Here is a 144,179-nt window from a genome sequence, read left to right on the forward strand (position 1 = left end):
GTCCATTTTCCCGCGGCTGTCTGCTACTGTTTCCTACATAGACATTTCCTTCGTGTTTGAGAGGAAGCTGTGTCGAACCAGGTGCAGACGGGTGCGCAGTGACATTCCGACACCCCTCCATTGCGAAACCCCACCATTCCGAAACACCCCCACTCCTGAAACACCGCTGTTCCGACCCTCCCCTCAAAACACCGCCGTTCCGAAATTGATTTTCAAGTTTACATTACTTCCTACATCAAACACTGCCGTCCGCTCACCGGCCGCACTCACACAACTCATTGCTTTTTATTGCTAATAGGCCTATGTCACTACCTTCATTTATTATGTAGTATATTTTTGCTTGCAGCAAACACATTTAAACGTTTGTCTAATCTTTTTACACGCGCTATCCGTGGTGCTGAAATCCCCACTTCCAGCCGCACTCGCACAATTCTGAAATAAACTGTGGCCCATGGGTGCGATCTGCCAGGGAATGACCCCTCTGGTCGTTCGTTTTAACATAACTTGTCTTTGTGGAAGGTTAACAATGTATGAGTGGATTGAGCAGTGCTGCTCAGTTTGTCTTTGAAAAAAAAAAGCAGAGGAAAAGACAATAGGCTGTATTTTTGATTCAATAAACACTACATGAAATTGATTGTGTATCCATCTCTTATAGCCATAGACAGATTATCATGACGACGGGCCTACACACGCAAACTGTGCGCACGCAAAGGCGCTGTAAGGCAAGGGTGCAAAGGCTGTTACATAATTACATTGAATGTAATAATGTCCGCAAACGTAATAAACCTCAAACACCTACTAATAATACTGACCGTGCGTGCAAAATCCAGCTGCTGACCCTCCGCTCCGCTGTCACACAATGGATCCCCCATCCGCTCTCCCTCTCTCTCTTATAATTTTTGCCCGAAAAATAATTTCCATGAAGAAAACATCGCCTGACATTTAAATTTAAATTCCCATTGACAATACAAATCTCAAGAAATCTGGATGTATTGCTCATTTGTAAACACAACACTTATCAGTCTATAGGCAAGAATCTAAAGGTTTATTAATTCAATTCATTTCAAATTCGCTTTATTGGCATGAATGCCACAACAACAATATTGCTCCAAGCACCAAGAACCACGAAAAGAATACCTCGCACAGTACCATTATACTTGCTGTGTGTGTGTTTATGTGAAATAATAATAATAATAATAATAATAACTTTAAACATTACCACAATTAAGTTATCAATCTGCGATGTAAACAAAATGCAAACATTACAGACTTCTAACTATTTTTCTAAAAGTGTCTGTATTTTAATTGAGAATAGTTTTTATATAAATTACACAAAAGGAAAAGAAAATGTGATTTGTTTTACCTATTTTAGCCATAAGCGGTCATATTAACCGCACATCATTTCGCGGGACTTCATTCATTGTCTCTCTTGTCTCTAACTTTGTTAGCGGTCTCCAGCTGTGCGACTGTAACACAACATTATATGAAGAAGGACTAACACTAATAGCCTAATTGATTCTTATTTCTTCCACTTACAGAACTGTTTACGACTCGAAACAATGTTATTATATATGACGTTTCTGACCAAATATCGCGACTTCAAATGCATCAAATTCCCAAATCCAGTTACGCAGGCAGCTGTCCAGGGTGCTGAACCAGGTCACAGACAAAGGCTGCACTCTGCGTTCTGATGTTTGCTGGGCAGATCTGTCCCCCTTGCTTTGTCATCCACTCTGTTGTGGGAGATCTCCCACAGAGCAAAAGAAATACACATCTTTTCTCTCCCCGCTCGACTCGAGCGCGGCTGAACTCTGGCTTGAGCCCACTTCACCCAGGCGCGAGCCTGCAGCCCGCACTCCTGCTGACAACAGACCGGGGGAGAAAACAGACATTCCTTTGCTCAGAACCCATATCAGGCTGTGTCTGAATATGCACGAAGATCGGTATAAGGCATTGGAGCAATTTTCATACAATTTCGGATATTTAGCATGATAAAGTAATTCAACATAGCCATTTGTCCAGCTGACGCATAATGAGTTATGTCATTAATATGAAGTAGGCTTGTTTTGCGGTTAATCAGCCACATGATCCGTTTGAACCCACAAAGGAAAAAAAATAAATGCGCAGCCTCCGTTTCCTTTCTGATTGTGTCCGTTCGGAGTGGGGGGGTTTTGGAATGGAGGGGTTTCCCCAATAGACTTTTCGGAATAGCGGGGTCTTTGAAAAAAAGGGAAACCCCGCCATTACGATGAAGTGAAGTCTATGTCTAAGTCTATGAACAGCGGGGTTTCGGAAAGGCGGGGTGTAACCGTGCAGACTTCTTCACGGGATACCTGACTTAGGCTCACGGAGCACACAAACACTGACGGGGGAGAACTTCTTCTTCTTGTGGAATTTCGGCAGTGTAGACGCTGTTGAGCGTATTACTGCCCTCCACAGGTGGATCTAGATTCTCACATATAGTCCTGTTTCATGTAGAAACTGCAAAACTGCATCGGAGATCAATTTATATTTCTCACTCTGTCCAAATAAAGATGTAACAGAAAGCCTCAACTCCAAGTCCTGTCAATCTAGCAAAGAGTACCTTTCTCTCTTCCCTATACGTTCTACATTCGATGAAAACATGCCTTATTGTTTCAAGGATCCCACATTCACACAAGCCATAAACATGTTTTCCTATAATGCACAAAGAGTTATTTAACCCACAATGACCTAGCCTCAATCTACAGAGTTTCACTGAATCCTTACGGGATAGAGAGTTACATAACCATATTTTCCCAACTTTAGGCTGTATGGAAAAGAAGTGTCTACCCCTGGCTTCCCTTTGCCACTCTCTCTGCCATTCTTTTGTTAAGCCGTCTTTGATTGTTTCCCTTAATTCCACTCTCCCCATGGATAAATGGACATCTATCTCTCTGCTTAAGCTTTCCTTTGCAATGTGATCCACCTGCTCATTCCCCCTAACCCCAGCGTGCCCTGGTACCGGGGGAGAACTGCCCCCTACAGTAAAGGAGGTGAACTGAAAGTGTCTAAATGACATACACAGGGTTAGTGACGTGATTTTTGATGCAGGTTACAAATACAACAAAAGAAAAACATTTAACTTTCTTTTATTGTCTAGTGACATAACTTACTCCCATCCAGATGCCGAGGTAAAGCGTTTGCCTGAGAAGAGATGGTCCTTCTCTCTCCCTATATAGTCCTTCTCTCGCTAGCTGCGAATTATGCCATAAATTATGCCATAAAAACTACTAAGCAACTGTTAACACACACTTCAACACATCCTCAAATGTTAATCGGAAAGTTATATTAAAATTAACGTTACTCACATTTTAAGATCAGCTCCCGCTTCGCGACCACTATGCGTTTGTCCGCCATTTTTCACTCAGCGCAATGCATGATGGTATATATTGTTCGGTTAGTGACCATCGGTTGTACACTACTTTTCGCGATGTATTGTGGGATACTTTGAGTGCACTATATAGAGTATAATATTACCCACTAGACATTCAGACAGCACTACAAAATGACATAGTCACTATGTAATGCACTATATAGGGAGTAAGTGAGTGATTCCGGACACAGCCTGGGAATCTCACCTAGCAGCAGTTTTTCGGAAGTTAAAGTCCGTGTAAAGCAGAAATAAATTTGTGTTATGAGTTGGTCACGCCACAGAAAAATGTGTCATTGACCACTGAGCCAAATTTGAAAGATTAAAAAAATTGCCAAGTATATAAAATTAGGTCTCAAAATCATGGAAAAACAAGCACTTCTCTCGGCTGTGAAACGCTGGGGGCGTGTCAGTTAGAGGCGCTGGAGCCACGCCCACGCGCGAGAGGGGAGCCACCTCCGTGTCCTGTACAAGGACGTAACCTACAGTAACAATGGAAGCTAGCAGCGTCATCGGACGGACCCAGCCCGACCTGTTTGAACCATCAGAGCCAGAAACTGACTCTGAGTCAGACACTGATAGTGCTCAGCCTCGTTCCTCACAGTCCATGTTTTACATTACACACAAACGTAAAACCCCAGTCTACATATAATTCCTTGTCATAGCTATATTGGTGCACATAAAATATTACCTGTAGATTATCACTGTGCTGTCAGATAGACTCCGCTCAGGGAATGAGGCCAAATCATGTCATGATTAAATGCAATAATATTTGCTAACATTACATGGGCATGACAGGATGCACGATGTCAAATCACTTTCAGGATTTGCACCTTCAGCAAAATGCATTTAATTGCCCAAATGTACAATATTTATAACATACATAAGCACACACTTACACTTAGAGCTTAGATCTGGCCCAAAAAAAATCAAGCCCGAGCCGAGCCCGTGCAGTGATGCCGGTAACACGTTACTCTAATCTGACCACTTATTTCAGTGAGGAGTAATCTAACGTGGTAATATTTCCAAACCACTAATCAGATTAAAGTTACTTATTCAAATCACTGTGCGTTACTATTATTTTTGTCATTTTCCTTAGTAAAAATATGTTTTTGCTTTCTTCGTGCGACTCAGGGAGTGACGTCACTTGCCCAGAAGTCACGTTTTCAGCACGAGGACACTCACTCACGTGTAATACCACACAGCGGCACAACCAACATGGAGGGAGGAGAGAGATGCGCCTTTTGTAGCCGGAAATACAGTCATTATTTTGAGTTATTAAAAAAAACACACACACACACAAATGCTTGATTAAGGGCCGGCCCAAGGATATTGATGGGAAATATCGGCCCAAGCCGGCCCGCGGTCCCGGTCGGGTCAGGGTCGGGCTCGGGCAGAGAATCTAAACTCTACTTATACTCTCTGGCGGGGACGTAATGCCGGATGAGAGACCTGTTGTCGGCGGGACGGTCACAGGCGGGCACATAATGTCGGTGGTGGAGATGAGAGAATGCGCTGTCGGCGGAACGGGAGGATGCAAGCCGGGGACGAGAGGGTCGGTTCGGCCCCACTGACCAGCGTCAACGGACTCTTCAGATAACCAGACTTTACCTGGTGACAGTTGCTGTAACTATCGGGGGTAAAGTGGACACTGCAGAGACGGGTGTTGGTGGTGATTTTAAACTCCTCACAGTAGCTCCTCTTGACAAAATCGATCTACCGTTTCCTTACATTGTCGTCTGTAGGAAAGTTAAATAAGCTAACAGCGCCGTTACCCTGCACACTGTGGCATCCAGGAAAGATGCAGGAGCGATGTGGAGGAGACATGACTGTTTAGCTGACTGGTTGACTGGTTAGCTAGCTGCAAACTATTGTAAGAGATGCTATCCAAGACTTGAGAGTGGGCGGAAAAATCACCGAAGCTAATGCACTGAATGTATTTATACCACATCCGCAGCTGGGCCGGGTTTATGCAAATCATGGCCGCGTTACGTAATGCGGCCATGATTTCTGACCCTCCCATTAAATCCTGAACACAGAAATGTTGAAACACAGTTTGTGAGCCTAGCTCCAATATTAAATTCTAAATGGTTGAATGGCTTTTTACATGTTTTAAGGAAATACATTAATGACCTTTTTAATGTGTTTAGAAGAAAATGGCTGAATTTGCTTTACACAGACTTTAAATCATTAACGACGCTCCCTTTCAGTTACCTTCAAAATTAGACCATTTTCAAAATAAAAGAAATAACAACATGAACAATTATAGCATTATGTTTGACACAAGGTGTGAGGAAAACTACATAATACTTTTTGTATCACCCACAACATAAACAATACTGAATACTGCTGAAAATGTATACCTTTCTCGGGCGTCTTTTTATTGTTTCTATCAATGTCACATCGCTTATTATTGTTTATTGTTTGTATGAGTGGGGATTTGGGTGATATATTCACAATTTCCATGCTCAGAGGCACTGAAATATGAAATTAAGCTACATTTTTTCTTACCTGGTTTTTTTTGATATTTTGCAACTAATTACAACATGTTTCTAAACTATCTTAAGTGTATTTATATAACCAAAATATGAGTAAACTTACAGTTTTCAATTAAAATAAAAGTGTTACTTAACATTGAACCTATTAATTTTATATTTATAATTAAAGGTGTTCTGTTCAAATTAATGTGGTTATAGTATTAATGTAGTAACCTAATTGATTACTGCATTTGTAGTTGTATAAGCACCTTCAAGAGTACATTTTTTCAAAAAATATTCCAGAACTGTAACCTAACGTTAGTAGGTAACATCCCTCAGTGACTTAATCTGCTGTGTTTTCTACTCAAATGTATAAGCTAACATTAGGGAATAAAATAATGATAACGATAATGTAAACTTATCCTAAATAATTTATTCACAATAACCAATGCCTGTCAGCCATTACAAAGCTGAGGTACAGTGACAACATTATCCGTTATAAAAGAGAAGAAAGAGAAGAAATGACAATGGACTTGTATAGTAACTCTCCAACACTCAGCTTATCACCCTCATTATGTAGGCTACCTGTCTGATGTGTTGTGCAATGCTCCGCATGCTCTCCCTCACTCTCAAATCTGGAGCCTTGTGGTCTGGCCTCATCTTAAATAGAATGATTAGAATCTGAATTAAGTAACTTATACAATATACTGTATTTTTCAATGATAAAAAATGCACTGACAACTGAAACCTCTATTGCAGTCAGTTGAATTTCCATATAATGTGGCTTCATTCAATGATTCTGGTGAAGCCCAGGAATTACAGTGGAGAATATCTACTCATTAATTAAAAAATATATAAAAGTATGTTGCCTACTTGTATAAAAGAACAATCACAATATATTATAAAGCCTTTGTGAACCTGTTATCTGGCCTTTCCATCCCATATTTCACTACAGCTAATTTACCTGATCACTAGGCTCTCAAATGCTCTGATGGACAGGTGCTTTCAGGGTAGCCCCCTACAGAACATATTTATAGCACATACTGTATACTGTATACATACTGTATACTGTATAGTGCAGTGTTTGTAAATTACAGAAAATGCTTCTGATAAGATAGGCCTACTTCACATTAAATAAATTATGTAAGATGGTGTCTTATCATTATCAAAATGCTTCACCTCCTGCAGCTGGCCTGCTGGCAGTTTTTACCCAGCTCTGCAATGATGCATTTCTTTTAGCTGTCTTCTTGAGGTCCTTCTCTGTCTTCTCCAACCGCCTATGTTGTGAAGGCATACTTAAGCACACAAAATTAACATTAGTGAGTCTATATACATATAAATGTATACATCAAGTACAAGTATAGTATGCCTACGTTAACCAAGTCACGTAGCATATTGACTTTAAGCAATATATAATGCATGATTAAAAAGTTTTTAAAAAGTGTTGGTGAAGCTACTTTGAAAGTATAGCTTTCCAAACTACCATTACTTTATTACTGGAAGAAGTTAAACTACAGCAAAGCTACTCTAGGGATTAATCTAGTTTGGTTAACTAAAGCCACTTAGAAAACATTTTTCAAACTACTGACAAATGAACATATGATATAAAATTATAGCAAAAGAAATTGCCAGTTCATTGCAATTAAACTAAACGTGCATTTTCTTTCCTCACAGTTCATACATAAATAAAAAAAAATATCTAAAAATTAAGTAACATTTGTTAATAAATAACAAATTAAAACAATGCAAGTCTAAATAAGGAAATAAAAAAGGGGCCTGTTGTCTCGTCAGTTTTGAAACAACTGCAAAATGTATGTAAGCTAGTAGTTTAACTAGCACACATGTAGTTCACGACTCACTGTAAGAAAAGATACACCATATCTACTCAATAAAAATGAGGCAACAGATTACAAGCAATATTAATTAAATTTCACAATGTATTAATCAAATGAGACCCTTAATAGTTATCCATTTAATATGAGTAGATTCAAATAGAAAACAGTACATAATTAATTACAACCTAAACAAAAATATTGAGTTCATTTGAAAAAGATAAACTCCCTATTGTGTAAATTGTACTAATAAAAAATAATTTAATTCTACATATATAATTGAGTCATAATCATCTACATTAATCTGCACATTGATTTGAATTTAATCAATGCAATGAGTTAAATCTAAATATTCTTCTTTCTTAGGAATAACTAGTCTATGGCCCAGAAAGTACAGAACTTAACAAATACTCAAATAAGAATTTTATTAACAATTCACTTTTGTGCTTTCGACACAGTGTAGCACATTAGTGTACACTGTAACCACAGTCTCATTTCAAGCCAGAACTTGGATCTTGCATTTCAAACCAGACATTTGAAAAGGACAGAATGCTGACTTCAAACTATTTTGTAAAAACAAAAATAAATGCCATATCACAGAATGGTGATGTGTCCACAAACATCTGTTTCCATGCTATCTCACCTCACTTAGCCACTAAATTGGATCAATAATGATCTTAAAGAATAATCCTCCAGAAGTGTATGTACCAAAACAAAAGCAGATAAGTGTTAATTGTACGGAGTAAAAAACATTTTGTACTTTGAACTAACCACAATAGAAATGTCACTGTCATTCATGGGTTAAGGGTTCATATCAGTGCTAACTTAGCACTTTCGGATGTGCAATTCCCTAGCTCTGTAGAAGCTGTACATTATGTAGCACAACATGTACACTGCAACTACAGTCTCATTTTCAAACCTACAGTCGAATTTCAAACCAGAACTTTGAAAAGGACAAAATGCTGACTTCAACTATTAAAAAAAAGAAAGAATAAATGCTATATTACCGAATAGTGATATGTCCATACACATGTTTTTCCATGCTTTCTCACCTCACTGAGCTACAAAATTAGATCAATAAAGATCTTAAAGGAAAAATCCTCCATAATTGCATGTGCCAAAACATAAATCATAAAAGTGAAATCTGTACAGAGTAAAATACATTTGTACACCGCCATTGCTAAACAAAGACGCACTGCAACTAGCAAGCTCACTAATCGACCGATCGTCATCTCCCAAAGTTACATTTTCCTCTTCAGAATCAGAATCAGCGAATAGGAGCTCAATCACTTCCCTACTTGTCAACTTTTTGCTTGCCATTGTCATTTATTTCATCTCAATGACTTCTAAATCCAGCAATACCGCTTCAGCAGAATAGCTTCGTGGCACACTGTCTCCGGTCTCTCACCCAACAGTTTGCATGGGACTTCCTCGAACATTTTGCATTGAAGCATGACGTATTTATGAGCTAAGGTCTAAGTACGGGATGTCTGCCAACTAGTGGTGGGGAGTATGAACTAGGGCTGAACGATATGGACAAAATTTCATATCTCGATATTCATGCCAGATATCTCGATATTGATACGATACGATATGACTACGGGTTCAGTGAAAACCAAGCATTTTTCAGAAAAATAAAGAGATTATTTTAAGCCATATACAAATGGTTGATAGAAAAATCTTTACCAAATAATCACAAACTCACTACAGAGACAAATATATTTGAAGTAACAACAGTAAAGGGAGGGAGAAGATCAAACTAACTATGTGCATTTTTACAAGATGAACGATTACATCCTAATCTGGAGAGAAAGAGTGAGAGTGAACATCGGGACTCAGCAGCTTCAGGTTATCGCTGGTAAAGTACCAGTGGAATTTAGAAAGACTAAGAAGTCAGAGAATTAACGGATCAAAACAGAGTAGAAGGCAGCTATACGGTCTCAAATCCACAGAGCGGGCGGCTGCAGCGTCCGCTCCTGCTGCCCCAGCCAGCCCCCCCACCCCACATACACACCTGCCGCCTGCAGCCGTGTGAGAGGACAGAGAGCCGGCGCTGCTGAAGACTGCGATGACTCTGAGCAGCAGGAGAATTACAATATAATATATTTCTCGCCTTTCCCCTGATGATCTGAATAAGTCGCTAAGTTAATTGCTAGTCGCTTTTCAGAAATAAAGTCGCTAAGAGGGTCTGAAAAGTCGCTAAACTAGCTAGAAAGTCGCCAAATTGTGTGTGCGTCTCAGTCTCCGTCTCCCTCACTCCCGCCCTCGTATGTTTGTCATTGGTTTGCTTCAGCTGTCGATCCACAGCGAGCATGAAATATGGTTTTTGGTTGGCTGGCCTTAGCGGTGCATTTAAGGGCAATCGTAAAAAAAAGGATGTTTGTTGTGACTGCCAGAGCTGTACGTGCAGGACGAGCGGGGTAATCTATATCGTTTATATCGTTGCTTTTTCGATATGAATATCTTGAATGTTCATATCTAGATATAGATACGATAACGATATATCGTTCAGCCCTAGAACGAACAACATGTAACACTCTATTCGGAGAAAACTGCTGTTTTGTTCAGTACCGCGGGGTGTCGCAAATTTGCGACTCTGGCACCTAAAGGGTTAAAGGCATGACCTGTTATTAGTTCCATTATGATCTCCAGTCAGGGCCGCCCCTGGCCAAATTGGGAAATTGGGGCCCTAAGCAGAACTTTATTTCTGTTGAAGTTTACAGACAATCTTGACCGCCCTCAGTCCATCCCAGTAAATTTTGGTACTCGTGGTACTTTAGGAGGAAATGCTCATAAGAACTGGGCACTCATAAGGTCACTGCCACTAATCATTGGCCCAAGGATACCCTCTGATGATCCAGCATGGCAAATTCTCATGACCCTTTAGAACATTGGAGATTTCTCGTCGTAACAGGGTCAATGCTGAAGTTTGTTACTAAGGGTGAGGAGACTCATTCAATTAATGCATTCCCTGCACATTATTCGAGGCCAGGTGGATACTTTTTTGTATTATTCACAGAGCATTTCTGATCTCCATAACTTCTTAAACTCACCTGACTGACAGACAGGGACGTGCACATGATTATAGAGGGGCAGGGGCTCAGAGTCAGAAAAGGGCAGTATGTAGCTCGCGCAAAAAAATGTTCAGGCCTTAATAACACAATATGTAGATTGATTAATGTAAAATTAATAAACAAAGTACCTATAGAAAGCTAACTACTTAGCTGTATATCCTATGTAGCTGTGAGTGATATGCAACTGCCATTTCATTTCTATCAATAAATTATTGTAAACATGAGTTTATTCACATCATCATAATACCGAGGTTTGGAATTCAGTGCAAACTAGAAATACAGGCTACACATCTAAAGCCAAGAAATGACTACTGTGACTGCTACTGTGACTGTTAGTAGGAACAACAATGTTTACAACAGAAAAGTCGCAGAAAACTCAATATCTGAAAGAAGTTTAAGATTTGTGGCAAGATAAACAGCCGACACAAACAGCTGTCATTATTAACTCTGCTGATCAAGCAGTTAGCTTAACAAGCACAAATGGGCGCTTTTCTGTAATGACTCATATTTAAGCACGTTGAATAAATGGAGGGCAACTTGTTAGGCCCCACAAGAAAGCTATGTTTATGGTTCATAACTCACAAAGGTTCAAGTCGCTCCAATGTCACGTCTCATCTACGTGCATGGTGGAGTTCTAGATGAGGCAGCGGCTTCTCTCGCTCTCTCTCTTTGTCTTCAAAATAAGAGCTTTACATTGCAACCCATTGGAGTTTAGAACTGGGTTCTTAGCGGGGGGCTTTTAATTTGAAAGTAGCGACCGTTCGTAGAGGGAGACAGAGCGGAGCTGCAGCGGACAGAGAAGCGGTTATACAGGCTCAACACACTCACAACACCATATTATGTACGAAATGCGTACGGTAGATAACTGTGGTGTTTTTGTACAACCGTTTTTGACATCCCTTTGCACAACAGGAATTTATTTATTCATTAAAACACACACACACACACACACACACAAAAAGGGCACTTTTTAATACGAGGCAAAAAGGGCCCACAATACGGTCTGGCTGCAGACCTCCAGCGTCAGGCTGCTTCCGGTGCAGGCTCCACTCTCAGGCTGCCTCCAGCATAGACATATAAAGAGTAGACGCCGCATCGACCGCTACTGCCTATTGGCGCTGACGAGCCGTGGGGCCGCCATCTTGGACCGGTCACCCGCTCCACTCCGTGTATCTGTTTGGCAGCTCAATGCGCACTTAATCAATCTCAACTCTGAATTCAAAACTGATTCTCACGCGGGGTTTTCTTTGCTGCAAACGTCATACATGTAGCTATGATACAGATAACACGGTTCGGCGTATTTTAATATTCATAGTGGAATTAAAAGTAATAGAATATTCAGATATATGAAATATGTGATGGATGATAGGTATTTTGCAAACACTATAAATATAAACACAATAGAAATCATAGAGTAATCTATATCTATCTATAGATCAATATATATATATATATATATATATATATATATATATATATATATATATAGATAGATAGATAGATAGATAGATAGAGAGATAGATCTCTCTATCTATATCTATATATCTATATCTATATATATAAAAAAAAAAATCAGAGAAAATGAAAAAATATATAAATCAGAGTACCAATATAATTCATATCAGAACAGAGAGAGAGATGCCCCAAATATTTTTTTCTGGAAGGACTGTGTTGGCCCAGCTCTTGAGCCATAAACAAAACAAGAGAGACACAAGGTGTAAACTGCAAAAATGAAACAATTTATTAACCAAATAACCAAACAATACTTAATTTTGTATTTATTTAGAAAATTTAAATATCATTTAGAAAAGAAAACAAAAAGCCCCCACAATACTAGACAATCAGTGCAGACAGTTACCATGATACAAAAGACAGGAGGGAATATGGCACCATCATGCAAAATAGGACATATACAAAGCAGAAGAGTAATACAAAACAATGACAATTGTATACAGATTGTGCAGATTTATTGTTGTATCAGTGGTAATAGACCAAGTGGTTAAGCAGTATGTTATATGTGAGAAAATCATAGCATGAAAATAACTTTTAGCAGCTTCAGGTGTGAGATATTTGCGAATAAATATAAAATGATTTAGGTGAAATTTTGTTTTTGCAACAACTTGTTTAACTTGTTTTTTGAAGCTGAGAGTTGAGTTTATGATGACACCAAGATATTTAAAACTGGAAACCACTTGTAACTTCTCCCCTGATACAAAAATTTAATCTTAAATTCAACCAAACATAAACAGGCCTAGGCCAACTAAACAAACACATGGTGCTCTTAAACAGAACCCAGCAAACACAGACGGACCCGGACGTGTCCAAGAGAGCCCGATTGGGTCGTGATGACGTCCAGTGCCGTCGTATAGGGGGGAAAGGTGATGACAATTCTAAGGGCCCACAGCCCGCTATAGGGCCCACACACAGCCCCAAGTAGCCTCTATGACAAAATGGTTGTGCATACACTGAACTAATATATATTCATACGAATGAATATTAATTAAAACAAAGAAACAGTCATATAATATTCAAATTTTAATTATTTTTAATATTCTTTTTAACCCCGTTGGTCCCTTCTTAAAAAATGGTTTGGTCCACACCGCGGTTCGTTCTTCCCATGGTTTTTCCTCATCGGAATTAAGTGAGCGCGAGCGAACTCCAGCAGGGTTAGGATGCCCACCAAAAAGCACAAGTCCGGACACCAGAAGAGAGTTGAGAAGGAGGCCAGGAGTAGGAGCAGCAGAGCAGGGGCCCAGGACATCAACAACTTATTTTCTAAGAATGGTGAGAGTAAAACTACCGAGGGCGGCTGAAACAATTAGCCTACTTGTTCATTAATTTAATGTCTGTAAAATTACCTTTGACGGGCGCAAGCTGGAGCCTACGTTAGCTGTCATCTGGCCGTGCTACACTCAAGACAAGTCGCCAGTTTATTGTAGAGCAACGGTTCCTAGAGTAGCTATAACTGAACGTTACTAATTTAGGGGCTACTACAGTGACTGTGTGTTTCACACATATCACTGTCGGACAGTGCTCCAGTATGCGCCCATTCAGGGGCTGCATTGAATTGTATTATGACGCATTCAAGTTCTACTCAGTAATTATGAGCATCTGACGAAGGTCAGTTACGTTATCATTGATGTGTTCAATGTTGTCTTGTAAAATGTGTTATTAGTGGGACATTTGAATAGCCTAAATACAAAAAAGTAAAATGTTCAAAGATTTGTTTGTTTTCATAGCAGTATAAAATAAAAGACACCATAATAGCTGATAACAACAAAGTAAAAAAGACTATTTGGAGTTGTGGACAGTTTACACCGACTTTTGAATGGTTTAAGAATATTTTTTGCCAGGGAAAGTGAAGCTGTCCACCTAGAGCTATGGTACTAAGAAGCCCATTTAGATTTTGTCCAAGAATAGGTTAGTTCTGCACCAGTTTCTCCATGAAACATAACATGTAATGTTTACAATATATATAATGGAACAAAAAACTTTATGTTCTGCTGCACTAGAATCAGCAGTGGCTGCTTCATCTGAGTTTGACCCCACAGCAGTCGCTCAGCCCAGCAGTCCAATGATGCCTTTGATGGTGAGTGAGTGATGTACACACTGGTTGGCTGTTTTGGTTTATTAGTGACCCACTACCTATTTGTTGAGTGGTTAATTGAAAATGTATTTACAATCAGAGGTGTAATAACGTGTTGCAAATCAGTGAAATGAGAATAAGACAACTAATTATACATAATTTACATAATAACACTCTGACTTGTTAAGTCGTTAATCGTAAAAAAGGAAACAAATTGGCTGTATTACACCAGGCACTGTCAAGAATACTGAAAAACAAGAAAATTGAAGGTGGCATTGAATGGGGTAGAGGGGCCCACATATGGTCATATTCTCGGCCTGATCGGACTAGTTGTGATTGGATGTCATCACGACCCAATCGGGCTCTCAGGCATACACAAACTTTTTAGGTGAAGAAACTGCGTTTTTTTTAACATTTTTAATTTTAAATTTTAAATTTTATTTTATACACAGACACACACATACATAGATACAATGAACAGACAAACAACCATCAAAAAATGATATACATATAAGAAAGTGGGCGTGATCTGACCTACGACCCAGCACGTGACGCATTTGTCCAACACACACCAGAGCAGGTCAGCACACGCAGCGGTGGTAGCCCTATGGTGGTAGCACAACAGAGAGTAAAGTAAGTAACCTTTTCATGTTCTCGGAGTTTGATTGTAGTAAAATACTGTCACTGTCAGGCACACCGTCCTTAGAGAGGCTGCAAGTTCCTAAATTTTGGTGTTTTCTTTTGTTGAATCAAACTTAATACCTAGCTGCTAATACGTAACACGTGAACTATCATATTTTCTCACCGAATTAACTAGGCCGCAAAGGCCTGCTGCTAGCTGCTAACAGCATTTCAGCGCACTCGGTATAGAGCCGGGAGGAATTATTGCAGTTCAAATTGGGTCCCTCCTCTCGGGCTCAACTTTGTGGCCTCCTGCACCTGACAGAAGCAGTTGTCAGGACCGCAAAGGACTAACAGCAATATCGGCGGGGCTTAGCATCATCTGCTAACACTGGGCCAGATCACAGCTGAATCGGGGGACATTTGGACGTCATTTCCAGGACGCGGTCACAAGACGTCCTCTCGACGGCATAAACTGGACGGGTATGTGGTCGGCTTAGGGTCATTAACAAGCCGTCGATTTGACGTCTTGGTTAGGACGTCCTGGTTATGACGTCGAAAACATTGCCTATTTAGCCTAGTCCGAATTGTCACCGAATGACGTCAAGACGACGTCAATCTGACGTCATTTGGCTTGCTGGGAAGAGCTCAAAAAGATAAAAAAAAACAGGGCATCTCAAAGACAGCCAGGTCTTAAATACTCCTGGGAGGTTCCTGCAGGTTCCTGGTAAGCAGATTATAATCTGCTTACCAGGAACCTGCAGGATGACAGACAAACATAGGAAAACACACACACCCACAGCAGGAGGGCCGTCACAACTGTCTGGAGCTTTGCTCTGCGCGAGCCTTCCGGCAATGATGACGGCTACTGGCAGCGGCGTTGCCGTCGCTACCAGCAACAGGACCGCCGGAACGGTATCGGTACCAGTAATGATGGCGGCGGCGGTGGCGGCGGCGGTGGCGGCGTCGGTACCGGCAACAAATTGTAGACACAAGTAGCAGACCACGTATCCTACATATCGTTGCTTTGTGGGGTGCGTATGAGACATAAGCAGTATCTTACTTTTGTTAGGGTAATGACATGTGAATAATACAATCTGTGCCACTTGTGTAAAATTCGCTGGTCAATGTGATATCTGTTAGAAAGGCCGCTCCTGTGTGCATGCGCCAGTTAGTACATTCCTGCAGGCTGCCGAAGTGACATGCAGCAGCGGAGTGAGAGAAAGACATGCAGCAGCGGAGTGAGAGAAAGTCATTGCGTGATAACGTTACGTGTGCGTGATTGACCCTAAAGTTAGTTATATACTTCAATCCTGCATGTTCCTTGTTTGTAACGTGATAATTTAGTATTAGAGGTAAAGTTGCACTGTTATGAGGCCTGTTAACCTCATTATACTAATGCAAGTGATTTGGAACTTTGTGTAACTTTATTTGTGATATTAAGATGAATATTATTCATTCTTTTTTTATTTAATTGCAGACCACGCTCCTGCCAAATCACACGTCAATTAGAAGATTACTACTCCTGTACCAGTGTGTGCTATGCTGTGTTACAAGCCTCCAGTAAAGAGTTGGATTGCATATTTCTTGAGTCCTGTGTTCTGACCGACACCCCAGGGAGACACCCATCCTAATTACATCATTCTCTACAGTCCATTCACCTTATTGCTAAACCACCACAATCATTCAACAAAGGTCCTTCGAGCCGGATCTGGTGTTAGCCCTGGATTGAGGAGTGTCCTGACGATATGCAGCCGTTTCCATCCCAGCAAGAAGCTGTTAGGCCACGGCACCAGATCCAGCTACCTGCCTATCTTCAAGACTATGATCTGAGTGCCAGTCGAAGACATGCCTTCCAGCCACTAGTTCCTCACACAGCACAGCAGTCAGCACAGGAGCCAGTCAGCTAGTATAGGTTTCCACCACCTCCGTTTCAGATTCAGCCTCCCTATCCTGTCCATCCTTTGACCAGACCAGACTCAATGTTGCTTCGCTCGCCCTCAATGACCATGGACAGTCAACTACCACAGATTGCCTACTCTACTGCAGCGTCACAGCAGTATCCTATTCAGCTCAGCATCAACTGCCCACCACAGTTAAATCAAGGGACTGGTCCTCAACCTTATCATCCTAACCCTCCAAGTCAGAAGACCAAGGAGGATCCAGACAGAGACCAGGTGCTGTATGACTTCCTAGGGAGAATGCTGAGTGAGTTGCAGATCATGAAACACCAGGTTGCCTCTACGTCTCCCAGTAAACCACAGCCAGCCATGATCCAGCAAACAGACAGCATGCCCTTCTACGATGCCTCTACGGTGAATCGTACTAGTACACCCTATGCCCATCCTCCCCAGCCTTCTGTTCAGCCGCAGCCACAGTCCTATGGCTGGCATCCGCAGCCTCAAGTGCCATCAGCCAGACCCATGTATGCTCCGCCACCTCAAGTAGCTCCACAACTATATCCTCCTCAATATCAAAGGCCATACTATGGAGCGCCAGTGCCACAGCCCACATACCCAGTAGTCCAAGAACAGACCTACCGGGGTCCCAAGCCAACAATACCAGACTTTGTCGCGAAAGATCCCAGTGAGTTTACTCGTCTGATGATTGCTCTTGACAACCTATTGCCTACTGATGCCACCAAGCTATTCAGATACCAAATTCTCATGGATCATCTGAAGCTTGAAGAAGCTCGCCTGGTAGCAGATTTCTTTCTGAACTCCCCATTTCAATATTCTGACACAATGGCTGCTCTGAATGAGAGATATGGTCAGCCCCATAAGCTGGCTCTCAAGAAGATAGCCAGTGTGATGGACTCAGCAGAGGTGAGGAGAGGAGATATAGAGGCATTTGAGAGATTCGCCCTCCAGATTAGGTCTCTTAATGGCATACTAAACACTCTAGGCCCAGAAGGTGAGGCAGAGCTACGATGCGGGTCACATGTGGAGCGACTTCTGAGTAAATTACCAATTGAGATGAGGTCAGAGTTCCGCCATCAGATGGGTCGCCGTCCTGGAACTATTTACACCCTCATAGACCTGTCAGAATGGCTCCATTATGAGGCGTGGTGTCAAGGCACTGAGTCACAGACCAGCAACAAGGGACAGAAGCAAGGGCAACAGCCAAACCGCAAGCGAGAAGGAAAACCACCAGCCCGCTCTACTACAGTACTACATGGAGCTAACGAAGTATCAGCAAACCAGACACCTGAATCGTCCTCGTCCAAATCAGATCAATCACCTAAGAAGAATGCCACAAAAAAGGCCTTCTGTCCTTATTGTAACAAGGATGATCATTACCTAATCCAGTGCACCACCTTCAAGGCCTTCAATAAGGATCAGATAATAGACAGGATTCAGACTAATCATCGATGTTGGAGGTGTGCACGCACACATCGAGCTGCGCAGTGCACGCTGAAGAAACCATGTAGTATCTGCAGGGGCAGGCATCTTCAAATCTTACATGAAGTCAACTCCAAAGAAGCCAGCACTAAGGAGGAATCAGCTAGGCCGACTTCAACCACTGAAACCCTATACCTGAACCAGCCTACAGACTGCAGATGTGTTCTCCTGAAGGTCGGCAGAGTTCTGATTCACTATCAGGGGAAGACTGTTGATACCTATGCAGTGCTAGATGATGGATCAGAGCGGACCATCTTACTCGCCGCTGCTGCTCTCAAGCTGGGCATTCAAGGCACAGATGAGAGTTTAGCACTGAGAACGATCCGCCAAGATGTCCGACCATCAGTGGCTCCTCTGTTTCCTTCCAGTTATCTCCTGCTAGCCAGCCACAGAAGATCTTCCAGATCAAAGCAGCATTCACAGCTGAACGCCTTGGACTAGCTAACCATTCCTATCCTGCCACCCTCCTGAGCAAGTATAAGCACCTGAAAGACCTACCCCTACAGCCCTTCGAACAGGTACCACCTTTACTACTCATTGGTGCTGATCACTCCCATTTAATAACACCCATCGCACCAGTCCGCCTGGGACCACCGGATGGGCCAGCTGCCATAAAGACCCGACTTGGATGGGTGCTACAGGGACCTGCTAGACTCCTTCAGACTCAGCTACGACCAAAAGAGTGCCTTCACCTTTCCCTCAGTCCTGCGGAGCTAGAGCTGAAAAGAGATGTAGAACGACTGTGGCAACTCGACGTCTTACCTTATCGCTGTGAGAAACAGGTCACAAGATCAAGGGAGGATCAGGAAGCCATCAGCCTTCTGGAGGCCAAGACAACCAGAGTAGAGGTGAATGGAGTCCTTAGTTACGCCACATCCCTGTTGCGCAGAAAGGACTTTCCCTGTTTTCAGGCCCCAAGGAAGCCGTCTTGCCTAGCCTCCGGAGCATGGAAGGACGTCTTGCAAAAGACCCCGACAAGGCAGCCTCATATAATGCAGAGGTCAAGAAGCTAGTCATTGCCAATGCTGTGGCTAAACTGCCCTCTGAGACCACGCCCACTGGAGAAAATTGGTACATTCTCAAACTTGATGACCAACCACAATGGTAAAGACCGAATAGTATTCAACTGCTCCTTCAGATACAAAGGTCTCAACATCAATGAGTTTTTGCTGCCTGGTCCAGCTTTGAGCCCTTCCCTTCTGGGTGTTCTCCTTCGCTTCAGGGAGCACAGCGTGGCCATCAGTGGAGACATACGTGGTATGTTTCACCAGGTACTGCTCTTGCCTGAAGACAAACCACTACTACGCTTTCTCTGGTGCGACATGAGGAGAGATGACCCCCCTGAGATTTACGAGTGGCAGGTACTCCCTTTCGGGACTACTTGTAGTCCTTGTTGTGCATCCTTTGCTCTGCAGAGACATGTCTCGTTGCACAGCACACCAGAAGAAGATGTGAGATTCCCTGTCGAGAGGTGCTTTTATGTAGACAATTGTCTCCAGAGCTTCGCTTGCATCCAGGAAGCACGCCATCTACTCAACAAGTTCAGGAAAATTCTAGCATCTGGAGGATTTGACATAAGCCAGTGGGCCAGCAACGAGCCATACATTGTAAGTCACCTCCCACCAGATGCCAGATCTGCCAAACTGGAATTGTGGCTCTCACAAGACAAAGCTGAAGCGAAAGAATCCACTTTGGGCTTGAGTTGGTTTTGTGACACTGACACCTTAGGATTCCAACACAGACCTGTGTCATACAGTGCTCCTACAATGAGGAACATCTACCGGGTGCTGGCCATGCAATATGATCCTCTTGGAGTCCTCCTACTCTTTACCACCAGAGCAAAGGTGATCGTCCAACAGCTTTGGGATAAGCACCGAGACTGGGACGACCCTATGCTCCCAGAATACCTCCTACAGGCCTGGATGGAATGGGAATCAGAACTCAAGTACTTACCTGAAGTGGTGTTACCTAGGTGCTACGTACCATCTGCAATAGACCATGCTCAGGTGACTCATAACATCCATGTCTTCGCAGATGCCTCTGAGAAAGCATATGGGTCTGTAGCTTACCTTCAGTCCATAGACCCAGACGGCAATGTATATCTAGCCTTTCTCCTGGCAAGATCGCGTGTGGCCCCAAGGAAGCAACACTCAATGCCACGGTTGGAGCTCTGCGCGGCTGTAACAGGAGCCCAGCTGGAAAAACTCCTCGTGAATGAACTCACTCTGCCAATCCAAGAAGTCACCCACTGGACAGACTCCACAACAGTCCTCCATTGGCTGCGCTCTGAGTCCTGCCACTTCAAGGTATTTGTGGATACTAGAGTGGCAGAAATTCAAGAGCTAACCAACCTGGAATCTTGGAGGTATGTAGACTCTGCCAGAAATCCTGCAGATGATCTCACCAGAGGAAAGAACCTGAAAGAGCTGATCGGACCGAACCGGTGGATCCACGGACCACAATTTCTACTGCAACCTCCCAGTGAATGGCCTTCCAACCCCTCAGAGACACCTGTTGACGATAACACAGAGTTGAGGAAAACTGCCGTCTGTGGACTAACCATCACACCACCGCCTGTGACAGATGGAGTCAAGTGCACCAGCTGGCAAGAATTGGTACAAGCAGTAACTGAGGAGCTTCATGGGGCGGCTAGTCTGACTGGCCATCCTCCTGCCAACACATTTCAAGAAGCAGAGCTTCTAGTGCTGAGTAGGGTCCAGATAGATTGCTTTCCTGAAGATTATCAGATCCTGAAATCAGGTAAACTAGTGCCTTCCAGCAGTCGATTACTCTGCCTTTCTCCTGAGTTTGATAGTACCACCCAGCTCATCCGTGTTGGAGGACGGTTGAGACGACTTGAGCATCTCGATGCAGACACAGTTCACCCTATAGTCCTGGACCCCAGCCATCAGACCACCCATCTACTCATAAAGGATTATGATGCCCGGCTGTGTCATCCAGGACCAGAGCGAGTGTTTGCTGAACTCCGCCGGAAATTCTGGATCCTTAGAGGAAGAGAGGCAGTACGCAGGCACCAGCTGACATGCCTAGATTGTCGTAAGTGGAGATCTAAACCAGCCTGTCAGAAAATTATGGACCTTCCACCACCCCATCTCAGGCTGTTCAAACCGGCCTTTTATTCAGCTGGAATGGATTGCTTCGGCCCTCTCCTGATCAAGGTGGGGCGCCGGAATGAGAAGAGGTGGGGCCTGCTATTCAAATGCCTAACTACTAGAGCCGTGCATCTAGAGATTCTGACATCCATTGACAGTGATGCCTTCCTCATGGCTCTTAAAAGGTTCATTGCCCGACATGGCCAGCCTGCCGAATTGTATTCTGATCAAGGTGCGAATTTCCATGGGGGAGAGACAGAACTCAGAGAGGCCTACAGTCAACTAAGTCCTGACCTACAACAACTCCTGGCCAAGCAGCAGATTAGTTTCCATTACAACCCCCCGGTTGCTCCCCATTTTGGTGGAGTATGGGAGCGAGAAATCCGCTCAGTTAAGGCAGCCCGTTACTCCACCCTGGGCTCAGAGTCAGTCACAGAAGAAGTCCTCAGGACAGTCCTCACCGAGATTGAAGCCATATTGAACTCCAAGCCCCTCGGATATGTTTCCCGCAGACCTAGCAGATCCAGATCCGGTGACCCCCAATTGCCTCCTGTTGGGGCGGCCAGATGGCTCCTTACCCCCAGATGTTTATCCAGAATCTGAGCTGCTGAGCAAGAGGAGATGGAGACATTCCCAGGTGTTGGCTGAGAGGTTTTGGTCCGCGTTTGTCAAACATTACCTGCTTGGACTACAGACCAGAGCGAAATGGCAGAATCCTTCTCCAGATGTCCAAGTCGGCATGGTGGTGTTGCTCATTGACCCCCAGCTACCACGGTCATTGTGGCAGATGGGCAAGGTGACCAAAGTCTTTCCTGGCACTGATGGACGGGTGAGGACTGCTGAGGTGCAGATAAAGGACCGTGTTTATACTAGACCCATCACCCGCCTGATAGTGCTGCCAGAGATCCAAGACCCTGATGACCCTGAATGACTCTAGAGCGGCTTTTATATGGGACAAATTTGGACCCAAATTTGGGGGCGGCGTTGTTAAAAAGGCCACTCCTGCATGCATGCGCCAGTTAGTACATTCCTGCAGGCTGCCGAAGTGACATGCAGCAGCGGAGTGAGAGAAAGACATTGTATGATAACGTTACGTGTGCGTGATTGGCCCTGAAGTGAGTTATATACTTCAATCCTGCATGTTCCTTGTTTGTAACGTAATATATGTTCATACTTGTCAGACAGTTATGTTAAAGCGTCATTGAAACATGTTTAAAGTTTGAACAAAGATGTAACAGAGATTAGGTCTAAGTTTGTTTACTGTCACTTTGCATATTTTGTATTTACTCCGTCTGTATCCTTTAAATATTACTAAGTTTACATCTATATTGTATTAGTTTGTGGACATTATGTTGGTTAGAGTAATTAATCCCTTTTGTCGAGTGTTTAATGTGTGTAACCACGTTCTTAGAATATTCCAGAGAGTGATTATATGCGGCCACTAGGTGGCGCCATTGCACTATTTTTTCTACATAGAAAACCTAATTTAGTATTAGAGGTAAAGTTGTACTGTTATGAGGCCTGTTAACCTCATTATACTAATGCAAGTGATTTGGAACTTTGTGTAACTTTATTTGTGATATTAAGATGAATATTATTTATTCTTTGTTTAGTTAATTGCAGACCACACTCCTGCCAAATCACACGTCAATTCAAAGATTACTACTTCTGTACCAGTGTGTGCTATGCTGTGCTGTGTTACAAGCCTCCAGTAAAGAGTTGGATTGCATATTCCTTGAGTCCTGTGTTCTGACCGACACCCCAGGGAGACACCCATCCTAATTACATCATTCTCTACAGTCCATTCACCTTATTGCTAAACCACCACAATCATTCAACAATATCAGTAATATTTGTCTTATTTCTACAATAGCATTCTTGTGTCAGTTATAGTCTAAGTCAGTGCTATGGAATATGACTTATAAAGTCTCAGTTCATAGCCGGGTGAACACCAGAAACAAACATAGTCTAGCTAACGTTAGCTGGCTACGATTTCTCTGGTGGACATAAATACAGTACAGTAATATTCGATTCATGAAATACAACCAATAGTAATGTTCAATCCTTCTTGTGAAAAGTAATCCCTCGAGCCCTGTTTTCGATCGTCCGCCGATTAGAACAGGAATATGCTGCACAGTGCTCTAGCATCTTGTTGCTTCTGCTGCTCAACTGTGAGTAGAATAACTGGTCCAAGATGACGGCTGCATTTCTTGCGCCCCAGCCGCCCATGCAGCATCTACTCTTTATGTCTATGGCCTCCAGTGTCAGGACAGGAAAAAACAAACTTTTTGTGCGTCTCTTGAAGGACTCCGGCAAACTTTTTGTGCGTCTCTTGAAGGACTCCAGCGTATACATACACCCTGAAACCACTGGTCATGTTTGCAAATTACCGAATTAAATAATAAATTTGTAATAAATTAGTTACGCTAACAGTTGACTGAGATCAGGTTATTTGTTGTGTAAAGGAAAATGACATGAAGATTTAATGTTTTGCTGTCCTTCATTCCACTCGTTTTATACCTTTATTAATTGAAATACACATAACACATAACGTGCAGGCTCCACTGTCAGGCTGCGGTCATGTCAGGACACACTTTTGAAGAAGCCGCTTTGTTGTTGATTTATTTTTAATTACTTTTTAATTAATCAACACTAACACGAAAAAACATGAATTTATTCGTTGCATAAGTCTACCAGCATTATTATAGCGTTAGCCTACATCAAGTGTCAAAATAAACTCCACTCATCGCCTATAGTTTAGCAACATTTTATAAAAACGTTGAACTTAATGGAAGATGTATTTCCTAATGGAAAATGTGTTTAATGATAAAAGTTCATGTCTACTCAGAGGGTTAGACATACTGCAGTAATCTCTGTTATGCCCTGGCTAGGCGAACCTAGGGCATTTTTTTTTTTTTTTTTTTTTTTTTTTTATATGGTTTATTTGATAGGGACAGATACAGATCATGTGGGTTGTACAACAATCCAACAGAAAGCATCATAGCATTTATAGCCTTAGCTAATTTCCAATGCCCGTCCCTAGAGGGGCCTTTAAAATAACATACAAAAAACCTGTTTTTGTTTTTTTTTTAAAAAAACAAAAAAACAAAAAACATCTTATCCATTCATCCAACCCTCCACTCAACCATCCATCCATCAATTCATAAACAATATCTTCCTATCCATTCATCCATCCCTCCGTTCATCCATAGAATATATTAAATAACATGATAACATATTGGCCTATTTTTCCCTGAATCTTGGCCTAGAAATTAACTAACATGATGCAGGTACATACACGTACACATATTCACGCACACACATACAATTCACAGTCCCCCCCCCCCCCCCACTCACAAAATACACCCACATTTCCCTATATGTGGCTACAAACTTGATTGTCTTTTAGGAATTCCTTCATTTTGCTCCTGAACTGCCCATGACTGTGAATGGCCTTGAGCTCGGTTGACAGACTATTCCATATATTAACTCCCTTAATAAGGAATGATGACTGGCCAAAGGAGGTTTTACGGTGAGGTACCCTACAGTTCCCTGCAGCGGCTCTTCTCGACATGAATGAGTGGACACCTTCCTCACTCCCAAGCCACAGAGGAAACCCAAGAATCTGGTTCGTAAGTTTTCAACAGACAAAGGTTTATTTACAAATAATATAAATAAATATGGTACTTTTATGTATATGTAAACAGTTATTTTCCTAAAAAGTACCAACCAAGTAATGGTATAATGAAAATTATTAAGTGCTCACTTAAAACATAAAAATTAAAATAAAATGACAAATTTTCATTCTTTTCCCCTTCTTAAAAGTTAACAATTACTGCTGAGTTTGAATACTGCATTGCAAAGTAAAAGCATTGAGTATACACAGAAATTATACAATTATATGGTTTCACGAAGGCACTGCAATCTACTTTAGAGAAATTCAAAATATCAAAAAGTACACCTGCAGAAACAGGTGTAGAACTCGAACCAGAAACTGCTCTGGATATCAGTCAATGAAAAACGGTGATATCACAATACATAGAGGTAATCTTTGAACTTACAGCTGGTTTTTGGACACTATAACTGGCACACAGAACAAAAAAAAACAAAACAAAAAATGGCCTCAATCATTCCTGTGGATGTCAAAAGTTGGCTGGTGGTTGCAGCTAAGCTTTTATTGACTGTTACTGCTCCATTTCACATTCAGCATATGCCAAGTATCCTCGTTTGTCACAAATCTCCCCACAAAACAACCACATGTCCTCGATTTGGGAGAACTTGAACTTAAATGATTCCCGGAGGTCATCTTTCTCAGGGTCTTCAAGTTTGAAACAGTCGTCCTCAGACCAAAGTCTGGCATACTGCTTTGCAGCTTATGCCATTTCCTCCTCTCCCATTCTGACTGCACTGGGCAACTCCACCTTGGATGAAAACAAATGTTGGTTCTTTTCCACCCACTCTGCTGACTTTCTGCAGTCAGAAATCATCTTGGCCTCAAGGTTGTCCTATGGGAAAGATAAAGAGGAAAAAGGTAGTCTCCCTATAGCAAAACTACTGTACAATAGGCCATAAACTATTATTCACGTAAAAAGATAACAGAGCATAAGTAGCAAAGGGACACTCCCGATGAGCTTTGTCAGAATAACCTCAGTATAAAACAGAACATGCCTACCATCTCAACATCTTTTTCATCCCTAGCTTCGGGATGCTACAAAACAGGGGGTACTTGATCCTCTCCCTAAAAGAAAAAAACAACAAATCCTCCTTTTTAAAGTCAAATACAATGATCCCATCAGGGACAGTTCTTTAAATCATCTACCTTGATAGATCTTATATAGATCTAAATTTTGAACACAGATAAAGTTCAGATTCAGTAAACATTGCTGACTGAGGGATGGATTAAAAAAATGACACTGTAGTAGTATTCTCAAAGGAAAAACACAACCAACTTTGTTCATTCCTGTTTTCTCATTAAAATCCACTCTATCCCTCTACTTCCCCAACAAAAAAACAAACAAACAAACAAACAAAAAACATGTCAGTTAGGTTAATCCTCCAGTCAGCATCCCTGACTAACGGCACTGGCTTAAGATCTGGAGTTGGTCCCCGGGCGCCACGCCGTGGCTGCCCACTGCTCCTCAGGGATGGGTTAAATACAGCGAAAGAATCTCACTGTACAAGCTGTATATGTGACAAATAAAGTACCTTTACCAACTCAAACACAAAATCTGACCTCAGTGACGTCATCCACTTTCAGCCTCTTCAGATGGAACACTGGTGGCACCTCACCTTGCAGGATGGCCTTTGCTGTGTCTGTCCAGTGGGAAAACTTTTTCCCATGGCTTAAATAAAGAAAAAAATGTGTTTGTTATAACAAAGATGGTGTTAAGGTGCTAATATTTCCAAGACAATCAAGTGTCAACATCTTTGTGCTTTCACCTTCCAAGGTCAAAATTCTCCATGAGCAAAACACACCACCACTTTCGCAAAGCCGGCATGTCCCTCTGAAAAGAAATATATCATCACTGTAAGCTGCAGTAAATGTCAATTACAGAATTTTTAATGGCTTACTTTGAATATGCAGGTCAACTTTCCACAGTGAAATCATAGGGGGCATCCAGCACAGTGTAAAGGGCATACTATGAAAAAAACAATTATTTTATGTTTACCTCTTTTATGCACACAGAATTAAGACCAAGGATGTTTCCTACCATCAACATGAAGATGCCACAATCATTAATGTACAGCTGTCTTGGAAAATTCTATGATGACAGAAAAATTTGATGAGTTACAGTTCTGTTAAATCTAGATTACAAATAGTGTATACTGATACCTCTATTTCCAAACCAGTGGTCTCTTTCCATGGTCCAGGAAAGACTGACTGGGAAAGATTTCTAAAATTTGAAAAGACATATGTATTAACAGTTAACTATGTTGTTGTCAAAACCATATGGTATCATACATGCACCGTACACACCATGCAAGTAATTCAGGTCATGAACGGACCTTTCAATGCAGTCACACAGAAGCAGACTTTTTAATGGTACAATGTTATGAAATATATTTTTAATGTCACATCATGTTCAACTGTGTTATTCTGATGATTTTTGGTACTTGATGTGCAAATTTGCAGTTATATTTAGGTTGCACCATAAAAAGACTCTTAAACAGATCAGAACATGATCTGGTGAAAAAAAAGAATGTAAAGCTGGGCAATATATCAATATAGTGACATCCTGTGGGATTTTGGATGATGTAATGATGGGATTTGATTTTGTCCATACTGCTCAGCCCTACAACAAACCTTTTCAAAACAGCATTGGAACATGAACACCAATGAGAACCGAAATGCAAGTTTGTTAGTGACCTCAGCAGTTCTCTCATTTCTTGATCACCAAATCCAAATTGTGCATGTGCACATTTGGAATCCAGAAAGAATATCTCTCTGGGTGTTGGCTTCAAAACCTATAATTGTGGTTAATATCATTTAAAGTCATCATAGTTGGAGAGGTTAATACAGCACATCACAAAAGAGCACAACACAACACTAAAAAGATGTAAAGAACATTTTTGTAGTTTATAATGTGCTTCAAGTAAAAAAACAGTGACAACAAAATAATTGGGGCAGTGTCAGGCGTGTTCGTTTGTTTGAGAGGTGAAAGTAGACAGACCAAATAGAAGACAGACTACGACGTACTGTTAACTATTTAATAAGAAGAATTGTATGATTAAGCAAAAGCAAAAAGCTTGATCAAGGTCTTTCTCTGTTTGAAAAATCGCAGGCAGCAGAGCCCTAAGCAGCAACGCTGTTAACTGCAACCAATCGCCCAAAAAAAAAAAAAGAATTTCAGCATGTAATACATTATATATTGTTGTCACAACGTATGTGTTGAATTGTCATTGGTCAACCATATAGATAGGATGAATACTATTATTGGACAATCGAATGAAAAGGTGGGGAGAAACCGTGGTTTAGACTTTAGCCCTCCCATCGTTGGTGCACAAACTGGTCCCAGTTTCTCGGCACACGAACCATGATTCCTGGAGACGTCACCCTGTTGGAGAAAACAAATTGTTCCTGGCCTCAACTGCCTGTTCCCCGCTATCTGCCTTTGTTTATGGGGCCTTCACTGTTGCATAAGCACAAAGGATTTGGGAGGTGATATCGCTGGCCTTGGAGGCCTCTTCATGTGTGAAAGGGATGAGTGAATATGTTATGTTCGCTTCTGACCATCTCAGTCAGCAGGATATGTGCAACTCTTAATAATGTGAGATAACAGGAAAAGATGGGAAAAGACAATCTATGTGTCACAGTGTGGCAGACGTCATAATTTAATGAGCAATGAATGATGTGTGTGCAGTTTCATGAGTGGTGTGTTTGTTAAGGGGAGTCACGGGCAGTCATGGGAAATATTCTAGTAGGCTGGGGTCATAGGGGGGCATACTGAGGGGTCGTGGGGCATAGAGGGGCATAATGAAAATGTATAAATCCTAACAGCAGCAGTAACTCAGGAGGTACAGTGGCCATTTGGGGAAACAAAATTCAATCTCAAACATTTCCTGGTTTCACGTCTAACTGTTCTTGAACAAGAACCCCAACTGCTCCTGATGAGGGTGGCTGCCTCCACCATAGGAATGTGGGTGTGTTGGTTGTTAAATAAAATATCAAAATGCAGACCATTTGTCACAGGTAACACCAGTACTTACAGACAACAGGAAATGTCTACTTTTCCACACAGAGATAACAATGGAGTCCCTTATGTGAACGTCTCTCTAAAAACAAAGAGAAAGTTAAACATATACAATACATAGAAATATATTTTCAATTGAATCCAACAGGTATACTTACAGGCAGTGATGTGCGCGGGGGGGGGGGGGCAGGGGCAGTCGCCTCCCCTTGTGGCCCAATTGTTGAAAAACTTGCGCACTAAAGTGCCCTCCTGAGAGCCAAAAAAGCATGCCAAAGTGCCCTCTTGGTTGGCAAAACACACTAAACTGCCCCCTTGGCTGGTTAAAACATGATAAACTGCCCTCTTGGGAGCCAAAACATGCGCTAAACTGCCCTCTTGGGAGCCAAAATACACGCTAAAGTGCCCTCTTGGGAGCCAAAGCGCTCTAAACTGCCCTCTTGGTAGCCAAAACGCGCGCTAAACTGCCCTTCTTTTCGCCCCTGCCCTTCAAAAAGTCTGCGCACGCCACTGCTTACAGGTAAACTTGGGAGTGGCTCGCACGCAGTTGGCTGTCGCCATGTTGGTACAGCATACATATCAACCACAAAAATGCATTTCCCCTGAGGAAAATATTGCAAATGTGAACCTTGCCATGCAAACAGTGTTTAAGTTAGATGCAACCATATTCTGAAATCAGACGTTATACCTTTGATTGAGCAGTTTGTTCGATGAGCTCAAAACAAGCGTTTCCTATCTGCAAAAACAAAACAAAAAAAAAAGAAACACCCAAACTTTAATTTAGCAGCCATAACGACACACATAATTTGTTCACATATGACATCTATTAACTGTTAACCCACAGTTGATTCCATCCCCAGTTTCAGGCCATGGGTCCAGAAGTCAACACGTGTCAGGCAACTCTTTTTTGTCTTCACAATTAGTTCTGACTCTGGCTTCTCAGTATCCAGGACCTAGTCAAGCTTATCATTGTTAAAAAAAAAAAAAAAAGAAAAGAAATTACTACACACATATTTTACAATTCAGCATAATATGCCCAAGAATGTCATGGTAGGCTGGGTTTCATGATGACATATATACATAATACATATACATACGAGCTGCTGTTGGGAGGGATGTGGGTGCACTGTCCATGATGCTCGGCATGGTTGTACATTCTCACATTTCATGATATTTGCACAGTGTGGTCCACAGGTGTCATCATCCATCCAGGAGAATTATGGTTTGAAAAAAGGAGAATAAAAAAACCCAAATAATTTGCCAATTTCAGAACCTGCCACCCACCTTTGTGTGTCAGTGCAAAGCCCTTGTTGAGGGGCTCCAACTGGTGAGGGCTGAGGCTGAGCAGATTTTTCAGATAGTAGGACTCCTGGGGCTTTAGAAAAAACACAGGATTCAGTACAATCATTACATTTCAGATAACTGTAAAATAAAAACAGTCCTTGACTTCAGACTTACATAATACTGCTTGTCCAACTTCATTAAAAACAATGTTGTGCAGAGTATGTGATTCATGTCCTCTTTCGAGCTGCTTTTTCACAAGTTTTTCATTTGTGTTGCTGTTTCGATGATGCACCAGGTTTCTCATTACAAAAATGTGGGTTGACGGGGCCATGTTGTTAAGAAAATAGTTGTTTTTCTGAAGAGATGAAAACAGCTGCTCAGCCACTTGACTATTCAAAGAACCCTGCAGTTCTGTACTGTACCTATAACTGTACCTTTTGCTTCATGAGTTCATCAGTGAGGCGATCCTCTGAGACCATGCCGAGCTCTGCTTCAGCAGAGGACTTTGAATGGGAAACCTTCTCAAATTCGGTGTTGAACACAGTGTCAGTTCTTCGTGTGTTTTTCCCAATCCACAGGGCCCAGTGTTCAAAACTTGGATGGACAGCAAAGATGTATTTTGCACGGCCTGGGAAATAAATACACCAAGTGATTTTTTTGTATGGTAAAGTGCACTGATCCATTAAATAAAGGTAATAAATGTAGAGAAATTTGAGAGGATGTACATACTTGGGAAAAGGGCACAAGCAATCATTTCCAACTGTACAGAGTCCCAGAACTCTTCGATGTCCACTTCCCCAGTAAAGTTCTCAGGGACCTCTCTTACGTCACTCAATGAAAGAAAAAAAAAACTGTAATTTACAGTCTCTTTATTATTAAATACACACGATATTGCGACTTGCCAGGCAGGTTGAAGTCTTGTGTGGGTCCATCACAACAACAGGAGGATGGTACCCACAGCAAGCACATGAATATGAGTAGTCATGGCTTGTCAACGCCTCAAAGTGGAGGTAGGCATGGAGGACACTATCTCTTGACGGAAATGTTACTTTCCTAAGTTCTCAAGCGAGTCCACCACCTTTGAAACTGAAACGTTGTTCTTTAAAAAACAAACAAACAAATAAAATACAGTTATGCTTATTTTGGAGCATCCAAACTGTTCCACAAAGGGCCCTGTGGCTGCAGGTCTTTGTTTCAACCAAGCAGCAGCACACCTAACCTGACTCATTAAATCAACTGATCTCAGTTTTCAGAGAGATCTTTGGTCAAACTGTGTGCTCTCGACTGGTTGGAAAAAAAACCTGTCACATGGCCCTTTTAGAGAAAAGGGTTGAGAAAATGTAGTGCCAAAAGAAAGGCCGGTCTGACGGCGATGTAAAGCAGTGTGAATTTTCCCTATACAACGTACACTTGAACTGTTATAGATTTTTTTAGGTGAGCCTTCTTTTAGGTGGTTAATTTCGCTTTTTCTCTGGACCCCGCAGTACAAAGCTGAGCGTCTGGGCTGGAGCGGCTCTCTACTTCTCCAAACTGAGGCTGCGCTGATCGGTGATTACGGTAGGAAACAGATCGACTATAGATATGTACTTTATATGACCCCACTTCAAAAAACCAGAGCTATCCCTTTAATGAACAATGTTGCATTCAGAAATCTTTCATAAAATGAGGAAAGATATTAATAACTTACGTTCAATTACACCATTGATGGAGATTATCCCGGCATTTTTGGAGATGAGTTTTGACTCATCAAGTTGTACTAACCCCGGACAGATGATGCAACTCGCCTCTATTGGATGCAACTCTGTAATGTAACTTGCCCTTTGTTTTACAAAGTCATCAGGTAGGCTGTCTGGGAGCTTTTTATGCTTGTAGATGTAGTGAACAAGCTGCTTCCACTTTTCACCAGATGGTGGATACACAGTGCCTTGTTGCTGTTTGGGTGTATTTGGGGCAATCTCTGTTCGAAATAGGTCCGGGTTTGTCTGAAATAAATGCCACTTACTGATGTTTTTGTGGACGCAGGACCTTCTAGGTTTCGCACAAGGACAATGCCAGGTGTTAGCTGTTGAGTTGTATGTTACCGTCACCCTCCCAAGGCGACTATAATGATGCAAAGCCGGCTCATGGACTGAAAAGCAAAATTTAGGGTCCTTTTCAAATGACACCTCCACACAGAGAGGGACATGGGCTTTCTGGGCAATTTTTTGCCTTTTTAAGCAAGTGGCCTTTTTAGTCTCACCAAAAAATTTCAAATCAACCATTTCGGACAGAACTTCTACTTTGAGACATTCCTCTGTTGCAATTTCCGTGCAATTTTCCAGTGAGCGGTTGTGTTCACACTGGCTGAAATTCAATCCACCTCGTACTGCCATTAAATGATACTGTCTGTAGTCTTCAAGCTCCCATTGCACCTCATGCTGGTGGCCCCAGGTTTTCTTTTGGACGTGAATAGGCACAGAAAAGCCATGCCTAGCTTTTTGGACAGCAGATATTCCATTTGTGGCATCTAAACAGACACTCTTCAATGCATTTCTCACTGTTGCATCCATCTTCTTAAGGTGCTTCCTCTGTATATGCTTGGCTAAATTCTTTTTATGACAGATACGTTTGCAATGTGGTCATTGCACCTTTTTCTGGAGAAATGTCTTTGTGGGCTCCTGGGCAGTACATAAATGTGTGTCTCCAGAGCAGGGGCGGTTCTAGGGGGGGGGGCAACAGGGGCCAGTGCCCCCGTGACACTGAGTCTGGACCCCCCTGTGGCCCCCCTGACAGGGAGTCTGCATTAATAACATAATGACAGATTTCTTGCAATGATTTTGTTTTGAAGGGAAAGGCAGAAATAAAGTGTCTCAGCAGTTTACTACCCAATCAAAATTGCTGAAATTGAAAACACTGTTTTCTGAATGAGGGATTTATCCTTTTTCCCGGGTTGTATGTGCCCCCTTACAAAAAAGCCGGCCCCAACCTGGCCCCCCTATTAAATTTGGTCTGGAACTGCCACTGGCCCGGGGCCAGTAAAAGTAGGTGCAGGGCATGTCGATTGGTCAGTCACTGGCCCGGACCAATCGCTGATTACACTGATTACAGTGATTGGCCAGTCACTGCCCGTACGACAATTGTGATTTGCTAGAGTGCATGCGGGAAATGCTTAGAGTGACGGTGGGAAAGTGATTCGGAAAAATGTTGGCGAAGGAGTGCTACGAGTCCGGGAGGAGGAAAAGGGGATTTCTCCCGGGGTGGAGGGATCAGTATGACTGGCTGAACCACCGCGACACTTTTTCGCCCGTTTATCCGCAGCTTTGCACAAACGCCTCACCACAGTCGCTCAGTTTCTCTGGCCGCTCTAGTCTGCGCTCGCTGCAGCTACCTCCTCTCTCCTCCCTCTCCTGTTGCTGCTTCAAACATGACACCGGCTTAGGGACTGACCAGCTGATGATTTGCTGTTCTGCCTTAAGTCCCCTCTCTCTAGCTGTGTTAGATTTATTGTTCAGCTCGTGCTGATGATGCGGGAACTACCGTAAAATACCAAATAATAGCCGGGCGTTTGTTTCAATCACTTAACAGACCAGGCATTTATTTGGGACAGGCGTTTAATTCCCTCCTCACAAAGATCCTGGATGAAAATGTAACAAACTTCACCAGCTTCTCTGTGAATTCTCTGGCATCCTTCTGGGCACAACACGTGAAAAAGGCGAAGAAGAAAAACGTGCAGTGTCAGTGGTCACGTCTTCTTCCTTGATGTTTTTTCAAAATAAATTAGACTCGCATTTATTTGGAACCGGCGGTTATTTACCAAAATATACACCTGCACCCAGCGTTTAAAGGTGACCACATGATGTGTTTTATAATGTTTTTATGTGTTTACAGCTGCTAATATATGTAACGCTGTTACTGTGATGATACATGACAGTTAAATATTGAATATGTCTATAATAACCACATCCTCACATGTAACTGTGACTTTTGATGGGTACTAATAATAACAAAAATGACAAAAAATTAACAAAGACTGCAGATCATAAGAAGCTGCAACTGGCAGTGAGCTGCTTTATTTTCTGTTAGCAGTTAAGTGATGTACTCCATGACAGAACATTATAGAATATGCTAATGTGTAAAATAACATTTAATGGTAAAAAAAAAAGTACAGTTGCAGTAGGCTTCTATTATAAATTTGCAGCATATATATAGTTATTATTATTATTATTATTACTACTATTTTTCTGCATATTCTTGACTTTGAATGGGGGCTGCTGTAAAGCATTTCTGTTTCTGATTCATATATTATGCAGTCAGTTGTCCATATTTTAAGTTAAATTAAATGAATCAAGACAGATGTCACATTTACATGTCAGGGTGTGGTTATTATAGGTGCCTTTAAAAAATGATCCACCACGGTCAGCCTTCGCAGGAAACTGCCGACATACTTAACAATACATTACGCCGTCGCGGTGGTTCAGCCAGGTATACTGATCCCTCCACTTCGGGAGAAATAATGGTACTGTTTGTACAGTGCTTTCAGAACATCAATAGCCTGAAAAATGATAACAGAATTATAGGAGTGAGAGAAATTATGCATCTCAAAATATTAAATACACTACTCACAATAAGTTAGGGATATTGTTATTTACATGAGTGCTTTTCCTATTTGGTCTGAATTTGAATGAAATAAGTAAAAGTTCCCTTTGATATTACTAATAATGAATGAGAAGAAACACCATTTTCATTAGTTTAATATTTATTACCCCCAAAATTTAGACAATAACAAGGATAGCCCAAAATAACAAAAATTGACAATGGCCGCGTTTCCCAGATTCGTTAAGAAGCTCTTAAGTGCTAAGATCTTCTTAGGAGCGCTCTTAAGAACGCTGTGAAAGAAGGATGTGTTTCCCAGAGTCGCTCTTAGCTTAAGAAGATCTTTCACTAAGAAGGAAATGTAAGATCGAGCTGACCCACTCTTAACAGCCTTCTTAGCGACCAAATGCTCAGTGATCAAGCCACGTCAGGGAAATGTATATCCTGCGGACCACTGGCGCAAGAAACATAGGCTAATAGTAGAGAAGAAAAAAAAAACCTTTTATTGAATTACATGTTTAAGTTTTCCACACACATCTGCATATATGAGTTTATAGTACTACACATAAAAAAAACATCAACAACCCTGTGGGATTTCACAGATAAAGGAAACAGATGTAATTGAACTAATTGAGCTGAACCTCATCCAGAGAGGCTCCACCTGCTACTCTATATAAAGGCGTTGCTAAAGTCCGCGCGTGTGAGAAACCATGGCTGCAATACAGCACATTCTCGCTGCGAACCAACAGCGTCGCCGTGCGCGAAGCCAGATGGTTTACATAAATGCATACGTGCGTCAGCACTTCTCCCCACTGGATGTGCTGTCAGACTGGGCTGTCCAGGCAAAGTACCGGCTGCCCCGTGCGGAGATCCAACGGCTGATCACTCTGGTGTCTCCACACATCCAGAGAGCAACCCGCTGCAATTTTGCCCTCAGCCCGGAGGTGCAGCTCCTGGCTGCGCTGCGTTTTTACGCAGTGGGGAGCTTCCTGGAGGTGGTGGGGGGGGACGGCACCGGCCTCAGCAAGGCATCGGTGTCACAGAGTGTGGCAGCTGTGACACCGATTCTCCTGCGCCATGCCCGGACCCACATAAAGATGCCCACCACACGGGACGAGGTCCGCCAGGTACACCAAGGGTTCCACGCAGTGGCTGGGATCCCCCGGGTGATCGGTGTGGTGGATGGCATCCTCATTCCAATCCACAATCCCTCCCTGGTGGATCCGTGCTGGATCGGTAGAAAGCACTACGCGGCCATCAACACCCAGGTGGTGGTGGACCAAAATGGCCTCATCACTGACATCGTCGCCAAGTGGCCAGGAGGCACACACGACAGCTTCAGGTGGGCCAACTCAGCTGTGGGGCAGAAGGCTGGCAGAGGAGAGTTTGGTAGGAGCATCCTCCTAGGTGACAGTGGCTACCCTCTCCGGAGTTACCTCGTGACACCAGTAACCAACCCAGCAACACCACAGGAGGAGAGGTTTAATGAGGCCCACACACGCACCAGGACAAAGGTTGAACGGGTGTTTGGCATCTGGAAGTCCCGCTACAGGTGCATTCATCGTTCGTTGGGGGGGCTGCGCTTGTCACCACTCAAGTGTTGCCGCATGATTGTTGTCACCGCCATGCTGCACAACATTGCAGTGCGCATTGGCGCAGATGAGCCGCCTCCTGTGGATAACGAAGAGGAACATTCAGAGGATGAAGCCCCGAACCCCGCCCTCTGCGATGTGCAAGCAGTACTCCATCAGGCCAGTGCCCAGACCAGACAGGAACTTATCAACCTCTTCTGAGGTCCAACAACCCCAGCCCCTACCCCTTCACCACCAGTCACCAAGCACTGATCACTAAACCATAAACCCACAACCACCACACCAACCATAACGGTCAGGCCTGAAGGCTGAAATAAATAAACAGAACCAGCAGATGTAGGCTACATGTAACGTCCTTCACACTATAATTTATTGCTGAAGTGTCCCGGTGCTTTACCTGAAAGTCTTGCACTGGAATGTTAAGTATTGTTGCATACAGTAAGTGAGAGTATAGTGTCCACCGTTTCTGAGGTGACCAGGTAACAAGTGGGAAATTAGCGGCAAAACATGCTGTGCTGAAAGTAGTGAGAAACACGTGCGTCAGGGCACACATTACGCACACGTCATGAACCTACGCTTAGATGAATTACAAATTGCCTGGGACTTTTAGTTGCTAGGTTTGACACCCTCATTTCAATGCAAAATGATCCACACAATACATGGTTGAAAAGGAAACCAAAGTAGTTTATTGAAACCATAGGGGGGGTGGCTCCGCGCCGTCATTACTGGGCGTCTGCATCACCTGCAATGAAGGGAGATTGATTAGTGAAATTGAACGGGATACATTGCGTAATGCAGATAAAAAATAGAAATGCCCTGTACCTGAATCCTGGGGAAGGATGATTGGAACAGAGATGGAGGGACGGTTGAACTGCGCCTCGGCAAGCGCCAGCTGTATTTATTTACACCATTTATTTACAATAAAATCAGCATTTCTGGTGGGCTGGGTTTAAGATGATTGCAGCACAGCCTTCAATCAGGGGGGGAAGCAGGGCAATATATTCCTAAGAAGACACAGCAAAAATTAAAACAAGTCCAAGTAGATGTTTTCTAATAAAACCAAAATAGATTGACAGAGGTCTTGTTACCTCAACTCCTCGCTGGACTCTTCTAATTAGGAAGCCTTAGTAGAACTCCAAGGGGGGGAGGGGGGACCCACTCTTCCACAGACCCATACCGTCTGATGCCTCAGCCTTTATTGATCTTGGTCTCCTACAGCCTGCTGATCTCTAGGAAAGAGTTAGAGTCAGAGAGAGATGAACAGGGGAAAGTATTCTACTTTCCTCTTCTTCTGGGTGCCACTGATCCTCTTGGGGGGGGGGGGGGGGGTCCAGGTAAGTAGGGAGTCCTCTTTTGCCAAACACAGCCCAGCACAGCAGCCTCCTCTTCACAGCCAGTCTTCACACTGAAGTCTGAAACACACAGTCTTCATGCCACTCCACACTGATTAGTTCATTTAATTCAGCTGTCACCTCCAGCTCCTCACGGTGCATTCATGTACACTGACACTGTAGGACATCCAGAAAATACACTAAAGCTGGTTCAAAACACCATGTTATGACATTATTACGCAAACCCTTATTACTTTTTGCCATCATTGCCAGATAATACTGATTTTGCAGGGACAGACTCTCTAAACAATTAAAAATGGGAACAATTTCAATAAATAAACAAGTCTTTTTTCTTTCAAAAAAATACTTATTTTCATTTATTCGTGGCTGGGCCACTAAAATTACACATGGGGCCAGTAAAACTCGAATCTACTGGCCAAGCGGGCCAGTAAGAAAAAAATGTTATTTTGGACACTGAATTATCATTAATTAATATTATTATTATTATTAATAATATTGTTAAAGTGAGCCTCTTATCGTTTAACAGAAAAATACATCATACAAACAGCAACTTTTGCAGCCTTGTCAGTCTGATGGTGAGTTATCACCTTTCTGTCATCACTAACATACTGTTAATAATCAAAGAATGTCTGAGGCTTTACATTTGTTCTATATGTTATAATAAAAGATTTCAGCATTGTGCTACAATCAGGCTACATTCATGATTTTGTACAGTCAAACTAACCAAAAACTATTGAACATCATTATAAAGTTTCAGGGCGTTCCTGTAACCATGGTAGGGCAGGGAGAGACGCTAGGGGTGGGCAGATCGATCCAAATATTGATAGTATCGATACCAAGGTGAGTATTTGTATCAGATCGATACTAGCGTGATGAGATAGATATTTTTGTTGTAGATTCTCTTCTATAAGTTCAGCAAATCACTTGTTTTTCTTCACAGAGTTTGTGTGAGCGCAGCATCTCTCTTATATGCAGTGCTCCTCTCCACCTCTCTCACTCCGTTCACTCGGGTTCACTGTGCCCCTCCCCTCTCCTTCCCCTCCTCTCCTGCGCTGCCTGCCAGAGTAGAGATGGAATGGCGACCCTAAATGATGGCGGAGAGGAAGAGGAGTGCTGTTTGGAGTTATTTCACAGTTTCAGACAGATAAAATGCTACCTGTGATGTATGCAGGAAAGCAATACGTTTATGTGGCAACACCACTATCTTGTATACGCATTTAAAAGCAGCACACCCAAAAGTTAATGCTGAGCTGCAAAGCAAACGGAGGGAGGAGTAGGAGGGAGCTCCCCAAACCCGAACCAGATCCCTGGCACAGAGACAGACGTCACTGTCAGAGGCCTTTCAACAAAAACCTCAACAATATCCCGGTAGCAATTTCTAGAAGTGAAAGTTATTTCCAGCATTAATCAATGTTGTTAGTGTAACTTGGTAGTCAATGATGTAATATTAGCAGAGTGCTTAAACTATTATCATATATTCAGACAGTTGAAATAAATCTTAATTGTTTTACTGGAACTCAAAAATATATGCTTATATTTAGATATATAGCCTACCTCATCAGATTTGGTATCGGAATCGGCAATACTGGCACTGTAATTACTTGGTATCGGATCGATACCAAAATTTGCAGTATCACCCACCCCTACTTCTTGTGCATGCATCGGAAACCACTAGGTGCGCTAACTACGCAAGGAAAAATAGTTCCTAGATGGATGCTAGAATCACAAACATTTCAGCCCACATTGCCAATACATGATACTACATTGTTTTCTTTAATTCAGAAACATATTTCCATCATTTCAAATAGTCTTTAACATTCGTGTGCGTTGATATGTCGTCTAAACGTTGAAACAAAATAATTGATGCCGTCTAAGAGCTGTGGAAATGATCTTGGTCATTTCATCCCCTCAGATAGACGTCAAACCAACCTGCCTGCCCAATGTTAATCAGACGTGAAATAAACGTCCCGACATGACTGGATATCTTCATCTCGACACAGCAGTAGGTAGAGGAAATAATTCTTGACAGTGTTTTTTCAGTTAAATATGTGTTCTTTGAGATCGTATTCCCCCTAATGTTGTCATGTCGAAAAACAGTTGAATTAAAGTCACAACGTGACGCGATGTCGATTGGACGTCTTCATCTAGACGCAGGTCGAGAAAATGTTTTCTGGCAGTATTTATTCAGTTAAACCGCTCTAAAATGCATATTTATGTAGGTCATATTTGCACTGATATTATTTTATCATGTTGAAAAACAGTCAAATTAAAGTCACGACGTGACGTGACGTCGATTGGACGTCTTCATCTAGACGCAGGTCGAGAAAATGTTTGCTGGGTCACAGTCATGGTTACCCTCTACATACAGTCTACAGTCAAGAACTTTTACATCAGTCTGCATAGTTTTGTAGCGCAATTTCTAATTCAAATGTTCAAAAACGTGCATGGTTTGAAATAATACAAATCTACCTGCATTTTTTTATTTGATTATTTGTTTGCAAAAGTTAAAAATGAAGCAATGCCTTCTGGGAATTTCAAGCCTGAATGGAGAGAGTCTGTGTGGTTGTTGGAAGTTGGAGATTGGAAATTGGTAGCTGACTATTAGGCTAGCAAAAAAAATGAATCGGGCATCAAGCGACGGGGGGAGCGGAGACAAAGAGAGAAATCTAAGAGCACTGTTGGCTGATGGTGAAAAATGCTGCAAACCGCCTGATTTGTTTTTAAAATAAAGTTCAGCTTCAGCTAGAAGAGGTAAACATGGATAACGAATGATGGCAAGATGTTTTTATTATGGAATGGCTGGCTCTGATGATTCTTTTTTTTTTATGCATTGGGGTTTGTGCATTGATATGTCCATGTTTTGGTGCAGTTGTTTATAGCATCACTGGGGCTATCAAAAGTGTGTGTTCTTTGTGTGCGTGAAAAGTTTTATCTGCGCAATATTTAGAGTTAGATTCCATTTATATTAGATAACTAACTATATTTGGGTATTGATAAAGTTGTCCTCCTACAACGGGGGGGTGGAGGTGGATTTAAAATTCAAAATGCCAATTACATTGTAGTTTCACATTTAAATAGAAAATATGTTAGTAGACTGACATCAATAATTTGTTGGCCATGGAATTTGTTTTCTCCGTCAATCCAGAAAAAGAATTCCTGTTAGAGCTTCGCCCATGGAACCACAGCGAATTGGCGATGCTTACGTCTGGGTTGGCACCATAGACTGGTAGGCATACAAAAAATCATCCCTATGGCACTCAAAACAGTAGTGACCCATCAACATTTCTTACTGCCCCCACAATCAAGGCAGTCTAGAACTGGGCCTGCTGCCTCCCCTTTTAACAAAATGAAACTTGACAAATAAAACAATGACACTTATTACACAGTTACAGTCAACTTAATATCTCAATTAAACTATTGCACAGTATCCACATTTGAATCAGTGTGATATATATTGAAGTAGCCTAGTAGCCACCACCGTATGCATGTAATCAAGAACTGCCTGTCAAATCAAATAAAGGGGCTGCATTTTGCATTTCAAAATGAAATAGTGAAAACAAATAAAACAGCTTTTTAAAAATTGTGCATCTTGCACAAAGAAAGCGCCACATTAGCAACCTGCATTGATGATCTCGAGGAGGAAGCTAATGCCCACACTAACTGGGTTATGGTACTTGAAGCTGAAGTTGGTACGCTGTCTACTCAAGTAACCCGGTTGGCAGATAAGACCGAAGATTTGGATTCCCGACTGATTGGAGTGGAAGAGGGATTCGGGAATATACCACCGGAGAGAGCCGTAGCTGAATTGTTGAAGGAAGCGCTAGCCCTCGACTATACCCCAATGCTAGATCGGGCGCACAGGAGCCGGCAGCCGAGGCCAAAGGATAGGGACGCTCCAAGGCCAATAATCGTCAAGTTCCACTACTTTCAAGAGAAAGTGGATGTTCTCCGAAAGGCCATGGGTGCAGGTCCCATCACCCACAACGGCAAGCGTTTCTCCATCTACCCAGATTACTCGGCCGCCGTCAGAAAAAAGAGAGCAGCCTTCGCCAAGGTGAGAGGATTACTTCGCCAGTGCACGGGCGTGAAACACGGCCTGCTATATCCAGCCACACTGAAGATCACGGCCTCAACTAGCGAGTAGGTATCTTTCGAAGACCCGAGCAAGGCGAAGCACTACATCGAGACCAATATGTGCCCACGGGAGACGGAGGGAGAGAGAGAGAGTACACGGGGCCATAACAGGTACCATACGTGCTGAGTGTTAATTTTACAGTGGCTTGTGCTGACTTTTACTTTAACTGGTAAACGTTACTGCATGGCAGTTGGATGCACTTTATGTTTGGACTATGGACAAGGCTGGGTGACGTTCTTCAGCCATCTAAGGAATATAAATGTGGAAAAAAAAGAGAGAAAAAAGATGGGACTGAGGATCCATGGTGGACAGTTATGAACAGTTTGCAATTTAACGTGACTGATTGCGGGGTACAAATCATCACAAGATCCAGATGTTAAGGGTTTATATAGACACTTTAGCGTGGCCTGGAGAATATCTTTAATAAAACGGTTAATACTTTTCTTTGTTTTCCTTTTTCTCTGCCATGTTAGTATAAGTGTTTTAGTTAAGTCTCAATGTGGTATGATAACCCTGATAGTACATTTTTATCATTATTTAGGCTAAAGTTTTTTGTTCAATCAGGCTCCTGATTATCATTATTACAACTAATTTCATTTGATTGTACTCTCTTCTTGTGGTGATATCTTCCAACTGTAAGTGTTAAGATATGTATCAGCCTGTGACCAAGTAAGTGACAGCACACATGCAGCAACGATAGTATGGAGAGGAAAGCCCTATTACATTTTGTTTTGCCTTTGCAGAGTTCACGTAAGAGTTCAAGTTAGTGTAGACGTGTTATATGCCTAGGAGAGAGAGAAGAGTTTTCAGGGCAGTCTCAGGTTTCAGGAAGACCAGCCAAGGAGTCCAGGATGGTAAGGTGTTTATTTATGTCTGTCTGATTGTTTTTGTTAGTTCTCTTTTGGGTTTATTTGTAGTTTATGGTTTGACTCAAACATGCACAGAAGTTCTCGGATATAGCCAGCATGCAGGACCAGTTTATTACAAGTTGTTAGATTATGATTTCGGGTAATGTAAAAAATCAAGGAGCAATTTCGTTCATTAGCTGGAACGTCAAAGGGTTGAATAATTTGGTTAAATGGAGCAAAATATTTAGTCAACTGAAATCATTAAAACCTGATGTAATATTGCCACAGGAGACACATTTAAATATGAATTCCCAAAAAAGACTAAGTTGTAAGTGGATTGGACAAATATATCATTCACGTTTTAACCATAAAGCCAAGGGAACAGCAATTCTAATGAGGAGGGGGATCCCATTTGAACACTCTGAAGTAATAGCAGATACTAACGGCAGATATATTGTAGTATTGGGCACGCTATTTAATACACCATTAATATTGGCTAACATTGACAGACCAAATTGGGATGATGCACAATTCTTTCTTAATTTTTTTTTCAACTCTCCAGGACCTTAATTCCTACAAACTGATATTAGGTGGGGATTTTAACTGTGTCCCTCATGCCCAGCTAGACAGGTCGAGGCTAAGGTCAAACAACACACTCTCGTCAGCTGCAGTAGCTATTAACTCCCTCCTTCACTCTTAAGGCCCCCACACACCGCCCAGACGTCCAACTGCCTTATCCGACCACTCTCCGACCACTCCGTTGCCTCTTGTCTGACCCGTTCGGCAGAAAAGGTGCATTGAACACACCGCTTCGACGTGCTGCCTACGCCACAGTAGCGTGTACGTTCTGCGCTTGCGCGAGATGCAATAAGCGGGTGGCGCTTGTGTTGTGAGTTGTAAACGAGAACCTTATGCACGCAACTCTCTTTACTTTCGATCAAAACGAAACTTAACTATTTCCGATAAAAAACAGCTGCATACTAAACATGCAGCAAGGCATTACCAAACTTACACAAATTAATTCGTCCTGAACGGACATAACAACTAGTCTGGTGCCACTACTGCAAAACATGAAAACGGGGAATGACGGAACGGAGTGCATAGAAAAACAATGCGCACACAGTATTCCGTCCCTCCCACACACCGCGCTGATTCGCCAGCACACCGCCAATCAGAACGGCCATTCAGCTGGCACACAACCAATCAGAGAATCCAATGGCTCAGACGTCCGACGGCCCTCCTCCTCAGACTTCGCATGCTCAGTCGGTTCCGACAACGTCCGCGCGGCTCCGAAAGCTTCCGACAGAGCCGAACACACCAAACATATTTGTTCCCGACCTCGTCCGAGTCTCTCCAAACGCTTCAGACGTCCAACGGTTGGGCTGGTGTGTTCCTGCCTTTATGGCCTGTCAGATCCCTGGCGCAGTATAGTGCTATCAGATCACAGTCCAGTGCAAATGGATCTTTTTTTTCCAGCCAATGAAGCGCCCCAACGAACTTGGCGTCTAGATCCCCAATTACTTTTATGTGAACATTTCAGAACATTTCTCAATAATTAGTTTGACTTCTTTTTAGAAATTAATGACAGTCAGGATGTGTCAAGGGGAGTCTTGTGGGAGTCTATGAAAGCCTACATTAGGGGACAGGTTATCGCCTATGTTGCACATAGGGACAAGGAGCGTTACAAACAACTTAAAGAGCTGGCTGGTAAAATTGCAGATATTAACAGATGTTCTGTCCTCAGGTTAAAAATAAAGAAAAGGAAATATGTATGTAAATTGTTTTTTGTACAACTTTGATTCTTTGATAATATTCTGTTTATTGCAAAAGAAAAGAGACGACTATTTTGTAATGTAAAGGATGAGCTTTTATTTTGACACGAGTTTCTGTTGACATCTGAGCGATCCCATGAGCCTCCGATCCAGGATGAACTTGCCAGAACGTAAGATGCACGCAGCACGTTAGTTGCTATCTGTAATGAGTTCCAGATATTTCTTTCCCAAGTCTTGTTTCTCCCACACACCCATGGCAGCAATGTCTGCAAGTTATAGTAATGATGTGCATTTTGTACTTGTCTGGAGTTAAGATTTATGAGCATAGTTGCTAACGTTTGTTTTCTTGCTAATAAGCTAAGTGATACTTGCTAGTCACATTAGTAATAGGCTAACGTGACTGTTGCTTGTGTAAGACGATAATGTCAGGCTCCTAAGTTTCGTCTGTATTTTGTTTATTTCAGTTTTACTCGATTTTCACCTGCTACACTGGAAAATAAAGGAGCAAGGCGCTCGCTTCCTGGCTCGTAGAAAACGAGTTTGGCTTGCTGTGGAGTCTGTGTTCACGCATGTAGCTTACACACAGATAGGAACAGTACAGTAAAAAGACAACCAGCGTGGGTGCAACGGATAGCACAAGAACTCCAGCATGGCGTCAGAATCCAAAACCACAGATGAAATGAAGCATGAAGCAAGCCCGCCACCACGTTCATCGTCTCCAAAGCCTTCGGTTCACTCAAGAGCCAGCTCAAAGCGCTCGTCCTCTTCAAGATCTTCTGTCATGGAGGCTGCCGCCAAAGCAAGGGCCACAGCTGAAGCAGCGTTCACCAAGGCATCTTATGCTAAGCGACAGTTAGAAATGAAAAAGGAGAGAGCTAAGCTGGATCTACAAAAGGCTGCATTAGAAGCAGATTTGGAGGCGTTGGCATATGAAAGGGAAGCAGAGGCCGCGCGGGTCGAAGCTGAAGTCTTAGAAGCAGCTGTAGCTATGGGGAATGATGATGTACAAAGCCTAAGAAGTGTGGTTTCGCCACAAGTGATTCGACAGCGCACTGAAGAGTATCTGCAATGCCAGTCACAGGTTAGCGTACAGTCTTCTGCCTTACCGCATCACCATGAAATGCAGCTCACAGTGAACAGTCCTCCATGTCAGTCAGCACCTGGAACTGTAGAGGTAAAGCCCCCACTCACAGACTTCAGACCCTCAGCACATGAGCCCGTACATGCAGCTGAACAATCCCCCACACCAAAACCGTCACACAGTCCGCACAGACAACATGATCAGCCTCCTCCTCTTCGCCCCGACTCTCCACTCATGATAGACTTCGCCAAGTTCCTAGCACGCAGAGAATTAGTGACCACTGGCCTTACCAAGTTCGACGACTCACCAGAGAACTTCAGAGCATGGCAGTCGTCATTCTTCAATGCAACACAGGGCTTAGGGCTCACCTACAGTGAAGAGTTAGACCTACTCGTGAAGTGGCTGGGTAAAGAGTCATCAGAGCATGTGAAAAGGATTCGCGCTGTTCATGTCACTAACCCCAGGGCTGCCCTCCATCTGTCCTGGCAGAGACTGCAGGAATGCTACGGCACGCCAGAGATGGTAGAGAACGCCCTGTTCAAGAGACTAGATAGCTTTCCCCGTCTGTCTGCCAAAGACAATGTGAAACTGAGAGAGCTCAGTGATCTCCTTATGGAGCTGCTGGCAGCAAAGGACGACGGTTACCTCCCCGGGCTGGCCTACCTCGATACTCCTCGTGGGATAAAGCCCATAGTCGAGAAGTTGCCCCCTGGCCTGCAGGAAAAATGGCTCACCACGGGCTCCCGCTTTAAAGAGCAGCACAGAGTAACCTTTCCTCCCTCTTCGTTCTTCGTGGACTTCATCAACATCCAGGCTAAAGCCCGCAATGATCCAAGTTTCGCCCTGTCAAGCAACAGCCAGTCATACAGCAAAGGTGAGAAAACTCCATTAAAGCAAAGTGGTTTCAAGACTGCTGTATCTGTACACAAGACAGACGTGTCTGCCACCGTTGACGCAGACACCACAAGCGCCACAGACACTGAAAAGAAAGACATTGATCCAGCTCGATATTGCCCGGTGCACAAGAAAACGCATCCATTAGAAAAATGTAGGTCATTCAGAATGAAAACATTGCAAGAACGCAAAGACATTCTTAAGGAACATAAACGCTGTTATAAATGCTGTGCCCCAAACCACCTCGCCAGGGTCTGCCAGACGACACTGAAATGCGGTGAGTGTGAGAGCGAAAGACACTGCTCCGCAATGCATCCCGACACCTCTCAGCCACCGCCTCCGTCGTCTGTCCAGCCAGGTGCAGAAGCACAGCCAGCCAGTTCTGCCCTGGAAGTGAGATCGCAGTGCACCAAGGTCTGCGGCCTAAGCAGTCTCCCGCGCTCCTGCTCAAAGGTATGCCTGACACGCATCTTCCCTCAAGGGCAACCAGAGCTCGCCATCAAGATATATGTCATACTCGACGATCAAAGTAACCGCTCCTTGGCACGCTCTGAATTTTTCCAGCTGTTTGGGATCAACAGCAGCCTGTCACCGTATCTGATGAGAACATGCGCCGGCACGACTGAGATGACCAGAAGAAAAGCAGATGGCTTTCAAATCGAAGCAGTGAATGGAGGTGTGTGCCTTGATCTCCCGCCACTCATTGAGTGCAACGAGATATTGACCAACAAGTCTGAAATCCCGACACCAGAGGTCGCCTTCGCACACCCTCACCTCAGACACATCGCTCCACACATTCCCAAGCTGGATCCTGATGCCCAGATGATGATCCTGCTAGGGAGAGACATGATACGTGTGCACAAGGTGAGACAGCAAGTCAACGGGCCCCACGACGCACCCTTTGCCCAGCGTCTAGATTTAGGCTGGGTGATAATAGGCGAAGTGTGTCTTGACAACGCTCACAAGCCAACCGTGAACACCTTCAGAACCCACATTCTCCAGAATGGACGTCCGTCACTCCTCACTCCTTGCCACAATAGCATCTGCGTGAAAGAGAGATTGAGCTACGGCGGGGAGCACAGGTATGGCCACTCTGCACACATGACAAAGCCTAAGCCAGCCGAAGAACAGCTCGGGCTCACAGTCTTCCAGAGAACAGACAACGACAATAAGAGTGCCATGTCCTTTGAGGATGAACTGTTTCTGAACATTATGGAAAAGGAAGTCTATCAGGATAAAGAGAATAACTGGGTAGCTCCGTTGCCATTCAAGTCTCCTCGTCCGCCGCTCCCCAACAACAGAGAGCAAGCTCTGTCCCGCCTTAGTTCTTTGAGACGCACGCTGAACAAGAATGCTGAGATGAAGCAGCAGTTCTCCTCCTTCATGGAAAAGCTGTTCGAGAACAAGCATGCAGAGAGGGCACCGCCCATCCAAGAGAAACAGGAATGCTGGTACCTGCCCATATTCGGGGTGTACCATCCTCAAAAGCCAGGGCAGATACGAGTCGTGTTTGACTCAAGCGCCCAACAGCATGGTGTCTCCCTCAACTCCGTGCTGCTCACAGGCCCCGACCTAAACAATTCTCTCCTGGGCGTGCTGATACGGTTTAGGAAGGACCTCATAGCAGTCACTGCTGATATCCAACAGATGTTTTATGGATTCCTGGTGCGGCACGACCACAGAGACTATCTGAGATTCCTGTGGCACGAAGACAATGACTTATCAAAGGGAATTCAAGAATATCGCATGCGCGTGCATGTCTTTGGCAATAGCCCGTCCCCGGCGGTTGCCATCTACGGCCTGCGACAAGCTGCTCAGAGAGGTGAGCCGAAGTATGGCGCAGACACTAAGCAGTTTGTTGAAAGGCACTTTTACGTGGACGACGGGCTAGTCTCCCTGCCCACAGAGTCAGCAGCCATTGACCTAATGAAGCGAATATGTGCATCACTCGCAGAGTCCAACTTGAAACTGCACAAAATCGCCTCAAACAGTGTCGCTGTTATGAAAGCCTTCGAGCCTGAAGAACTGGCCACAGGCATCAAAGACTTAGGCCTGGACGACGAGACCCTGCCTGCGCAGAGGAGCTTAGGCCTATGCTGGGACATCAGCACAGACATGTTCACCTTCAAGGTCGCCGTCGCCGACAAGCCTTACACCCGGCGTGGGGTGCTGTCAGTTATTAACAGCATCTTTGATCCCCTGGGTCTGGCAGCGTCAGTGACCATCAGAGGCAGACTGTTGCTACGAGAGCTGTCCAGCGGAGTTCAGGACTGGGACACTCCTCTGCCTGATGACAAGGTGAACAGATGGGAAGAGTGGAAAGCCTCACTTGAGAAGCTGAGTAACCTCCATGTCCCTCGCTGTTATGTAAAGATGTCACTCTCGAAAGCCAAATACACAGAACTGTGCCTTTTTTCTGATGCCTCGAACTGGGCTATAGGGGCGGTAGCCTACTTGAGGGCTGTCACTGAAGAGGGCCATTGTGAGGTCGGATTTGTGCTGGGAAAGGCTTAGCTGTCACCACAGCCTGAACCCACAATTCCACGCCTCGAGCTCTGTGGAGCTGTTCTGGCGACTGAGATGGCAGAGCTGATTTTAGACGAACTGGACTTCAAGCCAGACGCTGTTAAATTCTACTGCGACAGCAAGGTGGTCCTCGGATACATCTGTAATGACTCAAAGCGCTTCTATGTGTACGTGCACAATCGTGTGCATCGTATACGCCAGGCAACGTCCCCAGATCAGTGGCATTACGTCCCTTCGGAACAGAACCCAGCGGACTTGGCCACCAGATCTGTAGCAGCATCACAGCTCATGGACACGATGTGGTTTAAAGGGCCCGACTTCCTCTACAAGCCTCCGGAGAAGGAGAAACGTGAGCACTTCGAGCTGATAGATCCTGAAACAGATGTGGAAGTTAGACCACAAGTGACTGCTCTAGCTACCCACCTCGAAACTAAGAGACTTACCTCTGAGAGATTCCAGCGCTTTTCCACATGGAAGTCCCTGCTGAGAGCCGTTTCCTACTTGAAACATCAGGTGCGTTCGCACAAGCCAGACACAACAGACACACCACAGCACACATGCAAAGGCTGGCATCAGTGCAGTGGGCCTCGCACTCCTGAGGAGCGCGCGGCGGCCAAGAGGCTCATACTAGAGACTGTTCAGAGAGATGCATATCCAGATGAATACGCTGCTCTTCAGGCAAACAGAGAAGTCTCTAGCTCGAGTCAGCTCTTGACCCTTGACCCCTACATGAGTGATGGTCTGCTGCGGGTCGGAGGCCGTCTCAGACATGCTTCTCTTGACACTGAGGTAAAACACCCAATCATCCTCCCTAAGCATAACCATGTAACCAAGCTGCTTGTAGAACACTATCATGCTGAAGTGAAACACCAGGGGCGACAGTTCACAGAAGGGGCTATCAGAGCAGCTGGACTGTGGATTGTCGGTGGCAAGAGACTGGTAAGTTCTACACTTCATCATTGTGTGACATGCCGTAAGCTAAGAGGGAAGCTGGAAGTACAGAAAATGGCTGACCTCCCTCCAGAGCGGCTCGACACCTCCCCACCCTTCACATACGTAGGGCTGGACGTATTTGGACCGTGGACAGTGATGACCCGACGCACTCGAGGAGGTGCAGCGCAAAGTAAAAGATGGGCCATTCTGTTCACGTGCATGAACACCAGGGGGGTACACATTGAAGTTATAGAATCAATGGATGCCACAAGCTGTATTAATGCATTGCGAAGATTCTTTGCCATCAGAGGCCCAGCAAAGCAGCTCAGATCAGACAGGGGGACGAACTTCATAGCCGCCAGTGCAGAGCTGGGCATGGACCGTCCTGAGGAAAAGCAGACTGAAATTCTGAGTTATCTCCATAGTAAAGACTGCACATGGGAGTTCAATCCACCACATGCCTCCCACATGGGGGGAGTGTGGGAACGTATGATTGGGGTCACACGCAGAATACTAGACTCTATGCTTTTGCAAAACAAGCATACTCACCTGACGCACGAGGTACTGTGTACTTTGATGGCGGAGATATCAGCAATCATCAACGCACGGCCGCTGATTCCCATTTCATCAGACCCTTCCTCTCCCATTTTGCTGTCCCCTGCTATGCTCCTGACCCAAAAGCCAGGCCTACACACTCCACCTGGAGACTTCACCAGCAAAGATCTTCTGAAAGGTCAGTGGAAACAAGTGCAAGCGCTGGCGAACGAGTTTTGGGGCCGTTGGAGAACTGAGTACTTGAGCACTCTCCACTCAAGACGCAAGTGGCACAGAGCTCAGCGCAACCTACAACCTGGAGACATTGTGCTGCTGAAACAGACTCAAGCACCAAGGAACGAGTGGCCAATGGCTTTGGTCACATCGGCCTCTCCGAGCAGCGATGGACGAGTCCGCAAAGTTGAGGTGCAGACGGCATCTCAGGGCACTTCAAAGACTTACCTGCGGCCCATCTCGGACGTCATCCTTCTTCTTGAAAGAGACTAAAAAGGCACAAACTGAAAAAAAAGGGTTTAAAGTAAATGTGCGTTGAATAAAGAAAAGTTGAGTTGAGTAGTGGCATTAGTTATGCCAGACGGGGAGTGTTCTGTCCTCAGGTTAAAAATAAAGAAAAGGAAATATGTATGTAAATTGTTTTTTGTACAACTTTGATTCTTTGATAATATTCTGTTTATTGCAAAAGAAAAGAGACGACTATTTTGTAATGTAAAGGATGAGCTTTTATCTTGACACGAGTTTCTGTTTACATCTGAGCGATCCCATGAGCCTCCGATCCAGGATGAACTTGCCAGAACATAAGATGCACGCAGCACGTTAGTTGCTATCTGTAATGAGTTCCAGATATTTCTTTCCCAAGTCTTGTTTCTCCCACACACCCATGGCAGCAATGTCTGTAAGTTATAGTAATGATGTGCATTTTGTACTTGTCTGGAGTTAAGCTTTATGAGCATAGTTGCTAACGTTCGTTTTCTTGCTAATAAGCTAAGTGATACTTGCTAGTCACATTAGTAATAGGCTAACGTGACTGTTGCTTGTGTAAGACGATAATGTCAGGCTCCTAAGTTTCGTCTGTATTTTGTTTATTTCAGTTTTACTCGATTTTCACCTGCTACACTGGAAAATAAAGGAGCAAGGCGCTCGCTTCCTGGCTCGTAGAAAACGAGTTTGGCTTGCTGTGGAGTCTGTGTTCACGCACGTAGCTTACACACAGATAGGAACAGTACAACAGACGTTAGGCTCTTTTGCCTACACCAGATCTTTATAAGGAGAAACTACTGTTGCAGTGAATGTAATGCACTTATGACATGGAAAGCTAAAAAAAATATTCTTAAATCCAGACAGGTATATTATGAGCATGGAGATAAAGCGGGGAGGCTACTTGCACTTCAACTTAAACAGGAGTCAGCTGAACAAATGATCCCAGGAATTGATACAGGTGCTGACTCTATATCAGGCAGTCCCCAAGTCATTAACGACCAGTTTAAAGAATATTATTCTACTCTATATCAATCAGAGGTAGATATTACTTCGTCAGAGATCTACTCATTTCTCGATTCTGAAGATATCCCAAGACTTTCTCCGGATGCTCAGTCATCTCTAGAGCAGCCATTGTCGCTTGAGGAAATAGTAAATGCCATCAAGTCGTCTCGAAAAGGAAGGGTGCCAGGCCCAGACGGATTCCCCATGGAGTTCTATAAGGAATTTTTTTGCAAAACTCACACCTGTCCTAAAATGAGTTTATGATGAATCATTGGCAGATGGAAAATTACCCAGTCCACAATTTCATTTCTACTAAAAAAAGATAAGGACAGTGTAGCTCATACAGGCCAATAAGTCTTGTGTGCTGTGACTATAAAATTCTAACAAAAAACCTTGCACAGTGATTAGACCCTGTTATTCCCACCATTATTAATGAGGAGGCTTTATACGTACAGGCTTTATTCCCGGACGGCAATCATTTTTTAATGTGAGAAGGTTATTTAATGTGTTATTTTCCCCCCATTCAACAGTACAACCTGAAGTCATTCTAAGTCTTGACGCCAAAAAGGCATTTGATAGAATTGAGTGGGTTTTTGCAGCCTTAGAAAAGTTTGGAATGGGGCCCATTTTCTGTAAGTTCTATATTCAACGCCTATGGCGGCGGTCAGGACTAATGGCCTGATTTCAGAATACTTTCCGCTCCACAGAGGTACAAGACAGGGTTGCTGGTTGTTGCCCTTCTTGTTCGACATTGCAATTGAACTACTTGCAAATCGGATGGCAGGATTAAGAGATATCCAGGGGTGAAACAAACCATAAAACTCTGCTTTATGCTGATGATCTGCTTTTGCAAATATCAGACCCAATTGAGAGCATGCCCTACCTTCTCCACCTGCTGCAAAAATTCAGTAGTATATCTGGGTATAAAGTTAATTTATCAAAATCTTTATTATTTCCATTGAATAATCTGGCAAGACAGATCACTTATGAAAATATGCCCTTTAAAATTGAAAATGACAAATTTACTTATCTGGGAATAGAAATAGCCGGATCAATTTAGGCTATTTTTCAATACAATTATAGGTCTACTTTAAAAATATATGCACTCATTCTGAATAGCTGTCCTCATGCATGGGACAAAATCAAGGCGGCATGGGAGGGAGAAGTTGGAGAGGTTATACCAGAGGATACTTGGAAAAATACCATACAGCGTATACACACATCGTCTCTCTGTATCAGACATGGCTTGATTCAATTTAAGGTTGTTCACAGATTGCATTATTCCAATGACAAATTGTCTAAATTATACCCTAATATAGCACCAAACTGCCCTCAAAGTCTATATTCTCCTGTTTCTTTCGGACACGTTTTGGTCATGTCGATCTTTGCATGGATTTTGGTCTTCCATCTTCCAATCACTTTCAGCGATATCTTGCAAAACATTGCAACCTGATCCTTTGATAGCTATCTTCGGTGTAGTTAGGGATGAGCTAGGCTTATCCTGCCTTCACAAAAATGCAATTGCTTATGCATCGTTGCATGCTCGACATCTGATACTGCTAAACTGGAAGGGGAAGAAACCCCCTTCCTATGTTCATTGGATTAAAGAAGTGATGTTGGGAGATTAGCTTTAGAAAAAAATAGGTATACAGTACGCGGCTTGGAGGATAAATATGACAAAACCTGTTCACGGTTCATATTAGGAGCTTGCCTTTTGCCTGACCCCCTGTCTTTATTTGCCGTTTTTTCTCTTTGACTGCCGTCCTGGTCTTCTCAATGCCTAGAGTGTGATTGTTTCCTATGCCAGTGGTCCAGAGTGTTGGTGATATGAACATAATGGTCAAGACAGATTGGTTTGGGTCTTTGTTGTATGTATGTATGTATTTTTTCTGGTGCTGCACGTGTGCTGGTGTCTTTGTCTGGAACAGAACTGTGAAAATGAATTTCCCCTCGGGGACAATAAATCATGAATCTGAATCTGAATCTTGTTGTCGGTCTGTGTCTGTCTGTATTTGTGTTTAATTTATTTGTTTATTTATTTTGGTGTTCTGTTTCAAATACATACTTGTGTGGGTGTGTTTGTGGGAATGCCACCTGGATGGGGGGTGGGGGTACACAACTTTTGCAAAAATTGCTTAACCAATGATGTGAAAAGTGATAAAGTTGTAAAAAAAAAAAAAAAGTGCATCTTAAAATAAAAAACTAAGTTTTTGAAAAATAACATTTCTGTTTCTGTCTCCCCTCAAGTAAGGTTTCAGCTACTGCACTCATGCACTCCTGGACAACCCAGTAAATGGCTTTTTGTATTGACCCAAAATCCAAGCGACTCTGGAGGAACATTCATCAGCTCTTAGAGATGACAGGTGAAGTTATGTCTCTATGTCTTCTCTCCCTGTATCGCTCACTCGTCTTTCCGTCTGTCACTCGCTTCTGACCTCTCTTATCTGTCTGTATTCAGAGTCGCAATGTTTATCACCTGGAATTCACAGATTTGTTTGGCTGAGTAGCATCACGTGGGATACCTTAACTTGCGTGTAATTGGTCAGTGGATTTCCTTATCCGCTAACCCGGCGCCGTTGGTCAAAAGGGAAACGCCCCGTCAACATTTGAAATACTTGAATAACTTATCGACTATAGGTCCAGGTCCGTATAGGACCGCGTCTGGATCTGGACTCGGACTGCGTTCCTCCTGTCTGAAATGACAGCAAGAAATGCCAAGCCGCTTTCTGATCAGTTTCATGCAATTTATGGCCTAATGCAATAAAGTGTTATCGATGCGTGGCATCAGTGAATTTTTGCGAGTGCGAGCATACGAGCACAGTATCGCCTGATACCCAATATGATGCCAGTATCGATATGGGTGCATCCCTACTGGTATACTACTTAAGTGAAACTACATGGTATTCTTTTTAAACATTAAAGTGAAACTCTCGCCAGTAAGCAACCAAGGCTTTATTTGTGATTGAATATGAGCGACAAAAGAGGCACTTTTAAGATTTACTGTAGTTTCGTTTTCATGCAAGCTAATTTTTTATGGAGTGCAGGGGCACTTTTACGCAATTTTACGATGTGCACAGGCCCACCCAGATTGACAGATTGCCCACCCAGTGAGATTCATGAAAGGAAAAAAAAAGAAAATAAATTAAAATAGGCCTTTATTTTTTTAAATATAATTTGCTTTAAAAGTTTCATTGTGGTTTTTATTTTCTTGAGCATTTAAAATTTAATATACACACACAAAAAAAAAAAACGTCATCTTTGTCAATCAATCACAGTTAGGATTATGATCAGTGTTGGGCAGTAACGTCGCTACAAGTAGCGGCGTTACTAGTTACATTTCTCAGTAGCGTGGTGGTAGCGTCGCTATTTTCTGAATGAAATAGCTTTTCAGTAGCTTATTGACCAAGTAGCGCGGTAGCGTCCACACAAGCTACATTTTTCAGAACACCTCTGAAGCTCAGCGCAGCGGAGCTTTCTGTCGCGGTCTGAAATGAAAGGATAAGTCAGTGACGCCACCACCATACACGGTGTGTATGTGGAGCCGACAGAAGCACTTCCCTATGACGGTGACACCACGGACTAATCCTTGCCTACAACGTCTCTGCTGCACGGGAATACAGACAGGTTAGCTTGAGTGAGTTACGTTACTTGATGGAAAGATGGCAGAGGGCGAGGAGGACGTAGATGAGTTGATCCCAGGGGGATGCAAAAGACAAACTTGAATAATAAACAAATACAGTAACGTTACATATTGGAGGTGGGGAAATAAGAGAACAGAGAAACATATGAAAAGTTTACATTACTCTGAATTATTACTTTTGTAAGTATGGCGATTAGTCAAAATTATTAGCTTAAAATGTATGTAGATATAGCTACTAGTACAGAGTGGGCCTTATAAAAATGCCACTTTTGAAACTGCCAGTTATATGTGTAATAGATTTGTGTGATTACTGCAAAGGCAGTTACTGTGTTAAAGGAGACATATTATGCAAAACTCACTTTTTCGTTGCTTTAGTGTGTGTATTTGCATATCTGGAGTGCCTCCCCACCCCTTAAGAATGATTTTTGACCACTAAGTCAATGTTTTGTAAACGGACGCAGTCAGAAAATGTGTCTCTAAAGGAGCCAGTTGGATTTCACCCGCGCTGTTACGTAACAGAGCGGGTGATTTGAATACTCCCACCCTCATGCTGGATATCTCCTCCCACATTACGCCGGCTACCTGAACGATGATCCGCCATTTTCTCGCCTCACTCGTACGCGACAGCCTGACCGCTACCATGTACAACCCGAAAGCCAAGCACTCCTGCTATGTCATGAGATGCATGGATACTCATGTTTCCCGTCATCGCTTCCCTACCAAAGAGGATATCAGAGCGAAGTGGCTAAATTTTATTTTTCAGGGAAACGTCCCAGCTTCAGTGAGCAAAAGTGTTTTTGTCTGTGCCAGTCACTTCACGCCGGACTGTTTCAGCAACCAGGGTCAGTATAAAGCTGGACTGGCAACGAGATTGTTCCTAGAAGATGGATCCATACCCACTGTCCGTGTAAGTATTTAAAAAAAACAGTTTCGTTTGTGTTACTTTGGCCGTTTAGCACATGAGCTAACGCTAACCGTTGATGTAGATATGAGGCTGAACTAACGTTAAGTTGCAACGTTGGGCTTACTGGTCATATGATTCACTGTAATGTTAATCAGCAGTCTTTTAAAACATGGCACTGAATTGAGAAAATGAATTAGGATATTCATATATGATCGCTTCTAATCGGCCGGTGAACAACTGCTCGGCCGTGAACATGCTAGCTAGCTAGCTGGCTAGCATGTTCAAGGCCGAGCAGCTAGCTAGCTAGCTCACCATCCGCGAACAACTTCTCCGACGTGAATACGCATGGGAGACCGTCTCCTCCACATGCTCACGGCCGAGCAGACGGTATGAAATGGTCTCAGTTGTTCACGGACGGTGGGCTGCGTTAATTTATTATCATGTTGTGCTAGAGGAGGCTAAAGACTTCCTTTGTGTTAGTATTCATGTAACTACGTGTGTAGTGTTAGCTGCTGGCATGAGAGACCCGATCTGAGAGTACCAAAACGTTATCTGCAGTAAAGCAATCACTACTTAGTTTTGGAGTCGGATACAGGGGTTCCCTGCCTGCTGTGCTACGATTAACGTTAGTTATATGCAGACACGGACACAGAAAAGTTGCTTCGCAAATGTGTACATTTTTGCTCACTTACTAAAATCTAATGTGAAATGAGGGATGTGCATGGGTTTGCTCGGATTGTGATTTGCCAGATTCTTCCTCATCAAATTGATTTTTTAATCATCATCAGAGGACATTTGAGTCCTGCATTTTTCTAAATACAGCTATTTATTTGAAAATAAATCACCATTTTCTGAATATTTTTTGCAATGTGTACAATGTGCTCGCATTCTTATTTAGCATTGTATTATTTTTCCTCCCAAGACTATACCTGGCAGCCCTGCACTTCAATGAAAATACAGACCGTCCACAGGCAACAACCTCAGCTGGTGAGCCACTGTTCAGGCTTCATTTCCAAAGTGGAAGAAAGGAGGAGAATACACAGCAAAGCCAGTGAAGGAGCAACCAACCTTTCATAAGTTTTAAACCTTTTTATTGAAATCACACAGAAAAATGAAACAGACATTAAAAAATACTTGTAAAATAAATAAAATATAATTAACCAGTGTCTATGGCTTTTTCTAGTTTTGTTTTTAATAAATATACGATAAAACACGATAAAGTACGCACAATATTTCACTTTTTCTAATTGCAGATTAGGTGGATGACATCTTGGACCTGGTGTTTGAGAAGGTTTTTCAGGACCCTGGTTCATACGCAGATGAGGTTTTGAAGATCTCCATTCCTGAGGTGCTCTCTGCGCAGTTAGAAACGCTGGACAAGATGGAGGTGATGGACCACTATGTGACAAGGTTCAGTCAAGGGCCGGTCTGAACCCCACGTAGATGCCTCGAGTGCCGGGGAACTCCATCCGTATACGCAGCACCACACAGCTGGGCAGTGCCACAAACTCTTCAGCCCAGAAAGCCCCAACACCAGCTCTCAAAGCTCCTATATGCCAAGTATCTGTAACGGCTGAACAGAGTGGATATATTTAGTTATACATTTATATTTAGACATAGTTTTTGATTTACCTTATATTTTTTTTGTAAATATTTATATTACCTACTGTTTAACAACAGGCAATAAAAACTACTTGTACATTCAGTAACTTTTTGAATAGTTGTGTGTTGTTTGCTGTACTTGTATTTATAAAATTATATAAGCTGTTTTCTGTACTTTCAGTGTTTGACATGTAGACATAAGAATTATGATCATCAAGAGACAGGTTCGTAGGAGTGGAGTATCCAAAAGTACAAAACATAAATTCCTGCACAATATCTAATTTGTGTTTCCACCATTTATGAGCAGCAAGATTGTCATAGACCTAGGTGTAGATGTTGCTAATAAACTGTGTTCTTGCAAATTGATTTTTTTGCAGAAATGTATCTTTCCTAGTGTTTGATATGTAACATTTTAACAATTGTCAAACTGCCTTTCAAAAAGAAAAATAAGCAATGTAACAAAGTGGAAAATTGAATTTATTTCATTACTCATATTTTTATTACAGTAACAGAATTTATACCGTATATTACCAAATAATAGCCGGGTCTCAATTAAACGCCTGTCCAAAACAAAGGCCTGGTCTGTTAAGTGGTTGGAACAAACAAATAAACGCCCGGCTATTATTTGATATTTTACGGTATGCAAAAAAAAAACCACTTACTGTTCTATTCCCCTCAGACGTAAAGGCTCTGTAGATATTTAGTGCATTCTGAAGTGAGAATGCACACTGGTACGAGGCCAGGGTGGTCTGCCATGCAGGAACGTGAGTTTTGAAGCTGATTTAGTCTTCTTATAACCTGTAAATGTGAAAGGTTAAGTGACGTTTGATGACTGATAATATGACTGAATAGTTACATTTTCATTCAACAAGCAGACATTCTCAGGCGCTGTATGCATTGTTATGCATCTAAACATAAGTACACACCTAAACCAGAGGGGAAAAAGGGAACATATCAGTTTAACGGTTTTTTTTATTTGAATATGTTGTTAGCAATAACGACTGGTCAGCATGTGCAACGATGTAACGTTATTAATTGGAATTAGTGCATTATGTTGAAACGCAGTACAAACGGATAAACAGACATTACTATGGGGGATACGGAGCTGGCAGACAGTCGCCCCAGCCCGCACACACGTGAAAAGTGTATGGCTGTGAGTTAGATGTCGGACAAAATAATGACGTAACAGTTAACATTATTATGGCGTAGCTGAGAATAAAAGTGCTACATTCCCACTCGTAGCTGCCGAAAAAACATTGCGGACTTGTGAAATTTACTCGTGTAACGGGAATAGCATGCTACTTATGTTTACTCAACACATATCTAGATTTTTATAAGCAGTGAGTTACACATAGAGCGGTCAGCGGTTGACCGTATTTAGTCAGCGACCGTATTTACCGACGTACAAACATACACATTTTTAAGAAAAAAGTAAAATAAAGATCATAACTCACCATTCAGAAACGTCTTGTTGCAGTCTACATTGAGCAACTTATTCGCTAGCTCCTTCTTGTTCAGGGTCTGACTCTGGTTCAAACATTTAAGGTTGGACAGCAAAGTTTCCTCCTGCAGCCATGTTTCTCCCAGGGTTCACGCTCAGTTGTTGTCATGGTAGCATGAGCGTGCCGGCGTCGTCACACCTCCCGGAAGAAGTGGGTGGATTAACTGTGTCTCATTTGCATTTAAAGAGACAGGCACTCAAAACCGACTGTTCTGAACAGGGCTGTTTTGGCAGGGTTATTGAACAGTTATGAACTGCTATTGTGCTTCATCCTTATGGTATTTTGACCAAAGCATGTCACAGACATTTCATTAGGACACCAGGGAACTAGATTAACTTGTAGAAATAGGGTATAATATGACTCCTTTAAGTTTTGGTTGGCCAACAATTATTGGCGTTTTACCCAGCCATGCGGTACCTGTATTTTTGGAAGTCTGTCCACTGCAGTAACAAGTAAAAGACGTATCCGGTAGCCTTCCCGGCCTGTTTATTGTCTCCTGCACGATACATTACAATATGAGATACTGGTTGATGGATAGAGTACTTTATTAATCTCAAAGGGAAATTAAAGTGTTACAGCCACTTGACATAAATCAAAATACAAAAACAATGAGGTAGGTAAAAGAAACAATACAATTAAAGGCTGAATTATATTCACAATAACTAAATAGACTAACTCAAATATCATAAATTATAAAGCTGAAACTAGAACACAGACTAGAGAACCTTAACAAAAACTACAACTATAATATACTGTTTGCTGACTAACACTGTTTAATTATGTTAATATGCTACAGTGTAGGACACTTTCCATTAGTGTAGGTCAGGTGGATATTGCTGTGGTAGCAAGGTGCATGATTGTCCATGGATGTTAGAATTAAGGGCTCTATCTTGCACTAAGCGCAATTGACTTTGTACACTGGCACTTGTATAATTCCTATTTTGCATTCGGTGCACATTGTAATTTTCCCTCCGCAGACGCACGTCCTTAAATTAGGGAATGAATTTGCGCTCCTGCAGGCGGTTCAGCGAAAAGAGGAGGCGTGTTGTGGTGCAAACGTTCACTGGTGCTATTTTGCCGTTTCAGAAAACACTTCCGCAACAGACCAGGAGCAGGTGGTGCGTTTGGAGACTTGAGGCGATGTGCCTGAGAGGCAGCAGCAACATCGCCATCCGGTCAAGACAGGCATTAATACCTTGCCGCATCCCGGACAGTGCGGTCCGGTCTGACAATGCTGCCACGGCGTCTAGTGGGTCTGGATCCTCTGCACCTTGGTGTTTGCGCTGCTCCCTCATCAGCTGGCCGCTGCGCACTGCTCGGCCCGTGCGCACTGCTCCCGAGGCCCGGTGCGATGTCCTGGGGATGCCAGCCGTAGAAACAATTTCCTCCCACGCCCGTTTAACCAAAGCTAATTTGGATGGGTTTCTCCCATCCCCATACAATGCCACTTCTCGGTCTTTTACGGCCCTGACGAGAACGTCGGTCTCCTCGGCTGTGAACCGCTCCTGGCGTGCGCCTGGCAAATTCGCCATTATAATAGCAATTCGCCATGGAACAAGCGAGCCTGCTTTTAAAGGGAATGTGAGATGATGCGCTGATTGGTTTATTTCACGTTACGCCCAAACCACACCTATGAATAATGTAGCTACTTCAGACCAACCCATTTTAGATTTGAGTCGGGCGCAAGACTCATTTATCCCGCCAGCATAATAGCAACAGCACCTGAGATCCGCCCACAAAGCTACTTGCGTTTTGCGTTTGATACTTGCGTTTCAGATAGTTAAGATAGAGCCCTAAGTGTGCATTGACAGTTGAATAATAAAATATACACAATAGTGAGAGCACAGATTATTGTTTAATAAACAATTGAACGTAACATTTTTGCCTGCTTATCTGTCTGGTATAGTTTTATTGATCACTGAGATTGCTTTGACTTGGAATGAAGTTGTTCCAATATAAAAAAAAAAATAGCTTTGATGTAGTTAAGCTACTTTTGCCATTTTGCTGTAGCTTAGCTTGCTACATTTCTCTGGGGAGTAGCTTCGGTGTAGTGAAGCTTATTTTAATGTAGAATAACTTGTAGCTTAGCTCACTACACTTTCCGAGTAGCTTGCCCAACACTGATTATGATGACATAATCAATGTGTTTAACTCAAAGCCCAGAAGACTCCGCCTTGTGTAAAAACTGCTGGTAAGACAGTGTTGTTGTTTTTTTTTTTATTATTAGTGAATGCTGCAAGCATTCACACTATTGTTCTTCTGGAGTTTATTATTAGTGGGCTGTGCTCGCCAGCCCACTATGGACACCTCTATAGCAGAGCTATAACTATTGTTATTGCTCGTGTCTCTTCTTATTAGTGTGAATGCTGCAAGCATTGTGTAGTGTAATGTAGGCAAAGTCCTGAGTATTTTTGTTGTATTTGAACTTTTTTGCTATGATATGTAGTTTTTGAAATGTGATCCTTGAATGACGGTGAGTGATTTTGGAAAAATTCAGGGTTTTCAATGATTGTGTATGGCGGAATGTTCGTGCAGCAGAGTGGAGAGGGCCAACTGACAGAGTGAGAGAACCTCAAAAATTTGCTCAGAAATTTTCTCTTTCCGTGACGATCCTGGCCACAAATTTGGCTCAAAAACAGTGATACTTTCCAGAGTTGTAGCCACACGTGTCTTCTTTCTCCCAATGTGTCTACTTTATCGGTAGGATTAATGGTTTTGGATTGATCTGCCTCTAACCGACAAGAGTAGCTCTCAACTGCTCCATTCACTCCAATGTAAATCGGGAAGAGGACTTGCAAAACTGCGGCCTTTTTTAACTCGCTCCTATTACCACATTTCTGAAACTAGGACCACAAAACTTAATGTGTGTGTTCCTTAAGGCCTTTCCCGCTTGATGGTGAGGAAACTTTGCTGATGCCATGTTTGCTTTTTCTTCACGGGGCAAAGCGCACAGCCCACTCTCGCGATTTCCCGGCGGGGAATTGTCTAGTTATTATTCTTCCATACGTTTTTTGGCACTTTTCAACTCCTTCAAACTTTGACCGATTCAAACCATTCAAATATCAAAATGTTCAGCTCTTTAAGGACATGATGGCTATTACTTTTGGCTTTTCTAACTATTATACTTTTGGAAATATTCAGCTTTTAATGCAAAATTTTCCCCATTCATCCTTATGGGGATTTTTTCAAATTTCTTTCTGCTATAACTTCAGCATACCGTCAGCTATTGAAACCATTCAAACATTAAAATGTTCAGCTTTTTCAGCTCTTTCAACCCTCTGCTTTTCAACTTTTCAACGTTTCAACTTTTTCAGCTATTCAGCTTTTTCCCCAAAAAATTTAACATTGCAGCAGATGGGAAAAGCTTCAAATCCTCTTCAAAACTCATCGACTTTCAACCTCTTCTTGTTCCTCATACGTTGAGCGAGAGACACCATTCGAACTTTATATGAATCACAAAACCTTGAACTATTGACCTTGTATTCAGTTTTTAAAAATCTTGTACGGTTTTGAAATGGTCGCAGTTTTAGTTTTAAGGATTTTAAGCCCGTCTTCTGAGTTTATAATGGGTGTGTATTGCGTGAGCTAGAGTGCGTGACATCATCAACTGCCGCACCCCAGAGTGAGGAGCAGCTCCGAAAACTGGATTTCTTTTTGCTTCAGCTTGATTTGGATCCCACATCTTGTACTTGACATAGACAATATAGGCATATAAATGTAGGAAATCTTATTGGGTTTCAGCTGATGGTCTCATTTCAGCTGTAGGACTTACGGTTTTGGATTTAGAAGCCCGAGAGCGACAAGCACCCCTAAATCTTCCCCATAAGCCGCAATGTTAATTTTGAGCCAAAATTTCTGGAGGATCGCAGACGGTACATGTTTTGTCTCTCGCTCCTGTGCCCTCATTATGCACTCTACAGAAATAAAAATAACATGGGTGCGTTCAGCAATGTCTCCTGTTACTCAACATGTAACATGTTTTGCCGATAACTATAACAGTTTTCTCAAGAATTGCAGGAGTTTGGGAGGCATTCTCCCATTCATTCCTTATGGGGACATTTTCGTCTGTGTTTCTGCTCCTGCTGCAGCCATTTTATCCTCTTTCTGCCTTTAACTTCTCACCTGTCAGCCTTTTTTCACCTTTTTAACCTCTTTCTGCCCTCTTACTCTACAACCTTCTGGCCTTTTCAGTCTTTTTTTCACCTTTTTAAGCTCATTCCGCCCTCTTACTCTACAGCTGTTCATATGTTTTCACCTTTTACCCTCTTCCAGGCCTCTTACTCTACTGCTTGTCATCCTTTATTCACCTTTTTAACCTCTTCCAGGCCTCTTACTCTACAGATTTTCATATTCTTTTCAACTTTTTAACATCTTCCAACCCTCTTACTCTACATCTTTTTACCTTTTCATCCTTTTCTCACCTATTTGAGCTCATGCACCCTTAAACTTCTTTACCTTTTCATCCTTCTTTCACCTTTTTAACCTCTTCCAGCCCTCTTACTCCACAGCTTTTCATATGTTATCACCTTTTTAACCTCTTCCAGCCCTCTTACTCTACATATTTTCATATTCTTTTCACCTTTTTAACCTCTTCCAACCCTCTTACTCTACATCTCTTTACCTGTTCATCCTTTTCTCACCTATTTGAGCTCTTACACCCTTGAACTTTTTCACCTTTTCATCCTTTTTTCACCTTTTTAACCTCTTCCAGCCCTCTTAATCTACAGATTTTAATATTCTTGTCACCTTTTTAACCTCTTCCAACCCTCTTACTCTACATCTTTTTACCTGTTCATCCTTTTCTCACCTATTTGAGCTCTTACACCCTTAAACCTTTTCACCTTTTCATCCTTTTTTCACCTTTTTAACCTCTTCCAGCCCTCAATCTACAGATTTTCATATTCTTTTCACCTTTTTAACCTCTTCTAGCCTTCTTACTCTACATCTTTTTACCTTTTCATCCTTTTTTCACCTTTTTAACCTCTTCCAGCCCTCTTACGCTACAGCTTTTCATTCTTTTTTCACCTTTTTAACCTCTTCCAGCCCTCTTACTCTACAGCTTTTCATATGTTTTCACCTTTTTAACCTCTTCCAGCACTCTTACTCTACTGCTTTTCATCCTTTATTCACCCTTTTAACCTCTTCCAGCCCTCTTAATCCACAGATTTTCATATTCTTTTCACCTTCTTAACCTCTTCCAACCCTCTTACTCTACATCTTTTTACATTTTCATCCTTTTCTCACATATTTGAGCTCTTTCACCTTTAAACTTTTTTATATTTTCATCCTTTTTTCACCTTTTTAACCTCTTCCAGCCCTCTTACTCTACAGCTTTTCATCCTTTTTCACCTTTTTAAACTTTTTCGGTCCTTGTCAGCCTTCAACTTTTCACCTTTTTTGCCGTCTTTCACCTTTTTAAGCTCTTTCAGCCCTGTTACTCTACAGCTTTTTAGTCTTTTTAGATATTCATGTTTCTGCCTTTTCAACTCCTTCAAGAATACAACTTCATGTTCAGCTAGAGAAACTATCAAAATGTTCTTTGTTAGCCCATTAAACCTATTGCTTTCAAGCCTTTCTGCCTCAGCAGCTGTTGGAAAATTCTGCTTTTTCTGCAAAATCCCGACCATTCAGCCTATAGTTTTATGCATTTTCGGCAGCACGTTCAGCAGATTTCGCTTCAGTCTTCAGCATTCACACTGTATTTTCGTAGGAAATGCAAATGTTTCTAGTTAATCTTATTCTTCTTCCGTACGTTTTTCGGCACTTTTCAACTCCTTCAAACTTTGCCCGATTGAAACCATTCAAACATCAAAATGTTCAGCTTTTTTAGGACATGATGGCTATTACTTTTGGCTTTTCTAACTATTATACTTTTGGAAATATTCAGCTTTTTCTGCAAAATTTTCCCCATTCATCCTTACGGGGATTTTTTTCAAATTTCATTCTGCTATAACTTCAGCATACGTTCAGCTATTGTAACCATTCAACTTTTAGAATGTTCAGCTTGTTATGCTCTTTCAACCTTATGCTTTTCAACTTTTTAACTTTTCAACTTTTGCAAAATTTAACATTGAATCAAATGGGAAAAGCTTCAAATCCTCTTCCAAACTCATCGACTTTCAGCCTCATCTTCTCCCTCATACATTGAGCGAGAGACACCATTCAAACTTTAAAACGGTCTCAAGACCTTGAACTATTGGCGATGTATTCAGTTTTTAAAACTCTAGTACGGTTTTGAAAATATCGCAGTTTTAGTTTTAAGGATTTTGAGCCCGTCTTCTGATTTTATAATGGGTGTGTATTGCGTCGGTTAGAGTGGGTGACATCATCGCCAGAGTGGGGAGCCTTTCGAAGAATGGGAGCCAAAACTGTCTTCAGCTTGATTTTGATCCCACACCTTTTACCTGACATACACAATATATGGATAGAAATGTAGGAAAACTTGTTGGGTGTCAGCTGGTTGCCTCATTTCAGATGTGGGACTTACAGTTTTGGATTTAGAAGCCCGGGAGCGACACAAACCCAAAACCTTGGTCCGTAAGCCGCAATGTTAATTTTGAGCCCAGATTTCTGGCCGAGAGCAGACGGTACCTGATTTGTCTCTCGCTGATGTGCCCTCATTTCTCACTCGACTGAAATGAAAATAACATCAACGTGTTCAGCAAGGTCTCCTGTCACTCAACATACACATTATATGGCGATTACCATTACGCTTTTTTCAGAAATCGCAGGGGTTTGGGAGGGCTTCGCCTATTCATCCTTATGGGGAGATGTTGATCTTTGTCTCTGTATTTCTCCAGCGTGTGTATCTGAAGAATGAGTTTGTATTGCGGGAGCCAGCATGTGTGACATCATCGCTACAGTGTAGAGCAGCTGGAAAATCTGGACAAAGAATTCTCTTCAGCTGGATTTGGATCTTATATCTTTTACTTCACATAGACAATGTATACATACAAAATGTAGGAAATCTTGTTGTCTTGCTTCATGTTTGCTCCTCCTATACGTATGTACAGCCATTTTAACCTATTCCAGCACTCTTACTCTGCATCTTTCTACCTTTTCATCTTTGTGTCACCTATATGAGCTTTTTCACCCTTTGACTTTTTTTACATTTTCATACTTTTTCAACTCTTTAACCTCTTCCAGCCCTCTTACTCTACAGCTGCTCATATGTTTTCACATTTTTAACCGCTGCCAACCCTCTTACTCTACTGCTTGTCATCCTTTTTAGCCTTTTTTCACCGTTTAAACCTCTTCCAGCCCTCTTACTCCACAGCTTTTCATATTTTTTCACCTTTTTGATGCTTTTTCGGCCCTCTTACTTCATCCTTTTAAACCTTTTTGAGCTTTTTCGGCCCTCTTACTCTACATCTTCTCATCCTTTTTTCACCATTTTAGCCTGTTCCAGCCCTCTTACTCTACAACTGTTCATGTTTTTTCAACTTTTTGACATCTTCCAGCCTCCTTACTCCACAGCTTTTCATATTTTTTCACCTTTTTAACCTCCTCCAGCCCTCTTACCCTACAGCTTTTCATCCCTTTCATTCCCTTTTCACCTATTTAAGCTCTTTCATCCTATAACTTTTCACCTTTTTAGCCTTCTTTCACCATTTTAACATCTCCCTGCCCTCTCAATCTACAGCTTCTCGCCTTTCTTTCAACTTTCTTAGAGTTTTATGCATTTTCGGCAGGTCATTCAGCAGATCTCGCTTCAGCCTGCAGCATTCACACTGTATTTTCGCAGGAAATACAAATTTTTCTAGTTATTCCTGATTCCGTACGTTTTTCGGCACGTTTCAACTCCTTCAAACTTTGACCGATTCAAACCATTCAAATATCAAAATGTTCAGCTTTTTAAGGACATTACTGCTATTACTTTTGGCTTTTCTAACTATTATACTTTTGGAAATATTCAGCTTTTAATGCAAAATTTTCCCCATTCATCCTTATGGGGATTTTTTTAAATTTCATTCTGCTATAACTTCAGCATACGTTCAGCTATTCAAACCATTCAAATATTCAAATGTTCAGCTTTTCCAGCTCTTTCAACCCTCTTCTTTTCAACTTTTCCAGCTATTCAGCATTTTCCAAAAAAAATTTAACATTGCAGCAGATGGGAAAAGCTTCAAATCCTCTTCAAAACTCATCGACTTTCAACCTCTTCTTGTGCCTCATATATTGAGCGAGAGACACCATTCGAACTTTAAATGAATCACAAAACCTTGAACTATTGACCTTGTATTCAGTTTTTAAAAATCTTGTACGGTTTTGAAATGGTCGCAGTTTTAGTTTTAAGGATTTTCAGCCCGTCTTCTGAGTTTATAATGCTTGTGTATTGCGTGAGCTAGAGTGCGTGACATCACCAACTGCCGCACCCCAGAGGGAGGAGCAGCCCCGAAAACGGGATTTTGTTTTGCTTCAGGTTGATTTGGATCCCAAATCTTGTACTGGACATAGACAATATAGGCATATAAATGTAGGAAATCTTGTTGGCTTTCAGCTGATGGTCTCATTTCAGCTGTAGGACTTACAGTTTTGGATTTAGAAGCCCAGGAGCGACAAGCACTCGTGAATCTTCTCCATAAGCCGCAATGTTAAATTTGAGCCAAAATTTCTGGAGGATCGCAGACGGTACCTGATTTGTCTATCGCTACTGTGCCCTCATTATGCACTCTCCAGAAATATAAATGACATGGGTGCGTTCAGCAATGTCTCCTGTTACTCAACATGTAAGTCTTTTGGCGACAACTATTAAGGTTTTCTCAAGAATCATAGGAGTTTGGGAGACATCTTCCAATTCATTCCTTATGGGGACATTTTCGTCTGTGTTTCTGCTCCTGCTGCAGCATGTCTGCAGCCATTTGAAGATCTTTCTGCCTTTAACTTCTCACCTTTCAGCCTTTGTTCACCTTTTTAACCTCTTTCTGCCTTCTGACTCTACAACTTTTTGGCCTCTTCAGTCTTTTTTCCACCTTTTTAAGCTCATTCCGCCCTCTTACTCTACAGATGTTCATATGTTTTCACCATTTAACCTCTTCCAGACCTCTTTCTCTACTGCTTGTCATCCTTTATTCACCTTTCTAACCTCTTCCAGCCCTCTTACTCTACAACTTTTCATATTTTATTACCATTTTAACCTCTTCCAGCCCTCTGACTATACAACTTTTCATATTTTTTCACCTTTTCCACCTCTTCCAGCCCTCTGACTATACAGCTTTTCATATGTTTTCACCTTTTTAACCTCTTCCAGCCCTCTTACTCTACATCTTTTTACCTTTTCATCCTTTTCTCACCTATTTGAGCTCTTTCACCCTTACATTTTTTACCTTTTCATCCTTTTTTAACCTTTTTAACCTCTTCCAGCCCTCTTGCTCTACAACTGTTCCTTCTTTTATTCACCTTTTTAACCTCTTTCAGCCTTCTTACTTTACAGCTTTTCAAATTTTTTGCTTTCTTCCACCTTTTAAGCTCTTTCAGCCCTCTTACTCCACAGCCTTTCATATGTTTTTACCTTTTAACCTCTTCCAGGCCTCTTACTCTACTGCTTGTCATCCTTTACTCACCTTTTTAACCCCTCCCAGCCCTCTTATTCTATAGATTTTCATATTCTTTTCACCTTTTTAACCTCTTCCAACCCTCTTACTCTACATCTTTTTACCTTTTCATCCTTTTCTCACCTATTTGAGTTCTTTTACCCTTAAACTTCTTTACCTTTTCATCCTTTTTTCACCTTTTTAATCTCTTCCAGCCCTCTTACTCTTCAGCTTTTCATCCTTTATTCACATTTTTAACCTCCTCCAGCCCTCTTACTTTACAGCTTTTCATATGTTTTCACCTTTTTAACCTCTTCCAGCCCTTTACTCTACAGCTTTTCATCCTTTTTCACCTTTTTAAACTTTTTTGGTCCTCGTCAGCCTTTAACTTTTCACCTTTTTTACTCTACAGCTTTTAGCCTTTTAGATATTCATGTTTCTGCCTTTTCAACTCCTTCAAACATGCAACTTCATGTTCAGCTAGAGAAACTGTTCAGCTATCAAAATGTTCAACTTTGTTAGCCCATTAAACCTATTGCTTTTAAGCCTTTCTGCCTCACTAGCTATTGGAAAATTCTGCTTTTTCTGCAAAATCCCAACCATTCAGCCTATAGTTTTATGCATTTCCTGCAGTACGTTCAGCAGATTTCGCTTCAGACTTCAGCATTCACACTGTATTTTCGTAGGAAATGCAAATTTTTCTAGTTATTATTTTTTTACAAATGTATTCTGGCCCGCCGGGGCATGTGATTGCGGTTGTGTACATACTCCAAATAATAGCCGGGCTGTTTATTTGTCTCCATCATTTAACAGACCAGGCGTTTAATTCCTTCCTCTCAAAAATCCAGGATGAAAATGTCACAAACTTCGCCAGCTTCTCTGTCATCCTTCTGGGCAATAGTTGTCTTCTGCAGGTGAAGTTGTTGCGGCGGAGGAAATGATTCAACCAACCAGCACTCACTGCAAACTCCTCATCTCTGCTGTCACTCACGGTAGCGTACATTTGTTCCGCCTTCACCCTAATCATTTTGCGGGACACTCTCTCGTGGCGTGCCCGTTTGCCGATAACTCATTCCTGCATGTTTATCTCCAGCTCCTCGCTAGCCTTCTTCCTCCCTCCAGCAGGCAGCCTGGCCCTGTTGCTGGCCCAGACGCTGAAGCTCTGTTTTATATTTTCACCAATCTCTCACTCCTACACACCGGCCCCTAATTGTTAATGGCAGACCAACATAACAATTCAAACACAACAAGACAGGAGCAAATAATGTGTTGATACAGTTACATTACAGTACAGTACAGACAAATCTATATTCCATGTACCAAACAAAGTTTCGTTACCGGCCTTTCAATAATGTTGGCCCTTGTCTGCAACCTCACAGAACGCACCAGCCCTTGTTTATCGGGAAAAACCTCCAGAACCCTGCCAAACGGCCATGAACCACGTGGAGCTGAAGAATCCATGATCACCACAATATCTCCAGCTTTCAAACTCCTCTTCCTTTTGTTCCACTTCTGCCTCTCTTGGAGCAACGGCAAATACTCCTGTATCCATCTCTTCGAGAAAAGGTCTGAGAGGTACTGTACTTGCCTCCAGGGCCTTCTCACATACAGATCATGAGGTTCAAATGCTCCAGGTGGCAAAGCTGGTTTACCCCTTAATAGAAGAAGATGGTTAGGCGCGAGAGGTTCCAGGTCATTAGCATCCTCTGAGAGCTTCGTGATTGGACGATCATTCAAAATGGCCTCCATTTCACAGAACACTGTATGTAGTCAAATCATCCAACTTCTGCTGATGCAGAACAGAACTGAGCACTCTTCTCACCAGGCGGATCATCCATTCCCATACACCACCATGGTGTGAGCCTCCTGGTGGATTAAAGCTCAACTGAATTCCAACCTGTGCCAGAGCTCATTGAATCCTGTCTTGATTCAAAGCGGCAAGCGCCTCCTTCAGCTCTCTGTCTGCTCCAGTGAAGTTAGTGCCATGGTCTGATGTTAGACTAGTCTTCTGCTGATAAAACGCCGCAGAGCATTGATGCATGCATCGGTGTCCAGTGAAACTGCCACCTCCAGATGGACAGCCCTACTTGCCATACAAGTAAATATAACACCATATCGCTTACAGGTTGATCTTCCTCTCCTCACCTCAACTGGACCAAAATAATCCACCCCTGTGTTGGTAAATGGTGGAAGATCAGGAAGAATTCTCACCTTTGGCAGGTCAGCCATTTTTTGTTCCAATGCTCTTCCATTATATCGCCTACAAAAGCTGCAATCACCAATTATTTTCCTGACAGCTGCACTGGCATTTGTAATCCAAAATCTCTTCCTCACCTTGGACAGTGTGTGAGTCCGCCCACCATGGCCGAGATTCTGGTGCACATGTCTGAGGATGAGCATGGAAATGTCCTGATCCTTGGAGAGAATGAGTGGATGCTTGGCTTCCTCAGGCATTGCTTCTCTGCTCAGTCTTCCTCCAACTCTCAAGAGTCCATCCTCCAAAACTGGGTCCAGCCGGTATATGGGACTCTGTCGACTCACTGACCCTTTCCCAGACAACAAAGCAGACATCTCTTCGCCAAACCTCTGTCGCTGACAATAACGAATTATGGCACCCTCTGCTCCCAGCAAATCATCCAGCGTCAGACTGCCACTCATGAATGTTGACGTATCTCCCTTTCTTTCAATCCTCCTTGAGCTGCCCTGACCCCTTTTCTCCAGACAATTAGCCACATGGGCCTCCAACTGCTTCCTCTTGCAACTCTGTGCCAACAACATGACCATTGAATGTCACCCATGAATGCCACCACTTCATTCCTGAAATGAAGAAGAACTCCAAGCAATGAGCTGGTGAGGTTGGGACAGAGCAACAATTCACTGTTCAAGGATACTCCTTGAAATGTCACAGTCGAACACTACACGGAGAGATCCTTTCCTTAGATGGCGGACACCATGGTGAGGGATGTACCACACCTTACCCCTTTCACCATGCAGCTGTTGCTGAGGCACTTGCTCTGCATAGTTCTTACTGATGAGCGTGTTAATGTACCCAGAATACTCCTGATGCAAGTGTTTGTTGTTCAGGAATTTTCTCCTCAAACCCTGGATCCTTTGCTTAGCCACTGCAAAGTTATTAGGCAGACAGACCTCTTTGTTCTTATATGGAAGTTTCAAACAATACCTTCCCTCCTGAAGTACTGCTGAGCGCTCCATGATTTCCAGAAACCTATGGTCTTCTTTGGACATTTCCTTCTCCTTTATGGTCTTCTCATTAAACTCATGACTGTAATGCTTGACTAGCATTTCTTCGAGCTTGCACACAGAAATCCTTTTCACCATCGCCAAGGGCAGCTCCACCTCCGAAGCACCACTGTTTCCATTCAGTGGTCCATTAACAACCCATCCAAGCACTGTCTTTATAGCATATGGGCCATTCCCGCTACTGTTAATGACCTCCCAGGGTTCTAATATCTTGGGAGCGTTGGTTCCAATTAACAGGTCGACATTTGCTTTTATGTTTGGGATGTTCACCTTGGACAAATATAGCCACTTTGCCAGTTCTTCAGATGTTACCATGTTATTAACATTGACCGGCATTTTTGTCTGTGTGAGAACCTCTGGGAGAATATGAAAGTCATTGCTGTCCAGATTAGATACCTCCAAGCCAGTTAATGAGTATGCTGGAACCTGTGTTTTCTGCCCCATCGTGCTCAACAGGAGGTTGTTTTTTCTCCCTGTGATGTTCAGCTTCCGCATTAGATGTTCTGAGTAGAATGTGGCCGAACTTCCTGGGTCCAAAAAGGCATAGGTTTTTATTATGTGATTTCCCTTTGCACTTTTGACCTTCACAGGCAGGATGGATAACACACACCGGTCCTTACCGGCCCCTGTACGTCCACATATTTTAAGTGAAGTTGGCTGGTGAGATGTTTCAAACTGTTCCGGGGCTGGTTGCCTTTTAATATGAAGCACAGTGGGACCCTGAAACGGACCATGATTCATTAAAACGGCAGATTGTTCTGATAAGCCTCAGTTTGAATAGTGCCTCTGATAATTCAGTTTGAGCTATGGTCCTCCATTGCTCCCTCATTCTGAATGGCAGCTTGGACACAATGGCTCTTATATTTACTGGCATATCCAGTTCCTGCATGTACTGAAGCTCTTCCATTACATTGCAGCATCCACGCAGAAATAAGGAATAGGCTTGCAGTGTTTTCACGCCCTCATATTTAATTGTCTGCCAGGCCAGAGCCTTTTCCATATAAACACTTGCGATTTTGTACTGATTTCCAAAATGTTTCTGGAGAAGTTCCTTTGCCACTGCGTAACCACGCTCTGGAGCCATACGCTGGCAGCTTCGCACCAGTTCACGTGGCTGTCCTCTTGTGAACTGTTCCAGTACAAACAATCCGCTTTTCCTGCCTTTACCTCTACTCCTTGCTCAAAGGCTTTGATGAACGTCCTGTAATGGAGAGGGTCCCCCTCAAATGTGGGAATATCTCGTGGTGGCAGTGACACCTGTGCTGTTGCTGTACCAGGGCTGCTGTTATTTCATTTTGCCTTTGCATGATGGTAAGTATGTCAGGTGGACTTTGGCTGATGTGCAGGGCTGTAACTAACTTTTTGGCTCACCTGCCAAGGGGACCGGTAGATGAAAGAATCTACCGGCCAAGTACATTTTTTACCAGCCAAATAATAAATTGCCTCTTTTTGTTGCATATACATCTGTTTCAGTACTTTTCATGGAGATAACAGTATTATATACCAATACATGCTTAGAAAAGAGGCCAAAGTATTATTTAGAAATGAATTTTAATATTATTAATTAAATTTCATAACATTGCAAATTGAAAACTTGAACAGTGCAAAACTTTGACAAAGGAAACACTCATTAATTAACTATCAGGCTCTGTAATAGACTTGTCAGTGTCGACTGTACCACCGTAATAACATTTACACTGGATTTGATAGACCCATGGTTTTACACATTTTGTGACGTGACAACTGTTCTCATATTAAGCCATTTGATTATCAAACTGAAACCTAATTGAAGGAAGTCGTTAAGAAATTATGCGCAACTTAAGTACAACTTCCCTCAGCTCATGATTTAGAGGTGTTGTCATTGCTGCGCTCGAATCACAGTGACTGCACCCAGAGGTGTAGCAAGCTTTTCAAAAGTGCGGGGGATGGATGTGGTGGTGTTTTTTAAAAACAATTTTGGGTCGGGGGTGATGATAAATTACACTTAAATATTAAATCTGTGTCTATTATAACCACACCCTGACATGTAAATGTGACATCTGTCTTGATTCGTTTAATTATAATATAATATAATATTTATAATAGAAGCCTACTGCAACTGTACTTTTTTTTTTACCATTAAATGTTATTTTATACATTATCATATTTTATAATGTTCTGTCATGGAGTATATCACTTCACTGCTAACAGAAAAGAGAGCTGCTCGCTGCCAGTTGCAGCTTCTTATCTTGATCTGCAGTCTTTGTTAATTTTTTGTCGTGATTGTTATTATTAGTACTTAGATTATCAAAAATCATAGTTACATGTCAGGATGTGGTTATTATAGACAGATTAAATATTTAGCTGTCATGTGTCATCACAGTAACAGCGTTACATACATTAGCAGCTGTAAACACATAAAAACATTATAAAACACATCATGTGGTTTGGTGTCGACCTGTATACTGAACGTATCAGGAGTAATCAATGTTTATAATCATCAGAGACCGTTACAGACATTGTTTTTGGTGCTCTCCGTTTCCAGAGAAATCACAGAGAAGCTGGAGAAGTTTGTGACATTTTCATCCCGGATTTTTGTGAGGAGGGAATTAAACGCCTGTCCCAAATAAACACCTGGTCTGTTAAGTAGTTGAGACAAATACACGCCCAGCTATTATTTGGTATTTAACGGTAGTTCCCGCATCATCAGCACGAGCTGAACAATAAATCTAACTTAGCCAGAGAGGCGGGACTTAAGGCAGAACAGCCAATCATCAGCCGGTCAGTCCCAAAGCCGGTGTCATGTTTGAAGCAGCAACAGGAGAGGGAGGAGAGAGGAGGCAGCTGCAGCGAGAGCAGACACAAAGCGGCCGGAGAAAGTGACTCCGGCCGCAGTAAGGCGTTTGTGCAAAACTGCAGAAAAACTGCAGAAAAAGTGTGGTTGTTGAACCCTCTCACCGGGAAAAGTGTGGGTGTTAGAACACACACTTCGCCCACGGGTGCGACGCCGCTGACTGCGCCAAACTTTTAAGGAGCGGTGACGCGCACGCTACGTTGCTTCTGAGGGGAACTATTTCCTACAGCGGTGACATTGGGGGAGCTACTTCAGTGCGACACACAACAAATAGCCGGTTTAGTTTAGCACTAACGTTCGCTACCATCATAATTTATCACTTTACAGCTACAACAATGTTTTGCTATATCATGCATAATTTATTGCAAGAGCACGACCACCAGGACAAACATTTACCCGCCCCGTGGCATGTATCCCTCCAAAATTAAGTCGCCAGGGGAATATTTTAGTCGCATTTGGCGAGTGGCGACCGCTAGTTTACAGCCCTGCTGATGTGGTGTTGGTATATTGAGATTGAGGAGTCACGTGCTGATTTAGGTTGATTTGGGCGGGGTCTGAGCCGGTTGGCCATGATGGTAGGAGACGCTATCGGTTGTCAGGGGCAACGCCTGCAGAACTTCACAGAGGCGCGACTAAACAGTCCAGAGCTCTTTAGTTTCTGCGCATTTATTATTTTGGCGGGACAGAGACGGATCTACGAATACGAGAAAGAAAAGGAAGAAAGTAAAGCAATGCAAAAAGATTAGGCGAAAGAAAAGGGACCTTACAGGAACAAGCTCACACCAAGCGCATAACAGCGGTATTTGGAGAAGCTCTCGGACATCCAAAATATCGACCCATACGAGCTCCCTGCAGCGGAATGGCACAGAGACCTGGATCATTTACCTCCATGCACATACATGGACATCGTCAGTTACCTTGTTTTTGGTGTAAGTTACTAGACATTGCAGGAGTTTAAAAGCCACAAGTCTTTGGAAAGTTACGAGACTTTCTGCTGGGGCTGGGTGCAGGACTTGGCCATCTACAAGCCTCCAGGTGGTGAAAACAGCGTTGTACTGGCAAAAAGACATTTTTAGAGAATGTACCCGAGTGAAAATGCAGAGAACACACTCTCATCGACTGGGGGGTGCGATCGAAAGTAAGGTCCTTTCTTGTTATTGCAGCCAACCAAGCAATCCGGCGTCTCCTCGTCAGGTCAGAGACTTGCTTTCCTTATGCTGTGTCCATTTCGGCAACCTAAACAGTATCCCATTGTTCCTATGTTTTCCATATGAATCGTGTGAGGTACTGAATCAGTTTTTAACGCAGCAGTGACTTCCAGGCATGGTAAAACAGTGCGGAATTGTAAAAACCTCCACTACTACAGAGTTAAGAACACACGTAAACAATCGTGTTTTGCCGCCGGCATCCTGCCATCATGGCGGAGAGGGGTAAGATCCCGCGAGATCGAGGGAGGGGCTTTGTACCATGACGACAACTCCTCATTCTCAATAGGTTGAGCAGTTGATGACTGGTGTTGAAAATGCAGCGATGTTCCAGACGTATTAACCTGTTGCTGTTCATTTTGGCTGCACTGATGTGTTGAAGCAGCTTGGATCCATTGCTCAGTTTCCTTGGGTCGAACATCTTTTAATAGGGTTTTGTTGGGTGGTAGTGACCATTTTGATGATTCATTTTGTTGTGTTGATTTCCATGCAACAGGATGGTACGTCTTTGCCATAGGGTTTAATGCGTTGACAGATTTTTCCAGCCTTTTCCAAATAGGAATTCATGCCATTGCTGTGTGCTTGAGAAGAACCTCTCCGCTCTGAAGCCTGTAATACAGCCAGCTTAGCAGTGGATGCAGCTATTTCAGCTTCCAAATCAAGCTGCTCTCTTTTCATTTTCAGCTGCTGTTCCTGTTCCTCAAAGGCATGCTTTTCTTTTAAAGCTGCAGCCAGAGCAACCAATGCTGCCTTTTCTGCTTCAGCCTTTATGGCTTCAGAGGATGCAGTACTTGATCTTGCACTGTTACGGCTCCTATGGCTTGAGTGTTTACTAATATTTGAAACACTGTCATTAGGATTGATGTCATCCACAACATTACCATTTTCGTTTGCATTACTCATCACGATACCCACTTTTTTGTGTTAGCAATACACTCATTAATAGGCAACATTTTTGCCTTAAACCATATTTCCTGTTTTTCCTTTTCCTCAGTTGGCAAAAAACCCAACAAATTGTTATGCATGTATTTTGCTTCATAACAGACTTCCAACAATTCCTCAAGAGCATCCTGCACCTTTGTTTTATCATGCTTTAGCATCAAACCTTGTATTGATTTTCTTATGATGGCTGTTTTGTTTAACTTGGCTTTTCTGCCAGATTGCAACCTGTTTAATTCATTAGCAAGCGCCTTTGCAGTGAGTTTTTATTTTGTGTTTCAACACCGCCAGCCACACTACTAGATTTATTAACAGTTTGCACATTAATCCCGGCAGCTTTAATTATTTCCAACGTAGCGTCGCCTTTTTCCATGATGAAAGGTCAGTTGATAAACAGTCCGCAGCAAAACAAAGGAACCGACGCAAAGTTTATTGTCCCCCTCGCTTCGGCGACCAATGCATTGGGTTTATGCCCGGCTATGTGTGCACACAATTTGAATGGCCATTTACCGGTGTAGCGCTACACATACCTCCTTGCGTTGGGCGCCGTGCGGCGATCCCATGGTCCGATGCTTCGATGCTCCACGGCCAGGTTTAGCCCCAGCACCGAGGCTCCGGCGTCTCGATATCCACGTCCAGACGCTCTCCAAACTCCCTCGAAGTCCAAACCGCTTCCAGCAGCTCCCCTCGTCTTGCGCTCCGTTCCGTACCAAAACGCGCCGGAGTGTCCCACGAAGTTCTAACTGGTGCAGGTTTTCCACTAATATTAAAGGAGCTCTGTCTAATACTTGAGCTACTGAGGTAACTCCGGAATAACCTGCGTTGACACCCTCGCCTTGGCCATCGCTCTCCTACCGCATTGAAGGAATGTCCACGCTGTTCCTTGAGTTGCGACACAATGGGTTTATTGCTGTGCATTGTCCATGAACAAGGAAAATCAAACAAACAAACAAAACAGCTTCATGAAGAGCGCCTCCGCGCCACAGTGGTCGAAAACCGTTTGCCCTTCCGGGCCAAAACCTGACAGTGAACAATGCCACATGCACCTGAGCTTCCCCTCTGACAGCACAGCGAGCCCCCACACACACTGAGTGAATTACACCAAAACCTCATAACACAACCAAACACATTCGGCTCCTATAGCTAGCATGAAAATCAATATTTAAAAAACTAAGAAGGCTCGACACAACATGAAACCTTACTTGTAGTATCACCAGGGTCTCTACACATGAACACGAGCATTGAGAACATTGTTTGTGTACACAGAGTTTACTAAAAAGAAGGTTTTTGGACAACTCACGTTAGCAGTAGCATCTCCGGTGTACTGCAGTCATGGCAGACAAAAAGTGTCGATCCCCGAGTGCGAGCTAACAGGAAGGCTTGAGGAGCGGTCCACCATTACTCTCCTGCCTGTTAAGGCTGGAACACACCGGCCCAACCGTTGGACGTCTGAAGCGTTTGGGGAGACTCAGACGAGGATGGGAACAAATCTGTTTTGTGAGGCCCAGTGGCGGAGTTAATGGGTGGGCCTGGAAAAATCAGGATGGGCCTGATTACTTTTAAAGCTGATATGAGATCTATGTAAATGATTTATGATATGCTATAATAAAATCTGCCAGGCCACTGTAAATTAGCCTATGGTACGAATAATATACCTATGAGTGGATACACAGTAGAGACCGCTACTCCACAACTGGACTCCGTTCTGTTAAAATTCACTGTTCAGACCCAAAGGGGAAAAAGAGGGAGAGAACGAGAGAGATCGAGTTTATGTAGGCTATTTGATGAAGCTTTATTGTTCTGCTGCTCGTATTCAACGAGACGAGAGACGTGTTTTTGTCTGTTTACTTAGGTTAATAGAACAAAACTTCACACTACTGTACATGGGAGACAGAGAGCATGCGCTGCTCGGGGTTAAGAACCATGGACAGTTCGGTGCGTACAATCAGCGCGCAGGTATTGAATAAGTTTAAGCTCAGAACTTCCTTACAGAAACAACAATCATAACACACAAAACTTCACACTTCTGTTCGGAGACAGAGCTGCTCTGCTGCAGACACGGGTTAAGCACCTTAGACTGTTCAGTGCGCACAGCGCACAGGTATTTAAATGTCTGACAAATTGAATACTAAATTACTAAATAATAGCCGGGTTTCAATTCACCGCAGGGTCCCCTTTAAATGCCGGGTGCAGGTGTATATTTTGGTAAATAACCGCAGGTTCCAAATAAATGCCGGGTCTAATTTATCTATTTTTTTAAATCAAGGAAGAAGACGTGACCACTGACACTGCAGTTTTTTTGTTCTTCGCCTTTTTCACATATTGTGCTTGCTTAGCAAAAAAATAGAAAGTACAACTTAAAATTCAAACTTTCTGTCTTAAAATATGCAGAGGAAAACTCGGGAGAAGCAGCCTGTCGACCCAAAGAGAGTTGTGTTTGGTTGTGTTACCAGGTTATTCCGGAGTTAGAAACCTCAGTAGCTCAAGTATTAGACTGAGCTCCTTTGATACTAGCGTAGAAGTGCCCCAGCACTCCATTGAAAATTAGCTTGCACGAAAACGAACCTACGGCAAATCTTAACAGTGCCTCTTTCGTCGCAATTATGCTTTTACACAAAGGTTTGACTCATATTCAATCACAAATAAACCCTTGGTTGCTTTCTGACGAGAGTTTCACTTTAAGTGCATTAGTTACCAGACATGCCACTGCTGCAGGTTTGGTCCATATGTCAGGGTTTTCATTGGCCTGTTTGTGATAAGACAGTTGTATTGGCAACAAACATCAAAGGTTATCATATTGACTCAAATTGTAAGCATTGAGTATAAACAACATTACCAACTTGAAAAAATACTCATTAAAGTATAAAGTACCCCACAAACATTTGAGTAACTGGAAATTAGTCCCTTCCACCCTGGTAGACTACACGTCACACCATCTTATACTGATGGATTCATGTATGATTGTATGGTTTTGACATTAGTTCAGCCATAAACTCAGGATTACAAGATAAACAACATCATCAAGACTCATATTACCAACACAGCTGTACTGCATACTCAAATTAGAGATCTATGGTTGTACTTCACCACAGTTAAGTTTTAAAAATTAATGTTTAAGCATGTTCTGAGTGGAGTAGTTTTTCCCCAGAATGTGTATTGCTTAATAAAGTTCCATGGAAGACAATGTTTATATCCATTATCATCAACTTTATTTAGAAATATCATGTTAGTTTTATGTTCATAAGAACTTACATCATAAAAATGGGAAGGAATCACATGGTTCCAAGTTAGATCATGTGCATAAAAAAAAAAAAAACAGAGGCATAACATCAAATTGACATTAAGACACTTGTGAAGGCAACATCAGGAAACATCTGTGAAAATCAGTGGTGCAGGGTATATCGTGTCCTCAGATTTGCATGTTTTTGTGAAAGCTAAAGACGATTTTGATGAACATGTTTGATGATTTTAGGCTTTTGTTAAACATTTGAAAAAATGTTGACTCTTAAGTCATCCTTTTTCAGATGAAGGCTTTTGGACAACATTAATGTAATGTACAATAGGAAGAGGTGCCATTTTATAAGTGCACTTATTTACCTCAAGTAATAAACCTTATTCATTTCTTCAGTATCATCTGAATGGTACAGAGAAATACACATCCACAACCCAACAGACACACACACACACACACACACACACATTCAACATTCAATACTAACTAGTTACAATGTCAGACACACAGATGACTCGGATGCTGGTGATTTTCAGCAGGACCCAAACTCTTCGATCCACTTTTCATACTTCTCCAGATCAGCTGCAGATACGGATTTAGACACTTTCTTCAGAGCTGACTCAAAGTCCTCCATGGTGGTGGGCATGTGCATTTCATCCCGGGATATGTTGCGAATCTCCTCTGGTGTGAGGCCCTCAATTCTTCGCCTCATGGCCATCAGAGAGGCATCCCTGCAGCATCACACAACAACAGTTTCAGCAGAGAATTTATAGAAGTACATGAACAACCAGCAAACTAGTTTACATTAATTACTCAAATTCCTACAATACTCCTCCTCTGGGGGAAGCCCAGAGATGACTGACCTGCACACATTGGTAATGTCAGCTCCTGAGTAACCCTCCAACTGCTCTGCGATCTTGTCCAAGTCCACATCGCTGGCCAGCTCCAGCTCCTTCAGGTTGATCCTGAGAAGCTCCACTCGCCCTTTGGCTGTAAGCAAAATTGTAATATTGAGTGGCGCAGACAGGACTTAACAGTGTCAAGAGTGGAATTACCAGGTAAAAATCATGTCTGATCTTCATCAAATTCACAGGATTAGACGAACCCAATAAGCTTAATCTAATTAAGCAGACACAATTATATATTTTTTTCCTGGTATTTATTGTCCATAGCATGTCTAGAATCCAATTCAGAGTAGGCATATATTTACAAGATCAGATAAGTTGAGGATGTTAAACATTAAATATAAGTATAAACCCATTTTCACATTCTGATTTATGTTTTACAGAGCGTCCAAACTCTGTGGGAATCAGGGTTGTATTATTGAACAAAGGTCCTCTGAGAGGTCTTTCCTCCAAAGCATGGTGGAAATTAGCTAAGATAATTTTGTGATTTGCAAAATCAAATGGTTTGAGTGGATTTAATCATTTGCATATTAGTCGAAACATAGTGTTTGTCCATTGCTGGAACTTAACATCAAGTAATAGACAAAGTCAAGACATATACATAAATACATATGAATTCCAAAGGCATCACTGTCTTTTTCTTGGCACTGTACACAAACCAGCTAACAAGACTAAAGAGCCCCATTCAAGCTTAGCTGGACTATAAACCTGGCCACACAGAGATGGTTCTGGACTCCCTGAATGATCCAGGTATACTGCCCGACTTATTATTTTTGTTGATAATGTGCTTGGTTTCTACTCACAGTCCAAAGACAAGCAGGTCAGGTTAATTGGCGACTTTAAATTCCCAGTGAGGTGATAATCTTTCTCGATTTGCCAGCCCTGTGATTGGCTGGTGATCTGTCCAGGGTGCCTCTTGCCCAATATCAGTTGGAATCCATTCCCCCGCAACCCTCCAAAAGAGTTTGTGTGCTGTAATGCTGCATTTATCATAAACTGACATACAACAAACCTAGAACATGCCAGTATTCCTGCATAAAACAACTGGTTGATTTCTGGTGCCCAAAGCAAAATATAATGAAGCAGTATGTGTGTCTGCTGTGTGCACTGTACATTAACGTGACAGGGTACAGAATGCAAGGAATGTGGGGGTCAGTGGGTGCTCAACAGCTCATTTTTGCCATAGGGCCTCTGCAACAGGTTAATCCAGTATGACCTCACATGATGCTGTTCATATGAGGCTGCACCCTGTCTGAGCCTCTGTTGTTGGTTTACCATGTTTGTTTTGTTGGTGAACAGTTGTGTTTTATGAAGCTTAAGGAGGCTCTACTGTAAAGCAGCAGAGAAATCACTGTACTTGAAGGCAGAGGGATGTAGATCCTCTTCTCTAGTCGTCTTCTCAGAGCCTCATCGATGTCCCATGGGAAGTTGGTGGCAGCCAGCACCATCACCATCTTGGATGGGTCATCGTTTTCTGATGCGCCACCAACACCTACACAAAAGCCACAATAACAGAGAATCCTCAGAATAATCAGTGCTTCAATTGATGGCTTTAACAGTGAAAACAGATTAAATATAAATGGAATGCTGGAAAATTGGCAATAGCCAGTAAAATGGCTTATTGGAAAACAACATTTCCAAAAGCGCACAAGAAAATCTCATAAATATTATACCATCCATCTGCACCAGTAGCTCTGCCTTGACTCTCCGGCTGGCCTCATGTTCCTCTGAAGTCCCTCTGCGGCTGCACATGGAGTCAATTTCATCAATGAAGATCGTAGTGGGAGCATAAAAACGGGCCTGTAAAAATACAATCACAATGACTGAGTCCAAGAGACAGCTAGGTAGTTCTACAATACAGTACTTTTGTCAGGAACACACTGCTACATATTTACTTCAACACTGAATCTAAATAAATCTGCCAGTGTGACCGAGCCTTTATTAATGTACAAATATACAAAACTATTCTCATTTTTGAAATCCTTGTTGGAGAGCACTTCTCATTGTAGCAAAAATCTCTACCAATCATATATCTAAAGTTGTACCATTTCAAAGAGCAGGCGAACCAGCTTCTCAGACTCTCCTCTGTACTTTGAGGTGAGAGTGGATGAGGAGACATTGAAGAACGTGGTTCTGCACTCAGTAGCTACTGCTTTGGCCAGAAGTGTTTTCCCAGTGCCTGGAGGTCCCACCATAAGCACTCCCTAAAGCAAAAAACAAAAGGAACTTTTCTGTGCATCAGTATTAGTGATACACATGACAAAACAAATTTGTATCTTGAAATCATTACCTTCCATGGTCTCCGTATGCCTTTGAAAAATGCTGGCATCCACATCGGCAACACAACTGCTTCTTTCAGGAGTTTTTTTGCATCTTCCAAATCTGCAATGTTGTCCCTAAAGAAACATGTTAGACGGAGGACACCTGACAATTCTCTGGAAGGTTCATCATCTCGCAAAGAGAATTGCTTGATAAAGCACAAATGGCCTACAGTTCTTGGTACAGAGTCTGTGCCTTGAAATGTGTGTTTCTGACACTCAGTACGTTTACATGCACAGCTTAGTCAGATTACAGTCATAGTTCGACTATGCTACTCAATCGGACAACTGCAATTGTCCGAGTATACATGCCTGTGAGAAAATCAAATTATTGGCCGAAGCATGTCATACCCCGGTACGATAGGTGGCGCTGTATGCATTTCAACAAGTGGTAATAGAGGCTGACCTCTTTGCGCCACCAGTAACAACAAACTCTGCCTCGGCATTCAAGAAAGATGGCGTACGAAGAGTGAGACGAAGCAACATCTTTATACATTTTGTTGATGGTGTACATGATAATTACACAAACTAGATGCACAATGGCGCTCTTGCTTGCGGTTATTTCGGAGGAAAGAAGCTGCTGCCGCCATCCTTCTACTTTCAGCTCACAGCCCAGGGAAAAAAAATCTTGAGCCTGCCCAGAACGCAAAATCCTAATCCAATCTGATAGAACGTATACATGCAGGAGTAATGCGACTATCAATCGAATAATCTAGGTGTTTTAATTCAACTATGAGAAATCCGATCCGGTCCGATTTTAGTCAGACTAAGGTGTATACATGCATCTTAAATATCCAATCATAGTTGGACTAACCCAGTAATTCAGTTTTCTCGATAGCACTGACTATAGTACTGTATATTTTGAAAAGTTTTATAGGCTGACATCCTGTCTATTCCCACATGGTAAGGTAATAAGCTTAAAATGATATTATATCATTAGCTAAAGGTTTAACAAGAGGATTCTGACTATGTTCAATATTGATTCATTATGTCGATAATTACCAACTGCAGATTAGTGTAAGCAAACCACATGATGTGCCCAGCTAATGCTACACCGAATGATAGCCGGTAGCTTTAAAGTTAAGTAGCAACAACTCAGTAAATTTGCCTCTTCTAGCTTGAATTTAATCAGAAGCTTAGAACCATAATAAAGTGAGCCCAATATAAATAGCAGTTCTTGCCACTTCAAAATTGCACTCTTTCCAATCATGATTCCAATCAAAAATTAAAGCTGCAAGCAGCAATGAACAGGCCCTCGCAGTCCACGTGCATCAGGGCTTGTTTAGCATCATCTTCCATTTTTGGGTCCGTTTTTTAGACTATCACAATTGTTTTGAGAACTTTTTGTCAGGGGTGTCCACAAATGCTACATGCAAAGTTTGGTGCAAATCGGTCAAATCACATAGGAGGAGTTCAAAAAGTAAGTTTTTCATTTTTGGGCGTGGCCTATATGACGAGATTCAACACAGGGAATGCGTGGATAGTTTTTGACTGTGCGATAAACTATATGGTAGTTATAAGCCAAAACGCACTTTCCTTGATTATAGCGCCACCTAGCGGTGGAAATTAACGACAACAATAGATTGTCAAATTTTTCACCAGGTTTGACGTCTGTTCCAAGTTTGCTGAGTTTTGGCAGGCAGTGAAAAATGCGATCATTTGGGCCAAAAAAGTCGTCATGCAGGTTTCCCTGCTTGGGCCCTAAAAAATACTTATCGACTCCTCTGTCAGTGCTTTTTGCTACATTTGTGTAGATTTAGATTTAGCTCTGGGTCTTTTTTCCAAGATAACTTCTAATCTTTTCACTATAATTTAGTTTCATATTAAGTAGTTACTGTATATAATGATTGATAACCCTAAACGTTTTGGATTCAATTCAAAATGGATTGAAAAGGAACAATAAGCCATCTTTGAGTATTGACTTGTTAGCCATCTGTAGCGTCCAGGACAAAGGCCCTTTTGAGAACATTTTCAGCCAAACATACTACCATGACTGGAGGCAGAAGTGGTCCTTGAAAACAGCAAACACTTACATTAGCCAAAATGACACCAAAAATCTTCATGAGTTTTCCAGCTGTGATGTACAGAATGTAATGAACACGTACCATTTAACATTTGGATTCTGAGATATAATATCTCTCTCCAGAGCTTCCACAAGGTCTTTGTCATATCCTGTCCCATCAAACTTTTTCACTTCTTTCTCCTGGACATCTGCTTTGTTCTGAAAGGCAGACACAAAACATTATCACTCTTTCCTGCTTCCCTGCAACCCATAAAGTCTGGTTTCTCCTACACTCAAACTGGAATTACAGGCTAGGCATGGCTGTAAGCAAACAAGCAGCATGTGGATACTGTTTAACCAACAATGCAAATCGAATCTCTGAATACATGTTATGTTACAAAATATATTAAGTAATAATATGAAGGAGTAGGCAGTGCATTAAACCCATCAACATGTTCACTACCTTATCATCCTTTGCTTTGCCAGTGGCCTCCTTCACCTCCTTTGACTCCTTCTTTTCTTTGCCCTTGAAGGGTTTACTTCTGTCCCCGTTGCCCCCCCGAGGTGAATGCCTCTGCTGGGCCCTCACAGCCACACTAAGGCGGTTGTTGGGAGGTTTGCTGTCTTTATAGGGGTTAGAGGGCCGCCTGACAGGGTTGGGAGAATGTCTGTGAAAGGAGAAGAGGAAGATTGAACTACCAACAACAAACACCAGCCATTCAAGCTGGGACTCAAGACACCCATTGAGTTGTGTTTTAGCTGTTTTATTCAGAGCACTAAAAAGTGATGCATTCTTAGAAAAACTCTGGAGGTCACACAGACTGTATGAAACACTACATTAGAAGAGAAAATGTTAATTGGGTGTACCAATGTAACCAGACCTGGAAGCGAAGAAAAAAAAAAAATAAGACCAAAGAGGCAGTGTGAGGTTTACAGAGCAGGGAACAAAACAGGCTCACATCAGCTCACTGATCTCAATCATATGACTCCAGGAGGCTTATTGTTGGCAGACAAACTGCTCATACAACACACCATCACAAATCTGTGCACGACACAGGTGAACAGTGAACTACAACTGCAGTGTTCAAACAGTATCAAAATTGTATATACACTAAACAAGAGTGAGAAAGTTCAAAATTGAAAGTTGTATGTGATTAACCAACATTACCTTGGTTCCATGTGCACAGGCCTTATCTCACAGTCGTCGTGGTTACTGGGTTTAGCAGGCGTCGTGTCCAGCTGAAAGTTTTCCAGAGTTGACATGATGTCCTGAACTTGTCGATTCTCTTCGCTAATTTCCTGCCACAACTGAGACACAATCACAGTCACATTGAAGATGAACTCAGAGGTCTCCCTTCTTATAAGATCTGTTAAGTTCTATCTGAGACGTATTTGATGCCATATTTACCTGCTGCCACCTCTGCTGAAAACTGCTGTCTCGCACGGTGTACGAATACTTTTTAATTTGTTCAAGCAATCCATGATAGAGAACACTGGCAGAGCTGTAGTTTCCAAGCAAGGCATATTCACGGGCCAGCTTCACATTCTCACTGATCTCTCGTAGACTCATGGTGCTGTGGAAACACAGCAACTAACTTTAAGTTAGCACATAAAGGTCCACTGCAGCTACATCGCCAATGTAGGTATGATATAGGCACAAATCAGATTTTGCCACAGTGGAAGCAGAAGGAAGACATTTTATGTAGACAGTTCAGAAGCACAGTCCTTTACTCTGAAAATCCTGACCAACTGACAAGGGCAAAAAAAACTTAATCAGGATGATGTTTAAGGTAGTAAGGCTTCGTCCCTGATCACTTATATTGAAATGACTTCAGAAAGGGGTCTCTGTGAAGTACGGTTCACGACAAAATATTTCATGGTAGACAGTTTTTTACTATCAATATCAGTTACATTGACCCTTAGAGAGCAGTAAACAGAAGGGTATCTTTGTTGTTGCTTTCCAGTGAGCATGTTAACCTTGAAAAGACATTTATAAAACGTATTTAGTCATCAATAAAAGAACTGTCAGAACTTTCAAACATGAAAGTTTTTTCATCGACTGTTTAAAGATCTTGATTAAAGGTTCACACAGCGTTCACTGGGCTTTGCAATACTGGTATTCAATTGAGGCATTTGTGGATTCTTAGTCAGGCTCCGAGATGACCAAAGCCTGTTATTAACACACTGTAGAGGATCAAATGTGTTTTCGTCACAAATCCTGCAATATGAGATTAAACAGCCAAGGTCAGAGATCTAACCAACAACCTTTTGACTCATGAGCAGCCACAGTAAATGTGTTGAAATGATGTCTTCATGTAGACCACAATTCACCTACAAGTGAGGCATTACTTTCGAGAAATACTACCAGTCACTTTTGCCCTCTCTTAAATCTATAAATGAGCAAATTTTGTGTTATGCAAAAAATCAAGTTTAAAAGTATGACTGGTGCTCACCGGTCTGTTGGAATGACTATTAGGTTGTGACAGATATAAAACTTAATATAAACTTGAAATATTTTTTAAATAATATTATTATAGCAGCATTCAATAGTGTGGATAAGTGAATGTATGTAGTATGATAACAGTCAATTTTCATATGACTGTGTGCTGTATACTGCTGCAGGACTGACACATGGGCAGGCCAGCAGGCTCAACCTGAAAAAAAAACACCCTTCAGTTCATAGAATCATATTCTGATAAATGTTTTCTGTCGAACAATTCAAATACAATGGATCAATACTTATCTTATTTCTACCACTCGGTATCAGATCAGCACTCAGTTCAGAAGGTACCCTGTGTTCAGGAGTGCTATTGAGAATGAAAATCCAAACTGAGCAGGATCTACACCAGAAATCCAGTCTCGTCAATGACCATCACTTTTTGTGAAAATTAAACAATACAGTCAGATGTCACTGTATCTAAGATAATTCATCAAGTCTGACTGGTGTGTATCTGTGAGCTCGGCCTCAGGACTCTGACAAGACTCCCCCTCATCACTGACCTGTCTGTGAAACTAAAAGGGTAGCTGCTTCACGGCCGTCTGACTTCATGCTCCAGGAATTAGCCGCAGCCTCGCCCATCTTAAACACAACTGTTGTGGCACAATGTGACACCGGACGGTACCGTGCGGTCCAAAGGGGACGGGCAGCTTTATTGTTCGTATTGGAGGATAACAGCCAACACAAGTTTTGAGTGTAACGGCCCGTTACCACGGCCTGTGTTGACGGTCCGGCTCACAGCCTCCTCCTGTTAAACTGACATCATCGTAACTAAACTCAACATGTTCTCTGACATCTGTGTGGATCAGTACCAACAGAACTGCTCCATATAAAGTTTTGAATGAAGTTTGTACTCAACTCTTAGGACGAACACGTAGAGTCCTCGCAGAGGCTGCTGGGACGACTTCCTGCGGCTGCGGCTGCTCGGAGCGGTTCAACCAGAGCTTCCTTCAGTGAGGGCAGTCCAGTGAAGACAGCTGCCGACGGACCGAACCGAACCACCTCGGGACGCTCGAGCTCAACTCAGATCGCGGAAGTTCCACCAGCCAGCAGTTCCTGACGCAGATCTCTGGAGCACAGCGGAGGGAAAGTTGTGACTTCCGTTCGTATCCTTCAAAATAAAACCGAAAAACTTTAAGATTTTAGATGGTGTCAGAAAAACCGTCCAAAAAATACTATTAATATTGACACGAGCAAATGTTGACCTTCTAACCACTAGCGAGCAAGTCCCCTTAACAGTGTCACTTTTAGGGCCCGAGCAGGTCTCGACCTGCGAGGTCCCTCTTGCTTTGGTAGTGATGACTTTTTGTCCCAAATCATCGCATTTTTCACTGCCTGAACATAACCCAAAACTCAACAACAACTCCCATATACTTTGTCGCACATTCTAAAACCGTTCAGTGAATTGTGCCGAATCTCGTGTTATAGGCCACGCCCATTTCCACCTACCGGGGGTTTTTTGTGCAAATTCGCGAAATGTTGCAAACCTACTTTTCCAAACTCCTAGGTGTTTTCACCAATTTGCACGAGACTTTGCACACAGCATCTGCGGACTCTCCTGACAAAAAGTTATTAAAAGAATTTTGATATTTCAAAAAATAATCAAGTTATCAAATAACAACTTCCTGCAGATTTCGTTCCAAACAGGAAGTGTTGCATATCTCCACGTTGCTGTGTCTGAATGACATCAAACTCAGGTTACTACCCCATGAGCCCCTAAGGCTCTGAGCAAAATTTCGTCTGATTACCACAAGGTGGCACTCTTTAAATTTAAGTATTTTATATCTGCACATCGGTAAGTGAGAGACAGCAAGCTCAATTTGCGGCAGCGGCACCCAGCTTCGGCATCTCTGGTGGCACCCCCAGATGCCGCAGCTAGGTGCCGCTAGCAGTCGCGGCAGGTGCCGCTGCATGCCAGGAGTTGCCGATGCATGCCAGGAGGTGCCACTGGATGCCGGGAGGTGCCACTGGATGCCGGGAGGTGCCAATTCGTGCCGGGAGGTGCCAGTGCGTGTGCCACTGCATGCCGGGAGGTGCCAGTGCTTTTGCCACTGCATGCCGAGAGGTGCCACTGCTTGTGCCGCTACCCGTGACATCTGCCGTGGCATCCAGGAATGCCAGCAGAGATGTCGCGGCACATGTCGCGGCAAATGCCGCTGTTTGGGCGAGATGTCGCGGCAGAAGCTGCTGTTTGGTGGAGGTGCCACTGCTTGTGCCGCTACTCGTGACATCTGCCGTGGCATCTAGGAGTGCCAGGAGGGATGTCGCGACAGATGCTGCTGTTGGGGGGAGATGTCATTGCTTATGCCGCTGTATAGGCGAGACAAGAGGGTCTGGCTGCCTCCAGCGTGAGGCTGCTTCCCGTACAGACTCCGCTCTTGGACCGCATCCAGCATAGACAAATACATAGACGCCTCATTCAGTGTTGGACCGTACGTCGACGTCGCCGCCATGTTGGATGTGGCAGCTCCGCCCCGTAAACTAACACAAGTCAATGGAGTGAACTTTATAAAGCGCCTTCTACACAGTGCTATATGCCTCATTTACACATTCACACACGTACGGGTATATTCAGGAAACAGAGAGGAACCAAAAACAACGTCTGTAACGTCTGATGATTATAAACGTTAACTACTCCTCATATGGTCAGTATACAGGTCAGCACCAAACCATTTTATAATGTATGAGTGTTTACAGCTGCTAATGTATGTAACGCTGTTACTGTGATGATATATGACCATAACCTAGCAGGCTGCTCATATTTGCCGACTTTGCTATATAACTTTCAACATAAATGCCAAAAAGTAAAACAGGCAGTTTACAGCTACAGCAGATCTACTGATTGCGTTTCAGATTTGTCCCTCGCTGTCCACCGTCAAAATTGATCAAGTTGCGCAAGGCACGGGTCGGGTATTGGTAAACATCATGACCGGCCACCGCTGTCAACGTTTTTATGCCTCTGATTCATGTCTTCATGTCGCTCCGCAAGAAGTCAATTTATTTGTCACAATGGAACTTCATTCAAAGCAGAGCTCCACCAAAGAGCCTGCAATCGTAGCGGGAGGTTCTCTGATGTGTCAGTGTTTCCCCTACATGCATGCTGCTGCTGCGGGATATTCAGCGCTGAAACATTAAAAAAAATATATATATATTTTTTTCGTTAAATATCATGGGCGAATGGCGAATTTAAGTTGCACACAGTGAAAGCACTACACCCTAAGTTGTCTTAAATCGATTATTATTGTCGTTATTTGTATAATTTCTACAAATCACCGTTTAAGTTGAGTGACTGAAATCCTCGCCATCCTATTCAAAGGCTGCAACAGAACAGGCTTCCCATCGAACCGGGGTGAAGTTAGTTTCAGGTTGGATATTCGGCGGATATTCACTCGGGTCCAGCCGCGACTTTATGTTCACCCAGTGTCAGCAGCAGGAGGACACTGTGTTCTAAGAATTTTGGACGTGTGGGGCCAACTAATTCTTTCTTAGCTGCAGCCAACATCGGGACAAACTAAATAATTTCCTGCTCTTTTGTCCTTTGCCAATCACACCTATGAGCAGTAGAGGAAGAGGAAGAAGTAGTAGTTTAGATAGTTCCCTACTAAAAAAACAATCAGTGGGCAATTAACAGCTATCCCTATGCTGTTCAGTGTTTCCTACAGGAAATCTTGTCGTGATTGTGAACACTTCAGTGGCCGGTCAAAACATATTTTGGCTCTTTCTTGACTTTGAATGGGAGCATCTACGCTGCAATTGCCCGTCGTGCATCAATAAAATATGTCTGATTCTGATTGATATATTATGACGTCAGTTGTCCATATTTAAACTTAAATTTAATGAAACAAGTTGACAGTATGGGAGACAGACATCACATTTACATGTCAGGATCTGGTTATTATGGACACAGATTAAATATTTAACTGTCATGTATCATCACAGTAACAGCGTGACGTATTTTAGCAGCTCATGAAAACATTATAAAATGGTTTGGTGCTGACCTGTATACTGAACATATGAGTAGTTAACGTTTATAATCATCAGACGTTACAGACGTTGTTTTTGGTTCCTCTCTGTTTCCTGAATATACCCATACGTGTGTGAATGTGTAAATGAGGCATTAACTTATAGCACTGTGTAGAAGGCGCTTTATAAAGTTCACTCCATTGACTTGTGTTAGTTCACGGGGCGGAGCTGCCACATCCAATATGGCGGCGACGTCGACGTACGGTCCAACACTGAATGAGGCATAATAGGAATACATAATGAGACTATGTATTTGTCTATGCTGGATGCGGTCCAAGAGCGGAGTCTGTACGGGAAGCAGCCTCACGCTGGAGGCAGCCAGACCCTCTTGTCTCGCCTATACAGCGGCATAAGCAGTGACATCTCCCCCCAACAGCAGCATCTGTCGCGACATCCCTCCTGGCACTCCTAGATGCCACGGCAGATGTCACGAGTAGCGGCACAAGCAGTGGCACCTCCACCAAACAGCAGCTTCTGCCGCGACATCTCGCCCAAACAGCGGCATTTGCCGCGACATGTGCCGCGACATCTCTGCTGGCACTCCTGGATGCCACGGCAGATGTCACGGGTAGCGGCACAAGCAGTGGCACCTCTCGGCATGCAGTGGCAAAAGCACTGGCACCTCCCGGCATGCAGTGGCACAAGCACTGGCACCTCCCGGCATCCAGTGGCACCTCCTGGCATGCAGCGGCACCTCCATGCAGCGGCACCTCCCGGCATCCAGTGGCACCTCCTGGCATCCAGTGGCACCTCCCGGCATGCAGTGGCACCTCCTGGCATGCAGCGGCACCTCCTGGCATGCAGCGGCACCTGCCGTGACTGCTAGCGGCACCTAGCTGCGGCATCTGGGGGTGCCACCAGAGATGCCGCAGTGGATGCCGCTGCCGCAAATTGAGCCAGCCCCTGCTGGGGTAAGTTGGATCAACACGAAACTTGGTACAAGCCTCTCCTGACGACAGCTGACGAAAGGTGTCACCATTGGAGTCTATAGCGCCCCCTGGAATATTAAAAATCCAAGCCCCGCCTCCTACAAGCACATACATGAATGACATTCTGTATGCATATGTACCATGACCAGACGCACAAAAAACATCTGGGGTACTGTAGACAGTTGTGTTATTACACTGTTTGATCACACTGTGTTGCCGTACCTGGCAAGAGTCTCACGAGAGTTAGAGAGTTGACAACGGGACTTGAGCCTCCCTCGGAAGTGGTTGTACACACGGTGGCTGTACCTGTTTCCTTACAGGATCCTACTGTTATGAATAAACGCTGTTCAACGTTTTAAATGACTCCCAGTCATGAAACAACAGGTACCAAACTGTCACTCCAACAGGAAGTCGGCCGTTTTGATTCAAAGTTCCCATTTCATCCTTAATTTGATCCATTTCCATGACTCGGTCCTTAACGAACTCCTCCTACAGATTGAACACCACAGACTTCCAATTCACTCAGTATCATCCACAGACCTTGAATATAAAAAGTTATCAAAAGCTTTCGCCTACGTCAAACATGGTGGGTGTCATGATGCGTTCCATTTTCATGCTTCGCCATAAAGAATCAAGTCAATAAAAGAAAAAACAAGATTTTCTGGTATCCCTGCCCACTTTATCCAATCAGGACAGAGGACCCCAAAATTTGGCGGCCCCGTCTGCTCACAGAAACCCAGAGAGTAGGGGTGGGATACTGCAAATTTTGATATCGATCTGATACCAAGTAATTACAGGGCCAGTATTGCCGATACCGATACTGATACTTTTTACTTGAAAATTCCTGATCATTGAGTGATTTAGTACTTTTGCCTTTAATTAGTTGACCATGATTATGGTAACGATAAAACACAGGACATTTTAACCAAATAAGAAAATTATATTTAACTTAATTAAATCTATAACCTATCTGCATGTAGCCTAAATAGAAATACTGATGTTCCTTCAACAGATACACAAAAGGGTTATTATATTCTGCCATATTCAATCTTCAGGTTTGAGGAAGGCTCTATATCAATATAAGTATATATTTTTGAGTTCCAGTTACAGTGAACCTGAGTGAGCGGAGTGAGAGAAGTGAAGAGGAACGCTGCGCTCACACAAACTCTGTGAAGAATTCCGAGTGCTTTGCTGAATTTATAGAAGAGAAACTACAACAAAAATATCAATCTCATCACGCTAGTATCGATCCGATACCAATACTCACCTTGGTATCGATACCATCGATATTTGGATCGATCCGCCCACCCCTACCAGAGAGCAGGATCCTCCTGCTCAGGTACCCACACCTCGACAGTGGCGTAACAGTGTAAACTACCATTCCATCGCTCCCAGTGATGGCTTATACTACCAACCAGGCCAAGTTCTGGAAAACAAAAGAGTTGTGCAAATGTGTTGACGTGGAGAGGAGGGAGGGGATTGCTAACTGCAAAACAGATGTTAGCTCAAATGAGGACAATGCTTCCAGCAGCTTTAAGCGGGCATGTGCTTCGTGTAGTGGTTATCACATTCACCACACACGCAAAAGTTGCCTGATTTAATACCTGCAGGGAAACACTTCTTTGAGAATTAAAAACCAAGTTGTTCTCAGTCAAATGATCAGACGACTTAACCTGCTAATGCACTGTGTAAGCAATATAATAACTGCTGTTGATTGTTAATAGCGGATATAACTGCTCTTGGACAAGCTTGATGCACTGGTCTGAAATAATCAGCAACTGGTACATTGCTAAAATATTCCTCAAGCCGAGAAAAGTGATTAAGAAACTGTGACAACATCACAATGTGAAATTTAACCCCAGTCTTCCACATGACAGGTGTGCACACTATCACACTCATGGAAGGGCCAGGAGCAATGTGGGCTTCAGTATCCTGCCCAAGGACCCTTGAAGACTGATTGGTGTATGGCTGCTCTAGCTCCTGAGCCACAGTCTTAATTCCACTTTTGCATGGAATATTCCTGTGGCTCGAAAAGCATTTGGCCCACTGACCTCCAAGAAACGCCTCAAACTGTAGACAAGATCACGTATGACTCTTGTGAATTTTTGATCCATTGAGTTTTTACATTAGCAAAACTTTACTCAAGTCGAGTAAAAGTAATTAAGAATCTGTGACACCATCACAATGTGAAGTCTGAGAGGCAGAGCAGGAACATGTGGACAGGGCCAGCGGGAGTAACCCTTCTGTGCATATTCAATGGCTGCATAACCAGGAAATGAACCTACAAAACAGAGGAGTTTTGGGGGCACATATGTGCCAGGTGAATAGGCACCATCTTTGCATTTACTGTCTAGCTCTATTATAAATCTGTCCTTAATAGGACAAATGGTTTGTAGGCATGACCCTCACCGCTCCACACAGTATGTGGTCTCTTAACTATTAGACTTCTATAATCCCCTTTGACTGTGGAGGAATCTTATATTATTTCAATGACATTCCCTATGAATTAAAGTAAGGCTGTGTCTTATTCCTCACCCTCAAGCCAACACATGAACCAACTCCACAGAAGGCAGAAAAAGGAAATACTGTAAACTTTTATTTTATGCTGCAACATTTGTACAGATAAGCTTTTTCCAGCCACTGTCACAGATTTGATTCATCCTCTCTGACAGCCTGCTGGACCTGTTAACTTCTCATTCATTGTTGTCATATATCCAAGTACATCCAACTTATTGCTTTCCACTTAGAGCCTGCCAAACCAAGGAGAGAAATTTACCACATAATATTAAGAAAGAAAATCACCAAGTTGTGCGCAGAAAAATAAAAGATTGTGGCTTCAATTTTGCAACGTGTTTTCCTCTTCTTTAGCTGATGAGAGAAAACATTTCACAATGATTTCAATACATTTTGAAGTATTGTCCAAAACATGGCAGATCTAGCTGTAAACATGACTACAGTGGTCAAAATCAGGTAGTTAACTTAAAAAAGCAACATTAAATATCTAATAAGTAACATTACTATTTCCACTACAGTCAACCCTTTACTCAAAATAACATGATTTAAAAAATATTTACATGGTAATCAGTCAGCACAGCATAAAAAAATGCAACCTAGTCTAGTTATTGTATTGCTACTTATCTACAGCTGCAAATGCATAAAAATAATTTGGGTTTGCAAATACAAGTTAGAAATGCCAACAGAGTCAAAGGCTCTGCATTTTGTCACAGTATAAACTTCAATAGAATTATCATATGACCCAGCACGTTAAAGCTTTAATAGGTTCAAACCAAATTCCTGTGACAGTGGTAGAAAAATAACAAGCAGTTCATAATATCTCTAGAAAGCAGCTAGACAAAACAGAAATGTTTCATCAGTGCCATCAAAATCTGCAGGAAATGAAAGTCAGTTCCATTCTAAAGGCATGACTTGTGTGATGTGGATGGGTACAGATACTAAAAATTAATGTTGAAATGCAAAACAAGTCTAACTCATTTCCCTCTTAAGCAGTGACATTACACTCATAATTACACACACTGCCTCCCAGAGGGCAGAGGAGGAAGGACTGGACAGTGAGTGAACCTGAGGTAGCACAGCCAAATCAACAGATTTTGGACTTGATAACATAAGGGAAAAGTAAGTGCATTTTTCTTGAAACCACTAATATCATTTTAAACTATAAAGTCAAAAACTAAATATCTATATAAAATTATACACAACAAAATTATCAAGACAAAACTTCTCTAATCCAAATTTCTGACATCATCCTGGGTCCTGAGAAAGAACATTAGTTCTACTGTACAGGTTTAAAATTCATCATTTAAAAATAACTTTTAATCCCATCCTTCACAATATACACAAGCAGTATTATTATAGTAGGAAGGTGAACTTACAAAATTATTCTTTAAAGCCAAGCTGATATTTGAATATTTTGAATGTGTGAGCAAAGACCAAAAAATATGTAAGTAGCGAATATTCTTGAAGTATAAAAACAAATGTGTATATACAAAAATATACATCCTAACAAGACATTCCTCGCGGAGGCGTTTTTTCCAACCCATTATGTAAACTTTTATAAGTATATGTTTTTGGAGTTTTTTAAAAAGGCAATTCTTCAAAACATCCATATATATAATGACTGTCATTTTTTCTTCCATCAAAAAATTCAAAGAACTGTAGCACCTTCAGTCCAGAATCAAGAACTTCTTTTTTTTTTTGTAAGATTCTTGGTTTTAAAAAAGCCTCTAAAAAGACAAATCAGTCAGTCAGTCCATTCATATTTGGGATTTTGTGAGCGTTCACAGCCATAATTTTGGGTCAAAAAAGGCCTCAGCTACGGAGTGTCCGGCGCTGGGTTCCTCAATAGACGCGGGGAATGATCCTGTAGCGAACAGTTCGGCAGTACTCATCCCACGCTGAGCCATACTTCCTCCTGCATTCACTCATGTCTCTGGAATCTCTGTGCACGAGCAGGATGATGAAGTAGATCATGTAGTACCACGGGAGGAGGTGGCTGAAGCCTGCAGGTATGAATGGTAAGAGGACAGGGGGAAAAAAACATTGAATCTGCCTATCAAAGTTATTTGCTCACACCATTTTCATGTCAGGAAGTCAGAGTAAAGACACTGTAGTGTAGTGATGTAGTGAATCTCACCAGCATCTCTCATCAACACCAACTGATGCTTGTATGTAGGCCTTCTTTGTCAGCTGATTAACAACCATCTTAAATCAACAGTTCATTTATAGCCCCAACAGTTTTGTGAAACCTTGCTCTTCCTGCTCTTATTTCAGCGACTGAAAGCAACCTTAACAACCACCAAGAACACAAGTACAGATACCCTTTATTTGTATTGATATTTCATCTGTTGTATATGTCCTTACAATGTTAGTTCTTCACTGAAAATGTGATGATAGTAAGGAATATTGTGATTCCAAATTAATGTCTGAATAATAACTCACAAAAACAAGGTAACCTTGGGTATGTATGTATGTATGTATAGTTAACTTTGCCACCAAACAGCCTCGTTGTGAAAGAGTGCTGCTTTTACAGGGGGTAAGAGAAGCTGATGTGATAGGTATGATTTTTACAAGCCCCATACACATCCACTGACATATGATAATAACTTATTCTAAAGCTGCAACATGTTTTTAAATAAGAAGATAAAAGAAAGTCAAACCACTCCAGGTTCTTATATGTGAATATTTCCTGCTTCTTTCCTCATCTATGACAGTAAACTGAATATCTTCTGAGTTGTGGACAAAACAAATCATTTGACACTGTCATTTGAGCTGATCGACATTTTATAGACCAAATAACCAATTGATAAATTGCAAAAATAATTGACAGATTAATAAACAATGAAATATAGTTTTTAGCTGCAGTCCTACTCCGTTTCTCATCAAGCCATGTTTCTACCTCTAACTCATGGCTAACCTGCACCTGATGCCGTACAACTACACATGCTTTGTCAGTTCACCTGCATGCTGTTCACTGAACTACAAGCTTCACCCTGCACATTAATTCAAAACTAGTGCATTTGCTGTTTGATTAGCCGTGGTGCACATGTGAAGCCAACTCACCACAAGGTAGAGACCAGGCCAGAGCCATGATAAGGTCTCCTAGGTAGTTAGGGTGGCGGACAACACCCCACCAGCCAGACACCAGCAGACTCTTCCCTGTAGCTGTGGGAATAGTCTTCAAATCTGGAGAGAAAGACAAAAAAGGTGGAGATCAACTGATATGAAACACTGTGCTTTTTGTTTGATTCATTAACAACTCATATGATTTCTGCTGTAACTATTGTAAATAGAATGACCAAATCAAGCCCAGATATATTAACTACAGCTTTCCGAAACATACTGCATATTGGCTGCTTGAAAGGTTTTTAGGTGCATATACTGTAGAGGTCGACCGATTATCGTTTTGGCCGATTAATCCGTGCCGATAGGACGTTTTCCAAACTATCGGAATCGGCGGAACTTGGCTCCGATAGCGGCCGATGGCTGCAGTTTTTTTCCACAGCGCCAGAAACTGCTTCTTCCCTGCCTGCTCTCTGTCTCTCTGATCACTGGGGGCGGGGCTGCTCTTCACACACGCACACACACACACACACACACACACACACACACACACACAGACACAGAGCATGGGAGAGAGAGAGATGCCCCGTCTCTCTCTCTCTGTGCAGCGGCAGCAGAGAGAGGAGAGAAGCGACCCAGGTGGAGACAGCGTCACACGTTATTGTAAGTGCAATAAAACCTTCACGAGTTGAAAGTCAACAAACATAACGTCCTTGGCGGAGGCAATAAGTACCAGTTGTTCAACTAGCATAAACGTGCATCATATTTCAGCATAAACAGCGACATTTCCACCGGCACATTTTACACGACCACAGCGCTTGTTAAGCTAACAATTAACAGCTTGTTAAGAACACGCTAAAATGAAAGCTGTCTGTGTGTAGTATGTTCATCTTAGTTTGCCATGAATCTTAAAATTTGGCAATTTCTTGTAAACTTTCTTGTAAAGTTTACTGTTGCTGCAGTGGAAACATGTAGTTATATTTGAAATATAAATGAATTCCTGTTCTGAATTTATTCTTTAAAAAAAAAGATAATTAAAAAACAAACCATTCTTTAGTAGTGATAAAGAACAGGACTGTTAAGAGTATGGATAAGATAAAGATAAAATCCTAACATACCATCCCTAGCTGGTTAGTGGTTACAGCCGGATTATGGGAGGATGAGAAAATCACAGTTCAAATCCCTTCACTATATGCCTTGTTTAACCAGTGTTATTTTGTGATTATTATTTTCTATGGCACACAGTGCCATCACTCACAAAATGTGAAGGATCACTTAATTCCCCCCCCCCCCCATATTAAAGTGCAACTTAAATCATCCATGTAGATTTTAAGAGCTATTGAACATACTAGTTTAAATTAAATATACTAGTGCAGTGCCCGTAAGAAAAATGTATTCCTATAAAAAAGTGGGAGGTTCAGTAGCTTTTTCATGGATGGCCAAATGAGGCTGTGTTTGAAGGTGGGACGTCAGGGATATTTACGTTTGTTGTGAAATCCGATATTCCAGGGTATAATTGGCTGTTTTTGACTATTTTTGATTTTCCCATTATATTTCACCTTAAAAGCTATTTACTTGGTGTCATTATTTTCAGCACAACCTCACATGTGTGACTGTACAGTTATTTTTTTATTTTGACATACTGTATTAACACAATGGACCTAAAATCACAAAAAAAAAAATAATAATCCGAGTAGAAAAAGTTAGATTTTTTTACTGTGAAAACCACAAATATGTTTAACAAACCTTTTTTTTTTTTTTTTACTTATAATGCAAATATAAATTGTTTGCTAAATTTGTGCATACATTTAAAAAATGTACAAAGTTATATGCAACTATTTACATTTAAATGCCGGCAATGCTCAGGTCTGCCTGTGCTCTTTCCAGCTGAATAAAGAGCTGCCCTGCCTGCTCCACATTCAGCAGTCTCCTCATTATTCTGACTCATTAAACAAAAAACCGACTCCACTACACACTAAACCAAACACTACATAAGACACTAACTATACACTCCAAACACACTAAATGTCACAAATCTCTCAACATCGCTGTCTATACACCGACCGTTGTTCGGCCTGTCAATCATCCGCCTAGGTCCCTCCCACAACTTCCTGTTCCTCAACAACCAAACCTGCTGCTTGGACACTTTCGTGACAAAAGCCTGTTTTTACCGTTTCTTCCTGCACCAGACACAAAGCAAACGTGACGGCAATGTTCGCGAAAAAGCGTGGCGGACATTATTTACCCTAAGTCCGGTTTTGGACGTGCCGATGCGTCCGGTCCGTCGCCTCGGGATGTGGGCCGTGTAGCTAGCCGCTAGCAGCTAGCTAGCGGCTAGCTACACACAAAAATCCACAGATTCCGATTCCACTTTGTTGTCCGCGCGTCTCCGAACAGACTCGGTCCGGACTCGTTTAATCTCATTAATCCACAACAGTCAGTTTAGATGCACAGAACAGAACAGAATGGGACCTAACTAACCGCTAGCAAAATCCTGGTCCAGCTCGCGCCGCTGCAGGTATAAATCTGCTTGTTTGTTCAGCTAGCGGCTAGCTACACACGAAAATCCACAGATTCCGATTCCACTTTGTTGTCCGCGCGTCTCCGAACAGACTCGGTCCGGACTCGTTTAATCTCATTAATCCACAACAGTCAGTTTAGATGCACAGAACAGAACAGAATGGGACCTAACCGCCAGCAAAATCCTGGTCCAGCTCGCGCCGCTGCAGGTATAAATCTGCTTGCTTGGGCTTGAGCTCTGCAGTGATTAGCTCTGGTGCGCACGTGGCCATGGTGTGCAGTGATTGGCTCTGGTGCGCACGTGACTGTGGTGGCTCCGGTGGACAATGCTTGGCGGAATTCATGAAAGCATTTATGAAATTATTTATTCACGGTATCATTGCAGTCCAAGCAAATGCTTAGATGCACACCACTGAACCACGCAGCAGCCATGTTGAAAGTCTCAGGTCAGTGCGATCCTGATCCGCAGATATTTGACTGACAGAAACACACACACACACACACACACACACACACACACACACAGATTCCATGCTTTTATAGAGAGATTATTATATAATATTAATTATATATTAATCACATATAATAACATACAGCTAATAGCGAGTGAGTGATATCGGCCGATTAATCAGCTATCGGCTTTTTCCTGCTCCAAACTATCGTTATTATATCGGCCTTTAAAAATCCACTATCTGTCGACCTCTAATACACTGACTTCAAACATCAAAAGGATGGTATGAATAAAAACATAAACCATCAAATTACTTTTTTACCACTGCTGACTATTCAGTCATAGACATACTGTAACTCTGGTGGGCTGATAACTGGAGAGCCCTAACATTAGTGACTCTAATGGCTATTCAGCCTCAGGGATTTCCTTTCAAGGCTAATAGCAAAATGTGTAAAAAGAGAAAAAGTATCTCATGACATAACAATGTCATTATTAGCCTTGAGCCTGCAGGAGAACTTACGAGACAGTTTGGGGTCTGATGGGTTCCTCCTGAAGGCATTTTTCTCAGAGTTGGATTTCCTGAAGATGTAGAAGCCAACAACTAACAGACAGAGAGACAAAGAGGGAACTTATTATAACCCAAACTTTCGAGAAACTGTGGATATGGAATGACTACTGAATTTATGACTTTATCTCTTTGGGAATTGCATCTGTAAAAAAAATACATTTATGAAATACAAATCCCTAATGGAGATGGTCAGTGACGTCAGTGTCATTCTCTTTTTTGACTTACGTTTGAGTGTGATGATGGCTCCCACGGCGGGGAGGCTCAGGGGGTTGGGGTGACTGACCAGGTAATAGGCCTGCAGAGTGTAGGTAAAGGGAACCCACACCAGATCACCAAATGCCAACATGAAGCCAAAACCATCGTGCATCAAATCCATGGTGGTCAGGATGGCCTCCTGAGGTAAAAACAAGACATATTTAGGTATTGCTCGATTGGTCTCAACTACTGAATTTTTATTAAGATAAGGTGGTAACCTGACCATGTATGTAGTATTTTATTCATCACGTATTTCATCAAATTCCCTTTGAATTATAGTTTAGAGAAAATGTCACTGTTACAGGACATTATCATCTTGTGCTCTGCTAAGCTCACCTCATTCCAGAGGCCGTCCACCACATAGAGAAGCTGGAAGAGGTTCACAAGGATCATGGAGTAAGATGGAGCATCCAGACGCTGCTCCTTCATCTCAGCCAGCGCCATTGCAAAGTTGATCAAACACTGAACAATGAGAGACAGATGAAATCCAACATCATTATGAATGGACCCTAATCAGTATAGCCATTTGTGAAAATGACTTGTCTTGTAAAATACTTTGAAAACCGCTCGAAGCCTGAAGTGATCATCCAAAAATCGCCAAACACAGAGACCCATGTTCAAAAGCTGTAGTTCTATGATGCTATAAAATCTAAGCTGAAATTCTACATAAGCCTGGCAGCCACAAGCAAACATAAGGCACTCCTTGAACTCACAGCACTGGTTAAACAACAATTCCAAATGTGGCCACTAGAGAGTGCAATGTGAATAAAAAATAAAAATCCAGGCCCCATTGAAATCATTTAAGTGGCACTTTCATCATTTGCTGTGGTGTGCAGGCAGATTTTTAAAATCAAGGCAGATTAACTAAATCATTCTGGCCCATGAGTCTGGCTATGTCAAAACAGAAAGGCTTGCTTTATATTTCTAATAATAATAATAATAATAATTAATATTTGTTTATATTTGTTTTACTTTGAGTTAGTGGATTTTTTGAGACAAAAGTTTGCTTTGGTGTCCCATGACAACTCACCCAGCCAATCAGACCAGGGCGCATCTCACAGAAGAATTTCAGATCAAAGTTTTTGATGCGGGGATTGAGCTCACGTCCTTTGAAAAAATCATAAACCACATTGCCTGGAAAAGTGACAGAGAATATATCAGAAAACTGTGCTTATTCAAAGAACTCAACTGAAAAAATAAATGAAAGGCCCAAAAAACAATGTATCTGATCAGGAAACTGTAGATCTTTGCCCTTACCAGAGTTTCCTCCTAGTGCCAGCTGTGCTGGTTCAGCGTAGCAAGAGTGGACATACAAGTAGGCGCTAAGTAGGACGGAGATGAGGAAGGTGGCCGTAGCCAGCTGCAGGAAGTGGCTGTGGATGTATGTGAGGTCAACACCCAGGTACACTGCTGCAGCTGCTGCTAGAGCACTCACCGTAATGGCAAAGAAACCTGGGCAGACACAGAGAGGTTTAGATACAGATGAACAGAATGAAGAAGGAACGTCAGATTGAGATTCATTAAAAACTACAAATAAAAGGAAGTTAAAAGGAAAATATGTTTTACAGTGTAAAAAAGCAAGCCAGTGGTAAGAATTGGTAAATGGTAGTGAAAAGATGGTATCAATCTGTTCAAGTTCAATAAATGTGACACATAAAATAAACTAATAAATACAATAAATTCATTTATTCAACTTTGGCGTTTAGTGCTGTTACAAACACTTATTGATTGAATTTGCTCGCTGTTGGAGTTTCGCTTCACATGGCCTTACCATTGGTTCTGTACTTCAGCCTCTCCCCAGAACTCAGTGGCATGCCTTCGCTCAGCTAGAAAAGAGAAACAGAAGATATTGGGATTCACAGCTGACCAGTAGCAGAGATGTGATTGGACAAAGATAAAAAAGCAGGAAATTATACGGACCCGTGGGGGGGGGGGGTATGTAACGCTGTTGCTGTGATGATAACTACACCCTGACATGTAAATGTGACATCTGTCTTGGTTCATTTAATTTAACTTAAAATTTGGACAACTGACTGCATAATATATGAATCAGAAACAGAAATGTAATAACACTAATAATAATAATAATAATAATAATAATAAACTATATATATGCTGCATATTTATAATAGAAGTCTACTGCAACTGTACTTTTTTTTGCCATTAAATGTTATTTTATACATTATCATATTTTATAATGTTCTGTCATGGAGTACATCACTTCACTGCTAAAAGAAAAGAATGCAGCTCACTGCCAGTTGCAGCTTCTTATCATCTTATCGCAGTCTTTGTTAATTTTTTGTCATGATTGCTATTATTAGTACTTAGATTATCAAAAATCACAGTTACATGTCAGGATGCGGTTATTATAGACAGATTCAATATTTAACTGTCATGTGTTATCACAGTAATAGCGTTACATACATTAGCAGCTGTAAACACATAAAAACATTATAAAACACATCATGCGGTCCCCTTTAAACGCTGGGTGAAGGTGTATATTTTAGTAAATAACCACCGGTTCCAAATTAATGCCGAGTCTACTTTTTATTTTTTTTTTAAAAAACATCAAGGAAGAAGACGCGACCACTGACACTGCACGATTTTTTTCTTGCCTTTTTCACGTATCGTGCTTGCTTTCTGTCAGTCATCACACTGATGATCGCCATGGCTCCGGTGCAGCAAACTTTCTGTCTAAAAATATGTAGAGGAAAACTCGGGAGAAGCAGCCGCTAGACGTTTCTCTGTCGACCCCAATAGACTGAGAGACTGGCGAAAAAATAAAACAGAGCTTCAGCGTCTGTCCGAGGATGACAGCAACAGGGCCAGGCTGCCTGCTGGAGGGAGGAAGAAGGCTAGCGAGGAGCCTGAGATAAACAGGCGGGAATTAGTTATCAGCAAACGGGCACGCCACGAGAGAGTGTCCCGCAAAATGATCAGGGTGATGGAGAAACAAATGTGCGCCACCATGAGTGACAGCAGAGATGAGGAGTTTGCTACGAGTGCTGGTTGGATAAATCGTTTCCTCCGCCGCACCAACTTCACTGGCAGAAGACAACTATTGCCCAGAAGGATGCCAGAGATTTCACAGAGAAGCTGGAGAAGTTTGTGACATTTTCATCCCAGATTTTTGTGAGGAGGGAATTAAACGCCTGTCCCAAATAAACACCTGGTCTGTTAAAACCTATTAATGGCGGCCTGGCGGTCCTACCCCCCCACACACACAAAAAAGCGGATTTGCATGATTCACGAGAGTCGCATTTTCATGTCGAAAAACCCGGATTTTTCCGGAAAATCACATGCCTGAGTAGCACTGTAGGTTGCAACAGTCATAGTTAAATGAGGGTCGGTCACTCACAAATGGACACGTTCATGTATGGCTGGGTACCACTGAGTACCACAGATAGTGGTACTCAATGGTAGTGCTTCCACAAAACTGGTATTTTTAACTTTGAAACAATACCTTGAAAAATATAGAACAAAACTGAACTGGGCAAAAAGACTTTTACATTTTCTGCCCCGTCTACCTGGAATGATGTGCAGAAGGACTTGAAATTGACACATCTCGTAGTTCTGGGTGATTTCAAGACAATTATAAAAGATAGAGAAATGAGCTCAATTGGATCTTGTCATTGCACTGTGTAATCATGTAATCCCACTCTTGTTTTCCTGTAACATGTGATCGTATTTTATTTGTGTCTTGTGTGTTTGGTGTAACCATTCTGCTTTTGTGCTGCCGTCTTGGCCAGGTCACTCTTGGAAAAGAGGTTTTAAAAATCTCAATGAGTTTTTTACCTGGTTAAATAAAGGATATTGATAGTGATTGATAGATATCTAATAATATGTTTTGATAATATGAGAAAAAATTGACAACATTATGGGCATTTTTTTAAAATTAAAAGATAAATATAACAAATATATGAATATTAATTTATAAATATTTAGTATCGTTATTTTTGACAACATTAACCAACTGTTTTAACCAATCTTTTATAAGTTTCTCTGTAACACAAAAAATGTCATTTCAGTTGTAAAAAATAAGTCACCAAATACGACCAGCCTTGCTTCATGTGGAACAGGGGGACCTGTTATAATTCCTAGTGAATAGTTTGCAATTCACATCCTTATCAGTTTCATACATCATACATTTTAGACGTTCTAGAAAACCTTTTATACTGTTGTAGTGTACTGAGCAGTATGTTGGTAACGAATTTCAGACACAGCCAGGGGATTGAGTTTTGGCTATTGCTAGTAAAAATGCAACCAAGACAGCGAAAAAAACCTGGTTATCACCAATAATAACTTAATTTACTAGCTTATAAATATCATCAAGATGTCTATGAAGTTGCTGACACCTTGTTGTTCATGTTGAAGGGTTCAACTCTCTGTGAACCAGGGCAGTGATGGGTACAGGCATGTTGGAGCTGCTGCAGGGGACACTGGATTTGTTGACTTGGTCAGATTTGTATTTTGATTACAAATATTGCAGCGAGTGTTGCCCTGACTCAATGTGAAGTGTCGCTCTCTCTATCTTTCACTAATACGTTACTTTAAAGGTGTGTTAACGTACTGAAATTTGGCACCAACTGATTAAAAGTAAATTGGTTCTCAGCATTACTAGTGATTTGGCCGGTACCCTTAAAAGTAGCCAGTTCATTATCCATGGCAGGTGAAAACATGCATCGCCTACCCTAAATGCACAGCAAAAACATGAAAAACAATGTCCAGTTAATCAGATGAAGAGATGCTCTTTTATACGTATAGCACACAACAGGATATTGACCATGTCAGATGCATTCGTGCCTCCTGGAACTATTCATTTTGGTTTAGGTGAGGGAATGAGAGGGATGGTGCCTGGGTAGAGCTGAGGAGGAACTAGGGGTGTTCCAGCAAGGGTACCTCACGATTCGATTCGATTTCGATTATGGGAGCTTTGATTCTTTGATTATAACGATTGTCGATTCAATTTGATTATTGGTGCCTCGATTCTTCGATTATAACGATTGTCGATTCGATATCATTATTGGTGCCTCGATTATTCGATTATTGCGATTTTTAATGCTTTCCATACAATAATGATTTTGTCTTCATCTGTGGCTACATTTGTAAATAAATAGCCTATCAATTAACTCAGTTCCTCTAAAACCACACTCATTAAGTAAATAACAAGGTTTTTTTAACATTTGACTTGTATTTTTCAAAGACACAAAATATTTTATTTTATGACTATGTAAACATTTGCACTTTGACCTACTTAACTTTGACCAGGGAAAGCTCCACTTGCAGGAGAGCCCCCTCTATTGGCGGAAAACACTGAAAACAGCAAATCGCGTTTTTTGTTCCGGTCTTGCGGCAAACCACCGACGTTAATTAATCGATGCCAAATCGTCACATGACGCCTCGCGATGCATCACCATATCGATTATTTGCACCCACCTCTAGGAGGAACCGGACATGTATTAACATAAATACTATGTAGATTTGGACAACATGTGCAACATCAACAAAACAGTGGAAAGCAATTGACAGGCAAGCAGAAAAGAAGATGAAGCAGCTACACTGCTTGCACTGTCAACACACCCACTCACTTGCTGAAAATCCTGGACACAATGATCTGTTCTATTCACACATGGTCTCAAACAGGCTTATACTAGGGAGTGGTGGCAGGGTATAGTACAGTTAATGTCCAGTTTAACTGACTTGGACATTTGCATTCACACATGCAGCTAATCCGCACAATCAAAAAGTTGATTGTAGCCGTGCATTTGGTGTGGACAGCTCCTCTGCTTTTCAGTTCACTTCAGATAAGAAGCCAATACTTTATTGTAAAACTCTATAAAGGGAAGATGGGTGTCTTCATTTTACCAAGGTAGGGACTTTTTAAGTGGAACAGGACACTGAAGATGAAAGATGTACATATGCTTTTGATTTATATTAAAAGAAAAGTACTTCTTGGATTGAAATACCAAACATAAAACATGTATTATTTTTATAAGGGTTACCACTTGGTTTAGGCGTTATTGAGATAAGATATCAAGAAGCGGAGGACCCAGTAGGGAAAGGACAAGAGCTTCCTTTTTCCTGTGGACTGTTACTCCTGACCATTAATCCAATTTCTGCCTCCTGCCAGAGTTACCAAGCAGAAAAAGTCATGTGCTGCTTCACATGTGTCTCTCCTGTAACAGTAAATACTGAGGGTTTGGTGGCTATCACCTTACCCACACTGTTTGTACTAAATTCAAGGTAATAATGTTCTCACGATACTATGCACAACTGTACAGAGGAGGGAGGGGAACAGACAGCATTTGTTTGCTGCCTAATGATTTAATTTGTCTTTATTAGCTCTTGCATGTATTTCTGTGTGTATAGTGTTCAGCTCTTCCACTCACTTTTCCAAAGGGCAGGATGTAGAGCAGGGCCTGGAGTAAGACCCAGAGGATGACAAAACCAAGAGCCTGGGCATCCCAGAATTCTTCGAGGGGGGGCAAAGGGGGAGGGAAGTTGACCAGACTGGGGTCCTCCAAGTCCCCTTGGAGTACCACAAAGAGAACCCAGGCTGGAAGAAACAGCAGCCAGAAGTACGCTCCTGGAGGAAGGAAAAGACACACCAGTGATACTTAATGTCATCAGTTTAATCAGGGTTCATGTTAACACAACATTTCTGCCTGTCTAGCTTAACACCATAACAAATTACAAATAAACACATAAACTACACACAGATAAATTAAGTCACTGATTTCCCCACATACAAGAAAGTCACATAGCAGAGCTATCTGCAGGGCGGACAAAGTTTTGTAGCGAACACTGAGGTGAAGCCAAGACAAGAGGGCAAAAAAGGAAAGCAGACATTTTACCACCTCTTGTAGATTCTGTAGTTTAAAAAAATCAGGCTTGCATCACATTTGACTGGCAGTGTTCCAATGTTTTAGTAATCCGAAAAAACTGTGGGTAGCTAATAATATCCCAGAATGGCACAAAATGCATACTGTTCTGATACAACCATAGGTTTTCTGTCAGTGATTACTAGGAAAAAATATTCACACCAACCAGCTAAACACTGCTGTGTGGCGTTACTTCTTGCTTTTCATTTCAGCATCCATATTAACAAGTAAAACCGGTCACACTGGATCCACGAGTCACGCTGCTCATATGTGTGTCAAGTGAGGCTGCTGCATCACTATATCTAGAGATTCAGAGTCTCGACTATTTTACGACAGTTCAAAAACAGAGCTGAAAACAACAGTCAAAACCACATCACACCAGTGTGTCACTACAGTTTTAATGTCTTTATCTGTAGAATATGTCATAGACATGAAGAGAATACACATAACGGGCATCAGCCCCCGCGCACATTTTTTCTCTCCCTCCCCATTTCTCGCTCTTTCAACTGAGGTAAAGGACAATCAAATGAAGGTAGATTTGTGTCTTTATTATCCAATCAAAAAAAGTTTGCTTCAATCAAAATATATATTTTCAATAAATAAAAACCTTCACTTCAATCAAAAAAAACCTTTTCAATCAAGAAAAAAAGTGTTTGAATGCAAAAATATAGTTGAGACTCAAAAAAAGGAATTGGAACACTGTTTTTCTTTGATTGAAAATGTTTTCTTTGATAGAAGTAAAGGTTTTTTTGTTTGAAGCAACTTTTTTGATTGAAGTAATGTTGTTTTGTGTTTGGGCCATATTATGGGTAGGACATTTGTGTCTTTATAATTCAATCAAAAAAGAAAAAATTGCATTTGAACACTTTTTTTTTTTTATTTAAAATGTTTTCTTTGATTGAAGTAATCTTTTTTGTATTTGGGCCATATCATGGGTAGGACATTTGTGTCTTAATTATTCAATCCCAAAAAAGTTTCATTCCACGTCAAAGTTGGGTGAAATATCCTTAAGTTTTTTCTGTCGTCCTTTACTTTGAAATCCGGACGCATACCTTCGTGATACCTTCAGTTTATTACCGGTGTTATGACTGCAGTCATTTTTTAGCCAATGTGCTGTGTGTGTTCCCTGTGGTTTTTTCTGCTTTCAATCGTTTATGCAAATAGGTGTGTGCCATAGCCGTGCCATGATTGGTGGAGTGGTTCCAGGCCCTGGCTCTTGATTGGCTGCAGACTGAAAACTACATGGTTTATAAAGAGCCAAGATGGCGGATGTCTGATGGCAGCAGGGATTCCTCATCCTCCTCATCTCCCAACCGGCCACACTTCAGTTCAGCTTTGTAGTTCTTTTGAGTAGTTTAGTTTCTTTGAGTAGTAAGGGTGGACTGCCAGTTTTGTTAACATTGTTTTTTCCTGTTTATTTAGGTAGGGAGGTAAATCTTGTGTCATTTGTTTCTTCTCAAGTTTGGTTAGGTAAGGTTTATTATTTCCTAGACAGGAATCTTTTGTTTGTTATTTTGGCCTTAGCTCAGTTTATATATATCATTATCTATTGTTGTCACTTTAACTACTTTTGTAAATAAAACCTTTTTCTTAGTATTCAACCAAATCATTGTTTGTGGCCACTTGGGACTTGGGGAAGATGGGGCTTTTTCATGTTGTGTCCTAGGCCCCCTAGACTGGGACATAACACCGGGAATAATTACTGTAAAAATATCGTAATTTTCACTGGTCTGACTGTGAGACTGCAGTCTGCCCCACTGTCACTACCAGCAGCTCGTCAGAGCGGTTTCATTACAATTACCGTAAATGTTAGTAGATTCGTGCACTAGAAAACAACATGCGGCTGATTTGACCAAGCAAACGCCAACCATGGCTGGCTTGACCGCAGTAATCCACTGGGATGTGTGAGAAGATAGACTCAGGCTCTGCATGACCTGTTGCAGCTAAACAGGCAGCGCTGCGGGCAACAGTTGGCCTGTGGACTGTTGTTTGACCACTAATGACATTACTTATTATAACATAACATAGCACTAGCACATAGCAAGCCTCTGTACTTAGGTGAAATAAACAATTCATTCAGTGTGCAGGGCCATCAGCTAGCCTGCCTGACAATATGACGGCGTGAACTAAGTTAGCAAGCTTTATGTTTAATCGAAATATCAAACAGAGTAGGCTAATAACATGACACCAATCATTTTAATGCTGTAGTTAACAACAACTCCACCACTGCTCCCTGGCTTGCTGGCGGCCATGACTTGCTTGTCAGAAAGACATCGTTGGTGTAGACACTTGTCACTCAAACATGTCTGACCATGGGGAAGCACCCTGCCCACTGTAGGATGTTTGTGTCAAAATAATTCAATCCCAAAAAAAAAAAAAAAAGACTTCAAAACTTTTTTCACTTTTTCAAAAAAAAATCACTTCAAATGATTTTTTTTGGGGGGGGGGGGGGATTCAATTTTATTTTTGCATTTGAACAGTTTTTTCTTTGATTGAAAATATTTTTTGTGATTGAAGCAACTTTTTTCGGATTGAATAATTAAGACGCAAATGTCCTACCCATAACATGGCCCAAACACAAAAAAGATTACTTCAATCAAAGAAAACATTTTCACTCAAAAAAAAAAGGTGTTCAAATGCAATTTTTTGAGTCTCAAATATTTTTTTGCATTCAAAAACTTTTTTCCTATGATTGAAAAAGGTTTTTTTTTGGATTGAAGTGATTTTTTAAATGGAAAATATTTTTTTTTGATTGAATTATAAAGACACAAATGTCCTACCCATAATATGGCCCAAACACAAAACAACATTACTTCAATCAAAAAAGTTGCTTTAAACAAAAAAACCTTTACTTCTATCAAAGAAAACATTTTCAATCAAAGAAAAACAGTGTTCAAATGCATTTTTTGAGTCTCAACTATATTTTTTTTCTTTGACTCCATGTAAACAAATAGGGCATACAGGAGCTGTGCTACAGCAGCTGCACTGCAGCAGCAACGCTGCCTATGTGAACACAAACACAAGTGTTTGCACCGCACCGAACAAGCACCCTATGTGGCCAGCCTGTAATGCCCGGTACATTTGTCAAATATGTCAAATGTCAACTGTTAACTACTGGAATAATGGAGGACTTTAAATATCCCCCTCGGGATAGTAGCTGCATATTGAAATGACACTACTTTTCCTTTCCATCCTGTAACCTACCTATCTTCCCACCAAAGTCAAGCGGGGTGGAGAGGTTGGCAGGAGCAGCTGCAGCCACCTTGGCATCCTTCTCCTCCAGCTGCTCTGGTTTGGTCTCAACTGGTTTGGCATCTCCATCTTCCTTCCTGCGGCGCAGATTGTAACGGCCTTGGTTCAGCTCAGGCTCTGCCTCTACCTTAGACTCAAACTTCAGAAGAAAGATTAAGCTTTATTTAGGATTCTAGATTATCAAAACATACAAATAAACAAATCAAGTTGAAATTGCACAAGATGTGGGCTTGTAATTTCAACAAAGTTTGTGTATACCATAAAGTCATAGGGTAAAATTTATCCAACCATCCAGTCCTTCAATGGCATTAACCAGTTGAATGCATTTTAGATTATATAAATTCTTCAGAGAAGGACCTTGATTTGAACCACAATATTTAGCTTCAGTTGCAAGGTGGGTTAACTGTAGTCCATAATGACACAAAGCAATTGGTGGCAGTTAAATAAATTGGTCTCATGAATCACTGAAAAATGACAAATAAAGAAGAAACAGTCCATGAAAGTAGCCATATTTTTAATGTGAAATAATTGGTTAACATTTGAAACTTCTATATGAAACAAAGATAGTTAACCATTGTAAAGTAAAGTGAAGACATAGGACTCGGTAAAGCTAACAGATATTATTAAAAGGCAGGGAAGGTAAAGGCGTAGCACATGTTGGTACATCATGTGACGAGCTAAATGAAGCACGATCTTGTGAGGGGAGCCTCTCTCAACTAGAAAAAACACACACACCACCCCCCCAACGTGCATGCATCATGACATTCCAACAGCTCTGACTTACCTCAAAAGCCCATTCACTACGTGAGTAGCGCCTGGAACATCAGTTGTTTTTTTAGGGAATACCATCTATCTGACTAAACTGATTTCAACTCAAGAGAGATACGCTAATAGAAAAGCTTATGAAAAAAAGAAGAAGAATTAATGCTTTCTTGTACAGTTTTTAATTTGGGTAAATGTGGACCTTTTTTGGCACACGGATGAAAATTTTTTTATGACAAGATGAAACTCACCTCATTTACTTTGTTAGCAGTGTTATTCTCCTCTTTCTTTTCATGCTTATTGTTGCTATTGTTCTCAGCTGCACTTGTCTGTTGCTGCCATTCAAACAACGGCATGAGATTGATGGAGATGGGGAGACAAAAAGTGGGGAAAAGCAATGTGAAGAATAGGCAGAGGGAATGTGACGTGTTATGGACTAAATTCATAAAGACAGAAACTGACAAATTGGCCCACAATGACAAGGTACTGGTGATGGCATTTGATGATGGACTGGATCTTGTCAGACAATTGTGAACATTTAAATAAAAAATTTACTGGCACAACATAAATTTAGTTACATGTAGTCAACCAGTAATTGTAATTGTGCCAGTTCATCTACAGTGCCTTTTTTCCCCCCCATCTTGGTGTTTTGTAGTCAAGTACGGAAGAGGATTAGGGCCACATGTGAAATTTTTTTGGAGTTCTGACTTTAAAGTCAGAATTCTTAGATTAAAGTCAGAATTCCCAAAAAATTTCACATGTGGCCCTAACCCTCTTTCGTAGTTAAGAACTAAACAAGCACCGTAAATGGTGACCACATAATATAGGTTATAATAATAGAATATACATTTTAATGTAATTTCTTAACACATAATGTAAAGTGTGTAAACAGTAAACACTAACCCATTTAAATAACATGTAACAAGAAATTGCAATTAGCTCAACTGTTTAAAGAATAAACTGCTACATTTCAAATGCATTGGTGTAACCAATGAAAATGTTTAGTCCCATTTGACAAATTTCTAGGCACTTGTGCAACCAAAATAGTGGCAACCTGGAGCCCTGAAAGGCCAGTATTATGTGGTTGGGCACCAAGACTGATTTCAAGCACTAACAGGTCTTTGAAGAGCACAGGAAGCACCACGTAACTGCTTGTTACAGGTTCATCGTAAAATCTTTTAACAACAGAGTCTGTCTTTGTTACCAGGCGACATTAACAGCCCTTTTAGCTACAGGAAGTAAACATGGATTTAGTGGAGTGACTCTACATCGGTATACAACCATCGTGTAGGTTTGGTATCAATATATATGGTACATGACACAATTTATGTATTCATTACAAGTCTATAAGTATTTCTGATCTACATATACACACTCTCCTTTGATCCACTTCCTTCTGTACATCAGCTTCTTTAGCAGAGAAGAGCTAGCAGACTGAGAAGACAGCTCTGGCACTTACCAGGGGACTGAGCCTGACCTCTAGTGTATCCTTCAGCTTTGCATCCCTGCGGGAGGAGGGTGCACTCTCCATTATAGCTGCTGCAGCGACAGCGGCCGCTGTGCGGGATGACGAGCGCCGTGTGGTTCTCGCTGGGGAACGAGACCGGCTACGACGTCGGCCTGGTGATCGAGAACGGGAGCGGGAGCGAGACCGGGTCTGGAAACCAGCAATATTCTGAAGGAAAACAACAAGTAAAACAACAAAGGAATTGAAACCATCATTAATAATTGTACTTAGTTTTTATAGGCGAAAGTTAATATAGGTCTACCTCATCTTGTGTTATATATTATCTCTACTTTGTAGTTATGAGCTAAAGCAACATTTAATAGGAGGGCCAGTATCAGTAAACCACTTTGGATGGACAATCATTAATTCTGTAGATGTTTAACTATGTAGTGGGTCAACTGTAAACTTTTATTCCACCTGAAAGCTAGAAGTAGCTGATTAATATCCATAATGCCATCTGTTCACGCCTCTGCTGTTTTTATAACTGAAAATCTACAATTTCAACTTAAGCACTGAAAAAAATATACAACAAGATACTACACTGACGAAATGATACACATATCTCTAAAGACTCTGAACTTCAGTGTTTGTGTAGATACCCTGATGTCTTGCTCCTTCAGCTCCAGCTCCGTGCCATCCTTGTAGATGACGGTGTAAAGCTGACTTTTGGTATCATAGCCCAGCACCTTCACCTCATAATACAGACTGCTGCCAGGCCAGCGGCCCATTACCATCTCCCCTCTCTGATACTTCACAGAAGGCATCTTCATTGACCTGAGAATGTGTAAAAGACAAGAGATAATGAGAGAGAGATATGTAAAAAAACATGTAAAAGACAAGAGATAATGAGAGAGCGATATAATGAGAGAGAGCAGAAGAACGGGTATGGATGCGTGCAAAAAGAGACACAAAGAGAAAGTAAAGAGAGAGGACAAGAAATAGGAGGGGAGAGGAGGAAGTGTAGGGCAAAGAGAAAGAGGGCAAAGGAGGTAAGATAATAGTACTTGAGAGCGTTTTTTTAATGCTTTGATCCAATGTCCTTTCCTAGGGTTTACTAGATTGAGCACAATCACTGTAGATGATATATCTATTTATTCAGTATAAGCTGGGTGTTGAAATTTGAGATTTCTTTAATACATAAAAAAGTAGGGAGTCCTCGTGCATTTGGCATCAAATACATCTGTAATCATTTTCAAGAAAACTGTCAATGCAGTGCAGTCCTAGCTTGCCACTGATGAGTACAATGAAAATTTATAATTTGACAAAGATAGGCATTGTAATCGCACCCTGCCCTTTGTATCCTACAGTCAACTGAAACACAGCATGAGTTCAAACTTCAACAATCTGCCTGAATGACAGTGGCAAAATCTAATTCTCAATGACCTCATTGTCACTCACACTTCTTTGGCAGTTACATACAGACTACCTAAGGCTGGACAACAAATCAGCATTACCATTTAATACAATTTATATACAAAAAAAATTATACAATATGAATTAGTGTCATTAGTGGCTGTTGCAAGAATTGCGAAGCAAAAAACAATTATAAATTAATCATAAACTAGGAGAATCTTACGTACAGTAGATTTAGCATGCAAAGAAATGCACAAAACAAAACAACGAGTTTATCATGTGACTGTACTTTCCAGCTGTTATTTAAAAGGCACAGGGCCACTGAGGGGTTAGAGCATGCACCAACAGAAGTCCTGACTTTATGCTTTGAGATGCTCTTCAGCTAAAACGGGAAATGAAGCAGATGAGAAAAAAAAATGCAGTACCACAACATATGCAGGGATGAGTGAGCTACTCTGGCCACTCCTCCAGGCATTAGTCATAAAAATAATGAAGTGGAGATATGTTTATTTTAGGATAACATAATAAACTGCTCTAGCCACAGTCTAGACCTGAACCCCTGCAGGAACCCCCTGATCTACAAAGGTTCTGATTTAGTTTTGTTTTACTGATGTGTGAAACCCACTTGGCAGATATGTGGTGAAGCAAAGTGAGGCCAGCCAATTCTATATTTGTCACCAGGCTCAGATCCTTTTACACTGGTTGCACCTTATTATGTCTTTTAGATTCACCCACATCTATTTAATTTCTTAAATTATATTCATTATTTTAACAGGAATAAAACATTAACATGTTTTCATTCGAATCACAGCACATGCAGCTAGCACAACACCCAGCTAGCATACATGAAAAATATTATCCAATAAATGTTTTGATCTGAGCTGCTGAATATCAGGTGCACTCGTACAACATGTTTAATTGCACCTTACAATTTTGTGGCACATGTGCGACCCAAATATTTGCCCAGCAGAGACTTGACCCAACTGTCCTGATGTCTGACGGCAATAAAGATTCTTTGGCAATACCTGCTTCAACACTGTTCAAATAAATGTCATATTATCCTATCTTATCGTCTGTACCTGATCAAATTGTATACATCAGCGGTTTAACTATTTACCACCTACATTAGCTTCCACTTTAGAGCAACAGAACCTACTGTAGTGTGCACTGCAGGACACAATGAGGTAGGCAAGGCAAGGTCAGCATTATGGACCATTAGTGACTAGGGAGGCTCAGTATCTAGAAAACCACCACACTACTGCAGAACTGCTGACAGGTCTGTCCCTGCTAGGTTTACCCAAAGCTGTGTCTGAAAGAGTGGTGCACCAGTCAAGTCACAGCCAGCCAGGCAAGGATTTTCAGACCAGCCAAAGTACAAATGACATAAACCTAAACTGTGGTTGTAGCTGTCAAGTCTGCCAATGTGAACAGTCAGTTTGAGGACAACAATAAAAATTTAACTGGGGGCATTAAAATTGTGATAAAAGCTAGTCAGTTTTACTACTAGAAGTCCACTGAGTTCTAAAACAAACCATGCACAGAAATGCTTGTGTTTAACACAACTAAAAAGAAATCTATGATAGCTGAGATAATTGGAACATATGCTGTTATTTTAAATCATGTTTCATCTCACCTTGCCACTGCCACTATAAGAACACAGAATAAGCATTGCAATATATCAGAAATGTTTGATTAGTAACACCTGAACAGGAACCTTAACCTTAACTTGGCTCCGACTAATATTCAGAACAGCAACAGGCTTCATCAAAGCACACTTAAGTCTCTACTGGTGGAAACTTTAGCCTCGTACTGTAATGACAGCCTCCTGTCACCAATCTTTAAAATTCCAATTCCATTCCATTGAAATTTAAAATTCCAATGGTCAACACAGTGCAATGCTTCAATAAATGATAGGTATGATGTAAAAAACTGCCCTGCGTTAAAAAGTACTTGTTCCGGTTGTGCTTTTTACTCTTCATTGCCTATATGATGGGAAATTAAGCATTACACTCATATCAAAAAAACTCTTCATGTTAAACTTGACAATAACAACTGATAGACTACTAAACCACGGCTGTACAATCAAATCTAATGTGTACCTCATCAATCTCATGTAAGCCTTTATAAACACAAAATAAGTGAACTGATTTACAGCTAAGCTACCAACAGCTCATTGAAAACGGTCTCACCAGGATTAGGACAAATATGCAGGGAGAGTTAAACATATGCATTCGAGCCCTAATCCCCTGGTAACTCATCTAAATTAATCTTGTTAAAACACAAAAATCCACAACATCTCTAGGAAAAACATCTGAACATGACACACCCAAAGTAAGTCCCTGCGCTGCTCTCCTGGCTTGCCTGCCGTGTTCCATGTGGGACGTGGAAGTCAGGGCTGAATCGTGACTGATGAGAGTTTCCAATCAGATCTCAGGCAGAGTTGATGAAAGGATACAGGCTGTACCGTGGGTGGGGTTTTGAATAGAAGTCAGACAGACATCCCCCCTTTGTGCTAAAAACTGCTCCACCTGGTATGCAGCCCCTTTGACATGTAACATGTTTTGGGTTGTACTTCCACCAAAGTGGCGATAACCTCTCGTGTCAACACTGCACTGAAGTATTATTTAACTACCATAGAGGTGGGATAAGTACAAACATAAATACAATTAAATATGTCTGCATGCTTTTCTTTGGTCCGCAAAGAAAAACACAGAAAACTCACTGCAACACACACTTCAGTCTGCATAACGTTACTTTATACCTATCGTAGATAAGACTATCTAATGTACACAAAATACAAACACCTCGCAACAATTGTAAACTAACATTGTGCGATAAAATCAAGTGAGTTAATGGAAGATGCTTACTCCTCCGACCCGTTATCTTCGTCTCCTACGAAATGGACAGGGCGTTATGATTTTTGATTAGGTGCAAGAACAAGTAACTTCATTATTTAGTCAACTATATTTGACGTTTGTTAAACTCTCACGTCTAATATCAAGTTACTTTACTGTTTCACAAAAAAACTAGAACGTGGTTTGTTTCCTAGAATAATAGTAAATTGAACTTATATTCTTTATACCTACTCTGATGTACAGGAACTGTTTCTTTAACCACCGGAGCCTAAAGTTAGCTTTGTTTCGCTTCAACATAGACGCGATGCAGCTGCAAGCGACGGAAAGGAAAGGAGGGAAAACGTCATTCATTCAAATGGTATTGACGAAGAAACCAAACCCATCCGCCAAAGGCTCGACCCGTGGGCACTAAATAAATTCGACCGAACATAATTTAGTTACGGTAACGTTAACGTCATCGCAGCAAAATATGTTTTTAAACATACACAGCGTAAGTAATCGAAAAACCGACTGGGCTAATGTTAGCGTTACGATGTAATGAGGTCGTCCTTCGTTAGGCAGGTACAGTCTAATTTCTGACCATCGTATGGTCGCGTAACGTTACCGTTAATCTGGATGATAGCGAATAGCGCGTCCATAATGGTGACGTTACAACTTCATGAACGTCACACTGTTGCGGACTATAAAGTCACGCATTACAAATAAAATCACAAACTATTAAGCGGAAAGCTGGCACCCACACAACATAAGCGTATAGTCCATACAACATATTTACTCGGACCGGTGAAAACAAGTTTAGATTCCAGGAACTAGTCCGAGCCTACAGCGCCGTTACACAGCCAGTTTGAGTTAGCTTCGGATAAGCCCCAGTTTACCAACAAAGACATATGAAGAGCAACTTGCTATTTCACATCACAACCATACTTGTTGGCCGGATGTACTTACCTTAACACCAAGCGAATAATTCCGGTGAATAAAACTGTTACGATTTCCTTAATAAGACGAAGAATGAATAAATTAAGCCTAATATTTTAAAAGCAGACTTCTCTCACATTTGACGTATTGCTCGCTCTCCCTCCCTCTCTGGGCAAAACCCACCAGTGACTGTAATGGCGCGAAGGATGCTGATTGGATAGGTCAGCGTTCAATTCAAAAAGTTCTGTGATCTGATTGGTCACCGGTGGATTTTAACTGAAATCGGATTGGTTTTACTACTTTGTTTACTGGTGTCAAATTACCGTCCGACAAAATGGTAGAAGTGTCAGGTCTAAACAGATATCACATAACGTTAGTAAAAATTCTATTTACCACATGACTGACACATTCTGCTTTATATGTTGTTTAATGTCATTAAATAGCCCTCACATAATATCATTTGAAAATAGTCAAATCTAAATTCACCTATTGCAGTGTATGTCATTGTTTTTAATTAGTGTTAATTAATTACTTATATAGATAAACCCCAGTATTTGATAATCCAGCCTGCTATAATATTGGTTTCCATTAGAATCCTTTTGAAATTAATTGGAAAACAAATGTATTGGGGAAATATAGTCCTTGTTAAATTTTATGTTCAGGCAAAAGTTTTTTTTATTTTAATGGTTCGTGAAAAATTGTCAATTGAGAGGAGGAAATTGCATTTTTGCTCTGTTTCTGGGAGAAGCTGTCATCATAATGGTGCTATAATTCTCATAAGACTTCTTGTTGGCTTGTGTTAAAACAAGCTCTGATAGATAAATAGATGACAGATGCATACCCATTAAAGCACTTGGGATTGGTTAGTATTGTTATAGGCTGCTATTGCAGTGCAACATTTTACTGAACATTAAGAAATACATTGAATACATTTGCATATACGTTTTCAAGAATTATAAGGAGACCTGACGTTAAAAATTAAACTTTCTGACGATCTCAACTTCAAAGTAGTTTTGAACAATATTTTCTTTACTAAAAAAGTCTCACTGTATGCTGAATATTTCTTCATTGCCTCAAATACTATACTAATGAATACTATTCAACAGCAGACAGTGTGAGGCTCTGCACGGTTTAAACTGTTGAATATGTGTTGAATATGAATTAGGTTTGTATTTAAAGTTTTTGTGACTTTCAGATCAACAAGTTATTTCCTTTTAAAGCTGTAGTTATAAACCTGCTGTACTTAATCATTATGAGTTTACTGCATTGGCTGTTATGTGTTATACGGTAACATTTCTGTGAGAAAGTGCACCATCAGCTGAAAATGATTGCATCAAACTCCGATGAAGACATTCAGACATGAAGTTCAAGTATAGAGGAGTCACTAACAGCTGCATGCTGTGACTTATTGGAGAGAGCTGACAGTTGAAACACATTATTCACACCTGCCACTCACAGTGCTAAAGTTCAAAGCTCATAAACACAACAGGAAGACAACTGATTTTGAAAATTCAAACTCTCCAATCCAATTACAGCATCAAGATTTTCTCAGCTTCCTTTTCTTTCTCTCTTGTCTTTCTCTCTGCAGCTCAGGGTGTTTTCCTGTCTGAGTGCAGCTTTCGCCACAGCATAGCCCCGCTCTGGCTGCAAGTCAAACAAAACCTCAGATGAACTGCAGAAGAACTGCCAGACCTCTCTATGTACCGCCCACAGGAAGTGTTGTTGTGTGTGTTGTAAAGTGAAGCTGCGGAGAACCAATAAATTGCGGAAAGTCTCCTTTAATCAGAAACTGGTTTCCCCTTGAAACCCAGAATGTTTGTGGCAACAACTTTGGTGAGTGTCACCCAGAAACTTCACAAGATTATTATGAAATTCATAACTAATAACATAAAGTCAAATACTAGGTTGTATTTAGTGAATAAGTTGTGTTTTGTTTCTACAACTTTAATGCAATCAAGAGAGAGAAAAACACGTGACTTTTAATTTTTTGCAGAGTACCAGATCCACAAATAATAAGGTACAAATTCAAAGCCTTTATTCTCATTTTTCTACATCTATCAGGATAGTGATATAAACTCCTTAAATTATAATGCAGAAGGCTGGTCAAGATTTAAAACAATCTTTCAGTAAATGTATAGGCTACACTGGCTCCTCATGAATAACTTGTAATGAGCAGCCATTTTATGTTTCACCTGCATACAAACCCTCTCTCTTTCAGTAACACCCCTTTCCGGGGCTTCACACATTACCCTCCTCTTTTTCCACGCTTTCTCTCATGTCATACATCACCAGTCTGGGTCAATGACCCAAGCTTTCAAAGCCAACAAAAAGAGAAGAGATGAATCAAGAAGACATAACAGTTGTCGTGCATCTGACTAGAGTTGAGGGCCAGTACAAAATCCTCTGAGAATATACTTTGAAGCTGAGAAAACTTAAAGCACAAACCACAACTTGCAGTATTGTAAGTTTGAATCTCGTGGTCCTGACCTCAGCTCTGTCATCCTCTCACACAGCAGCACAAGGAGGAAGCACTGCAGAGAGACATGTACTTTCAGTTAGTGTTCCTCTTCCTGTTCTTCTCCGCTGAGCATGACTGTGGAACAGTCAGACATGTTGTCAAAGTTACTCAGCTGTCAAACAGAGGCTCACCTGCTGTTACTGCAGATGTAGACACACAATGTGTTGTATTTGTTGCGTGTGTGTGTGTGTGTGTGTGTGTGTGTTCATTCAAAAAATGAAAATGGGGTCATTATCTGCCCATCCCCAGGCCGATGGACAGTCGGGTGAAGTTTTGTAGCATCTCTGATCTTCACAGCTAAACAGTGTCGCTGCATTCTCCTACACATCTGAGGTGGGTGGGGACTTTAAAAGGTACAAAACAACCGCCCCCCAAATATTAAATGGCTCCATTCAGTATAATCCAAGTCTCCAGAACACCTGGGATCCTAAATCGATTTGAAAAGACGTTATTTACACCCGATTTTAGGTCAAAATCCTCACTGTAGCAGCGAAGCAAAAAGTGTTGGTATGCACCCCATCTGAAGTGGGTGCACCAGCTCCACCGCACATGTATACTCAAAAGTCTTGACAAGTCTATTTGGGATCTCGGGGTCTCTGGAGACTTGGATCATGCTAGACGAGCTGTATGGAGCCATTTTATGTTTTTTTCTTCAGGTGTTTTAACACTAGTCTCTAGCTGCTTCAGTGCTGCAACACTGTTTTGCACCGAAGCTCTTGAAACGTTTTTTTGACTACGAAACTTCACCTGACTTTCCATCAGCATCAGCATTTCTGTAATGCTGATAGTAGTTAGACACTAAAACAATTTTTTCCTTTGTTAAATAAACGGATGTCCCGATCCATTCGGCAATTTTGAACATGGACCCAAACCAGTTGTTTGTTTTTTTTGTTTACGTCAGAACACAATTTGTGTGGAAATATTTTAAATTAGAAAGCGAAATCAGTCCAACGGCGACATGTAACATCTGCAATATGAGTGCTGCGCAGAGGGGTAACAAAAGAGCTGCATTTAATACTACACATTTGATACGGCATACAAAAACACTTAAAGTTAAACAACGAGTTCACTCAAACAGTACAGGCAAAGAAACCGAGGCAGCAAACACTCGCGGATATTTTCAAAAGGAAAGAGAAATATCCTCGAGACAGTGACATGGCCAAAAATATTACAGAGGTGGTCATTAAATTCATCACTCTGGATAAGCTGCTCATCTCCATGGTGAGGATCAGGGTTTTCTTCATCACCTGGAGTTTTTGAATCCCTGGTATGCCCTACCATCTCAGCATTACTTTACATTGACTCCACTTTGCAGTTACAACGTGCCAGTATGCACATAGTTTCGTGGGTCTCACACTGCAGAGCATGTAAAACAGGCAATCGAGGAGATGCTGAACACATGTGAGATAGACAAGCAAAGGATGATATGGAGGTACCGAGCGTGGGCTGCCTCTCACACACACTTCAGCTGGCTGTACACGAGGGTCTGCTGTCACAGTGCAGCGTCACAGACTCACCTGCTAAGACAAGGAAGGTGGTAGGTCAATGTTGCAATAGCATATGCAGGGACATCCCTAGTTAAATAATATAGTGTATGGCTAAAACATGAGCTAAAACGTGTAATGATGTTGATATCTGTCATAAAGGTCTGTAAAATAAGATGTCTTGAGGCTAAACTGAGTACTACTTATTTAAAGTCTACAACAGTGAAGGTCATTTAAAAAGAAACAAATTCAAGTCTTGTATTGCAATTTTTATTCAGTTTGCTCAAACAAAACAATATGTTAGCATGTAAGAAAAGACTAATTAACATGAGAACAGTATGGTACAATGCAGATGATAAAAGAATAAATCTGGAAACCCATCCACCAAACTTGCTTCGGCCAAATTCATCTCTGCAAATATTCCTGCAAATTCACAATTCTTTCAGTTCCCTCTGCAGAAAACTGGGTTCACAGACAAAGATAATTGTTTCCATCAGCAATCTGACATCAACATGACCTCACTGCAGAGGACAAAACAGATTTCCAAGCGTGTAAAGAGAGAGAAGCTGCTGAACACAAACAGTCTCTTTGACATTTAAATGACACAAGGGAACACGGAACACTGCAGCCACACCCATCTGGACTTTCAAATAGGGCTTTAGGTACAGAAAAATCATCTCAGAGCGAAGATCCTCTTTATAGCCCTGCAAGCCTCATGTCTCAAAGGTCTGATTGTACTTCTGAGCTGTAAGAAAATCAACCTTACAACTATACAGAAATAAATCACATATATCTCATATATATATATATATGTATATATATATATATATATATATATATATATATATATATATATATATATATATATATATATATATATATATGTGTACACCCTATTGGCCTAACCCTATTAAAAAAAAGCAAACAAAGAAGATCTTGGTGCCAAGATGGTTTCTTGGTAGGGAACAGTACCAAGGTTGTTAATCTCTCCCTTCAAATCAACATAATGGAAAAAGAAAAACAAGCAAAATAAAAATGGCATGTTATCATAATGACAGTCCATAGATATTATTACTAGTCATCTTTATATCTCTGACATATTAAATGCAACTTCGGAACAAGGCACAAACCACATAGCTTCACAAAGATAAACTTTTCTTGATCAAAACGTGTTACCTGCCATCATGTCCCAAGGACTGAATACAGAGATCGACATCTTCCTGTTTTAGACAAAATGACATAAAAATAAGAAAGGCGACTTTGTTGAGAGTGATTATGTTTAGCAGGAGACTGCCGAGTTAAATCCTTTGGTGAGCTAGCCACACTGTTGGCAACAGAGGCTCAAAGCAACTGTTGTCAGAGTATGTTGGATTGCTCTGTGGGTTTTTGTCTTAAAGTGCAATTGATGCTGTGTAAACACTGAGTACAGGGAGCCTCTTGGCTGTGTGTTTCCATTTAAAAACATTGATGAGAAGATGATACAACTTTAGCAACAAAGAGAGATGAAATGATCTTGCAATCTGAAAATGATAGCCAAAAACACCAATACTCAGGCCAAAGGATTATGGCATCTGTACATCATCTCAGAATTTGACCCAATCAAAAGAAAATGAGAGAAACTGAAATCTCCTCTTTTGTAGCAAAGCTATAACATCCAAGCCCTTGAACACAGCTGTGTTGTATGAGATCCAGATTGACAGCCACTGATGCAAAAACCTTTTGGTAAGATGTGAGGACAAAAGCACGGCATGGTGAGAACAAGACATGAAGGGGCACTCCACTGATTTTGCACACAAGAATCAGTTTTGTCTGTGAAAACAGGCCTGGCAATGTCGTAATGATGTCACCAGGTTTATCTCTGCCTAGGCCTGAAAACGACACAATTTTTAAACAGAATGTCTTTGAAATAACCATCATTAATACATTTGTAACTGTTAACAAACAACTTAATGCTTCATAAACAATTTATTAAGCAATTGTAAAGGCTTATAAACATCAGTTGCAACTTAAATAATAAACAATTGCTTAATAAGTGGTTAATAAAGCATTTTATTACTAATTACCAGTAAAATTACTATGAGCTAATGTTTTATTAACTATAAATTTACCATTTTTTTGTGATGGTTATTATAAAATGTTAACCCTTAATCTAGAACATGGAGTGTGGTGTGTCCAGTGGAAAGACTTAAGCTAGTTGTATTATGGGAATAATGAGACTAAGATGCTGGATGTTTTCAGCCTGTGTTGATTTGATTTATAAGTATGCCTATGTCACAAGTCTCCCAGTTTAAGGTAACGCAATAAACTTAAACTGCTGGACTGCCCCTCTAACTTACAAATACTATCACTGTTGAAAGGAAGCCAGACCTATGACAGTATAGTATTATTATTCAGACTGTATTCCCTTGTGTTCTTTCAATGTGATGTGTGTTACATGCACTGACACTGTAAAAGCAAAATCACAAAGCATTTTACAGCTTGTTTAGGAGATATCATCACCTTGGAATCATTTGGATTGTTGTTCGCAACAGCCAAGCTTGTCCCGTAGACCCCACAGTCATGAGGTTTGATTGCATTAGTCCTACGCTCCCTCCCCAGGGTGTCATTTAGACAACAAGAGAACATAATTGTAAGTTGGACTTTTTATCTGTTACCTTGACATGTGGTCTTTGAGCAGCAGCTACATTATTTAGACTTCAGTCTCTCAGCTCCTGACATATCCCTCTCAGGTTGACAGAACCATGAGCTTTTCATGGAACAAACTCAGCACTGAACTGAAGGAAATTTTGAAACAAAAGTGTTTTTAGAATAAAGTGACAGTTCCCTTATCTATGTAAATGTTAAGGATTTGACAGTGGCAGGAAAGAAGGGCAAAGAAAAAAAAAAGCTATTGTTATTGTTATAATGTTATTACTAAGCACTGGTGAAATATTAAAATGGCACGTTCATGTCCATCATGTCATACGGACACCATCTCTTACACATTTGGGCTGTCCTGTGCACATTTCAAAAGGCTTTTTTTTATTTTTATAAATGCAGTGAAACAAAGGGTAAAAAAATCTGTTCAGCTCCAATGTGGCTAAACATACAGTATCCTTGGATTTTATAGAAAAAAATAAAAAAGGAGAGTTTTATGATTTAGAAACGTTGTTATTCCATGAAGTCATGATTAACAGTGTTGCTCTCATATTCTTTCATGTCGGCCTTCAGTTTCACAGAAAATTTGCGATCAAGTCACGCAGTAACATTGTCCAACAAGGGCTCAGGAGGGCCAAAAAGGACAGACAGACACTGATAAATGTTTGGTGGTGGTGGGACTGGGGCAGGTGGGCCTTAGAATAGATGCTACACTTATTGCTTGTTATCAAACTTGTGACAGTTAATGCAATTTCGTGGCAGACTTGTGACCCTCAGCGTATAGTGAAGACAACTGCACAGGCACCTAATGTAGTACCTTAATATAACAAACATGACAGAGAAAAGGAGGAGAGGGAGTGTTCAAATCAAAACTGACTGGAAGGAAAAGTTCTATCTACACGTCTGCTCATGGTCAACCAGCTTGATAGGCAAGTCAGCACTTTCTATTGACAGATAAAGTTTGGTAGAGAGCTACAGCGGCTGCTCTGACAGGCAGCTACCCTCCGTGTCTCGTCCATCCGCCACTCAACAGTATGAACAAAGACATGACTGTAGAATGTCTGTACAGAGTGGGAGCTACCCTTCTGGTTATGATTCCATAGACGAAGAGACAGACGAGAGAGTGTCCTGTGTAAAGGTTGGATTATTGAGCTACTTGATATGGCCATAGATCTACACTGAAACAGACATGGTTGATAGATACTTTTTTTTCTAAATAACTTTTTCTCTCTTTTGTACATATTCAGGTTAAAATAGTATTTGAGGAAGACAAGCTTTACAGTGTCCTGCAGTGGTGGACCTCACCCGAGACTGTCAGTCCCCCATACACACTCACACGCACGCACGCACGCACGCACGCACGCACGCACGCACGCACGCACGCACGCACGCACGCACGCACGCTACCCCTATGGCATTATGGGAAAAACAGTTTTTATTTTCCATCCTTACCTTCTTCCCAGCTCCAAACTGTCTTAATAGAATATGCCTTCTGATAGATGATAACAAGAGTTCTGATTCTTAACATCGCTGCTCACTTATGGTTAATACAGTATCGTCGAAGAGTTCAGTATTGTTTTTTGTGTTTTTTTCTTGTTATTATAGGACAAAGAGAGAGAAATCATCTTTGCATAAAGACACTCGCTTCTCTTTCAGACTGTGCACTGTCCTCCAGGATGCGATGCCCTCAGCAGGAGGAGGAGGAGGAAGAGGAGGAGGAGGAGGTGGGGGTGGGGCGGGAGACAGCAGGAACAGCAGCCTTTGTAGAATGAGTCACAACTAGCAGAGTGACAAGCCTCCCACCACCACCCTGTCCGTTGTTGATCTGTCCAATGCTGCTCTGCCCCAAAATAATGTCCTCTCTCAGTATTAATATGAGTATTGTCATCAGCACTGTCTCAACTGTATTGTCGATTTTATTTTCCGCCTGTTGTATTGTCATGTCTTAAATTGACTGTGGTTGTCTGTTGGGTCACATGGATGTAGATGTCGTGATGAGGGAGTCCGGATCCTCTATGCTGTGCTGGACTTGCCAAGCTCCTCCCTGATAGCTGAGGACACAAAGAAAAAAGAGTCATTTTTGACATGAACTCAACTTCACATGAAGTCGCTACCTTTCAGGGTAACTCCACCAGTTTTACATATCAAGTGTGTTTACAGGTCTTTGGGAGAACAACTGCATATGTGAAAAAGTAGAGGAAAGCCTTTCAAAGCTGCATGTCATTGGATAATGGATGTATCAAGAAACCTGGGCACAGTGTTGGAGATGGCGGGCCTACCCCAGAAAATACCCTGCTAACTTCCAGTCCGGCGGCTGGCTTCAATAGAGATAAAATTATATAATCCTGCCACTTTTCTGAACTTTCCATATCTTACTGACATGAGTGGATCAAATTGTGATAGTGAAACAAGTCATTTGACAGGGGTTGTGGAGGTCAAAAAATTGATCCACCGTTTTACAGATTCTTGATGTAAGCCTATGGGAAAAAGTATTTTGGCCCACAGCGTGTCATGTGATAATTACATGGTTTGGCCACTACAAAAACTGGCTTCAAAGCCTGGCACTCTTCATTGGGGATTGTATCTGATAAATTAGGCGCGTTCAAGTTGACCTCCTGCTGCCTGACTGCATCAGCGAGATCTGCTGGCGACAGCAGGGGCGGGGCTACAAACGCTGCTATGAAGTCGGACACTCTCTCTTCCCGTAGACGTGACGTGACTTGGCTGAGCTTGCGGTGTTTGCCTTCTTCGTCGGCGAAGAAGTGGAGGAAATTGAAATTCCATTAATGTTTGATTACAATCAACAACGACTGCGATCAGTTTTCTTACCTGATGCTATGGGAACTTTTCTGGCCTTTTTCTCATATTAATCTCCTTCGGAAATTATTCAATCTGAGATGTTCAAAATATTAGTCAACCAAAACATTTGGGCTGAGGGAATAGAGCAGTGGAACTGCTGCTCTGTTGCATGCAGACGACCGGGGTTCAAGGAGAATGTGTTCATCTGATTACTTTTAGTTATATATATATATATACATATATATATATACATATATATATATATATATATACATATATATATATATATATATATATATATATATATATATATATATATATATATATATATATATATATATATATATATATATACAGTTCATATTTAGAGACAACAGAATGTGACAGCTTTGTCACAATAATAACTTCAAATTTGGATACTTTGTAATTGCTTCACTTCAAACGGTCACACAGTGGCTCATCAAGAGTAGATGAAGAGCCTAAATGTTGTCTTACTGTAAATGATCATGTTCTGTTTTCCTTGTAATGTCACCATTAAATACATTTGAACTTTGTCTATCTGGTACATTATAGTAAGTCTTGCACAATAACAATACAATTACAACAGTTATTCATTATTATGATGACAACTGTGCTTAGGTGCATCATGATTAAATCACAGCTGAGGGGAATTTGCTGACTACATTTAAGAAATAAGCATAACTATCGACACATAAGATGATGTATTTTCTCATAGCAACATCACAATGAATGAAATACATTTCACTGAATGAATGAAATACAATAATCAGAACAAATGACTGAATCAGATGCCTTGTCCCGCTGCGCCATCTCATCACACGCAGAATAGCTCAGGATAATTCTTTGTATTGTTAATGTGATGGGAACAGAAAGGGTTAATTAATAAGAGAGGATAGTACAGATAACACTGGACACAGCAGTTAACCACTTCTCCATCATCACCCTAAGCTGACAGAACTGAGCAGTTTATTGACGACATCTTTCAGGGTTGTTGCGTTACATGAAGGATTTTATAGGTTTATTCATGGTGACTATCCCATAGGTGCAGCCACACGGCTGCTACTGATCTGAAAGTATTTGATAGTTGAGTAGAAAAGAGGCAGAGGCCTTATGGATATGGAAATTCATCGAAACACACGTCATATACGTCACCGTAGATGAGAGCCAATTAGGGCAAAGTCCTGACGTCATGAAGGTGGGTCTGGGGTCGCGCAGTACCTGGAGAGCAACTGCGCGAATGCTCTGCAGCAGCCTCGCTCCCGCGATAACTTAAGGTCATGTGACATCAGATGCGGAGCAGAAACCACTCCCATCCAGGTCATCGTGGACACATTTTAACCAGCATGCATCACGATTTATGCAGCGCTGCGCAGCGCTGCGCAGCACTGCGTGATCTTGAACTCGCCTATTGGCTCTAGTGATGTCACTCTGTGGCTAAGTTGCATTGTGGGTAATGTAGGCATCAGGTTTTGAGAAAAAAGAAGAATGCATGGAATAAAAGGTAATATCTCTCCGGTTCTGTGGTATCAATTTTGATCATTTGTTTTTAAAATGTCCATTATGTTATAGGAGTGCTTTTTAAAACCTGACACCTACATTAGCCACAATGCAACTGCCACTGAGTGACATCATTGGAGGCAATTTATCAGATAACATACAGCTTTCTCTGGAATTTTTAAGAAAATGTTTTTTTTTACATATGCAGTAGTACTCCCCAAGACCTGCAAACACACTTTAAAGTGGAAAGTAGGCTAGGTCATTAATGACATGATAATATCATTGATTTTATCTTATTGTTTTATCTTAGTTCATATTAGTTCAGTTGAGTTCATCAAATGACAGCTAACAAATTTGTATACACTGAACCTTCAGCCAGTTTGTAATCCAGCCTTGCTCATATTTAATTCCTAGAATAACTCCTGTCCTGTGCAACATTACATTTGAAAGACATGTTTTGTTAATTGATAAAAACTGAAAATTGACTAAAAGTACAGCTAACAATTGAAGTTCATAGAAATGGGAGACATTTCTGATATGAACAAGGCACTGGAGATCTAGTGGCATTGACTTTCCTTCCTAAATGTCCAACCAGCATGAGACTGCCTCAGCCAGCTCCAGTAGTGTCAGCTGGGGCTACTGTGCTGAAGTCAGCCCGCTGCTGGAAACCCTCAGACTGCTTGTCTGCAGTTTCCTGTCTGCTGTAACAACATGAGTGCTGTCGCCTATTTAGCTCAAACTACAGTTGTAGTGAGCAATAAGTCATAATAATACAGTATCTTTGATGTCAACAATTCAAATATTGTATGTCCCTAGACAGTATGCAACCTCTTCACCCAGCAAGTCATGTTTCAATATGAATCATTCTTGAAAATTTAAGCTATTAATTATTATTAATAAACCAGGCCCAGTGAAAGAAAGGTAGTTAAAATAAAGATATAAAAGACAAAAAATGAGTAACTGTTGCATTGATGTGTTTAGTGTTTGATATAAAATCTCTACCAGAGAGCAGACTGATGGCTCTGCTGGTCTTCCAGCAGGATGAAATGTTTGTGAAGAGAAAGAGAGCATAGCTTTCAATGATAATTACCATCAATGAGCTCTTCTTTTAGCTTTGACAGCTCCTTCCTCATCTCATCCAGAATGTCCTAAAAAATAAACAAAACACAGTCACATTTCTTTGAAACAATGTCTGAGCACAGAGAAGAGACAAGCCAGTGCTGTGGCACCTAGCAGCTCTCGTTTTCACCTCTCTGTGGACAGTCACAGGACATGAAGAGGAGATAACAAACAGAGTTCCCTTTGGCTCTTGGATTTAGGGTGAAGGAACTGCCAACTGGCAAAGGGAGATTCCCTTATTTTGTCTCATTTATGGATTAGCTAATCCCTGTGTAGGGGAATCCCTGTGAGATTAGGGCCTAAAGACTCACTTGAGGACAACAAGATGTAAACAAAGTTACAGAGATAACATGTGGCTAAATTAGAGTTATGAGCCCTACGTTTGAGCCACACTCACTTGCCTCCAAACCACTCTAAATGACAGGGAGCACAGTCGTGAGTTTGTAGGGTGTCATCAGTCTCCCAGTCCCACTGCTGTGACCAGTTGTAGTGACTGATAAGTCCAGCTTCTCTCTGAGTCCTGCCTATCTAACAGGCTCATTCACAGAGGTCAGAGGGAGGAGCTGCCTTATAACAGGATGGGTCACTGCACACACCCACACTGCTGCACTGGTTCACACTACTGCATAATTAGTTAAAAAACAAAGAGACCAATGAAAGGCTTCATCGCACTATTATCACTATATATTATTTAACATCACAGTTTTTTAACATGCAGGTTGTTACTAAATGATTTTTATATGACACATACAAACTCATTTTCTTAAAATTAAAAAAAAGCAGAATTACACACAGACCTCATACAAAGCCCGCGTCACACAGAGCTAGTATTTTGCAATAATTGTGGTGAATGTCTGTGATCTCAAACCGGCACATATCTGATATAACTGATTTGTGAAGTAAAGATTCTACTGCATATTATCTAACAAATTTGCCAAACACAGAGGTCATGTGATAATATTAGTCCCATGCAAATATCAGTGATGGGGTTGTATTTTATCAAATATCCCTTTTCTGTTGTCAGACAACTGAACAATTATGAAATTTGATCGCAGCTCATGATGTGCTGAATAGCTGTGAGCTGCTGTGCAGTGAAATACCACCTGAACTCTGGAGAAAAACACACCGGGGATGCAGAGGAGGGAAGCAACGTCGGGGGATGAGAGGAGGGTCGAGACGGGACGGGTTTATGGAAAGGAGAAGATTTAAGCCCTGTCTCCCCTCTGTTGTTATGGGAAATGTACGGTCTCTTAGCAACAAAATGGATGAGCTAACGGCGCTGACGCGGAGCCACACTGAGTACCGGGAATGCAGTCTGATGTGTTTCACTGAGACATGGTTGCACATGGACATTTCGGACCAGAACGCCTCCGTGGATGGTTTCCACACCGTCCGGGCTGACCGGGATTGTACCAAGAGCGGTAAGCGGAAAGGCGGGGGGCTTGCCATTCTAGTGAATAGCAGATGGTGTAAGCCTGGTCACATCACAATTAAAGAACAGCTTTGTAGCCCGGATGTTGAACTGCTTGCCGTTGGACTCCGTCCATATCATCTGCCTAGAGAGATCCCACATGTCATCATTGTTGTCCTGTACGTCCCTCCCTCTGCAAACCCAACATCTGCCTGCAGCACCATACAGACCAGCATCTCCAAGCTTCAAAATAAACACCCCAGTGCCCTCATCATCATGTCGGGAGACTTCAACCACGTCACTATGGATACAGTTCTGCTGACATTTAAACAATACGTACAAGCTACCAGAGAGGAGAGGACCCTGGACCTTATGTATGCTAACATTAAGGATGCATACATCTCCTCTTCTCTCCCCCCTCTGGGCAGGTCAGATCACAACATGGTTCACCTCAAACCCTGCTGTGTGCCTCTGGTGAAAAGGACTGTGAGGAGGTGGTTGGAGGAGGCTCATGAGGCACTACAGGGCTGCTTTGAAATAACTGACTGGCCTGCACTCTGTGAGCCCCACTGGGAGGACATTGATGGGCTCACAGAGTGCATCACAGACTACATTAACTTCTGTGTGGACTGCAATGTCCCTGCTCGGACTGTTACCTTAACAACATGAGGGAAGTGTGGAGTGGCATGAGAACCATCACCGGGTTCCAAAAGACTGGTAATATGGGGTTAGATAGCTGTATGGACCGGGTCAATGACCTGAACCTATTCTTCAATAGGTTTGATACTGCGGCTCCTCTCCGACAAGACTCTGCTGCTGGCTGCCCAACAACAACTGCCACTTTACCTGCCCCTACTCCTCCTCCTTACAGACCCCTTGTCTGCCCCCCTCCACCTCAATTCACACCCACCTACTCCACCCCTCCCCCTTGCTCTGCATCATGTCCTCCACAACCTGAGGACCTCACCTCTCCCCCCAACTGCCACCTCTACAGTGTTCTGCACGCCTGACCTGGTGAGAAGACAGCTGACGAGACTCCACTCCGACAAAGCTGCAGGTCCCGACGGTGTTCTTCCCAGGGTGCTTAAAGCCTGTGCCCCCCAGCTGTGTGGAGTACTTAGTCAAGTATTCAACCTGAGCCTGCACCTACAGAGGGTCCCTGTGCTGTGGAAGACGTCCTGCCTCGTTCCTGTGCCAAAGATGCCGCATCCTAACGGCCCTCAGGACTACAGACCGGTGGCCCTGACATCTCACATCATGAAGACCCTGGAGAGGCTAGTCCTGAAACAACTAAGGCCTATGGTCAGGCCCTTCACTGATCCACTACAGTTCACCTACCAGTCCTGCCTGGGATTTGAGGACGACATCATCTACCTGCTGAACAGAGTCTACACTCATCTGGACAAGCCGGCGAGCACTGTGAGAGTCATTTTCTTTGACTTCTCCAGTGCTTTCAACACCATCCCTCCAATTCTACTGGGTTAGAAGATGGCTGCCATGCAGGTTTAATCGTGTCCTGGATTGTTGATTTACTTGATGGGCAGACCACAGTACGTACACCTACAGAACTGTGTGTCGGACAGGGTGGTCAGCAACACTGGGGCCCCACAGGGGACTGTCCTCTCTCAGACGGCGGCACTCAGATTACAGATTATAAATGTGATCAGACAAAGATTATTTAGGAAATATGAAGATCAATGGAAACAGGATATATGGAAGAAGCCAAAGCTTAGAAATTATGTTCAGTTTAAGAATGACTATGTTACAGAACCTTATATATTTTTTTAATTTAAAGAGAAGGCAGAGGTCCCTCTGTGCTCAATTAAGAACCAGTACCTTACCTCTGGCAGTAGAAGTGGGTCGATTTAAAGGTACACCTGAATATTTACGTTTGTGTGAATTTTGTGGTCTCCAGGTTGTGAAAGATGAATTTCATTTTGTTTTTTATTGTCCTTTATATTGTGATTTAAGGAACTCTCTTTTTGAATCAATCCAGTTTAAAAATCCTGATATATTTTTTAAATATGAAGGGGAGATTCTGTGCTGGTTGTTTAAAAAATGATGTTTTTGCTTTGGCAAATTTATAGAAAAGGCCTGGTATCTGGGGCAAAGTATTTTCTATCCTATATGACAATCCATCTGTATTTGTATCCATATCTTTAATGGTTTAGTAATGTTATGATGTGTTCTGTATTATGTCACATGGCTATCCTGGATGTAATTGTGAAATTATTATTTGATGAATATGATTAGTGTCTAATAAGCCCATGAGGGCTGGGCACCAACCATGGTGTTTGACACTTAAATAAACCAATCAATCAATCAATCAATCAATCAATCAATCAATCAATGTATATCTGGATCTTGTAACAAAAATAATTTCCCCCTGTGATTATTAAAGTATTTCTGATTCTGATTAAGGCTGCCACAAATGATTATTTTGATAGTCGACTAATCACGATAATTTTTTTCGATTAGTCGACTAATCGGATCATACGTAAAGTGAATGTAAAACATACAGCTTATCGCACCAGCATGCAGCTGCTCTTATATAACCATCATTAGCTTTCATCTTGAAGTGTTTAAGGTATATGCTAACTAAAACTAAAGACAATATAGATGATAGTTCATTAAACCTTTAATGAATTATGCAGCTTGTAGCAACAAACAATTCTTTAACTGCGTAGCATAAAGTGCAAACAGCTGAGTAAAATGAGGATAAGGCACTGGCCTTACACAGGTTTTTCTTTCCTTCATTTGTCTCTGGCATCAAACATACGTAGTAGTTTATACTGTGAATATGGTTTACAAATCTTGTTCGTAACCTAAAGCCAATGTAGGTTATATTAAAAGATGCAATATATGTTAACACCACATTCTGTATGATTCTATATGAGGCAGAGTTATGGAAATGTAGGACACATGAATGTAATTATTACACTCACTGTCTCCCCTATAAACTCAGTTCATGTGAATAATATCACTATTCCTACAATGACTTCTTTGAGTCGAAGCGAGTAGACTCAACAAGCCACTATGAGGGAAAATCAGCTGTGATTGTGCTACTGTGGTTCATAGTAAAATACAACAGACCGCTGTAATCAAGTAACAGACATACTTTCCTAACTTCGCAGGTAGTCCAACTTCCTCTCTGACTTTTCTCCAAGCACTCTCCTTTATTGTCCGGTCTCTGTATGCGTGTACAGCGGCGGTCCGCAGCCCGGCTCGGAGCGACACAACAAGCGAGAAAAGCTAGCTGCTCTATTGCTGTGCTAACTGGGGCTAATGCTCCGTGATCGGGCCCCGGAGCTCGTTAGCTCCGTACTATACTACCACACTCCATACGCATACAGAGACCGGAGCTCGGGAGCTCCGGGACAGAAACAGAAAGAGATACACAGGGAGTTGGACGAAGCAGGAGAGAGCTTGGAGAAAAGTCAGCGACGAAGTTGGACTCTGTGTTGCTCAAAGACGGCCGGCACACTGATCATAAAATGGTATTGTGGGCGGAGTTGGACCTGCAGCCTGCGGGAAGGCTGCAGCCATTACCGTGGAAAGTACCGCAGCAGTTTTGAGAGAAAAACTAAAAAAAACAACAAAAAAAACTTACACGTCAACTATTAAATTAGTCATCGACGATCTTAATAGTCGACATAATCGTGACTAGTCGACTAATCCTGGCAGCCCTAATTCTGATTCTGATTCTGAAGTTAAAAAAAACATCCAATGGAATTAAATACAGTAAAGCCAATGATAAACAATTGCAGGACAAAAGATGATAAACAATGCTTCCAGGTTGGACGACTTTGTGCAAAACAGAAAGTTCAGATTCAGGTGTTTACCTACCTGTTTCAATCGGTCATAGTCAACAGCTTCTGTTGGCACACCGTTGGCACTTAAGGATGCAGTAGGTGTAGGAGTGGATTTAGGTCTGTGAGGACAGAGAAAGACCAGAAAATAAACTCAATGTGAAAGAAAGAAAAAGCAGCCAAGAATGACTTGACAAAACAGGATGCTCGAGGAACAAGACTGGCTACTATCATGTACAGTCCAGGGCATGTGAGCGGAGCGAGCGGGGAGTGGAGCGTGCAAAATATAGTCGGAGCGCAGAGTGGGTTATAATCCAAAGGCCAGAGCGATGGTTCCGTTTCGCTCCAGTTCCGTTCCGATACCGCTCTCCACGAGTCTAGGGCATGCACAAGTCCACACAGACTCACGTGTGCCTTCAAGGCTTAGCCTACATCAGAAGTCATTCGTTGAGAGATGGAGTTTGTAAAATATTTCGAAAAGCAAGCAGACAGGTCATATAAGTGCAACGTCAGGAATTGCTCCCTCTTTTATATTTGAGCGAGCGTGGAGCGATTTCACCGGAGCTGAGCAGAGAGCGGTCTTTAAGCGGAACTGTCTGGTATGACTTTGAGCGATGGAGCGAAGGAGCGAACAGTCACGTAAGCGGGGAGCGGAAATTCTCGCCGCTCAGCTCTGCTCACATGCTCTGGTACAGTCACAGTCAAAGGTTCCAACCAATTCTGTGATTAATAAGTGGAAAACAAACTACGTCGACACAAAAACATTCATGAAGTTTGGTTCAATACTGAATTTATCACAGGTCTTCTGAAAATGACTTTTGACCACGACTGTGTGTTCAAAACTTGAAAGCTCTTTGAGTGTTTAACAGAATAATGCATAGCCACATCCCACAGATCATTACATGGATGCATGGATGGATGGATATAACTCGAGAGACTAAGTTATGTATTTTCTCTACACATAAAGCCTGCACTGCCATAAATCCAGGCTGAGAGCTGATCCTGGCCCATGGCCCACATGTCAAGCTGTTGAAAACACAAACTATCACCTGCTGCTGAGAGACAACAGGTCAGGATGGTCAATAGTCAACCAAAGACTGCCAAAAAACAAAAAGCAAGTCCTCAATGAATTAGAAGCTGCTGGAAGACAGGTGTCAGTTTCCATAGTCAAGTGTGTTTTACATCAACATGAGCTGAGAGGCTGCTGTGTTAGAAAGAAGCTCTTGTTCCAGATGCGGCCCCCTAAAGCTGGAATGATCACATGGAGGAAAACTGTGTGGTCACATGAAACTAAAACTGTTTGGCCAAAATGAGCAGCGATATGTTTGGAGGATAGAAGGTGAGGCCTTCAACCCCAACAACACCAGACCTACAGTCCAGCATAGCGGTGGTAGTGTTATGCTATGGGGCTGATTTGAGGCTGATATGGATCTGCTGCTCTAAAGAAAGTAAATGAAATAATGAAGGAGAATTATCTCCAAATTCTTCAGGAAACCTAAAATCATCAACAGAAGATTGGCTCTTGGGTGCAGTTGGGGATTCCAACAGGACAATGATCCAAACACATATCTGTGAAGTGGTAAAGAATGGATCAATCAGGCTACATTTGAGCTTTTGGAATGAGCTTCCCAAAGTCCTGACTTAAAGAAACTATGCCAGGAACTAACAAATGAAGAGGAGTGGTTAAAGATTTAGCCAGAGGACGTCCAGAAGCTAGTGGACAGCTAGTATCAACAGCACCTAACTGAGGTGAAAAAGAGACATTTAACTAAATATTAGAATTACTGTATGTACCATATTTGGTCACATTTTCAGGAACCTATAATAAATTAATTTCTCAACCAAACTTCATGAATGTTTTTGTGACAAAGTAGTTTGTGTTCCACTCATTCATAACAGAGACATGAGAGCTGTAGAAATCACTGGAACTGAAGACCATGTTATATATTTTCTTGTAATTAGGTGGATGTAAATGTTTGACCATGACTGAATGTCAAATATATAATCGGAAAACAATTTACAAACTTTATACAACATTAGACTGAAAATTCACTGGACCATGATTGATGGAAAACAACTGACAAACTATCAGTGTACTGCCTAATGTAAAGCCACATGGATTCAGCATTTTCTGATGGAAACTCTTGGTGAAAGAAATATCTCCCTGAACCATCATAACACCCGAGAAAGCTCTTTGCTCACTTTTGACTAAAAAAGTGCATATTAAGAGAAAGCTGCCAAAACTGGGGTTAGGAATCAAAAATCCTGGTCATGGCATGCACACACAGTGAGCACTCAGCTAAACATGCATGTGAACTATCACAAGCACACACACACACACACACACACACACACACACACACACAGACATGCATGCACGCACGCACGCACACACTGGTCACAGCAAACTGTTAAACTTAAGGAGAATATTTTTTCATGATCCCTCATATATTATATCAAGAAAGGACCCTTTGGTGCATTGGGTGTCTATGTGTGCGGTCATTTATTCTAAATATTCTAAATATTCTTCTTAGAAGTATTTGAAAATTCGAAACAGTTTTTTTCTGTTCAAATCTTTCAATGAGACGTGCTGTGAGCCTGTTTAGCTTCCTCACGTGTCTGAAGAAAAGCAATAAGCCAAGGAGGAAGTCAACAATTAGGGAAAGAAAGACATTGTCGCTGCACTGAGGGAGTTCCTTACTCTGTGAGAATCATCAGGGGGAAAACTCACACAGCAGCCAATCACTTTCAAGAGAGGAAGTGTGACAGGAAGGGTAAGTGAAAGAAAAGGAAACAAGCTCAGCAGCGGGTCATTTAGTAGCTATGGGCTGGAAATACTGTAAACTGGAACACGGAAATGAAGTCTGTGCTGCTTTTGTTTTTTTTTTCGAGAGTGTGCAATTGAAGATTAGAGTCACAGCTGTGAGTCCGATGAATGTTTGGTAGAATGTCAGTAAATCAAAAAATATATTTGCTCAGTCTGATCTTATGCCAAAGGTTGAATTAGATACTTAGCTGTATTAAGGGGAATCCATCATGTTTTCTTTGACAATCTAACAGTAGTTTGGCACGCTGCCTTGACAGCTCATTGTTCTTGTTTGTAACTTCAAGCTGAAAGAACAATTTGATCCATATTTTAAAGAGGCACTATGTCGTTCTGGAGAAAAATTAAAACTCAAAAAAATCAAAACTCAAACTTTTAATATTTTCACAAGCAGTTCTCAGAGGAAAATAAGGTCCCAGAACACTGTTTGTTGCTAGAAAGGTGGCAGGGTCCACCATGTATAAACAAAGTAAAACAGTATAAAGTGTGTTGATCTTTAAGGTCAGTTTGTTTATTCAGTTTATTCAGTCATGAGTTTGATTAAAATGTTTTCTATAAAAAAAACATAGAGCTCCCTTTAGAATGAACACTATTCTACAATCTACAAAACATGCAGGGGTACGAGTTCACATGGTCTAAAAAGTCTTAGTGCTTTGAGCTCTCCGTTGGCCACATTTAAGTCACTTTTAATAAGCTGGAATCAAACATCTGGTCACACACACACACACACACACGCACACAGTGAGGCCTTATCTGTGAGTGCCTGCTGGATCTGCTCTGGCTCTCCAATGATAATACTGTGCCAAGTCTACTCTGCACTGGGCGGACACTCATTTTTGTGTCTGTGTATATGATATGGTGGGTGCACAGTGTGTGACACACAAAAATGGATTTCCTTGTTTTACAAGAGAAAAGCAAACAGTTTGGAGGGCAGCGGACAGCGGACAGAGCAGCATGCAAAAACAATCAGCTGACGACATTATGCCTCCTTCATACACTCAGTGACTGCTTTAGAGGACAGCATAAGACAAATTATCTCAAATGGCACATATCAAACAACAGACGAGCAGAGCTGACCCCTGCAGGTTTGGAGAAGAACAAAAAGACAACACAGGATTCATTCCAAACATTTCATCCGAGCATCTAAAAATAACTTGTCTCCAACAAAACCACGTCCAACACAGCAAACCTCGATGAAAAAAGGAGATGGTTTTAAAGAAGGGGATCTGTCAAACTCTCCAGGGCCTTTTCTCTCTACCTGCTGTGGGTATCTGCTCCCATGGGATTTCTCCACGGAGACTCTCGTCTGTGTGAGCAGCAGAGACACTGACTTTACATACCGCAGTGTATCTGTGTATGACCCCCCCCCCCCCAATGACATGGCTTTGGATCAGTGATGTTCATGACACCCACTCAGCTTCAAACACTCATTTTGCTATAGAACTTTTAGCACCATTTTGACCTGCACTGAGATCTGTTAGTGGTCCTTACTAATCGCTAAAGTTGGATGTGGAAGATAAAGCGACATGAACAAATATTTGGCAACACACATTTTAAGGCCCTATCTGCATCTACTCTAATTCTGTTCAATTATGATTGAGCAGTGATGACATTAAACAAAATACATTTACTCAAGTACTGCACAATTCTGATTTACTTTAGGTGAATATTTCCACTCCACTACATTGTCGAGACAAATATTGCACTTTTAACTCCTCTACACTTATCTGATAACTTTAGCAACTAGTTACTTTGCATATAACATGCTGCATTAGAGAAAAAGCAGCTGGATATAGAAGAAACACAGACTCCAACAATGAGAAAAATGCTGAACATTGGACCCAATTATGGGCCAGGCTGATAACCGGCTGACCTGTAGTATACATTAAACACATTCATTTTACTTTTACTTTACTTTTGATGCTTCAGTACATTTAATGTCAGATACTTAAAAACTTCTGTTAAAATAATTCTTAGATAATTAGGAACTGGAGGAAGGAGATCAGAGTCAGCTCAAAGTTCAAACAAGGTTTTAATCTTTGAGCATTCACAGAGCAACGCACAGGTCTGTTACAAAGTGAACACTCAATTTCTGAGGAGGAAAGCATGGTATTTATCTGTTTCTGTGGGTGTGTTTTCTCTCTGACAGCTACTTATTTATGCCCTCCTGCACTTAAAGAAAGAATTCACAGAGAAGAAAGTGATAACCTTCAGTGATTACTGATTACCTTACATGGGTCATAAAAAAACATAAAACACACATAAAAGGTCACAGGTCATGTTACAATTACAACATGCCTGTATAAGACTTTAATTCACATCTCTCTACATGAAGTACAAAATTTCCATCACAACTTTAAGTACTATTCTTATTTGGTGACTTTCACGTTTACCACTTTTTAAAACAATATCTTTACTTTTACTCATGTACGACTACAGCTTTTTTACAGTAGGGCCTACTGTAATTGTGAGCATATTTTAGTCTTCAAATTTTATAAGAAACTTCCAGATTCCAAAATCTGTTGACTGGAGTCAAGGAATAACGCTACAGACAATGATTTGATGAGATGATTTTAAGACATATGGAGGACAATATGTGAAAACAGATGTTTTCGATCCTAGATCATCAAAACATAGCTTCTGAGAGGCTCTAAATGTGCTCTAGTAACAACCATACAAGTGTCAATGATCTTATGTCCTTAAGAGATGTAAGCCTCCTCAAAACCATCATCCAGAAAGTACATAGAATGCTTGTGTATTTGTGATGCATTCATCCAATCAAAAACACTGAAGGCATAAAAACAATTAGCCTTAAATCAGTAGCCATAGGAGCTGTTTAACTAAATATGATACTACTCTGTTCTTCCTTTGCACACTGAAACCTCAACGCTAAGTCAGGTGTGTGATGTACATCCAACGTGCACATGAAGGCGACATAATCTTTAGTGATGTTAGCCAGTGATGAACAGCCCATCAGTGCATCATGCTAAAGCTAGCTGATGCTTGTGTTTTTATAAGCCCCTATTGTCTCATTTACTGGGTTTAGTAGCTTTGCTGCTGGCATTCAGATGGGCAATACACATGTCTAATGAGGTAGATTAAATACACTTTTTGAAAAATTCAACAATTTTAGGGTATAAAAAGTACTTTAAGTGCAATAATACACCAAAGTGTAAGAAAAAGCACATTTTGAGGAGAGGGGAGGCACTGTACCTTCCAATGACTGGAGATTTGCTACCGTTCATGGTGCTTGTTCTTTCCCATGGTTTCCTGGGCATGTCTGGATAAAAACAGAACACAGTAGAATGATGATGCTCTCATCATATGACAAAAGGTTAAGCTATTCAGTAATTTATATTCTCCTGTAGCTAAGCCTAATTGTCATAAAAATCAATAAACATCCGATTACTATAAATCAGCAGATCTGTTGTGATTCCAGGGCATGAAAACTTGACTCGATTAATGCTAATCTGGATCCTTGTCATCTCTGTTGGGAAGATGCATATTAATTACAGTGTAGCTGCTGATGTTTCCCTTCCAGTCTTCTGATTCTGACACTTACCTGGTGTGCTACAGGCTGACATTTTAGGGGTTGTGTTGATCTCGCCCTCGTCCTGTGGGACAGAAAGTCGA

The 144,179-nt window shown here is 41.7% G+C and overlaps 4 protein-coding genes and 3 long non-coding RNA genes across 23 annotated transcripts in view; 1 reads left to right on the plus strand and 6 right to left on the minus strand.

The window, feature by feature from the left end:
• Nucleotides 1–25,261: 25,261 nt before the first annotated feature.
• On the minus strand, nt 25,262–26,831 carry LOC115574606 (uncharacterized). Its single transcript, XR_003982520.1, has 3 exons — nt 26,729–26,831; nt 26,168–26,233; nt 25,262–26,000 (listed from the first exon to the last, which is right to left on the minus strand). It is a non-coding gene; the product is annotated as an uncharacterized LOC115574606 (long non-coding RNA).
• An 8,978-nt stretch (nt 26,832–35,809) lies between these two features.
• Nucleotides 35,810–36,832, plus strand: LOC115574544 (putative nuclease HARBI1). Its single transcript, XM_030406142.1, has one exon. It carries the CDS (start codon nt 35,810–35,812, stop codon nt 36,830–36,832), a length of 1,023 nt encoding a protein of 340 aa, XP_030262002.1.
• Nucleotides 36,833–37,294: 462 nt separating this feature from the next.
• Nucleotides 37,295–78,284, minus strand: LOC115573543 (uncharacterized). 2 transcript variants are annotated; one of them, XR_003982302.1, is made up of 4 exons: nt 78,156–78,284; nt 37,720–37,860; nt 37,454–37,635; nt 37,295–37,373 (listed from the first exon to the last, which is right to left on the minus strand). It is a non-coding gene; the product is annotated as an uncharacterized LOC115573543 (long non-coding RNA). The 2 variants fall into 2 exon arrangements; XR_003982301.1 differs by lacking the exon at nt 78,156–78,284 and having other exon boundaries at nt 37,720–38,314.
• On the minus strand, nt 57,921–60,231 carry LOC115573542 (uncharacterized). The gene is made up of 3 exons (XR_003982300.1): nt 59,807–60,231; nt 59,015–59,150; nt 57,921–58,323 (listed from the first exon to the last, which is right to left on the minus strand). It is a non-coding gene; the product is annotated as an uncharacterized LOC115573542 (long non-coding RNA).
• A 2,527-nt stretch (nt 78,285–80,811) lies between the features above and the next one.
• katna1 (katanin p60 (ATPase containing) subunit A 1) lies at nt 80,812–89,670 on the minus strand. 2 transcript variants are annotated; one of them, XM_030405969.1, is made up of 11 exons: nt 89,439–89,670; nt 87,491–87,656; nt 87,251–87,390; nt 86,546–86,750; nt 86,186–86,301; nt 84,053–84,158; nt 83,808–83,966; nt 83,436–83,562; nt 83,120–83,254; nt 81,721–81,847; nt 80,812–81,588 (listed from the first exon to the last, which is right to left on the minus strand). In XM_030405969.1, exons 2-11 carry the CDS (start codon nt 87,650–87,652, stop codon nt 81,390–81,392), a joined length of 1,476 nt encoding a protein of 491 aa, XP_030261829.1. In that variant the 5' UTR covers nt 87,653–87,656; nt 89,439–89,670; the 3' UTR covers nt 80,812–81,389. The 2 variants fall into 2 exon arrangements, with proteins under 2 accessions (XP_030261829.1, XP_030261830.1); XM_030405970.1 differs by having other exon boundaries at nt 87,491–87,673; nt 89,439–89,668.
• A 6,436-nt stretch (nt 89,671–96,106) lies between these two features.
• lbr (lamin B receptor) lies at nt 96,107–120,617 on the minus strand. Of its 7 annotated transcripts, XM_030405557.1 has the most exons (16): nt 120,253–120,379; nt 119,740–119,822; nt 119,525–119,549; nt 115,904–116,078; nt 115,257–115,472; nt 114,049–114,132; nt 112,988–113,174; nt 109,292–109,488; nt 104,674–104,728; nt 104,160–104,354; nt 103,933–104,036; nt 103,239–103,364; nt 102,873–103,041; nt 102,600–102,680; nt 99,109–99,231; nt 96,107–98,048 (listed from the first exon to the last, which is right to left on the minus strand). In XM_030405557.1, exons 1-16 carry the CDS (start codon nt 120,279–120,281, stop codon nt 97,888–97,890), a joined length of 2,010 nt encoding a protein of 669 aa, XP_030261417.1. In that variant the 5' UTR covers nt 120,282–120,379; the 3' UTR covers nt 96,107–97,887. The 7 variants fall into 7 exon arrangements, with proteins under 7 accessions (XP_030261417.1, XP_030261415.1, XP_030261420.1 ...); XM_030405555.1 differs by lacking the exon at nt 120,253–120,379 and having other exon boundaries at nt 119,740–120,235; XM_030405560.1 differs by lacking the exons at nt 119,525–119,549; nt 119,740–119,822; nt 120,253–120,379 and adding an exon at nt 120,458–120,617.
• Nucleotides 120,618–124,683: 4,066 nt separating this feature from the next.
• Nucleotides 124,684–144,179, minus strand: part of enah (ENAH actin regulator) — a 296,947-nt gene continuing 277,451 nt past the window's right edge. For 8 of the 9 annotated variants that reach the window (XM_030406060.1, XM_030406061.1, XM_030406059.1 and 5 more), the window contains 6 exons: nt 144,109–144,160; nt 143,760–143,826; nt 141,805–141,852; nt 137,760–137,844; nt 132,474–132,531; nt 124,684–129,117 (listed from right to left, as the gene is read on the minus strand). In XM_030406060.1, coding sequence (XP_030261920.1) covers nt 129,080–129,117; nt 132,474–132,531; nt 137,760–137,844; nt 141,805–141,852; nt 143,760–143,826; nt 144,109–144,160 — 348 coding nt within the window. In that variant the 3' untranslated portion in view covers nt 124,684–129,079. The remainder of the gene's footprint in view (nt 129,118–132,473; nt 132,532–137,759; nt 137,845–141,804; nt 141,853–143,759; nt 143,827–144,108; nt 144,161–144,179) is intronic. The other variant, XM_030406058.1, reaches the window with a different exon arrangement.

Source organism: Sparus aurata, chromosome 22 (genome assembly GCF_900880675.1).
Source record: "Sparus aurata chromosome 22, fSpaAur1.1, whole genome shotgun sequence".
In the NCBI taxonomy this organism is placed as follows: Eukaryota; Metazoa; Chordata; class Actinopteri; order Spariformes; family Sparidae; genus Sparus; species Sparus aurata.

Coding starts and splice junctions, on each gene's coding strand:
- lbr (XM_030405555.1), bottom strand. CDS start 119,863: ATGAATGACGTTTTCCCTCCTTTCCTTTCCGTCGCTTGCAGCTGCATC. Junction 119,550..119,739: donor GTTCCTGTACATCAGAGTAG/GTATAAAGAATA, acceptor TCCATTTCGTAG/GAGACGAAGATAACGGGTCG. Junction 115,473..115,903: donor TGAAGGAGCAAGACATCAGG/GTATCTACACAA, acceptor GTTTTCCTTCAG/AATATTGCTGGTTTCCAGAC.
- LOC115574544 (XM_030406142.1), top strand. CDS start 35,810: ATGGTTTACATAAATGCATACGTGCGTCAGCACTTCTCCCCACTGGAT.
- katna1 (XM_030405969.1), bottom strand. CDS start 87,652: ATGAGTCTACGAGAGATCAGTGAGAATGTGAAGCTGGCCCGTGAATAT. Junction 87,391..87,490: donor TTCAGCAGAGGTGGCAGCAG/GTAAATATGGCA, acceptor ATTGTGTCTCAG/TTGTGGCAGGAAATTAGCGA. Junction 83,563..83,807: donor TTCGCCTGCTCTTTGAAATG/GTACAACTTTAG, acceptor GTATTTTTACAG/GCCCGTTTTTATGCTCCCAC.